The sequence below is a fragment of the Pezoporus occidentalis genome, unplaced genomic scaffold (assembly GCF_034315485.1).
Source record: "Pezoporus occidentalis ecotype Australia unplaced genomic scaffold, CSIRO_AGI_Poc_V1 ctg30, whole genome shotgun sequence".
NCBI classification, from domain to species: Eukaryota; Metazoa; Chordata; class Aves; order Psittaciformes; family Psittacidae; genus Pezoporus; species Pezoporus occidentalis.
The window spans coordinates 2,019,821-2,126,223 of NW_026914941.1; the positions used below are offsets into that span (position 1 = coordinate 2,019,821).

Below are 106,403 nucleotides of genomic sequence, written 5' to 3' on the forward strand. Positions count from 1 at the left end.
TGCCTTTTCTATATATAGCAGTTACAGTTGTACTAATGGGAAGTTATTACTTGGAAGTTGCTTCAAATTTTATTTGAACGGTGGTTTCTCTTTAAAAAGTTAGCACTGCTGTGGAGAGAGTTCTGTTTCTGCCTGTTACCCTTTCCTGTCTCCTGGTGCTGCCTTTTGTGTACAGCAAACATTCATGTGATTGTTGTTAAGTGGATTGCACAAGTGATCTGGCTTAAAGTTTACATTATTTAAAAACAGTTGCTTTTAATTTAGTTCAGTTTCTCATTCTTGCCTGGTTTGTGGTCTCAGAAATGCATATGTTGGTACAAGAGAGAAGACAGGTAAGTGGGCAGTGTAAGCCCCCCTCACCCTTCAGCTAACCCTTTCAGGATCCTAACTCCCTGCTCTGATCTGGCCCAGCTGCGTCATCTTGGCTTCAGCTGCTGAGGAAATTGCTAAACTTTGAGGAACAGCTGTGAGAAGGCTGGTGAAACAGAGCCAGAGAGGTGAAGCAGCAAAATTACAGGCTGACGTGGGCTTTTTGGTGATTCAAGGATTAAAAGGAGCAAAGGGAAATGTATGAAATGTTAGCTGAATAGAATAGGGATTTCATGAAAGGTAGTCATGTAGCAATAATAAGGTTCTATTGCTCCAGCCAGTGAAAGCTAACATTTATTTCACAGGCTTTTTTTCCTGTTTGGCCAGCAAAGATTCTTTGGGTGTTTTATGAGCCTGGTGAGTGTACTATTCTTAATGAAGTAACTTGTTAAATCCAAGTTATGTTTTATGGGTGTTAACTTTTAAATTACTGCTTTATATTTTTAACCTGCATATATATCTTGCTTGTGCCGTCTGTGTTCTGGCCTTATGGTATCTAAAAAAGTGACTCAAGCAGTGCTGGGGGTATTTTTTAGTAATACTATTGGATTGTACTGTGTAATTATAGCAAGGCATGTGTTTTGACTCACTTGTATGGGAAGTGAGGTAGAGTACTTCCGGTTTCATGACAACAGAGGAGCTTTTCTGGATTTAATTCCTTTTAGACAAATCAGTTTATATAGTGATAAATGGTTTGTTTGTTTCTGGTGCTTTTTGCATTTTAACATAATATTTGAAATACGTTTATGTTCTTAGGTCATCCTGTGAGTTTTAAATGGCATTGATTTTGCTATTTTCTTTACCCCTGTTCAATGCACCTAATATTGCTGTAAAACAATTTTCTTGAAAACTTTTAAGTTATCTATAGAAAACTAGAGTCTTGTGGCTCAAATTTTCCTTTTCATCCTTTGTGCTTTATTAATTTAATCTTGATATAATTTTACTAGTAATGGTTAGCCAGTTAAATCGACTCTTGAAATTACTTCTCTGAAGTAAATCTGTGCTTTAATGAAGCTATTTCTTTTTCTCTGTCTCTAATAAACAAATACCTGTCCCAGGACAGTATCTATAGTTAAGAATCTATTCAAAGCTTATTCTACTAAGCTAAAACACCAAGTTAGTTTATAAGTATAGGAAAAAATAATCAGTTAACATAGTAGGGTCGAATTACATTCTGAGACAGCCTGACTGCAACATCATAGCAAAGGTGTGGTTGTCTGACAGTACTGTGAAACAGACTTTTTCAGAGGAAAGATGAAAAAACACTGATTGTTTTCTAATCTCTCTTAAAGGTGCAGTTTAATGGTGATGTTTTCTTGTAAGGTCTTGCATGACATCTCAGCAGCCATGAGTAGGTCTGGCTGTGTGTATTGAAAGTGTCCTGAAGTTGTTTGTTCTTTAGGAATAGTTCTCTTGATATTCTGCATAGGTGGGTATTGGAACATCATGGTTCCTCTGGATGGGATAAAGCATAATGTTACTTGGGTGTTTTTTTCTAACATCAAAAAACTTTACCTTATTTCTGTTTAGAAGCTGGTTAAACAAGCAGTGCCAGTGAAGCATGCTCAAGCTATGGCACAGTAAGTATCTAGGTGCACAGCAGTATCCACTGTTACCTTTGTCTTACTGAAAGCTATATTACCATATTACCAATAGCGATGGCATAATGTTGCTTAGACTCTGAACTGATTAATCTGAGTTCTCATGGCTCGCCTTAGTATTGAGGCACACCTAAACAAGCAAAATAGCAGTGGAGTACCTGTAGCTGTAGGAGCTTTTACAATGTTTCCTTTGAAGTACCTCGTGTAGCACATTTTTTTTTTCTTTAAAAAGTTTTGTTCTATGTATTTGCTTTACGACAGAAAAATAATTTGGCAAAAACAGGCTTCAGAGCACAGTACCCCTGCTCGGGGCAGTTTTTGTCAGACCAGTAATTTCACTGAGTCACTGAATCACTTAATGTAATTGCATAGTCACTTGTTTATGGTTGACCAAGATAGAGTCAGGTTAAAAATATTTTAACCATATGAATGTTTAGATAAGGGAGATGACATAATTGTGAATGACTCCCAGTTTTTAACTGAGGCATTATTTTAAGTTTCAAAATGGGCCCAGTGGTTAATTGGGAGCTTTGAGCTTTACATCAATTATGTCACACTTCCTGAAATCCTCAACAGTACTTTCCCCAGACTTCAATAATATTTATTGTTATAGGGGAGCTGATCAACTAAACATTCCTCTGCTGCTAAATACAGCCAGCAAGCTGCTTATGAGTCAGGACTCTGGCAGATAATTCTGCTGTATATCAGTGAAAACTTGACTGGCTAGCTGTCATATTCCTTATGTGAGCAAGTACCAGCTGCTTGGATCTTATATTTCACATTCTAGTAAGCAGTGTTTCCAGGGCTCACTGTAGTATGCTTATGAAAGACTAGAAAAACTCCACAACTTAATCATGCATTTGTTCTGGAGCATAATCCACAGTGAGCTTAGGAATTTACATTGTTATGTCCGTGATTGATTAATAACAAGGCTTTCAAACATTCATTAGTCTAATTTCCATACAGAGCAGCAGTTAAGAGCAAGTTAGTAGGTAAACAGAGTGATAGCTGAAACAAGAACTATAGCATTCTTATAGCAATTTTTAAAATCTGTTGCTGCAGATTTTTGGGTGGGAATGACGAACTGTAAACTCCTGTTTGTAAAATATAGGGTATATAATATGAATATTAATTAACCACTTCATAGAGACTGTGAAATTGTTTTCCCTCTGTAACGGTAGATTGGGAAAATCTTTCCTGTCAGTTATACGTATATCTCCTGCCTCATCTCTTTGAATTTTTCAGTATAATGTATAAAATAGAGAAGGAACTGCTTACCAGCAGCTTGTTAGAATTCCTGAAATTTAATAGCAGCTTTGAAAGGCAAGTGATGTCCAGTGTTAGACTTGTTTCTGTATAAATACTTTTATATTGAAAATAAGATAGCATAATAAGAAGCTTGTTATCATCTCGGATTAGTGGATCAAGAGTACTCATGATTAAGCACCTGCGCATTTGACTGAGATGGAGGAAACAATCTTTGCTTGTTCCAACCAATTACTTGAACCTTGGGCTTTTACAATGTGACTGCCCTGACAGATGGGTTATATGAAGCTAATAATAATCTTTTGACAGGAACAACAAGAAAATCAGACTTGATTGGCATGTTAAATAAAAACCCAGCAACAACAAAATGCTCATTCGAAGCACTATCTGGGAGACTGATATGCCCAGCACAGTGGAGCGGAGTGCCAGAATTGGCCTACCAGCACCAAGATGAATGCTCTTGTTGCAGGATGGCAGGTACCGCATGCTTCATTTTGAAGATGGGAAAGCTTTTTTTGAGATTGATGCATCATCTCCACATATACCCTGCTAGTCCAGATGCTGCTTATACTGCTTGTACTGCTGTACTTTGACTACTGCTCTTCTCAGTTCAGGCTTCTGTTGACAGTCTGTCAGCACACTGATTAAACGCTGGCATGAAGAGGTTAGTACTTAGCAGAGCATTTCCTGTGCTTTGCCCTTCTGCAGCCTAGAAACAGTTGGCTATGTCTACACTTCTGCTTTCTTGCTTTAGAGTAGGCAGAGAATGTATGTAATCTGGTCATAGATAATGCATGATTTCCTCTGTGTAGCTTCACATCTGTAATTCAGATGCAGAATCCAATGCCTTTGCTGTCAGTTTCTGTATGTTGTATGTAATAAATAAGTAGGAAACTGTGGAATAACTGTTTGAACCAGTAGAATACAGTAACTTAACATTAGCTCTTGGATTTATATATTCTTATTTAGAACTGAAGCTAATGAGGTGTTAAAGTGATGCATAGCAACCAAGATTATGCTAATCTGGTTTTAGTGACATGAACAGGAGAAGTTTAGAGCTTCTTTTTTAAAAGCAAGTATTTTGTTCAGTCAGTTGAACAAAGGGGTAAAATAGTGTGATTCTCTAAAATAAAATATATTAAGAGCATTAACAGCTGCCTAAAACGCATTCCTATTTGGCAGTTTCCTCTTCTGTTTTGTGTAAAAAGATGGTTTAAAAAAATGTGCAAAAGTTAGCCTAAAATGAAATATAACATGTACACTTATTGTTAACATGAAACTTACTTGATTGGGGTTTTTGTTTGTAGGAAAAAAGTGCTCCAGGCACAGCATACTGAGCATCTTTGGAATTTAATGTTTTTTCCTGTTAAAATGTCTGCATAAGCAACTATATTGTGCTTGCGTGATGTCTTCTTTGGAAGCTCAGGTATGATTCCAATGTAACGGCAGTTTACTTAACAGAGAGAATTGGGTGAAATTAATTAAAAAGAATAATTCTGCTTCTTCCTCCCCCTCAATCTAAACGTTTAAGTTCTTTGCATCGGAGGGGGGAGTTTCTGGGTTGATATTTGCATTTCTGCAATTTAAAAGAACTTAAAATGTGTCAAAACTCAAGGCATGATTGTTGTCCTTTGTGCAGAAATCTAACTAGTGACTTTTTATTGCACATAAAGCTACTAGGAGCAGTAAAACCATGGCTTTCATTAATTCTGTTACCAATCTTTTACGGATGTCTGTGAGTGGTATTCAGATGTATAGGGTATTATTTCTGTTGTCTGTACCTAAAACTTGATTAAACTTCATCCTCAGCAACTCACAGCACTAAAGCTGTGCTTTGTAAAAATTAGAGCAACCTGAAACACTGGTAATAACAGGTTAGGTTTATTAATGCTGTTGATAAATGGCCAGTTCATTTTGGAGTCTTGATGAACTAAAGGAGAAGGAGCACTGTTGCTACATCTTCAGATTATCTTGGAACTTTACAAAGGTAGAGACTTTTAAACAATTCCATGCTTCTTGATCTTGACTACTGCACCACTGACTGTTCTAGGGAATGTTCTAGCGCTTATTTTTCCTGAGTAGTACATAGCCAGTACCACAAATAAGCTAATTTAGGCTAAGTGACAATAAGAGATATTTTTACCAGCGTAATGGTATCTTGTTTGAGAGGTGGTTTTATGTCAGACTTTACACTTGTCCAAGATGTACTGACCTGTTCCTTTCAAGTGCTATTTAAATTTCTCTAGTGTGAAATAAAAGCTGCTTTTGCTTCAGAAATAGGTGTGTGCTGACTCATTGGGGGCAGCACTGTTACATCCTTTAGATCTGCTTGTTCTACCCTGCACCTAGTTCACAGCAGCTGCATAGCTTTCTGAAGAGTGATGAAAGATGGGGGAAGGAATAACAGGATAATGGGAAAATTTAATCATTTAAGAGTTAGGGATCCTGGGAATATGTGGGCTTTCCTCCCACTCCTTTGCTTTACAGAAAGGTTATATACTTAGCCAGTCCCTGGCTGTGGTTCAGTTTTACTAGCTCTGAGTTTCTCCAGTTTTTTGGCTGCTTCTAATATTCCCCATTTACAATAAATGAAGAAATTCACTATATTCCGACTTTAATGAAGCCACTTCTGTCATGAAATGGCAACAGTGAAGTGGAGACTTTCTACAACTGGCACACCAAATACATTTGACTGGTGCCACACTAGTAAGAATATTGCTGTAAAGGAAGACAAATGAAGTATCTTGGGAGGAAGAAGAATAATACCTTGAATGACAAGTGTCGTAAGCGCAGGAGAAACTTATGTGAACAATAAAGGACAAGTATTTGTAGGAAGTGAAAGCATATGGATTTCACATAACAGTTTTGCTAGTGTAGTTTTTTTTTTTTTTTTGCTGGGCTTTTTTTATATTTTTACTTCTGAGTGAAGAGTGTGAAAGCAAGTGCTTTCTCAGTAGACAAACTTGAGCTGTTGTTAGTTACATTACAAATAATGTGACACACAGTTTGCAGAAGGCAGGAAATGGCTTTCTGTCATACTTCCTTTCTGGGGGAATGCTTCATCATGACACTGCTCAAAACTAAAGGTTAACTTGTCAGCTCTGGGAGACGCCCAGTTTCACACTCTGGAGCAACTGGGTGCCAGCAGATCAGGTTTGGTTGCTAGAATGCGACTTATTGATTTATTAATGTAATTCCATCACAGTAACTGCCTGATTACTCAGTTTCTCCATGTGCACATGCAGGAAATAAAACAAAGCTTTCAGTAGTGGCAGTGATTTCTGAGAACAAGTGCTCTGTTTGCTGCAGAATCAGGACAGAAATTATTTGTTTGTTTTTTTTTTTTTGCAAGAAGTACATCTAATCAAATAAACATTCAATAAGAATGTGGGGTTTAAGCAGCAATATACAAACAAACAGAAGTTTATGGAGTGCTTCTTAAAAGAAACCTAGATTTTTTTTGCAGTCAGTCGACACCTTTTTTTGCCACGTAGGGCATATTCTTCAGTTTGTAATGTGTTAGATAGCAAATAGTTGTGGCTGAGGGCCTTTAACTCAGTTTGTGTTTGCTTCAGATGCATGGCATGAAACAGTCTGTATGATCTCAATGGCAATTTCAGATTTCCATCTGATCCAATTTGTGCATCTATAAGTGAAGGATATTGTTTTAACTTGCATTGGCAGCAGTGGTATAACGATTAACAGGTCTGGTTTGTGAGTCTTGCATGAGGCTGCAATAAGTAGTGAGTGAAAGGGAGGTAGCTATTTACTTGGCAATATCCTTTAAACCCTTGGTGATTACTAGTATGTTAATTAAAACCTGGGTGAATGCAGCTGATGATGGCCTGCTCTGGTATTTCTGGAGCTGAAAAGCAGACCAGTCTGACTCATTGTAACACTCCAAAAAAGCTGTTAAAGAGAGCTGCATTAGACCCATTTCCTAAAGAATTCTTTACACTTAATATGCTGTCTATAATCAGCTCAATATCAGCTGAGTTCCTGAAAAACTGGTTTGGTGGGGGTGAAATAGAATGTGTAGCTTCTAGGAGGGAATTGAAAGTCTAATAGTATTCATAAAAACAAAACAAAGTTCTACTAATATAGTATTAAATGAATGGAAAAGAGCATTGCTTTCATTATTAGAAAATACTCTATACATGTATTTAATCTTTAATTTCTGTTTTTCTGAATGCTGCCCTTAATCTAATTCCTTTTCACATTAAGACTGAACTTTTCCTTGTTCTGGAAAAAAGAGTGCATGCATGTTTCTTTCTACACTGTCTTTTTTGCAGATAAGGCTTTTACTTTCCAGACCTCATTAAGCAGTCAGTTGAGCAGGCTAAATGAGAGTTCCAAGTGGTAATGGATACTTACTCGATGTAAGTACAACAAGATTATGAGATACTGGAATGCTGAGTACTTAACTGGCACAGTATAATTCATATTACAAATAAATGCATCAAGTAAATAATTCAGGCATTTATGATAGCAGCATGTTCTTCTACCTGTTAATAGGGCAGATTTAGGTCACTAGATAGGGGGAGGTGTTTTCTACTTTGAGCCGTGTATTGCCCATTCCACATATCTGATTGGATCTTAGCCTTTTCCAAAAAGGAGTGCCTCCTTTGTAAGGTTTTTGAGCCTGAGTGGAATATGAGTAGGCAGAAAGCTTCCAACAAAACACGTTGATGAAAACAAAGTTGCCTTATGTTAGCCCAGTTTACACACATGCTTAGGTTCTTATTTTGTTTTGTAACATTATAGGTGGTTGTTATGATGCTTAGATAATAGTGCAAATCTTGGCTTGATTTCTCCAAGCTCAGATTACAGTTCTTCAACTATAAAGAGGTTCTGATTCAAATAATTCATGCTTTGGGAGTTAAGAAAGATTAGAAAAATAAAACCAAAACCAAGGCTGTAAAAGGATAATTCATCTTAGGGCAGCAGAGTTAGTGAAGCCTGAATTCCTTATGTCTTGCTCAGGTTCTCACTGCTAAGACTCTGAAATTATTCCAGCAGATGAGGCACTTGCCTCTCTCCCTTATGGGTTCTCTGGTATATAAGGGATGAATTTATGCTGTTGCATAAAGTAACCATGGATCTTTTCTCTATATTGCTGACTACCTTCAAAGATGACACAAAAGCTGTTTTCTTAGATCTCTTTGTGAAATTTGCTTAAAATGGGGATTTTTTTTTTTTAAATAATAATGAAAGAGCACAAGTTACTTGTAACACTGGTAGTTCACAAACGCTGGGAATCAAGGTCTTGCTGATAGTCATCTGAACGCTTTCTGGTTTGGCAGAATCAGCAAAGCATTTGTGACATGGATCAGGGATGGTTTTAACTTTCTTTTGTCATGTGCTTATACTGGCAATCTCTAAATAATTAAGGATAACTTAACTTGTTTTCCTTACCAAGTGACCTGTGAAACATTAAATAAGCAGTGGGAGCAGTGTAGTATATGTCACAAGTAATGATGAAGATGATCTTATCTTAGTCAATGTCCATGCTGTTACCAGAAGCAGATTCTCCAAATGTAATGAATTTTCTCTTAGTGATCCAAGAGCTCTGTTTTTTCTAGATCATGTCTCATGAACTGAACATCAGTGATGTACTGATGATTTAGTACATTACTGTACTAAATGTACTAAATCATCAATTAGAGTGCTTTTGAATTAGTTCTTTTTTTTAACTTTGCAGCATCCATCTTTCCCTGTCCCCTCCTGATTTGGAAGGGAGAGCTTGGGTCTACAATCCCAGTAGATCTTGGGTACCTTCTGGTAGGATTTGTATGACAGGGTCCAAAACAACTTAATTTCATATCTGATTGCTCCACAGTAACTTAATAAATGTTGGAATTCTACATGTATTTTTTTTTTCCCTCCTGTGGAAGAAAGATACTTCTCAGCCATGCACCACCCCTGTAGGATACTGTACTCAGTTGCTGCCTTTAGCAGCTGTTGAGTACATTGCTTGTTTTGAAATACGATATCTGAACCTTTCTACCAGTCAGGACTTTGACATTCAGAAATATTTGGATTTATTGTCTTGGGGTATGTTTAATTAAGTTTTCCTATTTCCCAGTCTTGCAGCCAAACCTCAGGGGTAGGGCTGCTGGTTTCCTGACAGGCTCACTTTCTGACTATACAGTGTATAAAATTTTTGCCAAACTGCAGTTGTCAGCCATAGGAACACCACTTTGTATCAATTGCTATCTCAATTATGATGAGTCCGTAGAAAGACAGATACATAGAATTGCTGGGAGATAAGTTCAGTGCATTTGACCAGGGTGGCTGCTTTAACTCATCCACAAGATGTGACAAAAAAAATATGCAAAGGCATAATGACACATAACAAGTGGATGAACTCCTCTGTGTTACTGCGTTGAGCAGTGAGAGAATTTGTATTAAGAGAAAGGGGGTCAACTCTGTGTTTACCTTCATCATTGTTTTCATGAGGTTCTGTTCCACTTGCTGCTGTGCACTGATTCTTAAAAAGGAAGAAAGTGAACTGCATGGCTTTAGAATGAGAATTGCTACACTAAGTGAATCTCTGAACCATATTGACCAGATATTTTTTTCTTTTCAATAATTAATTTTCATAGCAATAATGGCAGTTATGTTGAAAAAAACCCTAGGTATTTCTTAGCAGAGTCTGAATATAAATCATCTCTGGACTCTCTAGTTCTTTCTAAGTAGTCACATGAAGAGTAATAAAATCTGCTTATTCAAAGCAAGTTATAAAGATAAGAATATGTTCTGAAGAGCAAGGTTGGTTTGTGATGTCTTTTATTGTACCCCGAAAAAGGTTGTTGATCCATCACCTGTTTGAGTAAGATGGAAAGAAACAAGGATGGATTTCACTACCCAAAAATAGTGTATACGTTGGCAGTTAATTCTGTGGAAAAAAAAGAATGTTGTGTAACAGATGCTGTGTATAGATGCTTCATTTATGGTTTGAAGTACTGAATAACCAAACCCATCAAGTTATTGCAGGGTCTCTCATGTGATTTCTGGAGTAGTGATCAGTACCTGTTTTGTAGACCATAGTTTCAGAGATATTTAAAGCCATACTGAATAGATTGTCTTCTCATTTGGCTACTCTAAATAGGATCTATTACCTCAGACAGGAACTGTGTAACATCTGATGTCTGCTTAAATGATTTGTGCACTTGCACGCTAGCTCATTTGGTTTGAAATAATTTCTTTTCCTCCCCTGCTGATGAAATAATTTCTAATGCTAGCTTGTATTTGCATGTATGTTTATAGGGTAAAATGAATTTAATTACAAGGAAAAAGGGGAAAATTGGAAAAAGTATATGAAAATTAACATTTATGATTGCACTCACTCATTGGATCGGTAACCTGAATTGGGTACAGCAGATGATTTATGTACTTGTGTGTCATGCATTTATAATTTGTGCTGCAAAAAAAATTTCTCAGGTGCTGTAATTTTCCAGAACTGATCTCTCAGCCATATGGAAATGTGAATTGCAAATTCAGTGCACAACACAGTAATCCCTTGGTACGGAACAACCAATTACAGTAAGCAGCCACAATTAAATGTGCTTTAAACTCCTAAAAAGTAGCTCTATATGTAACTTCAGGTAGTAAGTAAAAATAATTCTGCAGTTACAGACTATGAATTACTTACCAGTTAACATATACAACTTTTCCTTAGGTTTACCTGGGACAATGATGGTGTAAAAGAACAGCTATGGTTACCTCTAGTGGGAGGTAACTCAGGACTCGGAAACAGTGCTAGACGTCTTAGTCATTATCTTGGATATAAACCAGCTTAGCTTCTGAACTTCAAGTATTTCCTGATACTGGGTAAAGCACACTTGTTTTCCCCTCCCTTCACAGTAGAGTGTTTGCTCATTATTTTCACTCAACTTTGTTGCATGCCTGACTTTTCAGTTGTGTTTAATGTTATTACTTGTTGCTCTGGCAATAAACATTAAATGGAAATGGGGCATCATCACTGTACACTAGCAGTTCTGTGAAATACAATTTAAAATTAACCTGCTTTTTCATGAGCATGCAGAAGAGCACCAAATGCTTCCAGGCTTTTGGAGTATTTTGTTCTAGAACACAAAATAGAATGAAAAAAAAATACTTTAAACAAGAAAAATGGAGGAAAAATTCCTACCAAGAGGCAATAATATTGCAGAGGCTGCCTCTGCAGAGAGGCAGTAGATTTTAGAGCACTGAATAATTTCCGGAAGAGAGGCTTTCTACAAAATAACCTAATTATGATTAATGTGATAAACATGATTCCATAATCAGTTTAAATGGTCTATTGCTTTATCATGTCAAACTCTTGCTAGTGATGAGTGGTCATTTTGGTCTTCAGTTTTTCTACATTGAAGCTCTAAAATCTGATCTAGACTCAAATGTGGACTTTCATGGCTAATGTTTTATGTATTTATCCTTGTAGTCTAATACTAATTGATAATTAATTACACTAATTGCCTTTTGGTTTCTATTTTGGGCTGTGTCAGTACTGTTAAAATATGGCACTAACCTGCATTACTGCACAAAGCCTAGGGTTTTGGAGAGCTTGCGTATTTCTGAGAGAAAGTACGAGCAGATAAGAAAAATATCTTTGTATTGAAGAGCCAACAGTTTGTTCAGCTTTTATCCACATACATTTATCCTCTACACAGAGAACATGGATTGCTGTTGAAGGAATTCTGGATTTGACCTTTATTAGCACAAAATGAAGTACAGTTTCTACACATTTCTAAGTAGTAAATTTTGGAAACGGACACATGGGTAAGAAGAATGTGTCTGCAGTGCTGAAATAGGTGGCAGTACAAGCTCTGTGGAGACAGTACTGTAGACTAACGGCTTTTCTAAGTGATAGAAGTAGACAATTTGATTGTCATCAGCTGGATATCCTTTTGTATAGTTCCTTTTTATACTTTTTACAAATTTTGCTACTATCTAGAGCTGTTGATGTTTTTGAATATATAATTTAGGCAGGGAGTAGAAAGCAAGGCTGTGGAGGCCTGTCTTGAAACTGGAAGTTGATCTGTTGAGACTTGCTTATCTTGAATCCACCCCTCTTCTATGATTCCATAATTCCCTTTAATTATAGATGCTTTCTTGATGTTATATAGTGCCTAGGGGCAAAATAAAGGTATAGATGTGTGATTCGGAAGTCTCTTCTCAAAAGGTCTCAAATTTGAGTGCATGAAAGAAAGTTAGTCTTGGAAAGCAGAGGTGATTTAGAGTCTAAAAATCATACAAATGGTGGTTTTTAGGGTTGCAATAAATCCTGGTCATGATACCAGGTAGTTCTCTTCACTGAACTTTAACTTAGGTCCAGGCTCACTTGAGTGAGATATGTGTTCCTCCAAAGCAGCTGAGCCTTCTGTAGCACAGAATTGCATAAAGAAATAGAAAACAGCATGAATGAGGAAGTTGGCATAAAATATCACATTTTATCATAATTAACATGCCTGTCCCTCAAGTTTTCCACAGTTTTTGAAGTCTAGACCATGAAACTTTGCAAACTTTCCAGGAATATAAAATTTCATGACAAATGGGATGGTTGTGTGTGTGTGTGTGTGTGTGTGCTTAGATTTGCATGTATTAACCCAGCATATACTTTTGCAGGTCTCTGTATGCTGTTAGGGATATTAGTAGCATCAAACCACCCCATTGTTTCCTGAGTCTGCAGAGAGGACATGAGGGCTTACACTGATTCACGGATAACATTGTGATTTATGTTCTCTGGAGCTTTGTTAGATAGGAAGCGATGGTGAAACAGGAAACCAGGCATTGTATGGGAATGTCCATAAGTGTGTAACTAGAGGAAAAAGCTGCAAAAGTAATTTGTGAAATAATATATTTATTATTGTGCCTGGCAGGATACTGCAATTGTTGATAATAATGCAAGTGACTAATGAGCTAAACCTGACTAACTGAACTGAAGGAGTCAGGGGAGGAAGAAAATAAGTTTGCAGACACTCATGAAAGTAGCAACATTTTGGTGTAATAGGGGCCAAAGAAGGATATTGAAATGAAAAGTTATTCAAACTTATATAAGCATATTGTTTTCACTGGTATTCATAACCTCATACATGCTTAACACTAGTATTGTAAGTATGGTGTGTTTTGCCCTATGGTAAAATCTAATAGAAGGGAAGGTTCCTAAGCAGTTATATTTGACATCAAAGAACTAACTGAACTTGACCTATTGAAAATGACAAGGTGAAGTCTGTGTGTGTTTCTTGGTTTGTTCTTTCCCCTTCCTTTTTTTAATAGCTACTGAAGGACATGTGTGAATATATGTATCTGAACAGTGTAAAACACTTCATAATATGCTTAGCCTTGATCACCTTTTTGACTTATTTTACTGAACAGCAGCAGTACTGTACTACAAAGCTAACTTGTTTACTACAACGAAATTGTTGATAACTTAAGAAGTCAAGGTTAATTCTTATTTTCCCTGGCATGACAGGCTTTGAAGGCTGCAGATACGCTGTACTAACCTGAGTATCTTTGCGTGGAAGAAAGCTTCTTTCTTTAGCTAGAAAGTTTGTACTCCTCCTATTTGGTTATGCGAAGTAAAACAGTGTGGCTGTTCTGTCATTACATTCTAAGATACAAGTTTCGCTGAAGTACATGAGAAATATGGAAGGTGTCATTTCTTTTGCTGTCTAGTCTAGGACTAGTATTTGCAGTATTACTTATGCTGTATTAACATCTTCTGTCCCGCTCTTCCCTGTTTCCACACTTCCAACTGTTTACAGAAGAGCATGTACTTAAAATGCGTATGTGAAGACTTAAGTGAAAATAGTGTGGTTCACAACAGGTCCAGAGGTGTCAGTATCCTGCTTGTAATCACAAGCCACCCTTAAAGAAAGTGTTCATAGTACTGTTATGTAGGAGTTACATAGTATGTGAAGTCATGGTTAATTTAAAGACAGGAGATCTTCCTTTTATTTTGAGGGGGAAAAACCCCAGCTGAGGAAAAAGGCACTTGGTGCATTAATACATTACTGCGTTGTGTTTTTCAGTAAAGCTACCCATTCAGTGGTGAGCTGCTTCCTAATCGGACATTAATCTAACCACATATCCCCTGTGCCCCCAACATTGTAGCAACTTGATTGAAGTTTTGCATAGACGTGAGTTTACAGGATGATAGTGGCACATAAATCACCAGCAGAGGTGAGGCTAACTGTTTGCCCTGATTTACTGATCCCTATAACTCTGTCATAGCAAAATTTGTCCTGCAATTCTAGGAGTTCAGATACTGGAAACAGCTATCTGTCATTCCTAGAATGTGACGGCAGTTGCATTTGAAATGATTTCTGGTTTTGTGCTTCAGCTGAATGTTGCAAGTTTTCAGAACCTGAAAACACGTATCTGTGCTTGCCCAAGAGTTCTGGTTTTCACATGTAGTATTAGTATTTTATATTTTTTTCCTTCACTGTGGCTCAATTATATGTACATAACAACTGAAGTGATCTCTGATTGCAATACATCAAGTAATACAATCATAGCTATGTGGCTTTACTGGGCTCTAAGTGATCTGTGGCTACCTGTTGAGAATGCTTATTGTGCTTGCACTTTTTTTTTTTTCCCCCGACTTGAAAATGCCACAAAAAATCAGCAGAAATACACAGAAATATCCACATACTGGTGTCTGTTAGTGTAACAGTACTTTAGTTCAATGGAAGCTCTAATAAGTAGCCTTAAGTAATAATATGATTTACTTGGAGCTCAAGTTCTACACAAGGTAAGGATAAATTGCTTTGAAGCTTTCCCACTCAAGCTTTCTGATGTATTAATCACAGTTAAGAAAAACAATGCGTTTTGTCCAGGCGAGAGGAATTAACTTCTTTTTTTCCCTTCCAGAAAGGGTGGCACATTAAAAGCTTAGGCTTTCAATTACTGAACTTAGGTGTCTAGGATTTGTATCTCTATTTTTCTTCTAAGGTGTGACTCAATCATCACTGGAAAGCAATACATCCTCATGAAAGAAAACCATCCACAGAGTTATTGTTGAATTTAAGTTAAAGTGTTCCTCAGAATGTACTTGAAAACACTCATATTAACAGAGGTAATATACCAAATCTTTTTCCCATTGCTTCCAGAGACATATACATTGTAATGTGTAAGATAGTAGGATGGAGAGCAAGATGTACTTGGATTGCATGACTTCATCGCATTACTGCGGACAAAATAAAACAACAAATTAAGTGAAGCCAAGTAATGTAAGCATCCTGTGCAACAAATAGCAGATGTAGTAGTTTCTGTATGGAGTGTCATGAGACAGGTCTGTGTGGCGTTATTCTTACCCTAGATATCGCCAAAAATAGCTGATTGCTATTGCCCAAATTCTTATAACTCAACTTCAGAGTCTGCCTAGTGGTGTAGGAGCTGAGTGCAATCTTTAAAGTAGTTTCAAGGATGTCACTTGTAGCGATGCATGAGAAGAGTTTGCAGACTCTTGAGGTTACAGTGCTTGAAGGTTTGGGGTGGGAGTAGTGTTGATGCTGAATAAATGGATGAATAGATTAAATGTGACCACTGGGGAATAGAACATCCTCAGGTATGTATATCCACTTTGATTTTTTTTTGAAATACAGCTTTTCTTCCTTGGGCAATTAGAACAAATAGCCCATTAAAACACTTGGGGGAAACTGCTGTTAAAAACCAACAAGCAGTTTGCATGGGATGCTAGCCTTATTTAAAATCCAAGTACTGACAACAAAATGAATGAGAATGGGACCAAAGCTGATCGTGTGCATTCAACTAATGTGACAACTGCTGGTAAATTCATTGCTAAGCAGCTGAAAATAGATGCATATTCATAGAAATATAAGTTGGATGTTCCTGGTCAATGGCAGGCTGAGGATTACCCGCCAAATTCCATGTTAGAAGGAGTGGATGTCAGGAAAACCTTCCTCTCTCTTCTTTTTCTCATAGGAGGACTTCCCCCTCTATTTTCAATTTAAAAAATCAAGTTTATAGAAAGTTACTAAGGCGATATTGTAATGAGAAAGTGTTTAGCCCTTATCTAAAATCAATGAGCCTGTCTGAAAATAATGTGCTTGCTTTACAGGCTGCAAAGGTTAAGGCACAGCTACACTGAACTCTAGTGTTGTCTGCAACTGAGCACTACTACAGATCCCTATTTAATAAATACACTGATATAGAGGCGTGAGTCCAGTAACTTGGTTGAGCATGTTCAGGGGAAGAATAAGGAAGGACTAAATCATCCCTTAATCAGTGCTTTCTCTGACTTACTGCCATTCATAAGCTCTGTTACTGAAAGTTTTTTTGAGAATATTTATGAAATGGTCTCAGATGTACAGTTGTATGAACTAGTAAAAAATTCTTCATATTGAATGCTAGGCTTTTATTAATTTAAGCCTATTTTCTGTTTCTGTTAGATTTAAGCTAATGAATGTACAATAACTGTAGGAGGAGAAATTATGGGAACAAAGGATTTCTAGATCTCAAAAAATGAAAAAAATAGAGCATTTAAGCTTCCACGTGTACCAGAAACAATTCTAGCTTAAGTGATCATGCTCAGCAGAGAATGCCTTTCATCACAGTCTAAAACAGAATTGCATCTGGACTTGTGATGTCACTGAACTGTGATTCAGTTACCCAGGTCTTGTTTGTTATTGCAGGTTTGCAGCAAGTTGTGACACTATGGCCCCTAAAAATGCATTTTGTAGACTATTAGCAGAGTATTAAAGGAGTAATGAAGAAAAACTCACCTGTCATGTGAAGTGGGCTAGAAATAAGGTTAGAGAACATTGGAGACAACTTTGTTTCCCCTTGCTGCTTCTGAGCCCTGGAAAAGGAGGGTACATAGGTGTTTATTCTGTTGTGAGAGGTAGATTGAGCAGGTGCTGTTTTATTTGAAGGAAAAAGCAAACAAAGCTGGTAGTGGGGTAGGTTGAAGAGGAGAAAGCTGTGCCAACTTCAACAGTAACATTTCTCCAGTGTTCCCAAACAAGACACTGCAGAGAATACTGACGTTAAATAGAGGAATGAATACAGAATGAAAGTTTGAAGTTGCAACAGGTTACAAGAGGGGCTTTAAGACTGTAATCTGTTTAGGTTGTTCTTTTTTTCCCTTCATAATGCTCCAGAACTATACAGCAAATATTGGTCTTTTGTGATTTCTGGAAAAACAAAACTTTTTAAAACTTTTTTTTCGAAAAAGAAAAAAGCCAAACAGATTTGTCTTTCAAAAGTATGACATCAACCTTAATTTGTCTTCTGTTCTTGAATTTTTTTGCTTTTTGTAAGTATGATAGGCTTATGTTGTGGTCATGTTCAATATGGGAATGATACTAGGTCAAGCCTAGCTGCTAATTTGCTGCAAAACGCAGTGATTCTGTGACTCTAATAGCTTTGAAACACCAAGACTTGGTCAGCTGCTCATCTGCTTTTGTTTCCCTCCACCTTCCTAATTCTGTTGCTTTGCAGACAGTCTCTTGACTTTCTTATTCTTGATTCCATGCATGTTAAAGCTGCGAAAGGGCTGTCGTGTTTGCTTTTATACCAGCCTGTGATAACAACTGCAACATGAGAGTTTGAGCACAGGAAGCTAAATATCCCAAAATGACTGTGTTAAGTACAAAAGGCAGGACTTTACCTTCAAATTACTTAGTAGCTTCTGGTGGTAAATTAAGGCAGGCAATAACAAGCTGAAATGAGTATTCACGGCCAGATATACTTCTTGAGTAGTTCTGCTTCTATTAACACCTCAGCTGCTACTGAACAGTCAATAAGCTGTTCAGGCACTGCTACGAAAATATAGTAGTAATACAATTTTTATTCAGTGTTAAATGTCAGGTATTGCTTTATAAAAAGTGTGTTGGTGGGACGTACTTATTAATTCTTACCTTCACATGATTTCCAAGCAAAATTTACTGCTTCAGTTTATTCTAAAGGAATTTGTATCCCTTCACCTTGGAAATTGGAAGCATAATTAAGAGGAAAACAGGAGAGCCTTTATGTTAGAGATTTGCTTCACCAAATGCTTAACTGCCACTGTAATCAGGCATGAACTGAACTTTATAACATGTTAGGGAGAAACAACCAACCCGACACCAAGCTCTGAGTCCCAATAAAGTATTCATGGCAAAATTAAACTCCCCCTCACAGAATTTTGCCTTCTCCTTCCTCATGAAGCAGTACTTCAAAGGGCTCCAAAAGCAAACATCATCTGATGAGAGAGCTGCAGCTTTCTGTGGCAGTTTCAGCATCGATACTGTCCAGTGCAAGTAACTGATAGCTTTAAAAAGCTTAATTGGGAAAGGACTTTTTTTTTGACATTCCTACTTGTGCTGGTGCGTTACGGTAACGTTGTGCTTTGTCAGGTTTGGGAATGCGATGCTTCCCTCTACTGGCCGACACACAGAGAGGAAATTTCATTATCTGGTGAAACAAGCAACAAAAATAGGTTAAAAAGAGCAGCCTATGCTTAGGACTGACGTTAGAGGATCGTCTTCGCAGTCTCTTGCACATCATGAATTGAATCACTTACCTGCATCACAAAACAATTTCATGTTGTAAAGTGACTAAAATTACATCGGGCAGTTTTGGGAAAGGGTAAGTACACAGATCTTTAGAGCTAACTCGTGTCTACTAGTAACAATAAGGCAAAGTATTTGTAGGACATTACAAAGAGTGTACAATGAAGTATATGAATTTTTCAAGGAAGACTCTTATTCAATGTAGAGCCCATAAACCATATAGCTTTTGACTAGCACTTAAAATGGATTTATCTTTCTGCTCAACTTCAAGAGTTTAAATGCTCCCTTTAATTTCAGGTGACAACTTGTGTATAAATCTCATCGTATGAGTTGATGCAAAACCCCCACAAGTTTTGTGGTCAGTTCCAGTATCTAAGATAAGAAGAAGCTTTTGACTGTAGTGTATTCTCTACTAAATGAGTTACCAGGGATGGTGGTGTCCTAATTAACATCAGCATTCAAAGATGCTCAGTACAGTTTAGGATTGTGTTGTGTATGAGAGCTCCATGCTGTCAAAGCACTTGGGTATCACAGGGTGATCTTTCAAGTGATTAAGAGACTTCTATGTTTGCACCACAATTTCTTCTTTCCTCAAATGATGCTATTTCTGCCTCTTGTGTAATGTTGCCGATTCTTTGCCTTTGTAGCTAGAGATGAACAGCTTGCTGAGAGACCTTTTCTTCCTTTAAAAGTGTAAGTTCTTATGCTAAATTGGCCATAGCTACTGGGAGGCTTCTCAGGTTGGCTCCCCTGAGATCCATAGAGACTGAAGGTCTACAGTCAGGACTGTACATTTGTTCAAGTGGATCCGCTGTGCTCTCGTTGCGCAGCTGTTACCCTGTAGTAACAGGCAGAAGGTTGATTGCTCTGGTGTTGGGAGTGCACATTCAACAAGATAACATTGCTGGGAATTGCCAAGGAGATGAGTATGTCTGGTGGTGGGCTTCTGTCTATTTGAGTCTCCCTTGCATTTTTTTTTTTATCACTACAATTACAAAAATTTAATTCTTGGTACATTGGCTTAGTTTTGTTTCATGTTCTGTGCTTTTTGGAGTGTAACCTGTGCTAATTAAATGATGTTTCCTCCTGAGGGCTCTCAGTTTTGGCAAGAAAGGTAGCAGCTGCACCATGCTGATGAGGAATGACAAAACCTGTGTTAAGAGTGGTGCTTCTGCTCAGTCAGATGGAATAGCTATAGCATTGGGGATTTTACAGTGTATAATTGTATAGCTAAAGTCCCACAAAGTAAGAATTTCTAGTGGAAGGCTGTCATTAGCAAATATGCACATTGCTGCCTCCTTGGAGTTAGCAGCCAGAAGTAGGCTGACACTTGAATTTCATTTCCAGTTGAGGTTTTGACCTTCAGAGGCTTTGTGCTCTAGGTTCCATGTCCATATAATAGAGTTTAAGTCACAGGAGTTTTGGGTATATAATTTTCATAGTACTTCACAATATCTTGGTGAAAGGAGGTACGTGGGTGTCATTTACACTAGATGAGTCCGAACTGCACTCTCAACAAAGTCTTTCAGCTAATATACAATAAAATCATAATTATATTCCTAGTATCCTTGGCAACAGATTACGGTCACAAAAGGTGATATTACAGTTTGGTATTAATTACTGATAAAGAGATCAAAAAGAAGGAAGAACAGAGTCGTTTGTGGGGTGTAAATACACATGATGTAAGAAATATTAAATGCATGCAGGGAATATATAGAGGCATGGTCTCTAAAGAAATGAAGAAATCACTTTCATAGGGCATGAAATTGAAGAGATTTTATGCTTGATGGTTCAAATACATACAAAGCAATGGTGTTTATTGGATATGGTTCATTAATTATATTAATTAATAATAATTACAGGGAATTGTGTGTCGTGGTTTAAACCCAGTCAGGTAACTCGTTCGCTCACTTCCCCCCCTTTTCTTGCCCTCCCCCTGCTCTCGGAGGGACGGAGAGGAGAATCAAAAAGAATGCAACTCCCACGGGTTGAGATAAGAACAGTTTAGTAACTAAGGTATAACAAATCACTACTGCTACCACCAATGATAATAATGATAAAGGAAATAACAAGGGAAGAGAATACATCATCTCACCACCAGCCGACCGATAACTCGCCCCCCCAGCCCGACCAAGCTCTGACCGATACCTCCTCCAACCCTGCAGTCTCCCAGCCCTTCCGGCTAACTCCCAGTCACCTCCTCGGCATGACGTGCTGTGGTATGGAATACCTCTTTGGTCAGTTTGGGTCAGGTGTCCTGTCTCTGCTTCCTCCTGGCTTCCCCTCCTCCCTGGCAGAGCATGAGGCTCACAAAGTCCTTGGCCAAACCTAAACATCACTATCAGCTCTGTTCCCAAGCTGAAAGTCAAAACACTGCACTACACCAGCTACCAAGAAGGGGAAAAATGACTGCTACTGCTGAACCCAGGACATTATCCACCCCTTATTCCATACCATTCACGTCATGCTCAGATCCCACATTTTCAATATACCATCACTCTTATCTCAGTGCACTCTTATCTTAGTGCATGGACCAGTCCCTATAAAGCTGCTGAGTCCATCTGGTCCATGATGTCAGGCTCCATCTCTTGTAACAGTCTTCCAGATCAGGAGAGACTGTGGGCAGTGTTCACACTCGTGAATAACCTGGGCAATAGTGTCCATTGCTAAGTCCACCCCTCGATCATGAGTCCATCTCTATGTTGCATCTCTGCTCTGATGGCCTGAAGTGCCATGGGCCCACCAGGCTTAAAATAATTCACTGTCCCCTTCAGCAGTTTCTGCAGCTTGTTGCTGGGGACTCCATACAGCTGCCTTCCATCTCCGATGCTTCCAAAGCACCGGAGGGGCCCAGTGGACTAGATACTTGCCCATACTGTCCCACACACCCTGCCACTCATGACTCCCCAGCCTTGGGGAAAACCTCTTGGTCCCCCTACATCGTCGTCTAACCCCAGATAAGAACCAAACCTGACTCTGCTTAACTTTTGAGATCAGACAAAATGGTTGTGGGTAGAACACAGTCTGTGTGTGTGCCAACATGCTGATCCCCATCACAATCAGCAGGCAGGTCCCAAGGATACTCAAAGGCCATTCAAAACCTCCAGAACTCTCAGTTGATGCTGCTGTACTTGTCACTGGGGCTGGTGTAGCCGCTGTGCTTGCCGGCTCTCCCACCGCCAGCTTCTCTTTTCCTGAGTCCAGCTCTTCCTCCTCTGCCTTCCTGGGAAATGCTGCGTGGTCTCCTGCATCCTCCTGGGGCTCGGCGGGCGGCTTCCGGGAAATGCCATCGGCCGTCGCGGGGCTGGGCTCGGCCGCAGGGCTCGGCTCCTCCGCGGGGCTCGGCTCCTCCGCCGCCTTTTCCCGCTGCTCGGCAGCCGCCTCCTTCCTCTCCTCGACCGCCCCGACCTCCTCCACCGGCAGCCGTCCCCTCGCGGCCTCCGGCCCCGCTCCCGCCGCCGCTTGGTCCCCGGGGCCGCTCTCCCGGGCCGGTTCGCCTGCCGCCGGCTCCCGGGGCCGCTCCCCCTCGGCTCCCCGCGGCCTCACGAGGATGGAGAGTAGGGTGAGGGCCAGGACGGTGAAGAGCAGCCGGACGGCCAGGTACAAGTCCACGGCCACGTCCGTCCCGCCCTGCTGCTGGAGCCCGCCCGTATTACAAGCCATTGCCATAAAGCACAGTGAGACAAGAACCTTAGCCCAGGCCCCACACTTGATAAACACTATCACAGCAAATACCGGCTCTACGTAAGTTACAACATTCTGAAGCTGTGAGATCAACAAGAACAACTCTGAGAGCCAATAAATCAGCATTGTGACGAGTGACTATTAATCCAGTCAGATCTGTCGTTATCTCAACCCCTCGATGCCCCACGTTGGGCGCCAAAAAAGAACTGTCGTGGTTTAACCCCAGCCAGACAGCTTGTTACCCACTCCCCCCCTTCTTGCCCTCCCCCTACTCCTGGAGGGACGGAGAGGAGAATCAAAAAGAATGCAACTCCCACGGGTTGAGATAAGAACAGTTTAGTAACTAAGGTATAACAAATCACTACTGCTACCACCAATGATAATAATGATAAAGGAAATAACAAGGGAAGAGAATACATCATCTCACCACCAGCCGACCGATAACTCGCCCCCCCAGCCCGACCAAGCTCTGACCGATACCTCCTCCAACCCTGCAGTCTCCCAGCCCTTCCGGCTAACTCCCAGTCACCTCCTCGGCATGACGTGCTGTGGTATGGAATACCTCTTTGGTCAGTTTGGGTCAGGTGTCCTGTCTCTGCTTCCTCCTGGCTTCCCCTCCTCCCTGGCAGAGCATGAGGCTCACAAAGTCCTTGGCCAAACCAAAACATCGCTTGTTATCAGCTCTGTTCCCGAGCTGAAAGTCAAAACACTGCACTACACCAGCTACCAAGAAGGGGAAAAATGACTGCTACTGCTGAACCCAGGACATTGTGTCAAATTTTCTTTTTAAGAAAGGCAGCCCATGAGACACGAGGATTATCGGGTGATAAACTGATGGCAATTTGTTCTATCAGAACTTTTTACAGAGGAAGTACCTGATTATAAATCCTTGTGCTATAATCTCTGCTGTGTTTCATGATAAATATTCCTTATAATTCTGAGCTTGAGCTTTCAAACCATGTAATAGGAATACAGGAAATGTATTCCCTTCCCTTATATACCTCCTCAGAAAAGGTTAATATTATAAGAAACTCTTCTTGTACCAGCATATCTTTTTAAATATCCCCTTCTCCATTTACTTGCTACGCAGTACTTTTAAATGCTATAGTTCTCACTAGCACGTAGTGAGCTTATTTTCGTGTCCCCTTTTCTCCCTACTCTCTTTGAAATAAGAACTGATAGAAGTAATAACCTTGGAAGGCAGAGTTCTTCTGTTTATTTTTGAAAAAAATGATTCTGTCGCCATCTGGATGACAAATTCTATGCTTCAATTCCTAGCTATGGCATCAGTAAGGAAGATGGAAATGAGGAGACAGTTAGCAAGGTGTGTGAAGACTATTTGTAGAAATAAGATCTCTGAAATAGGACAATAATGAATAGAAGTAAAGGGTAATGCAGGCATGTGAATTCTAAATGCTTTCCAACCTGAAATAACACTGGCTTCTGGGAACATATTTTAACTGATTTTTGTATTACTTCTGAGGCAAAGAAGAATAAGGCATAATATGGCATTATTGGACACAGTTTGAGGTTGGAAATGGTGATGGTGTCTGCTTTGAAGTGACTTAATGTAGATTTTCCCCACATGCACAATTTTAAGTCTAAAATTGGGTGACAAGAGCGCTGCAATTTAGTATGTGATAATACATCTTGCCTCTGACAGATTGGGTTACTAAAGTTTAGTAAAGTGCATTTGGTAGTAAATATCAAGACCTGGATTTGCTTTCAGTTTAAATAAAGATCTTTATAGGAGAGGGAAGACATCAGAAGGGAAAATGATTCTGTGATTATTTATTGACTTATGGGTGGGCGGTTTGGAGCCAGGCTTTGTTCTGTGCATTTATATGGCTGCTTAATGATACAGTAGCAGCCTTACACTGTGACTGTTTTTACAAGAAACAGTGAGAATTTAAAATGAACTGTATGAGGATATATTGCTAGTGCACACATGGATGTGCACGTGTGTATCTGTTACTCGATTGTCAAGTTGTCCTTTTTAATTGTCTGGAGCTCATGCAGTATTGTGGTGGTGGTTAACTACTTGTGCTCTGATGTTCAGCTACCACAAGGCTGCAAAATAATCAGGCTTCAAACTGTGTACTTAAAGTAAGTAGCTGAAGGTTTAGGAAACCAGGTGTTAGCAAAACCTATTCTGTGAATAAATGTTACAAGTAATTTAGATGATCTAATTATATTATAATTCATATTTCAGTTGGTGAACAGAACGTCCCATCTTGAGTTATCTCTATATTTTCTGCCAAATAGTGTAGATTAGATTTAGTTCCTTATTGCAAGACATATGTAATCCCTCTGTTTTCTCTCAGTCCCTGGAGGTGTAATGCTGCATTGCATACTCATTCTTGCTTGGTGTGATGAGGAATTGCTAAAGTACTTATCATAAGGGTAGGGATAGCTTTGCTTGTCGGAAGTTTAATAGTTTAATTTAGAAGCAATTGTCAGGAAGTCTTGCATCTGAAATATCTGTTACACTTTTATGCTCTATCCATACAGGGATGCTTCCTGCACTCTGGTCCTGTGCCTGTTTAACTATTCTTGAGGATGCCCCTTTGGTTGAGATTAAAAGTGGATAAACGCTACTTCTCTCTGTGGCTGTACAAGATGGCACAAGTGTCTGTAAGGCCCAATTACACATAGTCCCTGTACTTTCTAAAATGATGCTGAACTTCTCTTTATAAATGTCCGGTAAAAAAGGAAGTGAAGGCACTATGTAAAAGGAAGTTTCCCTATGGCTAGAAATTAGCAATAGTAAACATAAGAACAAATTACTTCCAGTTGCAGAAATGTTGATTATTATTTCACCTCCTTAATGGTGAAGTGAGGGTTTTTTAACTAAAGTTCTTGTCAAATTAGCATAGCTATAACTAAGCATTAGATGTGTCTGCGAGGAACATGTCATCAAGAATGCCAAAACTGAGCTGGAAATGTGCAGGGGAAATTGTGCACTTTATTTGCATAAAAACTACATGGCCTTTTAAAATTTGGCTAGCAACACTTGAGTTATATCTGGAAATTGTAATTATTAAAGGTGCTTCTGATCTATATATACAATTTTGGAGGCTTTCCTAAAATATTCATGAATTTGTTAGACAGTGGATTGTATCCTGGAAAAATACAAGGGGGGTTTTATGTGATTTGTATTGATAACTTAGTTCTAGTGTCTACCAAAATTTTACAGTGTCAAGACTTTCCTTCAGCTTTGGAGTCTGGAAATCTTCTGATTGGTATGGACAAGCCCATCTTCAGTGTGAATATAGTCTGCTGAAGTTCTGCCAGATTGGGGTCTCATGGGTTTTCAGAGAAATGTTCAGAATTTAATACCAAAGAGCAGTGAGATCATGTGGAATTGCGATGGAGTTGTGTTCGGATTCTGTTCACAGGGAAGGGTCCAAAACTGGGAGTTGTATTTGTCAGTTCAGTTCTAGTAAGTGAATGAGTTGCTGCACAAGCTTGTTTGGTACTATGAGGTAATTTAATGATTTCTATTCTACCTGGGCAAATTATTCCTACAGTAACTTTCTTTTACTCTGTACTGATTTTAGTTCAGCTTACTGTAACGTGTCCTCAGTTACCTGCATTAAATAGCACTTGGTGAGTAATGTGGCAAATGAATGAAAACATCCACATCAATAACATATTGTATTTTTAAAAATCATTTTTGTTGAAGCAAGGAAAGCATCTGTTTGGACACAAAACATTGGCTACACTTAGCATGTGTGAAGAGAGAACAGAAGCAATGCTTAACGCTTTCGTCTCCTCTTTAGAGGCATGATAGGAGTTGGATAGGAGGCATGATGGTGTAAAATTGTCTAACCCTTCCCTGATGAGCCTTGCTGAGATTCTCAGAAAGGGTAGGCACTGGAATAAGAATAACTGGAAAACTTAATCTTGGCTGAGAGTCTGTTACTCAGTCTGTACATTAGCATTAGATAGGAAAGGAAAATAAGAAATAACTTAGGTCTGTAGAACTGCAGAATTTTACTATAGATAGGCTGCAAGATTAAGGAGCTGTCTTGGCACGTTATGATTCAAAGACCAGGAGCCTTATCTGCCTTTCTATCCTAAGGAGTTTTTCTAGGAATTTCACACTTGAGATATCACACTGTAATTGGGTTAAATCACTGTATTTTGTCTCAATTTTCCTCAATACTTTGATTTTATCATTTTGTTCTATCATTATCCCTTTTCTGTCTCTTGGCTTGGCTCTAATTTCTTGAAGTAATTTGAGAAACATATACCAATAGTGGTTGGGCGAGTGCTTTTGTACAAATGAGCACGCACAGCAGTGGATCCCAAAACTCCAATGGTAAAATCTCTGCGGTAGGTAATATCTAATACCAGGCTGAGCAGTATCACACTGAAGTCTCTAAGCTAATTGTATGACATCTGCAAGACATGTTTGTAATGTTTAGTGTGATGAAAACACAGTGGGCTGTAATATTATGCATTTGGGAAGAAACAGAGAAAGATGAATTCATCAGTTTATTGCTTAGATGTATTAGCTAAAGTAAAACCAAGCCAAACAAGCCCCCCCATCTTGACTTTTTCTAGTAGTGCTGTAATACTCATGGAAACCTATTTTCATTAAGAGTAGAAGAGGGAAATAATTCACTCTGTTGCTGTGAAGTAGAAGGGTACTCAGGGACCAGTGGTGAACCAGCAATTCCATTGTGGAGGGCAGCTTTTATTATATTTCTTATTATGGTTAGGAAATGTCTTTGTTCAAAAACTCATTTTATTGTGTGATGAGAGTTCAGCAAAGGTTCTTCAGTTCACTTAGCTTCTCATTTGGGCTAGAGAAATGTCTTGTAAGGTCTGTCTTCAAAATGTGGCCTTCTCTTTTTATTTTATTCAGGGAGATTTTGGTGTTTGCTTTGCTGAATCTTGTTAGAAAATGAGAGCATTACAGGTTACTTTGACTTGTCCCAGTCAAATATTCAGCAGTCCGCAAATGCTGACTGCCATTAAGGGTAGTCTGAACTTCTGTGCTGTGGAGCTATTCAAGCGAGGGATTATTTGCTTCACAGTTGAAAATTCCTGCTAAAAACTTCAGTTTCTTTATTACTCTTTTTAAGAATAATTCATTGTCTAGAGCCCTTTCCTCCTCACAGGCAGGAAGGTAGATGTTTTATTTGAGGTAATTGTTCTGTTTGGGCACCTTTGGTGCCAGCCAGCCAGTCAGTTCTGCTTGTTTTCTGTAGCTTTGTTTTTCATCCCATCAGAATACATCGAAAGTGGAATCTTAATTTTTCTACTTCAGCAGTAAAGTGCAACATAGTTACTTCCCTTATGCAGTATGAAAACTAGATATCTATTTCCTAAAATCCGGTTTGGCTCTTCTGGGCTTCTTATGGCCTGGGCAGTGGAAGCAGCAATGAGACTGATCTCTGGATAGAACTTTTGAACTAACTAATGAGAGTTTTGGGGTTGCCTGCAGTCATCAATACATGTGCCAGTTTAACTTTTGATCAGGTAAATATGCCCTTAACTCTTGAGGCTGGTAAATTAATTCCTCTCTTCTTTTTTTTGGCATAGCTTAATCTCTTTCCTTGTACCATCAAGTGACAGTCTCATATGTTATTAATCCCATTTAATGTTAAACTGTGCATGAAGATCTGCTGGCTGCCAAAGTGCAAAATGATCTGAGTGTTGTATGTGGTTTGTGCAGTGATGCTTGGCACTCTCTAAGGAAAGCAGAGAAATGGTGGAAAAGTAACATTGATTTTAACTTAATACTTGATCTCTGCTAGCAGTTAGAGGGCAGGAAATTCTTAAAAGTAACATAGGAAAGTAGTTGTTAAACTGTTATGAGAGGACTTGCAGCGCGGGGCTCATCTTCTGAGACCAGGGGTTTTGCCTTGAGAGTAGCTTGAGGAGATAATCAATAGTGGAACTTCTGTGTTAAAGCTGCTAGTGGTTGCCTGTAATCTTTGAAAGAACTGCTGCTGTCTAACAAGGATGAAATCTTTTAGTTCACATTATGTTGTGTGTATGCTCTAGGTCATGCCTGAGCCAGCTGAGGAGGAGAGAGAGGTTGTACCTTGTTTAAGATTAACAGAACAAAATTTGCCTGTCCTGGCAAGGAGACTATAGCAAGCTGGTGAGTAGAGAGTTCAGGTGTGGGGTGTGCCTGTCTGGAGTAGAGAGCACAGTGGGACACAGATCTAACAGGAGAGAGGGGTTAAAAAGCCCTATGTGGAGTCTTTCCACCGTTGGGGTTTTCTGGGCTGAAGGAAGCCCTGCTACTTCCCTAAAGAGAAGTGGAGTCTGTAATGCCGTGTGCTTTGATTTCTGTGCTCTAGAAATTCTAAGCTTCTATTTAGATTTTTCTTGTCCCACTGCTTTCTAGTGTTCTATTTCTAATAAAATAACTGGAGTTCTTGTTGTTATCCCAGTGGTATGTACCTGGATTATGTTAAAGAAGTAGAAAAACTTCCTTGAGCAGGGAGGAAGAGGGAGGAATGGGAAGCACTTTAATGAGAATACTGTATTAGTATTATTTGTGATAGTGAGAAAGTGAGGCAGTCTGTATGAGGAACACAAATAGCATAACTGTCTAACAGCTTCTGTTTTTGAAGCTATTAATAACATTCCAGTTCCTGTTTACTGTGTATTCTAAGCCAAGCCGCCTTTCTATGCACAGCATTCTAGTATTCTCTCTGAATGTTGACAGGGAGCTTAAAAGCATTGGTTAAGATGTATCTGCCTTGTGCCTTTTCCTGGGATTCTTGCAAGTCTGGCCTGTACTCTGCAGGGAGCTTAGCTGACTGCAGAAAAAGCTTAATGTGATATAGATGAGTGCCTGAACACCTTTCTACCTTCTAGGCCAATACTCTTGCATACATACATCTGTTCCAATAACATGTTAACTGTAGCCAGCATGCCCATGCCTCTCAAGTGTTCTTGAGTCCACAAGTGAAAACTTGATTCATTCATAAATTAACTTCATTGACACATTGGTTGGAAGTGTTGCTTCTCTAGTGTCACTCCTCAGCTTCTGTCTAGAGCAAGGATTACTATATAAATGGGAGGATCTGGCTATTCTAGGTTTCCTTATTGTATGTGGAGAAGGTGAGTGAGATTTAGTAGACTCACCTTCTTAAAAGATTTCTAGCAAATTATAGATTTTCTTACTTACACCTGCTATGCCTTTTTGTCATCTGTTCTGGAAGCTGCATGTATTTTTGCTGTATGTATTTTTCCTGGGCTATTTTTTGTACATGTCTGTGTTATTTTATATACTTTCTTTAGTCTTTTTGAATTTTATCTACTACAATGAATTTACGATTCTATTATCAGAATATAGTATAGTCTCTTTCCTGGTTTTGAATCTAAAAGTGTATGGAAAAGAAAACTCCTAGATCTCTTTCAAAATATAAGTAACTGAACTTCCCAAGTTTATGAATCAGATAATTACAGACATGCCTTTTACCAGACCTTACTGCTTGTTTTTATTTCTGTAGTCTTAAAAGCTTCAAATAATCATTCTCAATGGACTGAAAAATAGTTTCCATGTAAGATAATAAATTTGGCAGCATAGTTTCAAAATCCTTTAACTGATCCTGCAAACAGATGTTTAGGCGAAATATTGCTCATCTAAAAGCAGATACTGCTAATGTATAATAACTTCATAAAATTGCTGGAAACTTGCTTTCGTATTGAGAGAATCAGTGTTAATAAGTTAGATCAGTCATTTTTATTTAGGCAATACATAAAAGCATATGTCTTCCTGCTTTACCAGCTGTCATAAAACTGTGGAGAAAAAGGTTGTTTCCAAGCTCTCCAAAGGGAATATTTCACAGAAGTATTTTGACCTTTATAGCTTACAAAACCAGTTGACTTCCTTTGCCCATAAACTGTTTTTTGGCTGAGATTTGTTCTACAGCAAGGCTTTAGTTGTGAGGAAAAATACCAGCTCTGAAGACAGTAACTTCTAGTGCCTTCTAGTGGTTTTACTTATTACAGATTGCTCTTGTAAAAGAACCCAACTCATTTCTTCAACTGAGTTGCATCATTCCAAATTTAATGTGTCCCCCTCAATATTTCTTAATAGTCAACAATTATTAGCGCACTTCAATGGTACTTGCATTGTAAGAAGCACAAGGCATGTTACACTAGTGACATTATTTCACATAATATATTTTTGTGGGTTTTAATCTTGAGGCCTTTGCCTGTTTCTCTTCTTTTGAGCAGTGTATAGGCATTTCCTGCTAGATCAGCATATCCTTGAAAATGAATGGCCTTTTTTTTTCCTTTTTTATTCTTGGGGTAGTGTTTAAAAAATTCCCCAAACCATCCAACCATCCCACCAACTGAAAACCAAAAACCAACCCTGCCTGAAGTGTTGCCACTGAGGAGCAAAGTAAAGCAGTGTGACAGTTTGACCATTGAACTGAATATTAGGATAGTTTAAAAATCATCAGCTGACAAACGAAAGTAATACATTGATAGTAATTTTGAACTTGGTTTGCCATTAGACACCAGCCAAAGAGCAACTTATGTAAGTCTACAATCTTCATATTTCAAGGTGTAGGGAGTTTGAGTGTTTTGCATTAATTAAACAGACCTGATTTTTGGAACTCCTCAGTAGATTTCTCATTGTAACAAGTATTGAAAATATTATTGTGCTTTTCCCTTCTGCTGTATCTGCCACTTCTCAGTAGAAAATATTAATATCTCTGTAAATAGATGTATCTTTTGCTGGATACTGACTTTATCCTACATAAGAGGATATATATTGTCAGTATATTCTCCTGATGACTCTTCTGTAGTTCATCTTCATGTTGAGTTATTAGAAATCAAAACCTGTCACTGTTATAATTTCTACTGCTTCCCAACTTTGTGTAACCTTCTATGAGGTCTTTTGTTTCTCATCAAGCACTGAAACTCACACTGGGAAGTGTGAGGAAGTTGTTTTTTTATTAGCATGGCATAGGAGAAATGGCATAATAAATGATACCCTCAGAAAATTAAAACATCACAGAAAACTCTCATTTTCAGTAAGTCCTGGAAGAGTTCTTGTGAAGAAAAACATTGCTTTTCTCTCAGATTCACATTATTTTCTAGAAGTATCAGAATTACATATTCAAAGATCTTGGTATTATTTGCTATGCGCTGATATTAAAGATGAAATGGCAGCAGGGTGGTGTCAGCTTCTGTGTGTAAACTTCTCTGGAGGCTATGTAAAAGGCAGTTTCTGGGATGGTGTTTTGGAGGCACAGGTGGAGAGCTGTGAGGGCTGCTACAGCTGTAGGAAGGTAGGGTAAAGGTGTTCTTTATGAGATAGTGAATATTTGCAAAAATCAACCTTTAAGTAAGCAGGAAAGTTAAGTCATAAGATCTAGCTTTTACCTGGGTAGCCTTGTAAAGATGCTGAAGAAAGGAAACTATTAACTGGTGAGGTGTGACACAAATTGAGGTATAGTAGTCTTACTGAAGGGATAAGCGCATACAGGGATGGCAGCAGTGCTCAAGGCCACTGTAATATAGAGGCAGGAAAATCTTGAATCAGCAAATTAAGATCAAGTTTCTGAAGATGATGATCCATGGGGAAGGTATACTGTGCTCAGTGTGAAGAACTAGTGCCTGTGGGCCCTTTAATCTCTGTCATTAAACTTAAAAGGAAACAAAGCAATTGCTCTCTGTGCTGTCCAAGGTAAGTGCCATGTAGAGGCACGAGTTATGAGAGGCATTACAAGTGGTCCAGCTACTTACTACTAGCACGAGAGTGATGCTTCAAGCTAGAGGAGGAAAAGCAAGTCCCAGTGGAGTCAGAAGTCTTGTGATGAAGCCTGGCTGCTGGCTGCACTAATAGCTTCAAAGTGTGAAGCTATTGGATTTCAAAGTGATGGCACTGGTGTATTCTTAAATTAGTAGGGTGCTAACCATGTAATAGTTTACATACCTATTCCTACTGCACTAAGTTTGTTCCGGGTTCAGCAGTAGCAGTCATTTTTCTCCTTCTTAGTAGCTGGTGCAGCGTTGTGTTTTGACTTTCAGCCTGGGAACAGTGCTGATAACACTGATGGTTTTAGTTGCTGCTCAGAAATGTTTACTCTGACCAAGGACTTTCTGAGTCTCATGCTCTGCCAGGGAGGAGGGGAAGCCGGGAGGAAGCAGAGACAGGACACCTGACCCAAACTAACCAAAGAGGTATTCCATACCACAGCATGTCTTGTCCACTATATAAACTAGGGGCAGTTACCCGGAAGGGTTAGATCACTGCTAGAGTCGGGTTAAGTATCGGTTGACAGATGGTGAGTGATTGTATTTCTCTTCCCTTGTTATTTCCCTTATCATTATTATTATTATTGGCGGTAGCAGCAGTGGTTTGTGTTATACCTTAGTTACTGGACTGCTCTTATCTCAGACTGTGGGAGTTACATTCTTTCGATTCTCCTTCCCATCCCTCTGGGAGCCGGGGGAGGAAGGGGGGGAAGTGAGTGAGCGGCTGCGTGTTTCTGAGTTACCAGCTGGGCTTAAACCATGACACGGAATTTTTAATTCAGAACAATATCTTAATTTTCAGTGGTATGTGATCTATAGTAGCCTTAGGGGTGTTTAATACTTGTTTGGGCCCAGCTGAATTTAAAACTGGGTTTTTTCATTCTAGTTTAGTATTTGCAATCCTTGTCCTTATTTCTGTAATAAAATTGCAAATGCTTTTCATGTTCTTAATGTAGTAGTTACCTGAGAAAGAACAACACATAACTGAGATTTAGTGTTTGCCATGTAATTTCAGTGTTCACCTTAATTCAGTTTGATTCTAGACTTCTGTTGTGAAAGATAGGGTAGGTTCCTTGTAAGTGTTCTTTCTCATTGACATCTCTCATTTCTTCAGACGCACTCCTTTAAATCTCTGAAGAAAACTAAGGTATAGGTTGAAACCTTTCCTTCATAAAAATGCTCGGCTACCTGACAATAATCAATATAAAACACAAATTGGAGGTAGGATTAAACTAACCAGGAAGTTAATATAGAAAATAAGCTTTCAAGGACTAAAATCATTATTGACTAGAAAGTCTTCAGGGACATTATTTGAGAGTTGCCAAGGAAACATAACCTTCCCAGTGATAGTATGCATTGCACATAATAAGTAACTGGAGTATTTCTGACAATGACTGATTCACTTCAGCATATTTATTCTTCAGCCTCTACAAAAATTACAGATGTCTGTATCCAGCTAGATCAGTATCCACTACGTATACTGAACTCTATGTACTCCATATTTGATGTTGCAAGTAGAATCAAAACAAAGTCAGGGTATCATTTTTTTCTAATGGGAAAATTGTCATTTTGTGGAACAGGCAGTGAGCGTGTTTCTGGCTGGTCGTTCTTGATTAACCCAAATGGATCCTCTACCTGAATAAGAGACCTGAGGCTTTGAAATGGTTAAGTGAGGTCTAAAGAAGCACCAATGATGCCTGTAATGGTGGCAGCATCAGAAAGACAGGCCTTTCCAGCTCTACTTTTTTCTTTAGTGCTTAAATGATTCAAGGTGACCTAATCTGCACAGAACTTTGTCAGGCAAGAATTATGTTTTAGACCTAAGGTAGTATTGGAAGCTTTTTTATATGTAGTCACAACATACTGTAATGTTCTCTGATGAGGCTAATGTTGGGACTGTGGACAACTTGGAGCATGGTTACAGTGGAGGAATAATCCTTTCTTTGAAATCTCAGATTTCACAGAGAAGATGCTGTAATTATAACTGTAAAAGCAGTTAAAGATAGAAATGCTCACAGCGCTATCATGTGTGTAATACAGTGTTTGGTAAATTGTGGGAGTGGAGCATCTGCACAGGTCTTGGGAGCTATGAGGGTGATCCCTTGTTACTACTTTCCAGGTAGGAAATACACCCTTGCTTACCCTACTGAGAAAGTGCCATCAAGATACATATAGTATAGTGCTATAAGGTGCTATAGAGGTCATTTGTCTGCAGCCTGAATTCCATGAATTCAAGTAAATAGAAGATACGTAAATTGAAGTTTCCCTGGGAAACATTAAAAAGACTGAATAATGGTTATTTCTTGCCAAATAGGCATTTGCACAGATTTCACCTTGTCTGCAGAATTGATTTTTATCCATTAAGCAGATTGTTTTATAATTTAGCAGTACATAATCCTTTCTTCGTTTTGATGTTGGCATTTGGATGATTTTTAAATGGGTCTTACTAAGAAATGAAAGCCAATGACTTAATTGAACAGGGGCTGAAATAATCCCAAAAGATGCCTTTTTACATTGTACATTAATGCATGTTGTTGTCATTATCTTATATAAATTACTGGGTTTTTTTTTTGCCCTGCTTTCTAGGCTCATCTCTGTTTTATTGAACAAATCGTAGTGAAAATCCAGTGAAGACCTCCCTGTCCTGTAATCTGCATGAAATATGCCTGTATCTGTTATCCAAGTACAATCTGAAAATTGATCACAGCTCTTGCTCACTGCCATGTTACTGTGATATTTGGCAGCAAGAATGCCATTTCTAAGTCAGAGAATGAAGTGACTGAGAATGTCTTGAATTAAATACGATCCTCTTCTTATTGAGGAGGAGTCATGAAGAGGCTGAAATCATGTACAGCCTTTCCTGAGGCACGCAATCTAGCTGGAACTAAATTATTTGGAGAAACCATAACTTTGGCTGAAGTTACAAAATGCAAGTTGTGTAACTTTAGTCAAGCATCTATGTGGTTCTTGATGTTGTATTTTTACTGGCATGTGAGATAGAAAATGGGATGTCTAACTTGGGATTTATGAAGATGTTTCATGCTAACTGTGCATTGACCCAGTGCTAATGGCATGGACATCACTATCTTGGTGATGTTTAAAAACATGATAGCTATACAGTTAAATGAGTACAAATCAGTCCTTGAATAAATGTCATTACTTCCCTAACACAAGTATCTTAATTTATCATTGTGTGGAGTAAACAGGAAGTTGAGACTTTTGTTTTATGTTAGTCATATTCAGAGGACTCTTCAGTACATGCAGTTGGGTGTGGAGGGAAAAGACAAGCCTGTTACTGTATGGGGAACTGAAGCCTGTCCTCTCTTTCGACATTTTTATGAAATAGCTAATGAACAAATATAAAGAGTCAAACTACAACAGTATTGTTCAAATCATAATATTATGAAAGGCATTTTTTTTACAGCTCAAATTCAGAGCTATTTTTCATCATAAGCTTGTGATGAAGTTTTAGACTAAACTGAAGAGGTTCACTTAAAAAACAAAACCCCAAACAACTGAAAGTAAAATTTAAGTTTTGTTGCTGGCTTTTGCAGAGACACAAACCTGGTTCTATTTGATATTAGTGGTGTAGAATCATAGAATCATAGAATAGTTAGGGTTGGAAAGGACCTTTAAGATCATCAAGTTCCAACCCCCCTGCCATGGGCAGGGACAAAGTATTAGTTCATCTTCAACCTTAGAGCTAGGGACAAAGTGAACCTCGGAGCTAAGGGCAGAATGAGCTGTAGGCCAGCTGGTTTGCAACAGAGATTTGTCTAGTGCTTTGTTTTCTTCCCTGATCCTCTCTCAGCAGCCCAGACTTCCCCTTGTCTTCCAATGAGATGATGCTAGCATGGAAGAGTAATGACAGGGATTTCTTTTCTCTTGTAGCCATATGATTTGCTGTTAGGGGAGTTAATAAGAATATATAGCAGAAAAGAAGAAAAAACAATGGTACCTAGCGGCCTGGCTCTCTGAAACTATGTGTAAGTAGTTTATTTGGTAACTAGAAAACTTTGGTCTGTGAGATCATTAATGAAATGTTCTCTTGATAAGATTTGTATTTTATTAATTAAACTGTAAGAACTTTCAAAAACATGCCAAAAATCTGTCATGGATAAACAACAAACTGAACTCCAAGCAGTTTGGGAAAAGCTCTCCATAGAATTTTATGTGTGTGTGTGTTGCTTTCATAATAGAGCCGGTTTAACACCTCATTTTTCATGTTCACTCGGTATTATATTTAGTTACAGTTTCTGAATGTGTGCATAGACATTTTCAAGGAGAACCCTAGAGACCAGAATCCAATTTTGTTACGCCAGACAGGATTTTTTTTGTTGCTTTCTAGCAGCGCATCTCACTTCTCCTTTTCTTTTCTGTAATTTTCCCTTTGGATTCCTTAGAATTTCCTGCTCATGTTACATTAAGTGTATTGCATGGCAAACAGTGCTAAATATCCTGCTCTCAGGAAGAAATTTTACAATTAAACTCCTGTTATCATTGCATATAAATCTTTTCCCAGGATTATTCTGCTTCATACCACTGAAGGAAAAGTTAAAGTTGGGTTTGGTTTCTCCGTTGTTACTGCTGTTGGTTGAGTGGGTTTGGTTTAGTTTTCTCCCCGTTACTGGCAAGCTTGTGGAACTGAGGTGAACATTCAGAACAATGACCTACCAAACAGATTGCTCAGAGCTGAGGTGTTTGACAAGGTAAGCTTAGGTAGTGGTAATTCAGTCAGACGCATACTGAAACGTAATAGAGAAATGTGGGAAATTCACCCCCTATCAAATAATGTTAAAATCAGGTAGTTTAAATGTGTGGATCATATGTTAAAAAAAACACCTATAACAAACTTAAATGGCTTTTTTTTTTTTTTTTTTCCATTAAAAAATGGGAACTGAACTTTTGATATCACAAATACAGTTACCTGTGACCTTGGCAGTGGAGGGAAGAGGAATGGCAAGACGAAAGGTCACTGAAGCCAGCTATATGCACATTTACGTACATGAAGTTTCTCTGGGGGATAAACAACTGTGCAGAAATTCTTCAAGTGGATTTATTTAGTTATTTCATCCTTATCACTTCTGCAGCTTAGCTTTGGGTCTGCTTCTGCTGCAAGCAAGTCGTGTCTTGTTTTCCAGTCTCTTACTTTTCTTTCCCAGACCGCAAACAACCTATTCAGCTAAGAGAAGCAAATGCAAAGAAAGGAGTGGGAAGGAGAAAAAACAGCAGTCGGGGAGCCTGCAGCATATGAGCAGTCTCCTCCTTCAACAGTGTTCTCCTTGAGCTTGTAGATAACAAGCTGCAAAGAAAGGACAACGGGAACGGGCAGCTGTCAGTTTTACTGTTTAGCCACAGTCTTTTTAACAGAAGACAGAAAACAGTACGTCAGGAGTAAACTGAAAACAACTAGCTACACCATCTGTTATGGTGGGAGTAACCATATGGAATAAAGTTCAAAGGGTGTTACATTATGGCTGTTAACTCTTTGACTATGTTTCTGTTATACTCAAACAAGTAACTGAGGTAGCTACTGATTATGAGGGACTGACTCTGTGGAATAGGATAGATCTCATCAATAGCATCAGAAATAATTTACTATAGTACATGATACTGAGGGTGAAGCTTTGCTCGGGCCAGTGGTAATGAGGAGTGGCAAGGGGGAAATAAAAGGTGTTTTCTAGGGATAGCTGGCAGGTATTGCAGCAGTGCTCCACTTCACCAGCAGATATGGCTTCAGAATACTGAGTATGTGCTAACTAAAACTAAGAGGAGAGGAAGTATGTAGTGACTTTCTGAACTAGTAGATTTGAATATGTGGAATAAACTAAAGGCAAGATGGTAACACAATGAATGTTATGCTTTTTAATTCTTTACTGCATGCTTTGCTCCCTTCTCCGGTGTAGCTTCATCTCCCTAACTGAAGGCAATATGCTTTGATTTTTAAGGTAACTTCCTAGTTCGGCTGTTACTACACTAAAGTTTCTTCAAACTGATAATTTCCTTTTGACAGGGATTAGAGTATGGTGTTGCAGTCCCTTACTTGCATACCATTGTTGTGGAGGAACTTAAACAGTTTTGAAAGAGGTAAAAATAAAGCATTTTGTTTTAGCAAGATCTTACTGTAGCATCTTGTGCATTTCCAACCATTCTACTACATTATTGGATGCTGTTCACATCCAATGTGAATAGCAGATAGATTTATTACACTTATCATTAAGTCTCTGAATTGCTAATAAATAGAAACATTTGTATTATTACATGTTGATAGGTTCTGCAATGGAAGTGGTAATATGTCCATATTTCATGTGGTGCTGAGCCTCCGACACATTAACAGTTTTTCCAGTAAGAAAATGTAGCTTTTTAAAAATCATTATTTTATTTGATACCAGGGAGAAGTCTTATGTCAGGTTCCTAATATCTATACTCTCTGGTAAATGACCTTGTTCTGCATATAGTGCTTACAGTTAATCTGGGCATACACTGATAAGGATCTAAAGCTAGTCAGATGGCCTTGTAGCTCAGATTGTAATCATATTACTGGCTGGCTGTTTTGGTTACTCATGCAGTGATCCCAAGGCACTCCAGCAATTGATGCATAATTGTATTAACAGACTGCCTAATACTCTGAGGAGTCGGTTCAGTGCCATTCTCTTCTAGGTGGCAACTGAAACACTTTTGTGCTAATGACATTACTACTTTGAATCCTTGTATAATAAAAGTGGGACCCCCCTGACTGTAGGAAAACTGAAAACAGTTTTTGGTGTGTCTTAGAGTTTCCAAACAATATAGTTAGTCGAGTTCCATGGATGTTAAGACTGATGTTTTCTTATTAACAGTTAATAAAAGGGCAATGATGGCTGGGTTGGTGGGAGCATGTGTGGCTCTTTGTGAAGCATCAGAAATAATTGTAAGTATTTTATATAATGTAGCCAAGAGAATATTTGCAATAAAGACTTAAAAATATAATCAAAAGCTTTCTCAGTGAAGTTTAAAATGTTACACAATTATGTGTCAGAAAGGTTCCCCCATCAGGAAGGGGATAGGACTAAATGATTCCCCCCAGGGTACCTTCCAGATCTGTGGCGTTAGACTCAAACTGATCTCTGTTGGGTGGTAGCTACTGGAGTAGCTACTTAATTTTTCCCCATCTCTGGCATAAAAAATAATCTACACTACCAAAGCGAGATGGCAAAGACATAATGACATAGTTACTTCATGTTTCTTATGCTCATAAACACAGTTTCTAAATTGCATTGAGGAAATTTATTTTCAGTCAGAAGCAGTTAATATTTATGGTGTTATGATACAGTTGTTATTTAGCTGAGTAAACGTCATCTGAGCGTTATTCCGTATTGAACTATAATAAATCCAACTTAGAGTTTCATTCTTAAAGGTTAATCTATGTTAGTTTTATAAATTAAGTTAGACAAGGACTTAGCTTCTCTTGATTGACCCAAATTAGAAAGAAGATGAAAAGAGCTTAAGACCATCAGTGTAGGGATGTGAGAAATTTCATGGCTTCAGCTGAGAAAACTTGATTTGCAGAATCCAAGATGTGACAGCTATGTTTTAAGATATTTCCTATCCCCTCCTTACCCCCAACAATGACTTTTCAGTGGGGATGTGGGAATGTAATGCAGCTGGTGTGCAGCAACATGTTAGGGAACCCCATAGTGAGAAGTTCCTCATATGCTTAGTTGTTACTCAAAGCTGTCACCATCTTGTGACAAAGAAAGGTATTCCACCTTTCATCATTCCGAGTTGTTTCCATAATTCTAATGTTTTGAAATAGCAGGTGTATAAACTAGAAAATGCCACTGTGTTTTTGCTCTGGTTTTGGTTTTATTTCTTGTCAGGTGGCTGCCAAGGTCTAACTAATGGGGTTTTCTTTCTAATATACTGGCTCTTTATTTGTGCTTGTAAAAATTTGTGATTCATTTGGTTACATATATTTACTTCTAACATTAGGTATCAAAAAAGCTTTGAAGAGCAAGTTTAGGGAATGAATCCCTTTAGTGTGTTGGGGTTTCGCTTATTGGAAAGGATTTGGCTTCGAAATAGAAGTGTGATAAGAAAATTAGGATAAATTCTGATGAAATGTTGCCTGCAGGCACAAGTCTTGCCCATAACTGTCCAAGACATAATTTTTTTGTTAGGTATTTTGAGGTTGTTTGGAGCAAGCTAATGGAAATAAGCATAAATCCAAAAGGTTTAGAGGCAGTAGTAAATCCAGTAAGTGACACCATGAGCATGACAGCAACTAGTTCTGGTATGTAATAAAGAGGCCATCATTGTACTTGTGGGTTTCTTAGTTCCCCTGGATTGCAAATTTGTCACTGGATACAAGTTAAAATATTCATACTTGTGTGGCAGAACAGTGGATCGAACTGCAGAATATGATCTACTTAACTCAGTTTCAGCATCCACGTTGTCATGGTAGCATTTTGTGTATGTGGGAGTTAGATGAATGCCGCAAAATACATGTTTTGAGTACGTGGGATGGAATTTCTTTTTGATCAGAAAGGTAGTTTGTGAGCAGGAGAATAGCTGAATGCTGCGGACAGTTCTTGAGCTGTGAGAAACCCACTTGTAATTCACCTGAATGCTTTTGACATTGGACTTCCTTAGATGGGTTTGAGTTGCAAATTTTTAGGATTTCTTTTGGGTTTTGGGGGATTTGTGAGTTTGTTTTAATCACTATAGAACAACAGGAATTTCCTTTGTTCAATATAGAACAGAACTGATTTGGTGAAATAGCTTTTGTTTCAGGATCATAGTTTCAAATTACAGCTTATTCCTTCTTTTCACCAGTTTGTGTAATAAGGTTGATGCGTATAAAGTAAAAAACATTTGTTGTTGCTAAATCCAGAGTTATAATCCGGTTCCCATACTTGGCACTAGCTAGCCAGTCTGTTACAGCGTTTATCGACTCTAACTGTTTAATTCTGTAGTTGTGGCTAGTGATGCTGGACTTCAATTTATGCATTTCCAGCAAAAGTTTCTTGATGTTTTGGTCATCTTCTTCATAAAAATGTTCAAAATTACAGTTAAAAGCTGCGTTCAAAGGTTTGTATTGAATCATTTTATGTAATATTTATTTTCCTACATTAATCCCTGCTCAGAACAGTTGTCTGTTGATAACTGCCTTTAGTAAGACTTGGGTTTGGCAGCCTGTTGCTTTTCTGTACAAATTAGCGATGTTTAGCAATAAGCTTCTTATTATAGTTACTAAAGCATCGGACAAACTGGCTGTAAGAAGTCCTAATGATTAAGCATTTTTGTGTTTCTCAATATGATGACCATTTCAGGCTAGAAGCAATTTTCTATGAACTGTATGGTGGAAAAGATTTGCTGTTGAGTTTCTAATAGGCATCAAGAGCTACCGGGAAAAACTTCTTTGGTTTAACATAATGGCACATTCTGTTATTAATTTATTCTTGTCAGTTAAAGTCCTTGACATTTGTCTAACGTGGAAAGGTGATCTGTACATGCTCGACATGTTATGTTGGTCAGTAGTACTAGAACTCAGATTTGGAAAATGCAGTTCATATTTGCAGCGTTCATGTTGTAGTGGTTTTACTTCCAGTCTTGTTATTTCCCAGTATAAGGACTTTGTAGTGCGCCTTCTGTTACTCCAGGTATGGATGTGTTTACATACACCCCTGCCTCTGAAAAGTTGCTTTATAATGTAACTCCTGTTATCTTTGACTTACTGAGAATGTCAGAAGTGTCAAACAAGCAAGTGTTTAAATATGAGGTAAAGCTGAAAAGACTGATAACTGCAAAATAGAGAACTGAGATAATACTGAATCTTAAATTTCTATGAACTTGGGCTGTGTTTTTTCAGTTACATAGTGGAACTAGGTCTCTGTGTTGTAGAGGGTGGCAGGTTTTTTTTAGGGAGTAATGGAATGGTACAGATTACAAGGGGAGAAAAATAGCTTTTCAGGGCGAGTACTGTGTGGAAATTTCCTGTTATCTACTTGTTATTTTGACAATACCACATGCTGGGGGCTGTGCCATAGCTGATTTTTTTCCTTAAATAGCATGTTTTGTGGCTGTAAGTGGAAACAATAAATGTTGATTGCTCAGCAGTGATACTTATCTAAGTTTAGCCAGCTGATGTTGCAAGTCCCATAATTCAAACAATGCAATGAGCCATTTTGTTAATCACTCATTCTGTGACAAAATCTACTGAAATGAGTTTCTTGTTAAACAGCCTGCACTCTCTTGAGCAGGGAAAGCTGAGCTTGAGTTTACCACATGAATGGTAAACTTGGATGAAACCCCAAATTGTGTTTCTGCCTGTTGAGAACTGTAAGTTCTCCTGAGCTATATGGCAGATGTTTGTGTTATGCAAATAAAGGATTGAGCTCAGATGAGAAAGAACCTGAAGCTCTGGTCACAGTGAATGACATCAGTACACAACTTCTCTGTTTAGATAGAGTTTTGAATAATTGTTTCAACATCTAGCATGAATGAACAGTCAGGTGATGTGTTTGTTAGGATACAAAAAGCCTTGGTAAACAAGAAAAGCACAGGCCTTCAGTTAAGCAGTTTCTAGTTGATGTTAACCAGCAAGAAAAAGAAATCTGGTCATCTACTTTATTTCAAGTCCAAGCCCAAATATGTTTGCCAATATTTAAGTTGATCTGGGTGAAGGATGACGAACACGAGTTCTATTAAGGAAAATTCCAATAGGGTGCCAAGAAAAGGAATTCTGCAGTATGGGTCATCAATACTGGAACAGGTGCCCAGGATGTGAAATCTTTATCTTAGGCAATACTCAGAGCTTGGCTGACGTGTTGCTGAGTGACCTGCTTCAAAAATGAAGTTAGCCAAGTTTTGAGCCCTGGTGTAGAGAGGAATGGGAATTAGCAGGATGATTCTGAGGTCACCTTCCCAAATAAACCATTCTGTGATTTTTGTAGGGACATGCAAAAAATGCCTTAATGGTATCTGGATCTCCTTTTTTCCAAAGCTACTGCCTTTTCTGCGTTAGAGGCATAATTTAATTTATGGTCTTAAAAGGCCAATACAGTTTCTAAAGATAGTATGCAACTACATTGAATAGTAGCTATTTTGAATATAGATGTGCTAAGCTTATGATTTAAATATTTTTTTGAGAAAAGATGGAATTGACTAGGTTTTTTCTTTCATCTCTAAAGCAACTTTGATTCCTATTTAATGGTAGATTCCTCATAGAATCATAGAATGGTTTGGGTTTGAACTTGCTGTGCACCCTCCTTGTCACCCTAAGGACTTTGAACTCCACCATTTCGTGGTCACGGCAGCCAAGGCTGCCCTCGAACTTCACATTCCTCATGAGCCCCTCCTTGTCGATGAGAACAAGGTCCAGCATACCACCTCTTCTCGTTGGCTTCTGTATCTCTTGGAGAAGGAAGTTGCCATCAATGCATTCCAGGAACCTGCTGGATTGCTTATGCCCTGCTGTATTCTTCCCCCAACAGACATCTGTGGGGTTGAAGTCCCCCATGAGGACCAGGGCTTGTAAACATGAGGCTTCTTCTGTCTGTCTACAGAGGCCCTCATCCACTCAGTCTTCCACAATGCTGATTTTCTTTCATGCTTTCATGTTAATTCTTTACTGATGTGTGTGTGTATATATATATAGAGATATATAGATATATATATGGAAGTTGTTTTTCTTAGAAAATAACTTTGAAAGCAGAAGCAGCATTGACTTATTGTGCTCATGCTTGTAACTTTGATTCATATGCAATATTAGGTATTTCCTATATAATATTTACAATCACATTGAAGACCTGAAGATGAGTGCAGAAGCAGTAGTGAAAACCCAAAAATGGGATCACTGATAGAGTGAAACTACTGAGCAGGACTGCACAATTCTGGATTATGTATAACGTGATTCATGTGGTCTTTGAAATTCTGAACAGCTGATGAAGCTAACAGATGATATATACTGATGTTGTAGTTGTGCAAAGAATTAATGTGTTCTCTGCGGAAGTAGCGTAACCTGGAAGTAGTAAAAAATGCTGAGGCAATTTTATTATGGAGCTTTTTTGTTTGGTGTTTTTTTTAAGAGCTGTTTATTCTTAGTGCAACTACCAAACACGTGATTCCATGCAGTTCAGAGTGATTTTGTACATATCTCTTTGTAGTCAAAATCTGGGTAAGCAGCAATCTGTAACTGCTACTCAGGAGACTCTAAAGGGGAAAAGAGGGAGAACTGCACCAAGATGCATGCTGCCGGGGATAAAAACGGTCTGATTTGAGGATAGACCAAGATAAGATTACCTTTAGTCCTTTGACTGCCTCTTAGTACTTATGTCCTTTACACACATTGCAAAACTGGGCCTTTGGCACTTGTATCTTGTGACTGCTTCAGTCTGCTCTTGGTACAATATTTTAGTTCTTTGGATCTTGTCACAGAGCAAGTAAGGTGTTTATTCCAAATGCAGTGGCAGAGGGGATGCAAAAACTTGCTTTCTTCTGCTTTCAGCACAACTGAGTTTTTAGTACCTTGACTATACCTATCTAGTTTTTACTGTAAGTATGTGTGACTGAATGTCAAGTGGTTGAACTGAGCTGCCCATCCAAGCACTTCTGACTACAGTCAGTATGTATAGTCCGTATGGCTAGTAATTTTGCTCCATAGCAAAAGTGAAAAGTTCAGTCAAATTTTCATATCTCAGACAGAACCAAAGTAGCAATTTTGGAGTGAGTGAGAAGCCTTTTAAGACGTGGGAAAATTGGTGAGATAATTATGCGATGTCCAGATTATACAGACACAAACTCTAGTAATTCGACTGTTAAAAGGCCTCCTTATATGCATACCACTTAGTGTTTCAATGTAGTTAGATAAGAGAATTTCTTCTAAGTTGTCATTTTATAAAATGGCATTGTTATTCCAACTTTTAAAGAGCTAACAGCAATTTAAAGGAATTTTGTAGTTATCTGGCTGGTGGTCATTTAGGGAAAATGACAGAATGGGAAAAGGAAATGACAGAATGGAATGCAAAGAAATACTGGTTACTAAGAGCTCACAAAATAAATCCTGAAGAGTTTTAGCCATCCAGTTACTGATGGAATTTTTCCAGACATTGTTGAAAAATAACAAATCAGTTAATACCCTTTATGTTATTATCATTGTCCTGGTTTTTACTGGGATAGAGCCAGGTTTTTTTTCCTACTAGTTGGTACAGTGCTGTATTGTGGGCTTAGGATGAGAGTAATGTTGATAATACTGCGCTGTTTTAATTATTGCTGAGCAGTGCTTACACTAATTCAAGGACTTCTCAGCTTTTCATTCCACCCCACCTTTGAGGAGGCTGAGGGTACAGTAAGCTGGGAGGAGACTCAGCCAGGACAGGTCACCCCAACTGACCCAAGGGCTATTCCAGACCATATGACTTATGCTTAGTGTATAAACTAGGGGGAAAGCTGGCTGGGGCTGTTCCTTGGGAGCTGGATGGGCAGCATTTGGCAGGTGGTGAGCAGTTGCATTGTGCTTTGCTTGTTTTGTATATTCTAATTCTATTATTATTATTATTATTATCCCTTCTGTTTCTGTCCTGTTAGACTGTAGTTGAACCCAGGAATTTTTCTCTTTTCCCCCAGTTCTCTCTCCATCCCTGTGAGAAGGGCAGTGAGTGTGTGGCTGCGTGGTGGTTAGCTACCTGCTGGGTTAAACCACACCAGTCCTTTTTAGCACCCAACGTGGGGTAGGAAGGGTTGAGATAAAGGCAGACCTGACTGGAGCATGTTAAACCAAATTTGTTATACGCTTGCATTGCATTAGTTTTTAATAGTCGGAGATCACAATGTTGATGTATTTGCTCTCAGAGTTGTAGAATGCGTTCAGAGTTGGGTTGTGTAACACTCGCAGTATGTGTTCCCTGTTGTACTGTTTATCATCTCTGGTGGGTTAAGGTTATAACTTTGCTGTGCTTTGTAGCACTGCCTTATGAGATGACAGAATTGGTCGTGAGACTAAGCTGGCATTTGTACTCGGCATTGCCGTTATCTCCGTACTTCGGGAGCCATCTATCGCCAACTCTTAATAATTACACCTTTTATCTTTTAAAGACCAGATCTATGGGGCAGATGTCTTCCTTCTCCAGGCTAATTACAATAGCTCTTGAGAACCCCGAATAACCTCGGGATGTTCAAACACAGCATTCCACTATTGTTATGTCTCCTGAACGGGTTTCAAGTCTTCATTAGGGCTGAACTACTGCTGCACAGATCCGCCCTCAGACTGAAGAGCTGTAAGAGGCAGGGTGTGGGGGATAGCGTGAGCAAGGCTCAGGACAGTGGGCACCTCGAACATGTTGGGATTTCACCCAAAATGAGCTGTTTAGTGTTTACCTACCTACTGGGTTCAACCATGACAGTGATAAAATAATTTGCTTCTTTACAGTAGGTGCACAGTGTGATTTGTCAAAGTTGCAAGTTCTTAAAAATTAGTTCTTTTTCATTTCCAAACTTTGGTGGGTGTTAAAGAAGGTGGAAGCTGTTATTCTGTAACAGTATGAACCTCTTGGAAATGCAGGCAAAGTGGAACAGTTCAGGGCTGGCTAGGCTGGCTGCAAACACCGGTGTAGGTGGTAACCGAATGTTGCTTCTTGTACCTCCTGCTGTGGTGGTTTGGGTTGTGGTTTTTTTCCCTTTATTTGTTTACCCCCACCCCCTCTGCTTCCAATGTATATGCAGACTAAGGTGAAACAAGTATCTGGGGGTTCAGTCTCTGAGAATGACTTGTGTTAAATAAAAAGACGCAGTAATGTTTGCACAGATCATATTCTGTAGCTACATGGCTGCACCAGAAAGAAGTGGAATGTTTTATACTTTTTGTTTTGGTACTCATTACCACTGCCACAGTTGTTCTTCTCAAACTGATGAAGCTAAAACTAACATACATTACTTAGATTGCTTCTCAAGCCCCTTGTAAAGCCATTTGTAATGGTTTCATCTTAAACTTGGGGTAAAGCTGCTGTAGCTGACACTTTTTATGGTAGAATGACAATCACTACACCAAAATGACTGGAATGCTTTTTCCAATGGAACTATTGTTCCTCAGCTGGTACCAAGGCCCTGAGGTAGCTCACTTTTTTTGATTGCTGTGAACTTGCCTTGTTTTATCTCAAAGCGCAAAATCCTGCAACTTCCCTGTGTATGAACATAGCCCCTTTCTGGCTGCTCTTATGGCACCCAACCCCATTCTTGCTCTGCAGAAACAAGGATAGCTTGGTGTATTCCAATTAGTCTTCCATATAATTTGTCTATTAATAAAAAAAGGGGAAAAAAACCTCCTCAACAACCTACAAAGTGATACTTGTTCTCTGTGAATATCAGTTTAGCAAGAGCTAATAAGATGAATTCATACAACTCATCAATGTCAGGTTTTTCAGCTTTGTTCTTTAAATTGAAGACTGTAAAAGAATTTTCTGGGCTGGTTGTAAAGGTTTAAATGTTCTACCTCCAAAATGAATGGAATGCAATTCAGTCTCTGCTACTTTTATTCATCTGAATCTGTCAAGACAGGAGCCAATTAGTGATACAGATGATTCAAGGAACTAGACTGAGGCCACCAAAGGGTTCCATGTAGATCAAAGAAACATCCCGACTTCATAGTGACCTCCTGTCACTTTTAGTGATAGTGTGACTCTCCAGCAAGTTCTACAGAAGTAAAAAACTCAGTGATTCTGTTATGTTCCTGAAATTTCTAGCTTTCAGGTTCCTTGGACTTAATGGGCTCATAAGTATGCCTAGAAAATGAAAAGTTTCAGAAAGTTTGCAGGTGGCTCATTATAACATTATAATAATGACCCCTGACTGAGTATGAACAAGAGAACTCTATTGGCTTAAGATCGGTATTAACTTGTCACTTAAACCAGTGTTTAATATTATGTGACTTTCCACTAAATATGTACAACTCTAATTTTTCACTTATATTTTTTTTAAGAAAGTCTTCAAATCATTATACTTCTTTTCCTAAACTTTGACAACAAAGATTTAAAACAGAAACTTTTTTTCCTTACTGAATAAATGGGGTTTTCTTTTAATAATTTTAAGGAGAGACCATAGTGGTAGCTACTATTGCCTCTTGCACCTCTGTTTGGGTGCACAGCTAGGCTGCCTTTCCAGACTTTTAAACTTAAGTGTGAAGTCTGTTTTTTCCCCTCAATCAATTTGCCCTTTGTGGCTGAGAGCTATCTTACCCTCGGTACTTCCACTCGGGTTATACTGTGATGCTGGCACTGTCACAGCTCCCTGCAGTGCTGTAGAAGCAGCACGGTTTCATGTTTTGTGATTGAGCAGCTGCTCAAAACCCTGACAAAGACCAACCTTTTTTAATCTGCAGCAAGTGACTGGCATTTTGATAATGCACCCAAGGCAAGTTAGACAGCTGTTAGTGTTTTTGAGGAACCTCATGGCATCATGTAGGAAACCTGCACTGTCACCCAGTACATCTACACTCAGGATTATGTTTTCTATCCCTGAAGCACTCAGAATGGTATATCTTTCTTGTTAGGGTGGAGTGATTTCATTCTTGTTTCCTGCTGTTTAGTTACCACTGTTCCTGTTTGGTGTAAGCCCTGAAGTGGATTTGTGTTTGTTTCAGTGATAGAATGAGGGCAGCAGTGGAAAACTGCACAGCCTTGTTTTTTCTCTATGGACTTAGAATAAGTGACCACATGCTCAGTTTGGAAGCTGGTTGTGTCTAGAATTCAAAATGATACGACAAGAACCTGCAGAGCTTAATTTTCTTTAAACTGCTAAATTGAAATCTGAACATGGGGAGCATCTGTGGAAGGGGCATTCAATGAATCACTTAACAGCAGAGTACCTACAGATTCAGGAGCTAATAGATTATTATCTGCCACAACTTAAAATCCTGTAACCAAATAAAATTCTAAATGTAGGTTCTTATTCCTGTGCGCTGCTTGAGCAGCCTTTGCTAAATTGTTCTGCTCATAATTTAATGTTCATCCTTTTAACTTTGAAGGCATATTGCCAAAAAATTACTCATACAGTTAAAGAAAAAGAAATCAGTGAGTGTAGCCCATAAATAAGCTACACAGTCTTACTTCTTTTTTCCAGGTTCTTCAACAAATGACAAAGGTATAGCTTTCAAAAATGCATTTACCAAAAAGAAGTTTTTCAAATCATTTCTTGTACATACAGCTATGCTTTTAATGACTGTTGCAGTAAGCTTGGTAAATGGCTTTCACTCTATTTTAAGTGCATTTCTGCCTAAGTGTTCTTATTGTAAATTCAGTTAGTTACTTTGGTCCTGCTTGGCGGAGCTCAGTGTTTTAGGTGGAAATAATGCAGCAGAGCTGGAAAGGGAGTTTAGTAAAGGGAGAACTGTCACAAGTGGTGTTCATTGTAATGACTGTGATTCCGGAGTATACATGAGAAACAATATACCGTAATTAAACCATTAATTGCAAACTGTGGGAGACCTTTACTTCAGGACACAATGTTTTGCTTATCCTTTGATAAGCAAATGAATGTGATGTGATAAGCAAATGAATGTGATGTGATAAGCAAATTAAGTGATGAAGGGCTCTTTCTTGGACAGCCATTTGTGCTTGGACTAGAAATGAATTGATGTTCTTGTTTTCATCATACTGAGATGAGGCATTTAGACCATTATACATTTGTTTCATTGTCTTTACTATTCCTCTAAAATGACACTTCCGAAAATGATTATGTATTCGTGGCTAAATTTTGGGCTACTATTCCTGTAACCATGCAATATACATCCAAAAGTGAATCTAAATAGCAGCAAACAAAATATCAGACTTTAGTTTTGGTGGTTAAGCAGACATCCAATAGAAGTTCCAGCCCTTGTAGACTCTGTAGGACTGGATTCTCCTTAGCATTGGAAGGTGTTTCCCAATGTCTCAACAGAAACCTCTGTGCTGCAGTTTAATCCATTGTGATGCATAAGAAGATATATACTTCCTTTTTGCAGCAGCCTATTCTTAATTTAGGTGGTTATTGTATACTTCCTTTTATTGACTTGCTTTTTTTCAGAGATTTTTGGAGATTTTCAGTGGTTAGTCACACATGAATTTTGAATGTCAAAAAGGAAAAAAAAGATGCTAAATTTGTGGGGTACATTAGGGTACTGATTACTTTTTCATACTGAGGAGTAATTGAATAAAAAGGAGAGAAGGCAACAGCAGTGGGAGCCTGCTGAGGGTGTTGTTATGGGGGAAAAGTGGAAGATATTGATGTATTTGAGTAGACTTGTTTAACAGTTTTTATGCATTTTATATATGAGACTGGATTACAGAGTTCTGTAGTCTGGGTATTTTTCCCATGTATTCTGGGGATACAAAGCTGCTTAAATGGAAGACCAGAAAATGGGCTTGGAATCAGTCTGATAGATCGAAAAACTTGACAAGCATAGATCAGAAAATAACTGATGCTTCAAATAATATGAAAATAATGTGCAATTAATTAATGTTGGCTTCATTGCGTCTAAATTCTGTATAAGGGAGATGAGCAGCATACTAATAAAATCAGTTATTACAGGGAGAGAAAAGTAGCAAAATAAAGGGAATGGTTCCTATCCATTAAGTACTTTGAAAGAATTTAAGTATTTGGAATGGTTTTGAAGCATTAAGCAACGTAGAGACAAAATATATGCTTCAATGCAAGTACTTACCTCTCTAGTGGCACACGTTATTGTTTAAAAAAGATTAGTGCAAAAAGACACTTATTCAGAAACACAAAGTTTAAAACATTCCTAAAGCCTACTCATTTCTTGCGTTCTGTTGTAATTTGTCCAAACCCACAAAATAGAACTCAACAGAGGCAAGATGCTAAACTACACTGAAAAATACTGAGCGATGCTGCATGTAGAGGAAGATGAAATGCAATACAGAAATTCTGTATTGCCTGAGATTAAATGCAGCTTTCAAAAGCTGCATAAAATTGAAGCCATTAGCTTATGTTTCTTATGTTTGCATTTAAACAGTGGAGTTTTAAAGCTAGACGGTTATAAAATTGTAAATTATAAACAGACAGGTAACATTACACATTATAGGAAGATGGCTCTGTTTGATTATGATACTAGAGGAAATGTTTTAAGAAAGTATTAAGAGCTATAGTCATAAAGCATTGGACTGTTGAGAGATACAAAGATTTGTGTCAGGATACAGAGATTGTTTGCTACTGGAAGCAGATTACCCCCCCCCCCCCAAATTTACTACTAGGAGCACTGAAACACCTAAGTTCTACTAACATACTGCCACTTCTTCCCCCTTTGTGGAAACTCATAGTTTCTGTCGTTTGCTTGTAGGTATTTTAGGTATTTTTCAGTGTTTGCTGTTATTTACATGAATAGTTATTAATACACTGTCAGGTGATAAGTCTATTTTCTTACGCTGTAAAAGTTCTCTTCTGAGAACGTGGAATAAATGAAAACTTCAAGCATTTGCTTCTTCTAACATAATGGAGCTTTTAAGTTATGATCTAAATGACATAAACCGCTAGAGAACTGCTCTTGGGGAATATAAGAGCGTCAGTCCCAGTGCCAACAGTGCTTCCAGCAGTCTGAAGGAGTGAGGCAGGGTAGGTGGGTGTCAGCTGTAGGATGGAATATTTTGGAGTAAGATATGCTGGTTTTAATTCTGTATAATGATGTGCAGTCAGGTTTGGGACAGAGGCAGTCACTGTTTAGGTAACTCCTTTATAAGAATGCCATTGGAGCAGACCTTTGTCATGATCAAGATAAAGAATATATACATACATATTCATTTATTTTCAAAAAAGTAATATGAATGATCATGTGCACAGTGCTTTAGATTTATCAAGAAAATGTTCATGTTTGGACTTGCAAATGAGACACTGAAATTGTCTTTTCTTTCCTACAGGCAGGTGAGCAAGCAGAACAGACTGAGAGGACAAGAGCCAGCCACAAGCAGAGGAAGTCATTTTGTCAGGTAGGAGTAGCGGGGAAATGTGGATATGAGACTTGAAATTAAATGGAAATGAATGGTAATCGTGGGTTTAGATTATTACGCTCAGAATTCCACTTATAGCCTAGTTTCCCACTAAGGTTTGATGCCAGAAAACTTGATGAAGTTGCTCTGTAAAACTATCTTCACCACAACTGACAGTGAAATATTCATGTGTGACTAGAGTCAACTGGAACATCTTTTGGCCAGTGATTAAAGTTATATCACCCAAGATAATTAAAAAGGTTAGTGTAAAAGAAGTATCTTATTCCTACTGAAAAACCGGTCTTTCAGTCCCATTTGTTTTGCTTTATTTTCACTTTTTACAAGTGCATACTGAATACACAGTCCATGATTCAACTACCACACTTGTTTTCAAGCTGTGAAATCCTACGCAAAGGCAATAAGTACAAAAATATGGAGCTTAAAATTGTATTCTGATATTTGTGTTACAGACTTGAGAACCGATAGACCTGTTAAACTGAAATATCAGCCTTCCAACAGCAAGCACTAGCTATAAGCTGAACTATTTCAGTAACTGTAAACATAATAAAAATCCTCGTGATGAATCTCTGAAAAGTTCATTTGATGAAACTCATAAGAAATACATTGAATTCCAAGGAATGAGTAATCCTGCATTACTGCTGAGAGGTAAATAATTTTTTTTCAAGTGACAAGAAGGAACCATGTTTTGTTATGGAAGTAACAGTACAAAATAAAAGCCCTGGAAAATAGCTTTTTTTTTTACAGAAATCAAGATTTCTATAACTGAACTCTATTCTTCTGAACTGATAAAAATGCTTCCAAATTGAAAGCATGTCCAGAAGTCTTTTCAAGCCTGTGCATTTGTTCTTGTGGCAATGTAAGCATTGCTTCATTACTGGGGTATTTTGGTGAAAGGGTCAGTTTATAACTGAATTATACTTCAGTCTGACAAGTAAGCCACTTGGAGCTTATGACTCCCAGTCTCAGATGAGGAAATGGATTAGTTTTAAATTGTGTCAAAATTTCATCAGTAAATCTTCTTGGAGGAGAAACATAGTGTACTTAGTTGACATGAAAAGTGAAAAGCAGTGTATAATAGTTTCCTGGAAGCACTGGGAAGAGGAGGTGGCTGTTTCTTTCAGAAATACTCAGAGTGTGTTTGTAGTCCAAAGAACTAAGTTTTCGTATTAGTGTGAGACAGTTAAATGTGAAAGTGTGTTGTTGTAAAGGAAGTGTGTGTTAGCACAAAGGTGCAAAACGGTTCCTCTTCTTTGGATAACCCTTCATGCAAATGCCATTTTTATGCAGTAAACATACAACAGTACAATAATAACTTTTCTTTGCAACACAAGATTAGTGAATGAAGTAGATTAATTACAAGCATTTTGGTTACTTTTAACTATGTTATCATCAATTGTTGATTTACTGCTGTGGTCCATCCAGATGGCTGAAACCTGCGCTTAGTGTGCTGCTGAAGCAGGCTTGCTTTTTGCAGAAATAAACAAGGAAATTCAATGCTGGAGATGTTCCAGAAGAGAATCAGACTTCAACTGTGTGACCATTAGCAACTATTGTGGTGAAGTAGGCATAGCTCTGTGCAGTATGACAGTGCAGACGATATCCCTGCCTCTGATGTGGGAAAGGAATGCTTATTTGGATCTATTTCTAGTTTGGTCCTATAGGTTCAAAAGCGTTATAATGATCAGGATACATCAGATGTGTTACTTGAGCACACCTTCTGGTTGGATTTAATCCAAAAGGAATGTACTTGACTTGTTTCGTACTTGAATAATTTCAGGATGTGAACCAGTGTGTGTCCACTAGTGGGAATGATCAGAAGGTGTACCCCTGTGAACTAAATGAGAACGTAGATATACCAGTCTACCAACCCCACAGTTATCTCTGGTGTGTTAGACACCACCTTCTCTGGCATGAAAGGTAAATGCAGTTGTTCAAGTTATACTAGTCTGAGTCTCCAATAACAGCATGGGTTATTTACGCTCTGGATGTTAGCCGTTTGGTTTTAAATGCTACACCTGCATCTTAATAGCTCAAGTAAAAGCACCACTTGTTCTAGGTATACATGTTTTGATAAAATGTAGTGGGCAGTGTGCCTTCCTGAAGTGATCTTGCTTAGCCAAGCACTGTAACCTTGCAGTTTAACCATGTGCACATCATCTTGTTTCAGAAATCATCCTTGTGAATCAAGTCCATATGCATACTACCTACTTTACTAGCATCTTTAGCTTGCTATGTGGTTGCTTGCTTTTTCTGTTGAGTGAATGTTTCTTTATGGATCATGTGGAGCTCTGTTAAAGTAAGTTGGCTGTAGATGCAGCTTAATACTGTTTTGATAGAAGGGTTTTGTACCTTCTGTTGAGAATGTGTTTTCCTTTGGTTTATGTCTTTATTAGAAATCTAGGCAGCTTTCTTGGATTTCAAGGGGCAAAAGTTATGAATAGACACGTTCCTTTTTTTTAATGTTCTATTTACTAGGTGTGATCAGTGTGACTACTCTCTGGTCTTTCATCTCACCCTCCCTTAGAAGCTGAGAGTTAAGATAGCACTCTATTCTCTAACAAAGTAGCATTTTTCTACTGGTGACAGCTCCATCAACCTTTTCTGTGACTGTTTTCTTCAAAACAAGCTAGGAATTATCAGGAATTGAATGTTCATGTTTGTATTCTCTTTAGTCCTCTGTAGCAAATACTAAATATGCCCCTTTCTCCCTGGGAAGCATGTAGTTCTTCCCTGCTAATGAGATTTCACACACTAATATATACTGGTAAGAGCACAGTAGAGCTAAGATTACATGTCTAAAGTTGTTCCTGTTGCTAGGAAAAGATGAACCTGCTATCTAAAGGGCTGATTTTTTTTCTTCTAGAACTATCCAATATATTCTGTTAAAATTTTACTAAATTGAGGTCACAAAATTAATTTCTCATTTGCTAGGCCAAAATCTAGAGCACAGTAATACTTCGAGTGAGCTTAAAACAGTACTTTAAAAGCTAAATTATCTTAAAATGGTAAATATAGGAGTTTTTCTGTAGTGCATGAGACATTTTTCTCTCTGCTGTAGTATGTTATCTGCAGTGTAATTAAGATTGTTCCAATTCCTTTGCTGTTTTTTCTTACATGTGTTATTCCTATTCCTTTGTTGGCTTTTCTTGCATGTCAGATGATTTTGGGCAAGCTCTCAATTCTATTCCTTATTCCCCAGCTTGAGGATAGTCATCCCAACTCTTATTGCTTTTGCAAGGAAATTTTTCCTTGGGAGGTACTATTCTGAGCACAGTTTTGTAACAATGGGAATTATTATCTGTGACTAAGAACAATCTCTGTGGAGCTTGTTATACAATGAAGATTAATCACGTGCTTAAATATATTCCCGATTACTTGCAGCTATGAAGAGCTGAGATTACTGAAAGTTGCTCCCATACCTAAAGAGGTGAAGAACTGATCTTTTTTCCTACTGGAGTAAGGGAAAAATATTTAAACTACTGCTGTTTTACCTCAAGGTCAGTAACACTTAGATGAGCTTCCATGCAATAGTCTAGAAAAAGATGTATGAATTAAGACAGGTTAAGCCGGTCCTTGAATCATTCTAACAGAATTCTAATTGTCATTTGAATCGATCCTTATATCCTTATACAGCTCAACTGTGTTTTAAAATAAACCTTTCTTGAGAAGTGCCTTGAAGGTGTGCACAGAATAAGATATCAGTACAGAAAGTTTTACTTGGAGCCCATTTTTTCACCCTATTTATTTTTAAACAACTCTTCTTTGGAACCAGTGTTTTGAGACTTAGGTACCTTTCTTGGCATGGTGTGGAGGTTTCTAGAATAGTTGGGACTTTGCAGGGTATAGGACTGGTTGTTGCATAAATGTGAATTTTATTGCCTTGTTTTCTGCTGACTTCTGTAGGTAACAATATTTACTTCTTAGCTAGGAATATATATAAAATAGAAACAAAATATATAAAATAAAAACCAATAATCAAAAAAGCAAGCCAACAAAAAAACTTCAATCTGTGGGTGGCATGGTCCATTCTGTCTCTCATGTCATGTATTAATTGAAAGCAGAGCTTGAAACTCTGATCTCTTGAAAACAGAAAGCTTTCCTTTCATGTAGTTATGCTAACTGATTTATTAATAACTGCAAAATATGGTGGATCAGACTTTAATAGCATTGCTTGTTACTCAAAGAATACTGTATGTTGAATTGAGTGTTGTATTTTAAAATAGTGTGACTAAACTGTAATTGTCAGGTTGTTGCTCTCCTCCCACCCCGCTAACGGCGGGATTCTCATGACATGCATTGCTTTGGTATTCCAAATAGTAAAACTGGATTTCTTTGCAAAGGAAGACAGACATTGAGTGTTCCTTACAGTTGTGTCCCATGAAATGAGTTACTCAGGTCTGTCTTCAGAATAATTCTAATCTTTAGCTCCTTATGAAGGAGACAGTGGTTACTGGTGTGATGGGCCACCAACGTGAGGTAAGAAAACATGCATTTTTTTAAGTCTGAGTTCCACTGAGAGATTTGCCTGGCCTTGAATTATTAGTTTGTCTCCATAAAGGTTTTTGCAGTAGATGCTGTGGTTTCCATAGTCCTAAGTGGGAAGTATCAGTCTTGTGGGTAGGTTACTGTAAAGGTTACAGCATGATACCTGAAAAAAAGTTGCTGTTTTTTAGGATAGAAATGTAGCATGCTGCAGTGCACCTAGTGCATTGTGGCATGCAAAACTGCTAATGTTGATTTGCTTCTATTAAGCCAATACTGAAGATGTAGAATAAAAGTGTGAGTAAACAAGGGATTGTTATTTGAGATAAAAGCCACAGCTGAGATCGCAGGCAAGATGTCAGCAGCGATAGTCATAAGGAGCTTCTACGCTAGGTAAGAAACTGAGGATACTGTAGGCTGTTACTGAGGCTATGTGGGTTTTCTGTAGAAATTGCACATGTGGTGGATTAAACTTATATTTGAGCACCTGGATTAAGGAAAAAGTGCTTGCTTTCTTGTTCAGTAATGCTTAGTTATGATCTTGTTGACAACACGTTAGGGGGAGGAAAGTTGGATGAGCACTGACACTGACACTTCAGTAGGTATTTCATACTGCTTTGGGAGAGAGAGAGGATCAGAAGGGTATGTGCACTGCTGGGGGCCCCTGGTGAAGGATGGGGAGTGCAGGCAAAGAGGGGAAAGTAATTAGGAAATTGAATTGGCTTCAAAAGCTCTGTAAGGATTTGATTGCCATTAGTGTATGTTTGAGATCTGTCACTTCGGAGTGTAAACACAGCATGATTATTGAGAATTGAAGTGTGTTCCAAGCATGGAACAAGGTCAGAAATTGGAATTGTGCAAATTAGACAATGATTTTGAGATATACATCATGACACAGAGCAATTAAAAACTGGTAACGAATGAAAAGAGATGAGGGAGAAGGTTAGAACTGTGTTTTCTTAACTGCATGGAGTAGTCAAACAGTAGAATAACTTAATTTTAATGAAAAAATAAGACTTCACAGAAGGTAATGAAAAGTCAAGTAAAAAATGTCAGTTTAATAAAGGTTCTAAGGGTTTCAGACCTTGTTGTAAAGCAGCTTTGCTCATCTCTGCATAACACATAACAGTGTTAGTAGCTATACCTTTGTATTCTGGAGTACACTAATAATGTAGTGAAATTAAAGAATAGGAATGCAATATTACATGAAAATAACTATGTGGTCTAAATTTTGTTGTTCTTACCTACAATATGGTTCAACGCCCCTCTACCCCCCTCAAATACTCACAAAGTAGAGGGGGAATAAGCAGTGCACAGCTGGTTTCTGCTCAGAGGTGGGGAGCTCCTCCATGCCTTTACTGTGGTTCTGCCAGACTGCTTTATGGTCTAAGGTGAAGAAAGCTCTTCAAGCTTTGAAATTTTAGTCCCGGGTAGGATGCTGATGTGAAAGGAAAGCTGCAAGAGACACTAGAATGTAGTTACATTCATTAAGAGAGTGAAAATCCATGGTGCTAATCGAAATGCCTGTTAAGTGTGTGCTAGTCCAGTAAGACACTCCTGACATGGAATTAATCCAAGCAAAAGTTCAGGTTTATGTGACCTGTGTGTCTTGTCGATGGGGCCCAAAGCTAAAGAACAGGGGAAGAAATCAAATGACTGATAGCTAATTACCCTTTGGCAATACGTGCTCGCAAATTGAATTTCAGAATTGGAAGAAAAACATAGGGGGCATTAGTTTCAACAAAACCAGTCTTCAGCACTTTTTAAACATATGTACTGCTGTGGTGCAACTAGGAGGAAAGAATTATGCTCTAATTCACTGGAGTCTCAAAACTATGCTTCTAAAACATTTGTTAAGTTATTGCCATATGAAGTGAATTCTTTTCAGATAGGATGTAATACAAAAGTGAGGAGGCAGTTATAAACCAGGGTGTCAAGCAATGTGTACTTTCTCTAGTAAGAACAGGTAAAGTAGGAATGTCAATAATTTTGCCATTTCTATTGATTCATAACTCCTACATTTGTGAAATATGTCTTTCAGTCAGAAATGTGTCCTATGTTCCTACTGAATTGCTACATTTTTATCTTGGAGCCGCAGCCAAATAATTGACTTGAGGTGCTTGAAGTTGATTTCACCCTTTTTTTATGTTAGGTCTTGGGTTTGTTTTTTTTTCTTTTTGTTTCATCAGCTCTGGGTTTTGTTTGTTTGTTGTTTTGTGGGTTTCTTTCAATTCCCTTGAATAGCCTCTGTTTCTAAAGGGCATTCTGAAATATTCATGCTCATATGGCAAAAGGTTGCTGAAGTCCATTCGAAAAACCAAGCAAATACAAACTTAAAAAAAAAAATGAAGATGGGGAGCAAGTTATTAAATATATGTATGTATTCGCTTGATTTTTGTTTAAAAATAGGTATTTTTCAAATATTCTTCAACATTTCTCTTAAAAGAATTCTTTTTTTTGACAATTTGTAATAAATGATGAAATATTTCACATCATGGTACATTCTATTAAGACAACCATCATTCTGAGTCAGTATTTTAACATCTGTAGATACTTGCTCAAGGGAGTTGAGTGGCATTGTGTGTATTGTTTCACACTGTTCAAACAACCAAACCCAGTTACTTATAGCTGAAACAAGTGGTTCAACAGTGATGCCTGTGAATAAAGCTGTGTCTTCTACAAACATGCATTCTCTTCTTGGGTTTTACTTCAGAGCATGTGCTTGGGTGGCTCTAAGAGTTTGTTTAAAAAAGATCCAGTGATACTGAAGGTCAGCCTTTGGCTGCAATGCAATTCATCAGATGTTCTTTTGTAGAATAAACAGTATACAGAAACACATTTAACATACAAAGGAATCTGTTGTGCACATTAAAGTTGGTAATTACAACAGGTAATAAAGGGGGCACATAGCATAACAGTGTTGTCATATGCTGTCAACCTGCATAACTCTGTTCCATGGTATTTCATACTTTGAAACCTTTAAAACATTAATGGGACGCATGGATCTAGCAGTGCTTTGCCAAGACTCAGTTACATGGCATCTGCTGTGAATCACCCCTGCTCTAAGAAAGATGGAATCTGACACTGTTTACTATCGGCTTGTGCTCCTCAAGGTGACTTTAGGAATGTTATTGTCTTCCATGTGTGGTGAACTGACTAACAAAAACTATATCTAGTGTGCTGAGTTGAAAAATAGTCCTTCAGTGGCCTTCCAGAAAAAGTCACTCAAGTAAAGACTTGATACACAGTCTTTTCAAGCTCTGGAAGAGAAGCTGTAATATTGCATTAACGCAAAACTGATGTCTTAGTGTTTGTCCTGGCCAAACTGTTTGATACTTAGGAATCTGGTCTACTTTCATGGGAAAAGAGAGTCTCTGTTGGCTTGTGGTGCTAACAGGAGATGAAGGCAGCGGAACTTATTTTGGCTTTGCAAGGCAGCAGATGAGGTGGAAAACCCAGGGGAATCTCTCCTTATTCCAAGACATTTTTTTTTGCACAGATGTCTTGCAGAACAGTACTGTTAGTGAACTAGGAGGACTGCTCTGACACTGTTACAGCTTGAGTTTGTTTTTATCATGTTCCTATTTTGATAAATAATCATAGGGCAGCAATGAGTAATGTTCTCTGATCTGTGTCTGTTCTTTTGTAGTGTTCTAATTATGTATTTTAACTTCCTTTTGTTCTTAAATCAGTTCTCAAAACGAATATTGTTATATCATCTGTGTGTCTCTTTAATTTTTTATTACACTGGCTGATAAATAATCCTATTGTCAAATCCTGCTTATCTTAGTCTTTTTGAGCCCATAGGAATACTCTGGCTAGCTAATTAAATTATAATACAAGGGAAAATTTATTATAGATAAGGAGAACAACTGCCAGAAGCTACATTATGAAATGTCTGTTAAAGTTGACTTGCTTAAATATTGATCGAGTCAAACATAAGAATCAATGTCAGATGCCAGGATGGATTTTAACCAGCAGAATACGACTTCATTTAGCATTATAGTTTCTCTCCTACCTCTTACATAAATCATTTAAGTCATTCTAATATAATGGGCTCCAAACATGTGTCGAGAAAACTTCACAACTTGGTGAGACATTTCTGCTTTTCAAGTCAGTACTTTCTGGAGAGGCCAAAGATCCATCACATCATTCCTGACTTGTTCCACATTAGTGAGAAATTATTCACAGTATCACAGTATGCTGGAGATTGGAAGGGACCTCAAAAGATCATCTAGTCCAATCCCCCTGCCAGAGCAGGAATACCTAGATAACGTTACACAGGAATGTGTCCAGGCGGGCTTTGAATGTCTCCAGGGAAGGAGACTCCACAACCTCCCTGGGCGGCCTGTTCCAGTGTTCCGTCACCCTCACTGAGAAGAAGTTCCTTCTCAAGTTTAAGTGGAACCTCTTGTGTTCCAGTTTGCACCCATTACCCCTTGTCCTATCATTGTTTGCCACTGAGTAGAGCCTGGCTCTTCTGGTCCGTATCTGAAGTGTTACCAAATAACAGCAATTTTGTGTGGTGGGTTATTTGGGGTTTTTTATTCCTGATTCAGCATGAAACCAGAAGTCAACTTTTGTATTTGACAACTGTGTCTTACTGCTGTGAAACACTTGGCTCCACTGAATGTCCTTGTGTCTGATTCTCTCCACAATGGGGATTCTCTCCTGACACAAAAATGTGAACTTAAAACACAGCATGAGTTTGCCATTGCAGTGTGATCAGTGTTGTCGGTTTAAGGCCATAGGGGCCAAATGACTGGGGGTTTCTGTGGTTTTCTTTAGCTCTGTTATTGAGGCAGTTTAGACTGCCCTGGTAAGCACTTTGTGCCTGGTATGGTAGTGATGACAAGTGATACGTCCTTTGCCAGATCTTGGGCTGCTGAGGCTGGTGGCACTGCAGTAAGCAACTGTCAGTCTGAGCTGCAAGTGTAGCCCAAGTCTGGCACTCGTCTGGCACTAGCAACCTCTGAGAAAGCCAGATGTTTTCAGCTGCTATTTGTTGCTTTCTTGTGTTTTCTACTTTAGCTTGCATGTATTAAGTTATGCATGCACTAAGCCTTATTTCTGTACTAATTTATATGCTGTGTGGGTTTGGTATTTTGTATACGGCACAAAAAAGTGCAACATTTTGTTTGAAATGAAGCCTATTTGACCATATAATTAGGTGCCCACAATTTTTTACATTGTCGGCTCTCTAACTGAGCTCTAAGATTAGCCCTTGAGTAGTTTCCAGCAAGTTTTTGTTCATTTGTTTCTCTCAAGGAAATACTGCTGTAACCTACATGTGATACCATCCTTAGTGGATTGTCATGTATCTCAACAGGGAGTGTAATTGCTTGGTTTGCTTTTGGAGATTCTAGGCAAAAGGCAACAGTAAACTCTCTAGTGTCTTCTTTTTATGTTCAGATATAATGCCATAGTTTGGAGTTTCTTCATGTTTGCACTCCTGAGAATGAGAAAGACAAAAGGTTGTTATATACAAACACATATTAAAAGAAGCTTCACAGTATGCGCTTCTGGAGCCTAGCCCTTCTATCAGGGCGTAGAGGGATGAGAACTCAAAAAGCCAAGGACAGAGGAAATGCATTTCTTCATCCTGTTCCCACCACACCCCCCACAAAGGAAGAAATACAACCCTGTTACCAGGGAAAAATCAACACGACAGAGGAATGCTGGATTGCCAATACAATGTTTTTTCAATCCAATTCGTTGCAGCTGTACTGAGAGGGAACAAATGTTTGTGCTGCCTTTGCTGCCAAATAATAGATTATATTTGGAAGCATAAGACTAATGAAAAAAATACAGTTCAGAAACCTAGTTATTGCAGAGCTTCAGGCATAGGGAAGGAAACGATTAGCTCGCTTCGTAAGGCACACTGGGCTCTCAAGAGTTAGGTTTTATTTTTTAGATGCAGTGCTAAGTTATATATAATATTGTTTCCTGAGGATTCAGTTTTTCACTATGGCAGTGATCCCAAGCTTCATGCTTTTTGCTGGCTATAATTTATCTATTTACCAGCAGCAACCATCTGCTTTGGAAAATCATTAACTCAGGCTGGGGTGGAGGAGGGCAGCAGGATGGGAGCAGGAGCTGGAAGGTCCTGTGGAGGGTCTGCATCATGTTAGAATGTCTGAGTGCACTGTTCAGCTGGACCTTTCTCCCTACCATAGTGTCCTTGCAGGACTTTGAGCAAACTTACTTGGTTAAGCTTATGGCTTTTAGCAAATTCTAAGACTGTTGAAGTTCTCTGTTACTGGGTAGAGTTGTCAGTGTTTGGCTTTTGTGGGAGCAGAAAGAGGTTTGACATCATTCAGAAGTGATGTGTGGTTTAAGCCCAACCAGCAGCTAAGTACCAGGCAATTGCTCACTTGCTGCCCCCACTGCCCAGTGGGGTGGGAGGAGAATTGGAAGAAATATAAAAACCTGTGTGTTGAGGTAAGAACAGTTTAATTAAAAGAAAAATACAATAATATAATAATAACAGGGAATAGAGAGAAAGGAATAAACCCTGTCCCCTGAGGGGGGAAAGAAAAAGCCGAAACAAGTGATGCACAATCTCTAAGCAGTGATCAGCCTTTCCTGGCCAACTCCCCCCAGTTCATATACTGGGCACAATGTGCTGTGATGTGGAATACCCATCTGGCCAGTCTGGGTCAGGTGTCTCACCTCTGCTTCCTCCCAGCTTCTTGTGTTCCTCCTCAATAGCAGAGCATGAGAGACTGAAAAGTCCTTGGTTGGGGTAAGCACTGTTGAGCAACAACTAAAATATCGGTGTTATCAGCGTTGCTCTTGCTGATACAAGCAACACAGCACCTGCTGTGTTTTGGTGCTGTCCCACCACAAGGAGGAAAATGAAGCTATGCCTGCTGAAACCAGGGCGCTTTGTCTGTAAGTTAAGGAGTTGCTGCTCACCAGCTGAGGTTACCCAGTCCTCCTGGCAGGTGATTTCCTCCAGCGCTCTGTTTTGCCTGTGGAGTGCACTTGGCACTGGTGTAAGGTTTAGCTGAGGACCAGCAACTCTTTTAACTGTCCTGACTTCACCATAAGTGTGTAAGTCATTAGGTCACCTTAATAGTTTTATTCAGATATGTAGAATCTGTAGTTTTGTTATTTGAAACTAGTGGGTATGATAATGAAATAATGAAGTTATTCTACTAAACTCATAATCAGCCATTAAAATTAAGTATGTAGTAATAAATTTTACTGCAGCAAACCAACAGGTTATCCATTTCTCAGTCATGTCTGTCATGATAAAAACACAGATTTGTATCTTTCAGAGATTGATAATTGCAGACCTGTAGCTTAATCTGGCATAAGTGAATGGAAGCATTTTTTCACTGCTTCTATAAGAAACTAGTAAGCTAAATCAATAATTCTGTATGACATACAGGAGGAAAGAACCATGTGTACAGCATCATGTAGGGGTTTAGCAGTCTGATCTGCATTTGTGGCATTGAGCTACTCATATCTGGGCCACAGGCAGTAATTGCTTTTACAGTGTCTGACCACCTAAATGTGTATGGGCAATATGGTTTAGTGGCATTCATGCAAAAATCTTCTATTGAGTTTTTGGTAAACTTTAGATTTGACTAAAATATGCAGTTTGTTGGTGATGAATGATGTAGGAATTTAAATCCTCACCTTCAGGAATAACTGTCTGCTACAGAATAGATCACTGATGTCTCCTTTAGCAGTTGAATGCTGTGTGATACAAATTGCTGTTACTTATGACAGAGAGCTACCCAGTGGGACTCTGTTATGTACTACATCAGTTGTATCCTTAAAAGCTATACCTTTTGTCATCTACTGGGAGTACAGGGATCACACATTCTTGGTGGTGTGCATAGCTGTTAAAAACAGTGAGGAATTGGCTTCAGACATCTGGAGGGTCTGGTAAGTGAAGGTCAAAGTTACAGGCTTCTGCAGTTCTAAAAGATGGGATTAGCATCTTGCCAGCCCAGCATCTGTGGTCAAGCTGAAGCCTACTTGGCAGCATGTTTATAGGTGAGTTAATAAAGAAAACACTTTGCTGCATAGTCATGACGCATGTTTTATAGCAGATGTTGTTGGACATCACAAAAAATTGTTTCTATCATTCAAGAAACCTTCATGGAAAAGTGCACTTCTTCCGCTCTTTTAAAAGCTAATGTATACCTGGATTTTTAAGCTTATATTACTCCTAGTATGTATAGAATTATTGTAGAATTGTATAAAATAGAACTATTAAAGCACAATGATAAATGGAATTCAAAGACTTTTTTCTTGTTGTTTTGACTTGGATGCCTATTTTGAGCATGGATATTGTGCTGGATTTGTCACATTGGACAGAGAACTTCCTAAAAGCAAGTTCAGATGCTGAAAGCCTGCCAATTGCAAACACTTGATTAGTTTCACCAACTATAGTGTCTTTTGGAATGAATTGAATTCTAATTAGTGATCTATTGATTGTTCATGTGAACTTGAATTTGGTTAATGATATTCTAACTTTCCAAATATATCCTTGTCCCTGCCACTACAGGGCCTTCAGGCAAACATAGTAATAAAAATGCAAGTGTGTTTAGGAGATATAATAAAATAGGATCAGATTGCAGGTGTGCCTGGCAGGTTTATCGAGTGCTGCTTCTATAGACAAAACTGCACTATGTCTTTATATGAGTTAGGAAGTAATCGCTGCTGCTGTGGCTTCCTGATGGCCCTTCCTCCATCATTTTCTCTCCAGCTCCAGAGTGGCTGTGCCATTTTATCAGAGTATGCTATGACTCACTTCCTCATTTTATTCTCTCTCACAGATGGCATCATTTCATCTCATGCTCTGGAAGTGACAAGTGACACTGTGGCACTGACTTTATTGTATTAGGCTGCACTAGCTGAGATGAATACATAATTTGTGTTGCAGCTTTCTTTGTCTCTGCCTTACGCAGGAGTGTGTGAAGTAAGGAAACACAGGGAAGCTAATATAAGGCTTCAGATGCTACTCCTGTGACTTTGAGCATGAAGGCAGTATCAGTAATGCCATTATTGGTCCCCATGTAGCGCCACTGATAATGGGTTTCTTTCCAGTGTGCCAGAGAGCAGAGGCATACAGCTGACTCACTGCCTGACGTTGTCCTTTTGGCACACAAGCAGTTTGTAAACTGCCAGTTCTGTCTTACTGTGCTGGATCTATTTGCCCAGAGTTTTTAAATGCCTTTCCAGAGCTGGCAGCTTTGGTGGAACAGTAACCTATGCGTCCCACAACACTTGCCTTTTTCAAACCATGAGGCATGTGGTTGATGTGTGCCAGAGTGACAGATATTCCAAAACCTCTTGTATAAGGTTTTGTTCTCTTTATTATTTTCGTGTTAGGGTTCTGATAGACAGGCACTGAACTCCTTTTTGGGGTGGGGGGGGGAGGAGGAGTGTTGAGAAAGACCTTCCCACCAGCACACATCTTTAGCCAACATCTGTTGTAGCTACCTGATTTAGAAATGGTTTGGTGGGTGATGAAGCAGACCTACTGATGATGAAGCAGTGCTTGGTAATTAGGGAAATCCGTTAATGATGTCTCTACATTACTAGATCTAATCTTGACTGGGAAGCACCTGTACTGCATAGTGGAAGGGATGATAGATGGAATAGGACCTCTGAATGAAGCACACACAAAGGTATCACTTGGATTAATATCTGGCCATGATTTTTTGGTAATGTACATGCAGGTTTTATTGGCCAATAGTCTGGTCTTCAGCTCTGGGGCAATTTTGCTCTATTGTGCTGCTCTTTCTGACACTGTCACTGCAATACGAGTCCTGAGAGCAGCATATGTGGGAGTCAGTATAAGAAATGGTGAAAATATTCACCTACAAAACATCTTTGGGCACCACAATATGGGCACACATTCCCCTTCTGTAAATAACTTTAAAAGTCAGTTTTTCATCCCTGACTATGTTATTTTTCTGAGCTTGCTTTCAGTTGACAGGGATATTCTGTAGGCGTTCCACTCTCATTTGTGTGTTTGTTCTCTGCACTGACTTTATTGACCACATAAAGAATGATGATTCTTTTTTTTCAGCAGTTTTTCAAGAGAATCTTCTGAAGCTGAGGTTGTGTGGGGAGGGAAGAGGAGTCAAGATAACATCAAAAAAACTCTTCCAGGTAAATAAGCATATGTTCTTGCCTGGAGTAACATTTCTCTAGCAATTTCCCCTACTTAGTGAACCAATAAACACATGGAGTGTGTTTATTGTACCTAATGATTAATAGCTTTTAATGCTCTACAGTGGTGATTAATTTATTAAGCAGGTCCTGTAGCTCAAATTGAGACTATTCCCCAGCAGAATGCAGGGAAATAAGGCACTCTTAATGTTTTGGTCTATGTAGAAATTCACCTTAAAGGTCAAGCTCATGCATGCTGCAGCAAATGGGCTTCTAAATGCCTGCCCTTCTCTGTCATGCAGGACTGTTTGTACTGCATGGTCTTGTCTTGGGATCTATTTCTTCTTACCGCTTTATGTAGCAGTGACCAAAGCAGCTAAGTAAAGACTGAGAGTAGCTTTCTACCTTGCCTTGTTTTCTTTGAGGAATTATAATTGGAGACCTGGACCAATTGTGGAAGACTGGTGAAGGTGAGAGGGAGAAAACCAGCACACTGGTGGATCTCCAGGGAAGTTTTATCCTGTGTTATTTATTACTTGTCTTGGAAATAGTTACATGTAAAGGGGAAAAATGCTTTTGTTCTAGTTGCCTTGTCTTCTATGGCAACGCAGTTTCCCTGTAGCTGAGTTCCAGTGCCCCAGATCAGTGGAGATGTGCGAATTTCACTTGCTCTGTCACACCTGAATAAATCTGACCATGTCTTAATGTACTGATCAAACCTCTCTCCAAATACATGCTTACTGTGAATGCAACAGTCTCGAGCAGCAAATTCAATTTATTTTGTTTCTGCTTTGTCCTGGGGGGGTAAAAAGAGTCTCTGCCTTCAGGTGAAACTTGAATGCGAACAGCAGAATGTTGGTTTTGTGTGGAGTTTGTGTTTTTTGGGTTGGTTTGTTTGGTGGTTTTGTGTTTTTATTTTAGCAATGAAACCAAACCGAAACCCCCCAAGCTCCCATCACGTAGAAATTATGCTTGTGTGCATGTATGATTTTATCAGTTTCTCACATAAGAAGGTCCACAGATGGAAAAAGATCATTTGGTTTGAAATGTTTTAGGAAAGCTTAGTTGTGTTGTTTTCAGCCTTTCTCCATTTCCCAGGCTATAGGAGGCCTCTTCACACCATAAATATTCTAATGTGTCCTGGTGCAGGGCATATATTTGCATTACAATTAAAGTCAACTGATAAATCTGGAGTAACTAGTTAATATTCCATCTAGCAGACAGAGCAGAAAAAAAATTACTTCTTTTTCTTCATGTATTGCATTTCTTTCCAAAAATATAGAGGTAAAATTCCAACTGCAACTGCCGTATTAAATTCTGCTACACAGTTTTGTAAAATAAACCATGTAATCCATGTGGATACACTATTCAGAGGTCAGAGGTGCAAACACAAAAGTTAACCATGCCAGAGCAGCACCATTTCGTAGCAGCTGGGGAACTAGAGCAGGAGTGAAGCTCTGTGTCCCTGATGAGCTTTAATGTAATATTTTCTGACCCTGTAAATCATTTTGAACCAAATGTGTGCAGCATTGTGATTCATCAGTCATCTTGGGGCATAGTGTGAACAGTTCAGCTGGAGTGCTGTCTTTTTAATAGTTTCAAAATACTCACATGAAGTTCAGCGCTGAAATCTCTTCTGCTAGCACGGGGAGTACAGTGTATCGAGTATGTATGTGTTTGTAAAAGTTATCATATTGAAAATAATATATAAGAATTGTTTTACATATAATTGATTAGCTTTCATACAAGATGTACACTTTCTCATCAGAATGAGCAAGAAGTATACCATATATATTGGAATCATACTGAGATTGATTGTAAGAATCTGGACTGATCTTTGTAGGAATATGCTGATTCCAGAACAACAGAAAGACAGAAAATGCAGACTTTTTATTAGGAGTTATAAATGGGAATTTCACAGTTAATGTTTTTGAGGAGTCTTGCAAACTGTTACAAGAAAATGAATTAAGCTTAGATTAGTTTAACCAATGAAAGATGACTTGCCTAATATACTCAATTATCACGAATAAACCTGCCCTTTTGCCTGTACAGTAGTAGTAAATAATGAAAGAATTCAGATGATGGAAATGAGGCTGTCTTTCCCTTTGCTTTAATAACTGTGCCTTTGAATCTCACTCTGACCTTTAACAATGGCTCCATACCAATGCACAGGCAGCACATGGCCATTGAGAGTGGGGGTATTATTTACACTAACAGGAAAAGCAAGATCATGAAGTAATGCAGCTTGAGGAATGTTTTATTACCCAATTGCTGAGCCCTCCCTGGAACTAAAGAGTTTTAGTAAATAAATTAAAAACAAGTAATATTTTAGGGAAAAAATGTTGTATGAGGGGCTGCCTTTAGCTAACTAAAGACTGAAATGGGATGGTTAGCCAACACTTCCATGGCTGGTTTGATGAAGCCAAGTTTAGACTGGATATAAGAAGGAAGTTCTTTACTGTAAGGGTGGTGAGGTGCTGGAATTGGTTGCCCAGGGAAGTTGTGAATGCTCCATCCCTGGCAGTGTTCAAGGCCAGGTTGGAGAGAGCCTTGGGTGCCATGGTTTAGTGTGAGGTGTCCCTGCCCATGGCAGGGGGTTGGAACTGGATGATCTTAAGGTCCTTTCCAACCCTAACTATTCTATGATTCTAAGTCATGACACAGAGAATTGCAATAGTTTGTTATTATTTTTAATTGACAGCCTTCCACTTTTCCAACGATACATTTGGTTGCATGATGGAAGAGACTGATGCAATGTAAACAAATGCTTGATATTCATCTGGAATGTGAGGATTGTAGAGCTTGATGGTTCTGGTCATGGAGAGATTTGCACCCAAGATTTGAACCCACAGATGAGATGTGGGGTTATTTAGTGGTTGGGTGTTCTGTGGGTGTTTTTGTTTAGTTCAGCTCCCCCTTTCTCTTAAGCTTTCCAATTTAGCTTGTACAAAATACGTTTACTGGAATGGACAAAAACTACTTAAATGTTTGAAATGGTTATAGCAAGTAGAAATTATACTTTTAAAAACCCAATATTTTCTTCCCTTCCAACCTCCCTCAGTACTGCTGCCGAAATATGCGTGTCCAAATATGTAATAGAAACAAATTGTCAAACTGTGGAACACAAAATAAAACAGATTGCTTTTCCAGAGGGGCTTTACCAGAAATGAGCGCTCGGCCTCCTGTGAACAAATGACTGTCTCCACTAGCACGCGGTAAGAGTAAATATGTAGACTAGAACATGATGCTGAGGGCAGTGTCTTGCCAACCGGCTCTAGTCTGATAGGAGATGTGCTTCAAAAGTGTGCTTTTCATACAAATGAAGATGGTAGTGTGAATATATCCTTCTTAGGAAGAATGGGTGTTTTAAGAACTTTTTCATGTCTGTCTTTAAATGCTTTGGTCTCCAATTGTTACCAATAGCTTCAGGAGATGATTGCAGATCCTCAGCAGACATTAAATCTGGTTTTCTGTGTTTTTTAGGCAGACCAGAATGTCTGCAGGCCAGCACTGAGCCTGCCAGAAGCTGTGGCAATATGGGCAGTATGAAGCAGAATGTTAAGTTAATGTTAGCATGCCTTTTCAGTGGGTTTATTGACTTGATTTCTGCATTGTGCTAACTTAATCCATGCAGCTTCCAGTTGATTTGGAGTGATGACTGCTTTTGTCTGCAAAATGCTTTCCAGACATATTCCTAAACCTGTCAGTAAACAGAATCACGGGTGAAAAGTGTGACTGCTGAATGAAAACAGTGGGTAAAAGGTGATTGCTGAAGGTTTGGAACCCTAGTGAAAAGAGAAAACCAAATTAAAAGCACAATTAGACCAACATCATGAAAAGATAACTAATTCCAGTTTCTGACAGGATGCCATTAGTCTTACCGTTGCACAGTGCAAGTTCTGCTCTGAGAACAGTCCCTTGTTTTAAGATTAATTTGCTATTCAAGTTAGTGTACGTGGAACATTGCTCATCCTTTGTGGGGCTCAAAACTTTCTGCATGCATTAATTATGAAATCAGTCTTCAGCGTTATAAATAGTACTTTAGGGCTGTCACCATTTCTAGGCAGAGACCCCAGCAGTAGTCTTGTGTGCCTCAGTTTACCATGATAATTGAATCTAAACTGCACCAAAGCAAGGCCATACATTAATCTTTTTGGTGTGGTGGTTTGTGGGATTTGTGTAGGTGATGACACTTATGTAACTTCTTACTGGTTCCACTATTTAAGAGGAACAATATTGTAATAAATCCTCCCAACCAGTTACTACTGAACTGAATTAGAGATTCTTTACAGTATGAGATTACTAGCAAATGTGAACTACTTCTGAACCACAGATTCATACTAATATTTCAGATAACACCCCAAAATCACAGCATAATTGGTATAGTTATCTGGCAGGAAAAAGGTTGGTTGTTGTGTAGAAAAAGCACATATAGAAAATATGTCTTTTGTGGCCTTGTTTCTTAATATACGGTCTAAATTTTTTCTGTTTCACTGTTTAATTGCTTTCAGCAACATAAAAAGCTGGTATTTTGCATAGCTTAGTCAATTGAATTATGTGTAAGTATTATCAGAACTGTAGTTATCATGAATATTTAGAGAGAAGGGGAGAAAATTGCGCAAGTCAAACTTTTTTGCCTTTGAGGGCAGGGACCAAATGGATGTTACAGAAGTCATTGATAAACTACCCTGTGCAGTCAGACTAATGAGAAATGACAGTCCAAATTTCGAGTTCTACACAACTCCAGTTAAATAGGAGTCATTGAAATAAATCTAGTGAGGTAGTATTCAAAATATCCTTTACTGTGAATGCTTTATCAATTTCTCCATGGTTAGATGTAATGCTGAAATAAAACCAATCTAGATTTGTAACCCTGGATTAGATGCATAAAGGTATTGCTGTTATCACCATTTAGTCTTGGCAATGCCCATATATTGAGAATGAGATGTGGCCAGAACTTTGAGATGGGTCTGTTCAGATCTTCCCTTTATAGGAAGCTCTTCAAAGATCAAAAGGATTTTGATTTGTCAACGTCAACATTGAATTACCTCACTCTTTAAATGCATTATATAGATGAGACGGAGCACAACTGGAGAAGTTTAATAAATCTCTCTGTCCTCTCCTGCATCCTTTCAGGACAGGTCCTTGCTCCAGACTGAGTTTCAGTTCATTTCAGGGATGGTTGCAAACAACACAGCCTGGTCTAGTTACAGGAAAGTCAGTGTCTACCTTTCCCAGGAAGGGGAAGGCCTGGTCCCTTCTGGAGCTGTAGGTTCTCAGCACCAGGCTGTGACTTTCTTCCCAAGTACACTACTAATTTCTGGCATCTTATTAGTCAGTTGTTCCCAGGAAGAGCTGTAACACCAGAGGCCTGCCCCTATGTCCTTTCCTTGGAACGCAGTGCAGACACTCAGGACAAACAAAGCATCTCTCCGCTGTTCAAAAATCAGCAGTGGATAGATCAATATGTAATGAATGGCAGTGATCAGATATTGGTGATGTATTTTAAATTAAAAGAAAAAAAGAATTTGAAACTAGGCAAGTTAGGCAAACAGCAAAGCATTATGAGTCATTTTCTGTTCTTAGAGAAAAGCTACTGTCTAAAGGGAGAGCCTGGTGTCACTCCATAGTGGGTTTGAACCAGAACGGAGAGAAGAGACAAATTCCTTAGTGTGTGCTTTGGCAGAGTTATCAAATAAATAGAGATGTATGGGGTGGGAATACTTTCTTATGTTACAAATGGTTTGAAATAGTCTATGGGGTTTTGGCCAGCTTTATACGTTACCCTGAAACGAAGATGTTCTTGGCAGAGAACATGCTTCAGCTTCTGTTTTGTTAGAAGATGCTCCTGTCAAAGCTGGTTTTATGAAGCTTGGTGTGACATTAGCTGTGAGGCCTCTCAGCAGTTCAGGCAGAACTTCCTTGTTCTGGGAGGAAAGGGTCAGGTGCACAAACCCTCTGCTGTGGAAATGAAAAGGGTGAGAAATGGCAAAGCTGGGCGGATAACTGCAAGGGAAGAACAAAACCTGCAGAGTAACATTTCCATTTTGCTGCTATGAGTGCTGGTTGCTGCTTCTAGAAGCAAGGCTTTTTCCAGCAGTAGTGGCTGCCCTTAGAGCACCCTCAGCCTTCCCTGTTAGCAGCTGCCAGCCTGACACTGCGGTGCTCCCATTTGGAAAAGCAGCCCTCTGCTCTTTTACTACACAGCAGCAGTCTGTTCCTCAAGGTATTTAATATCCTTCTTGCCATCCTGTCTGCTCTCACTAGAGGTTTAGTATAGAGAGTACAGAGGCTTTCTCTTGGCCTGTGGAAGAACTGAGTCTTGGCCCGAGTCTCAAATTTAAGCAGTTAAACCAGATACTTTATTTTGATCTCCTGTTTAATCACCATCACTTGTCAGTTCTCTGTTACAAAGATTTGATGGAGACGGGTTCACAGCAGTGAACAGTGTCTAACAAGAGATAGGATTTAAGTCCATAGTAGTTGCATGTGATTTGTACCATTTAAGAGTGATATATAACCTTAGTGGACAAAATGACAGAATTCTGAATTAGTAGTAACTGTGTTTATTAACTATATTATTAATTGACCTATTATTTAGTAGCATGTTGCTTAATTAGTAGATATTGTGGTCTCTTAAATGAATTACATCTTGGGCCTGCAATAAAAAGGGAGAGTCAGACCCATAAGTAGGGCCATATGATGCTTGGGTTTGAGCAGACTCGCAGAATGGATGAATCCAGTCAAGAAGAGCATGGGTGTCTGAAAGCAAATGGATACATGGGAATATAAGTAAGATTAAACCCAGTAGGTGTTTAACTCTCCAAAGAATTACCATGTGTGATTTTATGGTGGCAAGTGGGAACTCACTTGAGAAACTAAATGTTCCGCTTTTAGAGAATACAGTGTTTGTATTCTGATGTTAACATAGCAAATGTTCTTAACTCACAATGAAGAATCGCATTTGCACTGTTGTCTCAGTTTTACATCAGTATCTTGGCGCATCACACAGATTATTTGAGCAGAGAATAATGGTTTTCTACTTCTATAGTCTAAGTCAAGGTTAAAGAGCAAATTCTTAACACAAATGTTTGATATGAAATTGGCTTGCTTCATTCTGGCAAATCTGAGAATAAAAAATCCTAGCACTAGCAATGCCTGTAAATATTTTATTTGAACGCATTCACAGAATCAGGAAAAAACAGAGCTGAAGGAAAGAGGTCATCTAATCCATTGGACTGTCTCTTGTGTCCTACTCCCTGCATAGAAATCTATCTCTAGTGAAATAATTTCCAGAATTGCATTAAGGGGCATGATCCAGCTCTTCACTAAGTTAGAGTGAAAAATTGTCTACTTCTGAGTCATGTCCCTGGCAGCAGTGAACAGTCACCATTCTCGTTCTGTTCAGTGGATATGGAAGCTGTTTGTCTTTGACCTTTCTGGTAGCTTTTCTTACCATTTGAAGTTTGATAACATGTATTTTTCAATATGGAGAAATTAACTTTTTTTCCCCCGCAGAACATGCCTTCTAAAGCTCTTAATTTTATTGCTATGGTTGTAAGGATCTTGGGTACGTGCAGATACTGAAACCACTGAGGAAGGTGGGAAGGTTGTCTCATGTTTTCCAGATGACATTCGTGTTTATATTTGCTGGTATTCAAACAGTCTTAGTGGTTTGGTGATTTTTGTGTATTTATTTCTGCTCAACTCAAGCTACATTTCATTCTGAATGGCTCGTTTGATTTGTTCTTACTAAAGTCTACCACTCTCTCCATCTCTTCAAGAACAATCTATGCTGTCTACAGCACTTCTCCCATCCATGCAGTCCAGTGCCAAGCCCCTTTTTTTTGTGAAATGAGACAACTTGAGTGCTTGCCTGTAAGTTGTAACCACTTCTCTGCAAGTGTTAAGGGTAAAGACTGAATGTATTGTACCTGAACAGAGGGAAGGTGAAAAAGACTCTGGAAGGTACAAGTATCCTCAATGTATTTTCTCTGTGGTAAGGAGGCATTGTAAACAGGCTCATGTATTGTGCGAGTGTTAAATCATCTGAGAAAGGCAGGGGATTACAGTAAAAAGCTGATCGATATGTATCAAGCTCCAAGAAATGTTTTTTTTGTCTTTAAGACTGGTGCAAGTTGAAAACTTGCTGAGCAAAAATATTTGGAAATAGGGGCAATAGAACTGGCAGGAGTGTAGCCAGCCTGATCGATAATAAAAGGATAATCTGTCTTTCTTTGTGGTGCACAAAGCAATAATCTGTTGTTCTGATTGATTAAATGCCTCGGCTCCGCTTCGATTATCAATCTATCACTAAAGCAGCTTATTGTGAGTATAATGCAAAGTAGTAGAGATGGGAGTAGTAGAGACAGTGATATGAACAGAAAGGTGGGGGATTCCTGTTTTCAGAATGTGAAAAAAGCTTAGCTGAGGAGGTGCATTTTTGGAGAGGCTTTCTGTTGATATACTTGAGTGGCTTGGCTGCAATGCCAAGTTGCAAAGCTCTAAAAGGGGGTCCAAAGGGTGAGTTTACACAAACCACAGTGATTTTGATCTCATACACAAATATAGGAAGTGCCATTGACTTGACAGAGGAAGAATGTGAAATACAAGCACTAAGAAACTGGGAAGCTGTTGGCTAAAATAAACCCCTGTCTAGTTATCTTTTGGAAACATGCTGCTTTCTGATTTATTCCTTTCACAATTAACTTGTTTCAATGCTTACACCAAAGCTTATCTGAGCTGTGGGCTAGCCTAGGCTTTCAGCTTTGGTGCTTTTTAAATTACAAGGAAGAAAAAAACTCCCCTACATATTTTGCATCCTATGCCTGGAGCTCTGTAATTGTCAAAGGGTTTTTTCAGTAAGTTAGATAGATAGGTGGGGTTTTTGCTTCAGAAGATAGGGCAAAAAGCTGGAGTTTAATTTTTCCAAAAGGCTGAAAGGGGGAATTTGGGTTCTGCTTTACTGAAGTTCCTGTTTCAAACTATAAAATCCAGAATCACTTAAGGCCCTGAGCAATAACCTTTAAATTGGCTCCTCTGTGAGTCCAGACTTGGACTTCCAGATGTCTCTGTCAAGTTACTTTATTCTGGGACTCAATGATTCAATTACATGATATTCCCAAAAATATTTGGGATGGTAAACTTTGAATAGATGTGGTTGCAACTGATGAGAGTAGTTGAGTTGATAGTTATCTTTCTCTTTTGGGGGACTTACTTTCACCGACACTTAGGACTCCTTGTAACAGGGTGTTCTCCATCGTGCTGTCCTCTCACTACTGCCAGTTATTCATCTTGGTTATTTGTGTCCTGCAGTACTTGGGGAAAATAACTGGCTCTCCATGATGGGAATGACTGTAGCCTCAGTACCCTCTCTTTGAGTATTTGCTCAGTGGATGCAGTGGATTTACACATGTGCAGTGGATGCCTGTTTGCTTGGTTCCATTCTGTGGGGGAACACTGAATACTCACTGGTGGTTTGTGGGGAAGCAAAGCTACCATCATGAAAATTGATGTTAGACCTCCACAAGAATGTTCATCTTTTTGAACAGCACTGACCTGCATGACTAGTGTTGAATTATGTTGAATTTCATTGCCTTCTCCATCTTGACTTCTTTCCAATTGTGTTTTCAGTTTGGTTTCTTGTTTTAGGGTTATTTTGTTTGTTTTTTTTTTTTTAAACTGAGAATGAAATAATGAAGCTGGTGATAAAAGCTGCCTATAAAAATTCTGGCAAATTTATTACTAAGCAACTAGGGCTGTTTTTTTTTTCTATCCATCTGGTCATTAGGTCTTTCCAACTGTCAGTGTCTCATGTAATCTCCTTTAATAGCAGCACATAATTAGCTTTATGCTGATCAGAGGCATTGGGATCGTGGTGGTAATACTCAAAACCAGATATCAAAATCCAAGGCAGATAACTCAGAGACATATGTCTAAGCCAGTATTTATGACTTTTAATCCTTAAGTCTGTAGCTGTTGATTTAGGCATATGAGCTTTGAACTGCGGTATGAAAATTCATCAATTAAGAATCTGCAGCAGTTCTGGAAAGGAAGTACGCACAGCTCTCCAAACAGTAATGTATCACTTTGCTCTTTGTTTTTCCTCCAGTGCAGTACTCTTCTCGCTTCCAATATTGAATTTCTACTTACTTGTCTAGTTAATTTTTCTAAAACAAAGATAATCATAGTCTTGACGTTGCTGTGTTAGGAACATGTTGTCTCAGTTTCTGATCTTAATTCAGAATCATATATGTATAAAAGCTATATATGTGTACTTCACACAATTGTTTCCTTAATGGCTGTTACAGGATTGTAGTTTTCTAGTGCTTTTTGGGGGTGATTTTGAGCTGGTTTTGTTTTATATCTGATAAATGTGTTTAAAATCACCTCAATCAGATTGGTCCCAAACTCTGGAACTTTCATGTAAATCTGGAGTGTCCAATTCCAAGTGTATTTCATACTTCTGCTCTGTGCAGGACTTGAATCTGAAGCTTTCTCTCTGCAAATACAACATGGTTGTCATGTTAGGAAGGCTTTTGGAGGGTGTTGATATTACTGCAACTAGGACTTCATTATAAAAATATGAATCTCCAATTCTTTTTAAACAACACTTTGACAGCTCTCTTTGAGGGGTGCTCTGCCCTGCATATAGGGTTGGACAAATAAGCTGTTTCACTGTGAAAGAGGTACCCAGCTAAGTAAAGGGCAGGATTTCAAACACTTCAGACATACGTTTATTGACTAGAACTAGGAATTTATTTGGATTCTGTGCTGCCTGGATCCCAGACACTACTTCGTGATTAAGGAGTCTGTGTGCTGAACATCAGCCTCTGTATTCTGCTCTATAGTTGGCCAGAATAAACTGAACAGGGCTTCAAAAGAGGAAACGCACCTTGACAAGCGAAAATTGCATCTCCTGCATTAAGTTTCTTTAAAGCTGGAAGTGTCTTTGAATTTTAGGCTTTCAGTTCTTCAATAAAAGATCACAGTTCCCTTTTTGTTCTCTGGCATTGTAATCCATTTGAGGATTCTGTCAACAGTCCTTTCAAAAACTGCATAAACCTGTTAAGATTTGTAGGAGAAAAATCAATACAAGATACCTTTTACTCATAACTTGAAGTTCACAACCAGAACTTCCTCCAAGAATTGGTTCAGTACTAGAAAAGGAAAAAGCAAACGAGTTTTTCTTTATAGTTATCTATAGAAAACAATCACTGATAACACTATAGGGATTATTTTTGGCCCAGATTTTTGCTCAGGGATTTTTGTTGTTTGCTGCTTGCTCTAACTGACCAAAATGTAAGGACAAGTCTTAACTGTGACAGGACAGTGGGATAGATCCTGAGAGTGCAGCACTTGAAATGTTGCCTAGATGGGAAGCATGTTGAGTTCTCCCAGAAGAGGTGTGTCAAGATTCATTGCTGGATCTATTCCTTACCTTCCTTCTTTCATTTCCTGCATCATTTAGCCAGTGTTTTTCGTGGCAGAACTGCTCTGCACATCAGTGCTTTCCTTTATGTTTATTAATAAATAGTGGTTTCTGCTCTACAAGATTTTTTGCCATGTAGTGGTGAATATAATCTGTCAGGGTTGCAGATAGAAGCTAAAGACAAATCCCAGACCTTTTAATAAGAAACCAAAACCTGTTTATGATGCATGGGTACCAGCTTGTAGTTCACCTGACAACTCCTCCCTTCCCCTATTCCCCACCTTCCCCCCCCCAAGATTAAACTCTTGCCCTATTCCTTATGTTCATGTTTTCTGGATTCTCTTTGGAGCTTATTTCCTCATACCTCAAACCACCTTTGGTCAAAGTGCAGTTTCAGGGTGTCGGATGGGGGAAAGTGAATGCCACATTCTAAACTCAATTGAAAAAGAGTGTTCTACTGAACAAAAATAGGTAAGAATGCTTTATGGAGAGCTGCAGTCTTAAAAAGTAATACTAAATATTTTGAGCCATTTAAATATGTGTGAAAGGCTATTAAAATATCAAGGCCCTACAAAGACCCTAAAAGGGCTTGATTTAAAGTTAAATTTAGCTGAGTTAACTCTTGATTCACTTTTTTTTTTTAAATGCTCAACTATAGAATGAAAATGAAAAGATCTGCCCAGTGCTGTATCTTGAAAGCCTTGAAAATATCCCCACAGGTCAGCACAGATTGTTACCCATTACATAGTTAATAATGATTTGAGTATGTACCTTACATGACCTGCATTGGAAGCAATAAACTGGATAATTTGCATTGAAAAAACTGATAGCTTTAGAAAGTATGTATATTTTTTGTCACCCCCCTGCTGATGTGCCATGATGGGTTGTTTTAGTTACTTATCTGAAACTCTGTTACTCAAGTCATGTATGCTCATGGCATAGATTAATGTAATACTTTGCTTTCTTTGTAAACACACTTGTTGCAGAGAGCTATGGAAGACTCGGTGTGAATTATTAACTGTCTTCTTTCAGCAAGCCATCTGTTCTGCAGACAAATGGGAGGACTGGAGAGCTGAAGGTGGACTGCCAATTGTTTTGCTTGTATTTGATCTGGCGCTTTGTTTGGGGGTTGTGTTTACTGCTTGAAACTGCCGTCTGTTCCTTCTTCTTTCCTTCTTAAAGTCCTTCAGTATTTTTTTAGCACAAAAGAAAGCTTTTAGCAGTGTAGGGATGGTATGAAAAATGGTTATGAGACAAGCTCCTTGAGCACTAGTTGCCGTGTGAGGCTTTTCAGGCTTGTTCCATGAACAGTTCCTTAACAAACAAGAAACCTGACTAATGTTTCAAAACCATTCTAGTCTCTTGACTGGTCTCCTGTTATCTGTATGCAACCACTATAACTATTAATTGGAACTTTTGTGTAAGACCAGCAGAATTTCCACTCTTCAGCAAAACCAAATGGCCTTCACTTAAGGCTTTCCTAGATCACTGCCATAACACGAGCCATGGAAATTTCACCCTGCAGAATAAGGCCTATAAGACCTTTTATCTCATGGTTGTCCCATGTTCATACATTTTGCCATTGAAAGTAATCTGGAGGAGTGGATGCCTAAGTGTTACATGGTGCAAAAAATGGGCTGTGAAAAACGAGCATTTCTATCAATAAAGTGAGAAGAAGTTTGTGTTCTGTGAAACAAATATAGAGTTATAGAATCATAAAATGGTTTGGGTTGGAAGGGTCCTTTAAAGATAATCTAGTTCCCGTCCCCCATGCTATAAGGGAATATTATTTAATGAATTCCTTTTGCCAACATCACCTTAATTTAGCAGAGCTGATTTGTATTACCTGTAATATTGAGATTGCCTTGTTACTAGTGGCTGCTTCTGTATTTTGAAGGCATTGGTTCAATGGATGTCCATTAATCTGTTAGAGGCTGCAGGCTGTTCTTGCCTCCTGCTGGCAATGAAGGTTATTTCCGAGCCATGCGGCTTAATGTTTCTTCCCATAGTTTTTTTCAGGGACAGCTTAGAGGAACAGAGGATGTCAGTGCCCTGAGCAAACACACAGACCTGCTGCCCTGCAGTCTCAGTAGCACCGCTTCTTTTTCAGGTGAAGTGCAGGTTCTTAAGTAAATTATTTACCAGTCAGCTCTTTGAGCTACCTGGGAAGGGACCCTGTTCAAGTTGGTCAGTTCAGAAATAGGCTCCTTGTTTGTTGGGGTGATTCTGGGCATCTCTGCATTTTTCATCCTAGAGTGGAGTCAGTGTTTCTCCTGGTCTTTATTGCTCTGTCTGATATATCCGGTTATTGGGTGTTTGAAGTGGAGTAAAACTACTGGAAATACTAGCCAATGTGGTCTCTTCTGGTGAGCGGTTTAGCAACTACCAGAATTGGAAAGAGAGAGACAGAGAATTTCACTTCTGTGCCAGAAAAAATGAAGGCAGAAAGAGGTCCTTGAGGAGCAAGTGAAGAATCAGAGGGCTATGGAGGTTGCTGAGAATGAAAAGATGTCTTTATTTATGTGCTGTTTGGAAGTTATTATCTCTGCTGATAAAGTAAAGCTGTTTCAAAACACTTTCACCACTTCCATCCCACCCCCGAGAAAAGGGAGCTGAAGCATAAACTTAAATAGAGAGTCTTGGCTGTAGAAAAAAGGTATTACACATCAAATTTCAGCAGTGCTGTGTATTAAGTCCAAGTAAAAGTCATTAAATTTTATTGCAGAGTATGAGATTAAAATTAGTTTACAGGTTAAATCTCTAGTGTGACTTTTTAAGGACATTGATCAAAATTTACATACACATTAAAACAAAGAAATACATTTGAATGATTGAATTTCTTACTGTCTTAGAAGTCCTTTCTATCACATCCTTTACAGGTATTTATGTAATTGCTCCTATTCAGTCAGGTAGGTATCACGACTGAGAATGAAAAATAATGATTTTAAACTCTGTTGATCCGTCACTTAAAGAATGTAGTTGTTTGAAATCACTGCAAACAATCCCTGATTGCTGATATAAGTAGAAGAAAGTAAAGACAAGGAAGAAAATAGATGTAAACATTAGCGGGCTGCAGTAAGATTGTTTATGTCTTTGGAGTTGCTTTACAGATAAAATGGCAAAGTAAAATGTCCAACTTTGGAAACATCTTTTGAAGAAAATATGGGGGTGTAGCAGGGGAGGAAGAAAATGATGAATGATACTTTGTTAGAGAGAGTGGAAAATGCAATCCTTCTGCATGAAGTATTCATCATTTTCTTTTTTGTTCTATAGCTGTTTAGTAAGCTTTTGATAAATGTCCATTTAACTGTAGTAGGAAAAAATCTTTTTTAAAGTCTTGCTTCATGGTCATCTTAAAAAGCATTATATCTTAATAGTTAAAAACTTTATCAGGTTTTGTACAACGGTTTAATGTCTGAGGCTTTAAGCAAGTCACAGAAGAAAGCTGTGAGGAATTTCATTCTGAGCAGTTGCAAGTAGGGTATAATGCATATGCATGCACATCAACATGGAACAGGCTTTAGGAAAATGCCACTGGAGGTATTGGTCTCTGAGGAGAAACACATTACTCCAAATACATGCATTGAGAATAACAATGAAATTGCCCTCTGAGGAGTTCTGCGATGGTACATGTGAACTGTGAAGGTTCTTAAAAGGTAGGAAGGAAGGAGAGAACTTGTGCCTTATAGTGTTAAGACCTGTGCAGGATGTAACACATACACCTAAAGTTTCAGACGGGGAGATAAAACAAAAAAGGATGTAAGTGAAAATAGTGCATGTAATTTTTTTCCTTTTAAAAATGTAGCCTTGCTTATTAACAAAAAATTTATGAGTTCTGTTTCTTTAAAAATTTGGTGAAAAATGGTGTGCAAATGAGAGCTCGAGTGAGACATTTGCCTGTAGGTGCCAACCCCTTACATCACCTTCAGCCACCCCTATGAAGTGCTCAGCTATTCTGAATCTCTTCTGTAGTCTCTTGCTTCTTTCTCCTATACACATTTGTATGCAGAGCACTACCCAGCAAAGTTTCTGCTTGTTTCTAACTTAAATTACCATAGCAGACTTCCACATGCTTTTGGAAGGTGACAGAGACAGAAGTTCTGTTCTTGAGGCAGGTACTGTTTTGTGAAAGATCTTCACTATTTATTACATCTATCCCTGCTGGAAGATTGCAATTACTATCCTACTTCCAGCAACTCTTTACCTGAATCATGACAGCTCTTAATTATGTGTGAAAGAAGAAGTTATATACAGAGAAATTTCTTACAGCAAATTACCTAGGAGATATATTCAGGCTTAGAACAGTCTTCGGCAGGGCTGTTCTTCTCATGGTTCTTATTCTGTTGGTTTTGCTTCAGGAGCTGTGAAACTTTGCCTGACTTATACCAGAATTTGAATTGGGAAGGAATTTCTGCTTCCTCTTTCCCCAAGTTTCTATATTATTATATATATATATATATATATATATTTTGTTAGTCAGATTTTGCCCTGTCTGTATTTCTTCCTTTAAATAAGCCTCTTGCAGTGTACTGCTGAGTACTCCACTGCTGAGTATGCTGCTGAAAGAACCACAAAGAAATAAGTAACAAGCTTTCAATTTTGTGATGGAGCTTAATATTTTAAATCTTATTATTCAGCTACATAAACTTTATTGCCCTTCAGTGACAAATGTTGCGTTTCCTGTTTATTTATTGGCAAAAATGTATTAATGTCTGTACTCAGAGAAAGTATCTACTTTCTCTTTATTACAGTAATAGTCATGTTGGGTTTGATTTTTCAAATTAACTTCAACCCTGCAGAAGCTGGCCTTTCAAAAATGGCCTATTCCAAGATTTTAAAGGATGCCCATCTTTGAGGCCTTTTTAAGAATAAAGATAGCCAGGATAGAAGTATGGCTTCCTGGTCCAGAAAAGGTGTAGGGTGTTAGGAACTCTGCCATTTAATACAGGAGGATGGATTTCAAGACGATTGCTACATAGAGACAAGAAAGGAGGTTGAAGTCTTGCCTCTTTTATCACACAGAAACACCCTATTGGGCGGTTGCAAAAAGATTTGAGCACACAGTCTTAAGTCATCTTAAGAGATTTCTGTTTCCATAGGAAGTTTGGACTTTATTGTATTTTCCCTGAAAAATTCCAGAAAGCTCTTAGTGTTGTACAACAACTAAATTGTATTTATAATAGATTGTTATTTTCTGCCCAGTCCTTCCTCACTCAGGATTATTCAGTTACCTATGATCACTTTGATTTTTAATAAGCCTGTCTATATTTTAGTGTGAGACTTATGATGGCTTGAAATAAGCCTCACGTATTAAAGATAACTCTGACAGCACAAAGTAGGTTAAGTTATAAAATACAAAGCGTTTCAGGGAAGAGATGATCATTGGGGAATGTAGTAGCAACTTGATTTTGTAGATTGACTGTCACTGATGACCACTCTCTAATCAATGTGCTACAGGAAACAGCTACATGTGTGATGCTAGTTGGTCTTTGTTTTCCATTCCTGCTATTAAGCCATCAATATAATTGTCAATAGAGGAGCTAGCCACTTGTTGGAAAGCCTGCATCCATAGGTAGGGGAGAATGTTCCTGTAAAGAGCCATTGGTCTCCCAGCAGCATTAAAAGTTGAGTTTCAGAAAGCTGTGTAAGCATTTGTGCACTGCAGTTTTTCTGCAGTAGGGCTAAGTGTTATAAGGACAAGGTCATCCTAATGCCCTCAGTGGAAGGGAACAACCCAGCTGCTTGAGGGAACAGAATTACAGGGCTCTTTTTTTTCTGCCTAATTAGCATTATTACTTTATATTTTGCACATCCTTTCGCATGTGCTAGGAAGAAGTCTGCAGGGAGCTCATTATGTTTCCAGCCTTGTACTTATAGGCTTGCGAAGCTGTAGCTTCAGGGAGGTGGGAGGTGTGTTCACTACAAGTTCCATATCCAGACTGAAATGCTGCTGAAAACTTGTAGGAACTCTGCAGGATGTCTCCTGTATCCTGTCCTGTGTGCTCCTGCACAGAAGCTCTCCAGATGAACCTTCCTTCATGTATTTTCATTTTGAGATAACGGCTGAGGGCAGAATTTAGACTCATTTGGCACCTGTTAATGAGTCTCAAACCAGTGAATGGGTCTGTCAAGACAAAGGAGCCAGAGGAACCTTGCTTGTTGCCGCCTTGTCATAGTTATTCAGAGGCCAGTGTAGTTCCTGTGACTGGCGCATTCTAGTAGTACAATTCAGTGTAAAGGCTTTTTATTTTTTTCTCCCCTTTTTGATGGAGAGAGGGTGAAACATGACAGAATCCCATTCCCAGCACCTTGCTCTGCTAACAGATTCAAGACTTGCTGAAAGCAAGACAAGACTCTACAGAAAGGATATAGGGCAAGAGCTCATGACAACACTGGAAGGATATCAGCATGAACATTAGTTGAAAGAGTGTCTGACTCAGTCCAAACTCATTCACTTCTCTTAGAGCTTTCCTCTTCTGGAGACTGGATCCTTAAACCAGAAAAGGTGGTACACTGTTCCCTGTGGAATTATTTTGAACAACTGAGTTGAGCAGTTAAAACTGATCAGAGTATTGTGTCATCATTTTATGGACATCATGGAATTGTGGTAGTAGGTGCTCCTCCACAAGTGTGTGTATCTTTACTCCTTGAGGATCATAGAGGATGCTGCTATGTGACATCCAAGAATTGGTTAGTCCTTCAAGGAGAAATATTAATTAGAGGTTTAAAAAAGATGCATCAGAATGTCATGTATTTTCCCCAGTTGCTGAACTGCACCTTTCTTCCTCCTGCTACCACCAGATAAATGATTTTGGATTTGTAAAGCCATTTTTAGGCACTGTGCACTTGCCATCATCTCATTATTCTGTGGGGAAAGGCACTTTGTAATTTAAGTCATCACAGATATAAAATGGCATTAGCACATCGTAGATGTAAAATGGCATTAGTAACTTACCTGTCACTGAAACAGAAATGCACAGACCCCAGAGTAACCCAGGATAAAAGAAACCATTTCATTTGAATGGAACATGGTTTGAAAAGTAAGTTTTTAACGGTTGTAGTTTTGATTTTAACTGCATTATGATAGGATGATGCATTTTTAAACACACAGTATGTAAGCATACTTTATGGAATGTGTAGAATTAACAATGCACGTAAACATAAATACTGATTGGAACTATAGACAATTTTGTCATAAGAGCTTTTCTTCATGGAAAAATTGTGCCAATGAGAGCAGAAATCTTAGTGGAGTTGCAGAGGTGTGTGTCAGCATGGGATTTATCTTCATCAGTGTGTAGTGCTCCTTCCTGCAGCTTTCCATTGCTTATACCACTTCAGCTTCTAGCAGGCTTTGCTCAAGTATCTTAGTTGCAACTGACTTAATTGCTTAGAAAAATATCTTTGCAGGGCAAAGCAAAAGCAGTCAAAATGCTCCAAGAGTGCGGAAGAGCAGACTTGTGACCAAAAGAGAAATGGCACAAAGGTAAGTCATTCCAGCATACTGTTCTTGCATTGCTTAATGTGTATTTACTGTAAATAAGAGACCAGTAGTAACCATGGGATCATCAGTGATGCAAAATGTCTTGCTCTTGGGGGTTCAGGGAAAACTCTGGTGTGAGATTTCTGAGCATGAAAGTGTATTAATTTGTTCCAAGTGAAGAATTTGTTGGGATTTTTTAAAATTTGAATATATCTTTCAGGGTGGGTTTTTCTCCTTCACTTCTGCTCTGTGCTTTCTAGGATGGCAATGCAATCTTTTATAATTACCATATCAAAAATAGAGGCCACCTGCCAACATATAGGGTACAGTGTGTCCTAAAGCATTTATCAGTCTTTATCGTAACAGCCAAGTGTTCAGTGACTGTGTGTATGACTGTCTGGGCATTTAATTAGGCTTGTTTGCTGGGGTTTAGATTGTGAAACCGGTTCATCAGTAAGTGCTTTTATTAAGGACATAAAGATCACTCAAATAAGGCTGTAAAGCTTTTAATTTCTTTGTTTCTATGTAGTTTGTCTTGTGATGGGAGGACACTTGTACTTATTTCCTGTGCAGTTCTGTGCTGGGAGCTTCTGAAAGTATGTGCTGAACAACCTGCCTCTGATTTCCAAGGCAAGTGTTCAGACTGGGACAGATGACTAAACACATGGTCTGCTGGGGTGGAACCGGTTTAGGGTGTTATGGGCCTGAAGACCCTTTGCAGCAAACACAGCTGCTTTCAGCCTTCCATTGCTGTCTTTCATGTCAACATCTTACCTGAGTGGGAAGTCCCCTTTCAGTAGGCTAGGATGCCCATGTTCAGTTGGGCATGCCAAAGAAATAAGATAGTTTTCATTTTTACACCTATTACTAATTCTACTAGATATTAAATCCATTTTCTAATGGATTTATCAAGCTTGTTACTAATGCTTTCTGTCCATGTATGCGTCTTCCTCAGAACATGTGGTTATGTTCTCAAGCATCTTCAGGAGCTTTCCAGTGTCTAGCAGATTTTTGGCAAAGAGGTGGATGATTTTTCCCTATTGCATATGAAATCTCATTTCACTCCTTCAGAGTGATCCCCTTGTCACTCATCAGTAACACAAGAAATCGTGGGGAAAATACTAAGTTTTTATTAACAGTAATTTAAAAATAATTAAACCCCCACATTATTATCTTTACCAAGCTACCAACTTTAAAAGAATTAATTGCATAATAAACAAATGCATACTCGAAGGAGCAGAACATAGATATTCTCTCTGTCAGGATAATCTCAATTTCTGAATTCAGACCTGGAAGCAAAATTCACCCAACTGCCAAGCCTGGCAGTGATACACAGCCATGAATAACATAAACAGCATCTATAAGCACTGTCTGAGATGAGCTGAGACAGAAATTCAGCTGTTCCAGACCTCTGATCCTCTGTGATACCCTGTTCCAGCTGTGATAACCTGATATCAGCAAAGAGCTTGGACAAGGAAAAATTAGTTTTCCCATCTGACTCTCGGATAAAGCACTATGGAGGCAAACTCCTGTCCCAACCCAACGTATTTGTTTTCTCCAGCTTAGTCTTGACTGAATTTGATTTTTTTTCTCGAGATTTTGATTTAATTTCAGAGAAAAAAGTGCACTTAGAAGACAGGGGATGGAAATAAGCTGGAATGAAGGCTTAAATAAACTCATTGAGGTAGATGCTTGGGATTCCTGCCAATAGAAATCCTGTGGATTTCTACAGTCCAGGGCTAACAAAATGCAACCCAAAACATGTGTGACATTCTGACACGCTTCCAAAACTGTGACACTACCTGGCTCCTCATGTGATTTCTGTTTACAGCTCCAAATTACATCATCCTTTAGAGCGAGGCCAGTCCATGTGTACCTAAACCAGCTATTCGCATAGCTGTACCTATAGGTACCATAGGAGTACCTAATCAAGTATGTATTGAACAGTGGCAATACCTAGCTTAAGTATATGGTATAGGAAAAGTTAACATTAACTATCTCCATTAAGGCATATGTTATTTTAGGTGCATTTTCAAAGCTTTTTGTGTAAATCTAGGGTTAATAATTATTTAATCTATCAACCTGAATAAATTTGTATTTATACCTGATAAGAGGAAGCAAGGGTATTCTTAATGTTTAGGAAGATCAATTGACATTCTCAGAAGTCAGTGGGGAAGTGCAGAGCACAGGCCTGAATTTCTGACAGAAAGCCTAGGTTTAGGATTTGCCAAAACTAGCCTGCAAATGATTCTGAAGAGACTAAAGCACTTATGAGGCAGAAGAAGGAAAGTGCCCCGAGACTAACGTGAGTTAATCACAGGAGTTGGGACCAGTTGTACTCCCAGCATTTATCTGGATTTTGAGCCACAGAATTTCCGAGACTAAGCACTGTCTGAGCCTTCGACAACTGGCATGCCAGAGCTGTCAGCTCTCTCTGTATATCCAAAGCAACTTGTCCCAAATACGTACTGATGTCAGCAGCACAAATGTGTGCATAGTCAATTAAAATGCTTTCCACTATTCTTTAGATACTGTAAATGCTGCAGTGTTGTTCTTCAGCTATCACCTTCTAAAGATGAAAAAGCTACTGAAAGCCCCCTGTGTAAGACAGAATGCAGAATGTCTTCTCATCCCAGTGATGCTTTTTGGTGGCAGTTTCAGTGGCAGCAAAAACTAGAGCAGCTTTGGTACCAGCATTCACTGTCTGCTGTGCTGAACCATGGGTTCAGGTTACAGGTAGAGGATAGGTAACAGGTCAGCAGCACTTGAGAAGTAATGTATGTTCCTGGGTACAGTTTTTTCCTAAAGTGAGTTCTCCATCAGGCTTGAACTTTATAGTAGCTATTGTGGAATATCTTGGTCAGCTAATGGCAGTGGAAGATTGAATTGCAGCCTTGATATTATCATAGAATCATAGAATGGTTAAGATTGGAAAGGACCTTAAGATCACCGAGCTACAACCCCCTTGCCACAAGCAGGGACCCCTTCTTATTTTGCTTTTAGCTGATTGCAAAAGAACGATCTCTTTCCAGGAAAGACTGCTGGAGGACTTGGCAAGCGTTTGTTGGGGAGCAAGTCTCATTTCTCTTCAACTCCTTCATATTTTCCCTTTAGACAGTAATGTCATGCAGTTCTGCATATCTTGCCCCAGTACTGGAGGAGGATCTATTTGGAGATGGTGGAAGAGGAGTCACAGCATCTACAGATACTTCGCTTATTACCACAAAAGCACTCAAATACTGGCATTAATCTTGTTTCTTTCAGGAGTATAACTGACATCAGGAGCCCCACTGGGTATTTAGGCAGAAGCCAGATGGCTGATAAGGAAAATGCAAGCAGCAGGTGACAATTAGCATGTGTGCTCCCTTTTCTGCCTGGTTACCCCAGGACTGGAAGATCCATCAGCCAGGTACCACATTGCTCCTGGAAGCCAGTCACAGTGGGCTAGGAGTAAAAAATGAGAACTCATTCACATAAGGGAAAAATAATTGCTACAGCTCTGTTTAGTTTGGTCACAAATCATTTCATTTGGGGATGATCAACCTTAGTATTCCTGGTTTTATTAATATGACAGGCTCCTGACTGTTTAGTCTGTGGGATGTAGAATAGGCTGGGAAGCTGGTGAGAAATGTGCTGTCACACGATGCCTGAATTATTATACAGATAAAATTTCCCAACTTCCCTCCTCCAGTTTATCCTATTTGGCAAGATGCATGAAAAATAAATGGCTGTTTCTAGTGAAAGCAAGTGCTACTTCATGTAGAATAATCATTCTGTTGTTAAAAGATTTACAGTTTTAACCATTCTCCAGTACTGTTTGCAATCACTGCTGCTTCTCAGTCTTTCTCACTCTTGTTTCTTCTCTGCTCTTCTTCCACTTCTTGCACTTTCTCCATTTGCCTACTAGCCTTTATTCAGATAATCTGGAAGGTGAAGAATGACCAGACAGAGCTCAAATGCCATTTTGTTGTGCTGATTAAAAAAGAGCTGGCCCATCTCTAGTGTTCACGCACAAATGCTCTCTCGGGTTTTTTAAATTGAGTCATGGTTGCCTATGCCAAAAGCTGTCAGTACAGTGGGATGGAAAGCACTCAGCTCTTCTCAGTGTTATATAAAGTTGTCATTTTGGAAGAATGAGCAATGATAAAGAACTGTTGCAGTGCTTTTTGCCTGTTTTCACAGTAACCAGTGATGTTCATGTTGCTTGTAGCGTTGATCTCTCTTCTAACAAATGAAGTTTCTCTTGTAAGGAAAGAATTCAAAACAAAGCAATAGGAATTTAAGCACAACAAATATAAGGCAAACGGGGCTGGTTTTCTAGAAACATTTCTATCAAACATGAGCATTCCTAATGCAGTGTAATAAGGTAGGAGAAGATTTAAGACTTTAACGTAAAACATGAAATTGAGTGTATTGTTTCTGCTGTGGCAAGCACACTAGCAGATGTTAATGTCTAGCTGTACTTGAAAACAAAAACTTAATATCAAACCTTCTTAGCTCTGTGTATGACATATATAGACAAAATAGTATGCTGACTTCTGTAATCATATGTGAATTCATGGGTGATACAAGGCATAATTAAGAGTTATTGTGGACAGTAGTTTCAAGTGGACAACAGAATTCTTAGTGATTCCGAGAACTCACGTCTTTGCTTTCTCATTAACATTCAGGTGACTTGCAGGACAATTCTTAATGAAAACTGACATTGTATAATCTAGCTCTGCAGCCACTGTTGCTTTTTAGTAGCAATCATTTACTTTTAGTGCTCTGAACCAACAAGGTAATGCTTCCGAAATTCTGTATTTCATAACCATAGCTGAAAATCAGCCTTCAGAGTTCCAGCATCTGTGGCAACATGTGCTCGTGCATTAATCTGATGAGCCAGTGTTCCAGCTTTCTGGTTTACCTCTTACTGAGGTGATAGCAGCTTTGCTGAAGCTGTCCTGCAGCAGATCTAGCTGCCTTCTCAACCAAGGAGTCATTGTTCTGGATATTATGCTTTAAAAACTTCACGGTGGACAGTCAGTGCCCATTAAACAGCCGTAACTTCTTTAGCTTGCTCCTATGCCTTCTCGTGTTATTACTTTTTCATTGTTGTCTAACTGCAGCTATCAAATAGGCAGACTTTACGGTAAGAAAATACATTCAGCTGACACCCAAGCAAAAATCCACCTGGTTGCAAGCTGTGTAAATCTGCCTTATAAATGCCACGTGCCTTGATAAGATATTGAACAAAACTAGAAATGGTGAAATTCTTATGGGAAGCAAAACATGCTGGAGCAAAGAGGAGGGAGGTTTAAAGGGAGAATGTCAGATGCGTGTGTTTGCATAAGGTAATGTGAGGTAATGTTAATAACTTAGGAACATGAAGGCGAGTTCTTAGAGATTAATAATTTCCATGTTGAGAAATTCATCATCATTACATGAACGTACTGGTAAATGAGCCTTGTGAAAGAAACTGCATCCAAAGAGGCTGGATGGCTTGCAGTGGTGGGCTGTTTGTGCTGCCTGTGTGCCAAGTAGCATTACTATTATTTAAGTGGTGGGATTTACTTTGCTTTCCCTAGAGAATCAGAATGAAGACTGACAACTACAAATTGTCTCTTTCTTTCAACTTTGAACTATCCAGGTTATGTTTGATCATTTGAAATTTAGATGTGGTGTTTGGGCAAGTCACAAGGTTGGAAGCATACGAGAATGGCTTCTGTGTACAATTAACCCCATTCCGAGAATCCCTCATCACAGTTGGGTCAGACATAAGTAATTAATTATCCTTGGCATGGGAGCTTTGACATACACTGGAGTTTTGAAGATGAAGTAATGAAAATCTGCGAGGTGTAATAGCCTTGCTGTGAGGTGCCTGCGAGGAGATGGGTGCTGGGACAGCATTAACGTGTTATCTCACAGTTACTTTTAAATGTAGTTCAGCTTAATGTTGTGTGATTTCGTGATGAGAGGTCATTACTATAACTCAGTATTGATGTGGAGAAGCACATAATCATTATTGCTACATACCGAACTCTGCAAAAATTCATTTTGTATTTATTAACCCTGCAAAATTAGTTCTTTTTCTCGAGACTTGTTCTAAGGCAAAGAATTTCTTTGTTTTCCTGTACTTCTGCTGTTGCCACTAGCAGCCTGTAGCTCATTTAATCCATGAGAACTTGTTACAGCCTCACACCTACCCCTGCAAAATTCTGTGTCCCTGTGGGTTCCTGTGCTGATGCCACAGTCACACCAGAGCAGACTAGCAGTAAGAGCAGAAGAGGAGTATGAGAAAAAACTGTGCTCCTGCCTTGGCATGTTGCAGCTTCAGCCATCAGCTTTGGATTTCACATAGCACAGTGCCAAGTTGTCGCTCTTTGTGATAGAAGTCTCCCTATTTGGGCAAATTACATAATGCTCTCATTCCCAGTGTGTCCTGCAGCTTAGGAAAAAAAAAAGAGAAAAGGAAAACCAGTTACCATAAGAATCCAATCTGGATGTGGTAAAGATCTCTGGGGCAAGGGCTTGGAAATGCTGCAGTCTGTTGTATCAGTAGCAATGCAAGATATATTGTGCTCTGGGTGTTTCTGTGGTGTTTCATCTGTCACATTTCATATTTAGCTTGATGCAAAGATTTTAGAGGAAAAATTCTATTTTCATAGGATCATAGAATAGTTAGGGTTGGAAAGGACCTTAAGATCATGTAGTTCCAACCCCCCTGCCATGGGCAGGGACACCTCACACTAAACCATGGCACCCAAGATCTTGTCCAGCCTAGTCTTGAACACTGCCAGGGATGGAGCATTCACAACCTCCCTGGGCAACCCATTCCAGTGCCTCACCACCCTAACAGGAAAGAATTTCCTCCTTATATCCAAGCTAAACTTCCCCTGTTTTAAGTTTTAACCCGTTACCTCTTGTCCTGTCACTACAGTCCCTAATGAAGAGTCCCTCCCCAGCATCCCTAGAGGACCCCTTCAGATACCAGAATGCTGCTCTGAGATAAGGCATATCTGGCTTTTGGTTGATTTTTCTTTTCTCAGGTTGGCTTCTGTTTTTGATTAATGACCTGAGCAGCTGTATTCTGGTTTTCACTATATACATTTAATTCAAAATACTGAATAGGAGATGTTAATATTCAAATCCAATTCTATTATCTGTTTATAATAGAAACGAATTATCTTTATGTTCATACCAGTATCTGATTATAGAATTAAAATTACCCCTATTTTTGCTGGGTTAATAAATATGAATTGAATTTTTGGCAGAGTTTTCTATGTAGCAATGATTATCTGCTTCTTTATATCAGTAGATACTACATAAAGTTATGATGTTTAGAGCTTTTTATTTTGGAACAGTAGATAGAATTAACTTTAGCACACTTTTCTTAGTGTAAGTTTAGGTAATATAGGAGGAGGTTTTCATAACAGGGACCATGATAATGTGACTTATGTGATTTCAAGCTCTATAAGTCAAATAATGTGGTTGGTCACGTATTATAGATCATTTTCTAAGCATTGGGTGGGAAAAATATTCATGACTCATGTCCAGGGTAATGCTTTTATTTCTCACAATAATTACGCAGTATTACCACACAGACTTGAAGTGTTTCAGAAACCAGCAGTGATTGAATAATCATAGAATCATAGAATCGTTAGGGTTGGAAAGGACCTTAAGATCATCTAGTTCCAACCCCCCTGCTGTGAATAATGTGGGATCTCACTACCTCTGTAACAGGCATTACCTGCAACTTTAATTCCTTCTTCTTCCATGTCTGGTTCCCAGCTCTGAGTAGTAGTTCCCTGCATTTGAAGACAAGTCAGACCTTGTACCACTGGGTCCTCGGCCATCTTCTTGGATAGCTTTTGCAGCCAGCAGCACAAGTGGAGGAGCTGTGTGTGTTGTTCTGTCTTAGCCATGAATATTCTAGGGCAGAAATCTTCAGTTTGGCAGGAGAAGCGAGTGAACTTTCTGCCCTGGATCCTGTGAGAATATTTGATACATCTCCTAAAATAGCAGACATGCTCGGGAGTAAACTGAGGTCACCCATCTGCCTGCTTTGATCTGCATGGATGCTTCTCAGCAGCTTATTTATCTACAAACAAATATTTGGTAGGTCTCTTCCCATATTCAGATCAAAACAGCAGAAGGGGCATAAAAAAATTCTTTGTCTTTCCATTGAGAAAGCAGTGTCTACAGCTGCCGGTCAGCTCTAAGGAGGCACATCTCTGGGAATCGGGGTGTGATTTGACTTGCACAAGCCAAAAACATTTCAGAAACTGCATTACGTATGTACAAAGGCAAGACATTAGGTCAGCTGATGTCATAGACAATTCTGTCTTTAAAACAGTACTATTGCCTCTCAATTTGAGGGTACTTCCTAGTTTCTGTGTAGCTTAAATAGTAGAAGATATAAAATAACTGAAGCTTCTTTTGAACACGTGCCATATGAACTGCAACTTAAAATCACTACAAAACGACTGTTTTCAGTCTTTGCGAAAGCCTAATACTCTGTGCAGTACAGCTGATGGTAATAAGGGCTAAGAAGTTGGGACAAACTCCTTTTAATGTTCAGTATGTACTTTATTGAAAGGAGAATTACCTGGCAATTGTGTAGTTCAAAGGACGCCTTAGGTGGATTTGGGTAGTGCACGCTCAGCCCTTCAAAATGCCATGACTCAATGCGACTTCTTGCGGTGAGGCTGCTGGGCCCTCAAGGCAAATCTGGCAGTAGCACAGCAGTGTTCACAAGGCAGTGGCAATTTTAAATCTATTCCTTTAAATTTCTCACTTTTAATATGTTTTCCCCTAGCCCATTTAATTCTTTTCTCTGTGATAAGTTGGACAAAATTAAAAGTAAGATGGGTTTACTTGTAACTCGCTCTCTTTTGGGCTTGCCTCAAAATACTTCCCTTAATAATGCCACAACATGAATCACTTGTACACGTTACCCTCAGAGATATACTGAAGTTGTTATGAGACTCTCACTTTATTTACATCATGATGCTCTGTCAGTGTACGAATACTCAAGACTGTTTATATGTCTGGATTGAACAAATATGTAAATCAGGTGCACATCTCCCTTGGAATGCAAATGTCTCTAATGAGGGAAGACAACAAACTTCAAAACAAACAAACAAGAGAATAGAATATGGTAAATAGCTCATGTGAAGTGGGGAAAGAAACACTGCTCCAGTGAGCGGAGCAGAGATACCGGGCTGTAATCCTTGCCCTGGGACTGTGTAATCAACTCATCTTGAAGCTCTGACACATCCATGGTTTTCTAGCAAGGAGGGAGCTGGGAAGAATGGCAGCCAGGCAGAGTGCTCCCATAAGGCAGCATGAAAACTGCTGCTTTTCCTCTCCATGGCAATCTAGAGAGCCGAGAGGATTGCCTTCCTCTGGCTGCGCCTGTTCACGCCAGTAGAACACCACTCCAAAGGGCCCCGGCTCGCTCAAGTACTTCTTTATATTGTAATAATTAAAAAAGCTGTTTGATCTCACTGCATAAGCACAGGATGGGAACAGCATCGTGATGAATTGAGTTGAAGCATTACAGAAGGATTTGCATGTCCTTCAGAGAAGCTTTCACCTCGGATTTCATGTCAGAACATTCCCGTGATTTAGTAAGGATAACGTCTTCGACTCATAATGCTGTATATTGAGTATATCTATAGTGGGAATGTTCTTTATTGTGCTGTGTTTGTGCTATGCTTTTTATTGTGCATTGCTCACTGCAAACTTTTATCTTCCATTAAAAGCCAAATTCTATTCAGAAGTGCAATTAAACAAAATTTGCTTGCTAAAATAAGACATAATTTATTTCAATCTGGCTTCTATTTTGGATGTTGATGGCTTCCTGCTAACTATGCAAGCTTTCTTTTCTGTGAAATGAGTTCAGGATCTGAAAACCCAAATGACTTGCTATTTCATTTTTCAGCATGTAACTTCAGCCCCCAAAGTACTGGTAAGCAGTTTATTTCCCAATTAACAGTCATCCTTGAGAAGGTTATTATTGTAAAATTAGTCCGAGTTCTCAAAAAACCATGAATTCTGCATAGCGTTTGCATAATAAGTGGGGAAAAATGTTTTAAGCACCATCCCTCAGTAATCCTCTAACTGTGTATTGTGTGTAACTCTTGCTATCTCTATCAATTTTCAGTCTTTCAACTAAAAATGTGCTTTATGTCTATAATGGTAAGAGTGTCAGTTGGATTCTGCACTGTGATGGCACCACAGTCATGAAGCCTCTGCCTCATTTGTCTCTGTCTCATTGTATGTCTGGTCTTGCCTTAACAGGTTCTCATGTTCGTGCTGGCACAGTTTATGGGTGAGCATCTCGGTGGTATGGCAAAACCACTGTCTTGGTTTTCCCATGTGCTCCTTAATCTGTCACGCAGGTACAGGTAACAGAGTGCTGGGGAACATCTGCTCTAAGCAAAATGATTTCCTGATAAAATCCATCCCAAATCTCCACATCCAAATGTATACAAAGTCTACAAATGACTTACCCATAGTGTGTGCATATGGTAACTCTGAAGATTAGAACTCTGTGGAGTTACTTTGGTGACTTAGCCTTCCATTACCCTGACTTCCATCACAAAGGAGAAAAGGCTGGCAACAAAATCAGCTGACACAAAATTTATTTCTCATTTCTTTCCTACTATTATAATTCCAGCAGCTTCCTGTGTCCCCTTTCCTACAAGTGAGCACCATTTACAAGGTGATAGTTTTGTACTGCTTGAACTCTGAAACCTTGTCCTTGGGGGAGCGAGGAATTACTGATGGTGACAGAAAACTCAATCACAAAACTCTCAGCAGAAGCTGAACTAGGACTTTATTACCCCTGACTGACATCTTGTGCTCCCCAGTGGAGCATGAGTTCAGTGGCTTTCATAACGAGTATTTTTCACTAGATACACGTTAAATTGACTTTTAAGTAGTGTACATCTGTTGTCAGTTACGGTGCTACCCATAAATCTGAACCCTCAGGTGCCCTGAAGTCTTGCTAATTTGCATGACTGTTTGAGGTACTACCAGAAGTTAAATGTGTAGTGTATACAAGCAATCTTCATATGCAGTCGTAACACAGAGCATTATTTCAGAGCCAGACCCTTGGTATGAGCATGGATGGTGTGCTCTGATTTTGCATGGAAATGTAAGGAAAAAGAATGTGTGAAAAAAGAGATAGGAGGTAAATGTATTTATTTTGTTTAGTTTATGTTGTTAAACTTGCCTAGGGAGGAAAAAGCATATTATTGGCTTTCCTTGGGATCTGCAACTATAAGAAAACTTGATATTAGAAACATCCTCCACCTTTCATGTTTTCTTCTTGTATTCAAAGTGCTGTTCATGTTGTTGGGAAAGTTCTTCTCACCATAACAGTTTTGTTAATTTAATTGGGAATTCTGATTTCTTTTACTGGGACTTTGCTTTGGGCCAGAAGTCAAATATGAAGACACCCCTTGATGTACCACACTGTCAAATTGTCTGAATGAGATCTGGATTTTAAAACTACATGAGGGAACAGATGAAATGAGCATCTTTATGTCTGGTTGCTGATGATTTCAGTGTATTTTTTCTATACAGCATCATCTATTTACTTTTGTTTTAAAATAATTCTGTCTTATTCTCAACTGAATGATTTCATTTTAATTGCTTTTTGAGGCCTCATGGGCAAATACCATTCCAAAGTTCTGTTCTCCTTCTCAGCTTTATTCCTGAGTTGAAGGACTAACCCTTACCACATTGATTTGACTTTTTTTTCTGGTTTTAAATGTTTTCTGAAGGAGAGTGCAGGGAAGAGAGGCTCTATGAACACAAGGATTGCATGGATTTGTTTTCCTTACGAAATGATGGTGATTTCTTTTTCTACAGACTTTCTGGCAAAAAGCTTTGAACAGGTTAGATTGGATATAAGGAAGAAGTTCTTTACTGTTAGGGTGGTGAGGCACTGGAATGGGTTGCCCAGGGAGGTTGAGAATGCTCCATCCCTGGCAGTGTTCAAGGCCAGGTTGGACGAGGCCTTGGGTGAGATGGTTTAGTGTGAGGTGTCCCTGCCCATGGCAGGGGGGTTGGAACTAGATGATCTTAAGGTCCTTTCCAACCCTAACTATTCTATGATTCTATGATTCTAGATATTTAGCAGTGGTAAATGTAAACTCTCTGTGGATTTCATTTATGCAGGTTTAAAAAGAAAACTGAATACAAACATACGTGTGAAGTTGCAGCAAGGTGGTTGTGTGGAAGGTTAATGGACAACAATTAGTATCAGAAAGCCAAGAGACTGAACTAAAATCTTCAGGTTTGCATTTGATGGTTAATAGCTTGGTTTTGCAGTTGTTTGCAATTTTGTAATGTTCCCTTGGTCTCTGTCTTTCTCTCTTTAGTGAGGATTCTGTTCCCTCAGTGTTTCCTGTCATCACGAACTATAAATATTTCACTTTCCTCACGGTTTTGACACATAAAGGAATTCTGAAAACCCTTCATTGTCAGATCAAAAGCTGCTGTAGACCTGGGCAAGTCAGCTTTGTGAGAGCTATCTGAAGGAATATTGGCTGACAGTATGCCTGCCAAATCTCGTCCTTGCCTAAAGAGCCTGTGAGCCAGTGAGTTAAGAAATGCTACAGATTTGATCAGTATTTTTCACCTAGGTATTATCTCTGCTTCTTTACCCTTGATTTAGTTCTCTGACCCATTCTACTCTAAGAAGTAGTGGCAGTTTTCTGATCCTACTGATCCTAAGTAATTTCAAATTCATGTTCTTTTAAGAAGTCATTCCTCCATAGAGGAATAGAAGCAAGTGTGAAGAAGACAGAAGTGCTTAAGTAGGACTATGGCTGAATATATTTCCATCTAAGTTCAGTTAACTTCTGATCTTTAATTTCAGCTGGAGCCTTGACTATGATAACTGTAAAAAACCCCAAATCCCTTCTGCCCCCAAGAGAAGAGAGTGATGCTAAGTTACATAAAAAAGGCAAAACAACACTGTTCTGCAGTGAGCAAATGGAAAAGGAGGGAAAGCCATGCATAGAACTTTTTACTTTGTGCCTTCTCTTGTTGGCTCTTACTCTTGCCTCTGAAGAGTGAAGATTGTTTAAAGTACTTTGAAGCTCCTTCTATTGTAATCACTACATTCTTCTGTGTTCATAGTGCCCCAGTTTGTCACAGGCTTTGCCTAAGCCCATCTGTGTTCCTACGTAGCAGGGTCCCTGTGAGTAAGTGATATGTGAGTTATTTGTAATTCATATTAAAACCAGCAGGACAGCTAAAATACAGAAAACACAGGAGAAATTAAGGGGAGGCTCACATGAAATGCAGTTCCTACACAATAAAGCATTTCCCCTGACCCTGGTGAATGCAAAACTTTAGGTAATTATAATTTTCTTTTCATTTGTACTTTATGAGCAGTTTTTGGCAGCACGTACCAAAATAATACAGGATCACAGCTGACATAATGATGGTTTTCCAAGCTAAGTATAAGAAGTTGAACTCACTTTGGAGTGCAGTCTGCACAAAACCCGCGCTGTCTGGATTTCAAGTTAGTTCACTGTTCATGACACGGTATTTCAGAAGTTTTATTTGACCCCAAAATGTAGTTCTTTTACTAAAAATGCAGCTTTAGGTTGGTATGTTAACATGTTAACTTTGAAAACAGAATCATAACTCTTCCCAGTGTTGAGATGTTCCCAAGTTAAATGCCCCTTTTTATTTTGAATGGTCTCTTGGGTTTCTTTGTTTTGTGTTTTAAATGTAGAATTGGAATTCATCCAGATGATCTGGTTTTGTTTTGTTTTTCAAATATGGCCTTTAACTGCTGGATTATATCTAGTACAAATTCAGATGTAGAATTAGCCATGAGGTGCTGGACTGCATTGCTGTGCCTGGCTGCCTGTGCTGTGCCTGGTAATAACTGCAGCACAGGCAAAAAGTGCTCTCCCCAGCTTGAGCCTGATCGTATGCTCTGTCACACGGTGAGTCTAGGTGAATACCAGCTTTCATTTGCAAAGCAACAAAAACCCCTGTATGCTCATTTCTTCTGTTCCAGGCAGAGCAAAATCCTCTCAGAAAATTGAAGAGGAATCAGACTGGGCTTCCTACTGCTCACCCGCTTCATGCCTATCACTCAATTGGTGTAAGAAACACAAATACTGCATAAAGAGTGTGTCCTCTGAAAACCAGTTATGATGTGCTTATTCCAGCCTATTTCCTTGCTTTATTTTATTTCATTTTGGTGTTGAAAGAAAAGGCTGACATGTTTCTCTGTGGATTATGTCTTTAGGAATATTTAGGTTAGTCCCACTGATTGAGTTTTTCATGTTCATACAGAATGTAATCAGCATGAAACAGCACAAAGCAAACCATCCTGCTTTGGCAATGAAACTGCAGAATGAACAACTCCAAATGTGTGTCTTCTGTCTGCCTTTAGTACACAATGGGTTACTTCTTCATGAAACACTTGTTAGAAGTATGACTTGGAGCTCAAGAGAAAGGCAAAATAAGATACATACCATGCTGTTATTTTTCTGTATTGTTGGAAGAGACTCCACGGTGTCAGTGCATGCAGGGAATGTTGGACAAGAGATGTTTAAAGAGATTAAGCTACTGTTTGGGAAGGATTTTGAGAGAAAACTGGAAAAGCTGCACTTTTCAGTGTGCGACTTCATAGTTTAGAAGGTTATAAAAACTTACGGAAGAGGTAACAAGGCTGAACAAACAACTACTTGACTGCCTTCTGAACTCCAGGGTGTTTGCCTAACTAAGAGACATGTAAACTTTTCATGTTAACACAAGTAAACTTTCTTTCAAGTACCACTCTTTGTGACTTTTCAGTAGTCATCCAGCGTATTCCCCGCTCATAAGAAAGGATCAACTAAATCATTTGGTTAGTATTTGCTCTGTTTTCTAAATATCTTACTTCAGTAGTTTTAATACTACTTTTCACAGCTAGCTTTTCCTCCTTTTTTCTGTCTAAATGTATTTCTTCCAGTGTAGTAGTCATCATCTTTGCTTGTACCATCCGTGATGATTTGGGAATATAAAGGGAAAATCATGAGAACCTCAGGCAATTTTACATCAGAAATTGTGTATGTAGTAAGAGCCTGACTTTTTGCTCTACCTTACAGGGTGCTTAGGAAGAAGAAGAAATGATGGGTAGAAACATCTAGGTTTTAATGCTTAAAAGCCTTGCAACAAAGAAATGAACATTTCTAGCTACGTGTAGCATCTGGTTTTGACAAGAACCAGTTACTAAAAAAAGACTCATCTAAAAATGAGTCGTCATTGATCTTGGAAGGAAATAGGAATTGTGGACAAGGCTGTTATTCTTTTAGTTTCTCTCCTCTTTACCCCCAGTGAAGTGCAGGAATAAGTGTACTCTGTGGAGCTTTATAATGGCTGAGAAGTTCTCATCAGAAAATCACATCTCTCTACCCATTGTTTGTGATCCATGTGAAGGGTGAACCAGCAAGTCTAACAAATCAACAGGAGCACAGCAGAAATACAAGCAGAAGGTGAGGGTGGTTCTGTGGGAATGACACTTATTAATGTTGGGTTTCAAAGCCAATGTCATGTTGGGCTGAAACGGAGCTATGAGTGTGCCTGAAAAATACTGGTATGCTAATGCGAAATAGAACAGCAGAGCAATTCTTCTGCTTAAAGGCTACTTTAAATACTTGTGTCTAAAGGTAATGTATCTGCCAGTCTTGGCAGTAGAATTGGGCTTTTCTGTTTTATAGGGTTTATGCTATTGGTAGCAATTATGTGGCAATGACTTCTATCCATTAGTGCTGTGGGGGAGTTCAATCGACAGAAGTGTGTACTGGCAACAGCCATGAAGCCCTCGGTCAGTGCTGGCTTGTTACAGTGTTAAAGAATGTCATGGCGAGTGCGCTTTTATGTCAGATGGAGCTGCAGAGTTAAACAGGATAACATTAGTGTATCAGGATAGTGGGAACATAACTGCATAACAGCTGTTATTAGACACTGTAAGTACAAAATAAATCTGTTCACAGGAACACCACAGTGAATGAAACAGGAGAGAGAGCGTAATCCCTTGCTAGCAGCATTTAGCAGGGTGGGATAAGCTCCTTTCCTCCCTCCTTCTGATGTTTCTCAGGGTTTCTCTAGATCGACTTGAGACTCTTCCACAGGGATTGTTACGTTGGCAGAAGCTCAGGCATCCCATCTTTGTGTAAGCTTGGGTTTACTCCAGATTCGGTGAACTGCGGGAATATCGGTGCTCATGGCACATTTGCTGTTATTTGGCTTTGATAAAAACGCTGGGTTTGCCCAGTCTTGTGGAACCTTCAAGAAACTGGAGGGGGGGAAAAAAAACCCACAATTTACTTACACATTTCTGTTCTTGTTTGTGACTTCTGCTACTTTTTAGTTGTTGTCTATATGCTGAAGTTCTAGGTACTGTGCTGTTGTACCTGATGAGTTGCCTCCTCGGATTTCCAGAAGCTGGTATGTACAAACTAGCAGGGAACATTATAAGTGACTACAGCCCTGTAAAGGACAGTAAGCTGCATGTGAAAATCTCTCTTCTGAACTAGTGGTAACATGGGAAGTATCCAAAATAAGTCAGTTTGTGTTATGCAGGCCTTTGGGCATATTCCCATGGGAATATGTTGGAAAAGAAGCTATGTACCTAAGCCAACCAAACGCAAATTTGTCTTGCAATTTTTCCATTTATTCAAACGGGACATAAATATTTAGTTTCCTAATCTGCACAATTACCCTGGAGCTCAGGCTGCAATGTGTCAGTACAGTGACAGCTTCCCCTGGATGACAGCTCATAGCAATAGTGAAAACTGACAGGGTTTGTAAACCAAGGTTGTTTAGAGACAAGACTCAGTTCTTGAGTGACTACTTCTCAGTTAACCATTACCGTATTTTACGGTGCTCTTGAACAAAGTTATTTTAAAGTGGATCTAACTGGCATGCTTAAATGGACTTGTAATGGCGTGTGACACAGGCTGTGCTGCTCTAGCATCTGCTAACATAATACTGCTGATGGCAATGAGATGATGCTCAGAGACATTCTACATATTCTACAGTGTGATCTAGTAAAAACAAGTCAGTAGTAACAGGTCTCAGAGTGTGTAATTGCTCATGTTAGTGTGGCCACCCTTTTTATCGTGCTGTTTACTGTCACTTGGGCAGTTTCTGTCACTAGCCTTTTTTGTTTTAACGGAGGGTTTATATTTCATGTAGTACAAGCCACTGCTCGCATCCCTGAATGAGCCTTTGTGTGGAACTCTGTTATATGAGATTTCATTGTATTTATCCTGAAGTTTCTTTAATGGCATCTTGCTGAATAAAAAAGCTAAAATGAGTATTTTACCCTCATGAGCATAGGAAAAGAGACTTGGACTGGAAGCTGACTGGAAGCTCTCTCACGATTTTCATCCTCATGAACATATCTAGAATGCTGAATATAAGTCACCATAAGGTTTGTTATGTATTTTAAGCACAAGTTCTGGAACTTGAAGTTCTATCTGTGCTGTACATTGTATTTAGTTTCAGTTCTTGGGACAAAGAATTGGCTACAGAATGTTTGTACGGCATCTAGCATGAGTTGCTGTTTGTACTTTCAGACTTGCTTGCAAAATATGTATCCAATCCTAATAATAATGTGATTCCCCCCAAAATAAGGAAAATATCTCCTAAATATCAGTGCTTCTGGACACGTTCAACATCTTCAGAGAGTCAGCAGAGTGTTCAGCAAGTTTTAAGGTGTAGTGAGGCAGAAGTCAACGTAAGTACGCTGCAGGCATTAAAAAGACTAATACCGCTGTCATGCTGATTTCATTTTCCTTTTGTTGTTTAAATATATATATAGTACATAAAAAATATTGGAGATAATCTGAATTGGTTTGTAAAACCTTGCTGGTTTGCAAATCATAATGATAGTTTAACTGCATTGCCTGGTTCTGAGTTAGTATCTCTGGGCATCTTGTGTTATATTACACCTTGGAATTGTGTTTGAAACTTGTGCCTACATGGTACTGTTCCACAAACTTGGTATTTAGGGTTGAATGAACAGATGAACTTCTTTGTAAGATCTCTGGTGTGAAATTCTGGCCATGATATCTTCTGTAGCTTCTCCACTGTTTAAATCAGTGCTGATGTGTTTGTCTTTGCACTGCACTTCAGGGGAAAAAGCTTTTGTTTGGCTCTTTGTTTTGAGTTTACCTTCTTAGATTCTTCATGTTTGCAGCCATTGATTTGCTTGAGGTGTTCCTGCAAACACTGAACAAATTCTTCTCTAATTAATCATGCCATAGGTATTTGGTACCAAACCCCAGAGATTCTGAAAGGAACACTGCTTTCTAGACAGGGTATGGACCTATACCTTTGATTCAGTATATGTAGATACCCGTGGTTATGAAATGTTTGGTGTATTGGTAGTTGAGGTCACTTGGAAAAGGTTGCTGGCTTTGAATTTCCAGTAATTAAACAGAAGTAAAATAATTTCACAAACATTAAATAACCTTAATGACTAAGCAGGATTTCTAATGTTCAGCGGTTAATGACTACAACAATTTGGTATCAGCACTTGAAAGGTATTTAAAATACTCCAATATTTTACTCTGTTAATGCTTAAATTATATTGCTTAGGATTATTAGTAGAACTTGTAGCTCCCTTCCCTATGTGCTTAGGAGATTTCCCACAGACATTTAGTACTAGCCACTGTGGGCAGCTGGCTTTACCTAATTACCATGCTCAGGATCCAGTAGCTCATTCTCCCCCACCCCATGCTATATATACTTTTCATGTGATGGGTTATAAAAACTCTTCTTCTGAGATGTCAATAATCTGGTTTTCAGTAGAGCTGGTTCAGAATGTTCTGCAGTCACAGATCATAGTGCCTGGGCGTTTTACATAAAGCAAAGCTGAGTTTATGTAACAGAACCAGAATATAGAACGTATGGCAAATAGTGTTTGTGATCTTTCTGCTCCCAAATTCTATTACCTGCAACAGAATTATTGTGTTTTGTTTCTGTTTGCAGTCACTAACTCACTCTTTTCCCATGTCCCAGCCTAGCTGGTCATAAGTGAATGGGTTTACACCTAGTGAGTCCAGCAGTTATTAGAACAAGTTTAAAACATTTTTTGACTTGATGACATGACTGAGACTAGATGAGTAAACATCTAATAAAATCATGTATCTTAAGGCAAATGTCAAGTTAGTGTCATATAATGTGTATTTGTTAATAGGTAACCTAATATAAATGTATGAAATAATTTTCACCACCTAACATAAACAGCTTTTCCTGAACTAGCCAGCTTTTCCATATGAAATGCTGTTATTTTACCAGTTATCACCATTTTTTTGCCAAAAAAAATTTGATAATGGCTGTAAATGCAAAGTGTGACATGGCTACTTAAGCATTAGTGCAGTAACAGAGGGCATTTTCTCCTGATTCTGTGTAACTGAAATCAGTGATTTTGTTACCTGAAGATTTGTTTGATAGCACTGAAGAAATGCCATTTCCTTCCATTCCCCCACACCTCTAATACTCAAAATGTGTGGAATCAGGTGCGCATGGATTGCCACTATGCGTGTGGCTGGAGTTTTACGATCATAATGCTACCTTCTGCCATAAACATCTGAAATGGAGATCTACATCTCGTACCCCAGCAGACTGAAGTAGGAGGATGTCACCTACCCTGGCAGTGTCTGCATGGAAATGTCAGCTCATTGTGCTCTGGTAACAGCTCTGCCACGTCACAAGCATTTGTCAGGAGAAAAGCATCCCCAGCATGTTGTTGGTATAAAAGAAAGGGCAAAATAAATATTACAACAGTTTCAAAGGTTTTTGTTATGAGTGGGAAAGTATTTCCTGTCGTATGCATGTAAAGAGAGTAAAATGAAGGTAAATCTTGTACACATGAACATTACTAAGGATTCTGGGCAAAGACGAATCAACTGCCAGGCAGCTACTTCATATCTGCTAAGTTGATTTTGGTTCCTAAATGAGTTGTCTGAAGTTTTTACCAGAGGTGTGGTGATGTCTGCATTTTGTCTGCACATTGATACCCCACACTTAGTAGAAGTAATGTTTCTAGTACAGCAGTAAAGTAAATCAATATGTATTCACAGGAGGAATTAAATGGCTTTCATGTCTGCTAAGTACTGACTATCCTGTCCATGTTTGGGCATCTCCTTACTCCACACCTGCTTTGTGGAGAAGCACTTCTCGTTTTGCTTTCTGTAGGTGATAATAATTTATCAGCTTAGCTGGCAGCATTTGAAAATGAATTTATTTCTCTAGCTCTTTTACTATAACTTCTTCTCCTCAGCCTCATCAGAACAATCATGACACCAAATTTGGCCTCAGAGCCTCTTTCTGTTAGAAACCCAACAGTTATTTCAGTGGATTTAAGGGTGCTCCTTTCGCTCTTCTTTTCTTACACTGTTGCTTTGACTCCATAGCAAGCATTTGGTTATCCTGAATACCATATACAAAATAATGTTAGAGTTCCCATTTGACTGATGATACTGGAAAACATCTCCCTATGACACACCAGGCAAAACATGCTTTCTTTTGTTACTTAGTGTCAAATGGAAGTAGCATCTCAGTGTTTGGGTGTGGGACACCTTGTGTTGTGTAATCATAGGAGCAGGCCCAGCACCAGGGCAGGAGTTTATTGCTACATGTGATAATTCCTAACTCGTGCCATTAAATAAGTAATGCAGTTGTTATTGGGACACTACCCAGGAAAAGAGC

At 38.8% G+C, this 106,403-nt stretch overlaps 2 long non-coding RNA genes across 4 annotated transcripts; both read left to right on the forward strand.

Annotated features, from left to right (window-relative positions):
* The first annotated feature begins 422 nt into the window (after positions 1-422).
* LOC134168119 (uncharacterized) lies at positions 423-55,766 on the forward strand. 2 transcript variants are annotated; one of them, XR_009966429.1, is made up of 6 exons: positions 423-726; positions 28,454-28,553; positions 52,060-52,128; positions 52,599-52,794; positions 54,317-54,445; positions 55,531-55,766. It is a non-coding gene; the product is annotated as an uncharacterized LOC134168119 (long non-coding RNA). The 2 variants fall into 2 exon arrangements; XR_009966428.1 differs by lacking the exon at positions 28,454-28,553.
* Positions 55,767-70,403: 14,637 nt separating this feature from the next.
* Positions 70,404-105,457, forward strand: LOC134168096 (uncharacterized). Of its 2 annotated transcripts, none has more exons than XR_009966410.1 (3): positions 70,404-70,519; positions 85,607-85,682; positions 98,054-105,457. It is a non-coding gene; the product is annotated as an uncharacterized LOC134168096 (long non-coding RNA). The 2 variants fall into 2 exon arrangements; XR_009966409.1 differs by lacking the exon at positions 70,404-70,519 and adding an exon at positions 84,225-85,458.
* Positions 105,458-106,403: the final 946 nt, after the last annotated feature.